This window comes from Hetaerina americana, unplaced genomic scaffold, assembly GCF_022747635.1.
Source record: "Hetaerina americana unplaced genomic scaffold, ioHetAmer1.1.p SCAF_6, whole genome shotgun sequence".
NCBI lineage: Eukaryota > Metazoa > Arthropoda > Insecta > Odonata > Calopterygidae > Hetaerina > Hetaerina americana.
This window is the reverse complement of record NW_027287205.1, coordinates 76,474,534-76,612,629: the sequence shown is the minus strand read 5'-3', so window position 1 is coordinate 76,612,629 and position 138,096 is coordinate 76,474,534. Positions and strand designations below refer to the sequence as shown.

The following is a 138,096-nucleotide window of genomic DNA, read 5'->3' as shown; positions in this document are numbered from 1 at the left end:
TGGCAGCGATAAAAATTCCACAACTACCTGATGAACTGTGTGTAGGGAATTGTGATATACACATGTCACAACACTGTTATACAACAGATCAACTATCAGGTGTTCCTCAAATTATATTACACAAAAGTCATTTTGGTTATCCACGGTTATCCAGCATTAAACTCATGCTGGATAACCGTGACAGTCAGCTTCATGCATCTGGCTTGAATAGGAAGTATCTGTGGCCGGAGGCTTTCCATTCAAGTGACTGAGGACTGCATGAAACAAATTTGTGCTATGGGCCACCATTGACCACATTAGGGGGTGTAAGGAGATGACTGTCATGTGGCTTGATATGGCTGATGCTTTCCCCTCAATCCTACAGCCACACATCTTGATGATGCTGGTTGACTTGGGGATGGTGGAGCTCATTGGGGACTTCTGCAGGGGCGTGATGACTTATGTTGGGATGGTCATGGGTACCAAAGGTGAGATAGAGGTACGTATGTACCCCCTGCCACCAATCATCTTAATCATATCTTGGAGCCCATTATTTCACCCAGAAAATGACATAAGTGAGTGCAGAGGCATATTCAGAGGACACATGCCAAAGGGAGGGGATATCAGATGAAATAATGAAAATTTGACATGTATATGTCACTACAAAAATGGCACCAATGAGTGCGGAGACGTTTGTATGGCATAATTAAATAAGATGATTTATTAATTTGTACAGAAGACACTACGGCATTGAGAATACCTGGCAAGTATATATGACACTCATTGGGATATAATCACATTATTCCCAAATATAAATACACAGTAATAACAGGAAATTAATATGCACATTAGTTTTACATAAATATTCATTTGCACTGATAACACTCATCAACCAGGTATGCAAATAGATTGAACTGTGAAATTCTTGTCTCATTAAAATGGTAAGGTTAAATTAAATTAACAACATAACCCTGCCTATGGTAGCTGAAGGATCAAAATCAATATGCACAATTTTGTGCTCATTGATGTTGGCTCTTAAGCTACCCTAGATAGGTGTGATGCTTTCACATGCAAATTGTTACATCTGGTGATTAGACAGTGGTAACTATTATTTATTGCAAGGTTACTCTTGTTTTTCTTATCATAAGTTGCTGCATTATATATATTCAAAAGGTAGAGTTAATATTCCCAAATATTTAAAAAGAGGTCGGCAATGTGAACCATAAGATTGATAACGTGTAAATTATTATTTTTTTCTGAACTAAACATATTTAATGTGGATTATGTTCCCCAGATTTTTATTCTATTAGAAGTTACAGAGTTAAATAAGCCATAATATCGCTTTTTAGGACATCTTAACTTAATGTATTTTAAAACTGATATCTGGTAGTAAACCAAATTAATTTTCTTGCATACCTGGGAGACATCTTCATCCAACTTAAGATGAGGGTTGATATGTATTACTAAAATTTTTTTAATTTTCTGCCTCCTTGATATCTCACATCTAGCTTTAAAGGCTAAATTGTTAGTTACATATTGCCTTGGGGAAAACAACATTTGTTTTTTATCATTTATAAGGACAATGCCCTTACTCTTACACCAATCATAAATTGCTTTTATTCCTAGTTCACCAGGATCCAGTAAGTAATTCAAAGAAATACAGGAATTCATGATGCTCACAACATCAGCTCACATTACACATTTGTTGCAGTTACCTATTGAATTTATGGGCAGATAATAAATATTTTTAAAATTATTGGACTTGGCAAATATCCCAGAGGTAATCCTTTGGTCACCTCGAGTAGAGATAAGAGAAAAATATTTTATTTGGCGAAGACAACCTTCTGTTGTTAGTTAGATAAGTATGTCTTAAGCAAACTCAGAGAAACTCCTCTAATGCCAAGTACCTCACATTTTGTCAGTAGTATATTGTGATCAACCATATCAAAAGCTTTGCTAATGAAAGAGTAGATTCCCATTGCTTTGATTTTTAAGTTTATTTCATTTATAATGTAACTAATGCATTAAATAGAGTTTCTTCTGTTGATCTTCCTGTTTGAAATCTAAACTAATGCCTAGATAAAAGGTTATTGCTTTCAATATAATTAGTAAGCCTTTGACAGTAGACATACTCAAAATTACCAAACTTAAGGATAATTGTATTGGCTTGTAATTACTCAAGGTGTTTTTGTTACCTTTATTTCTGAAAAATACTGCAACCATGGGCACATTAGAGCATCAGGATACTCATCATCAGAGAGAGATTGATTTACTAGGGAGATTAAGGGGTCAGGATAAACTTAGTCATTCTCTGTCATCCTTGATTTTATTTGGACTTTCGAGATCTCCCTTGAAACGGTTTGGGGTGTCTCTGTTTGTAGTAGAAATGAAATATTGAATGAATTGGCTAATTGAATAGGGTCAGTTTTTGCCTCCGGCCCTCTCTAGAAGACACAAAAAATTGCTTTTCGTTGTCAACTATGGCCTAAAGTACCTTTGTAAAGGAATGGGTAAAAATGACCTCTCCCGAATGCCATGAGACCACCTACAGGCCTCTCTCAATGATCCCAAAAAACCCTTTGGGTCATCAATACGGCCTAATAGGCCTTAAAATAGACGAAATGACCTCTCCTGAATGCCATTTAACTCTGACCCTGTCTTGATGATCTCAAACCACTTTTGGTCATCAAATACATAGGGCGTGAAAATAGGTAAAAATGACCTCTTCTGAATGTCATGAGACCGGCTCCAGCCCTCTCTGGGATCTCTCAAGCAGCACTTTTCACAGTAAAAGACATTAAAATGAACTGTCCTGAACACCAGAAGACGGTCGCCGGCCCTTCCTAGAAACTCCCAAACAGTGCTTTCCGTTTTAACAACGGCTTAAAGGACACAAAAATGGATAGAAATGAACTGCCTTGAACACTACAAGACCACCTCACCATCTCTTGATGATCCTAAAAAGCCCTTTCCATTGTAAAATATGGTCTAAAGGACTTAAAAAGGGAAAACTGAACTGTCCTAACCACCACTAGATCAGCTCTGGCTATCCCTGAATGATCCAAAACGGCACTTTTTATTTTTAAATACACCTAAAAATGGGTAAAATTGATCTGTCCCAACCGCCTCTGGCCATCTCTGTGTTATCCCTTAAAGCACTTTTCATTGTATGATATGGCTGAAAGGGCCTAAAAATGGGTAAAAATGAACTGTTACTGTACTCCTTAAGACCATCTCTGGCCATTTCTAGACGATTCCAAGAAGTGCTTTTTGTTGTAAAATAGGACCTAAAAGGCCTAAAAATTGGTAAAAATGACCACCAAGAGACTGCATCTCCCCCCCTCTGGACAATCCCAAAATGTGCTTTTTCTTAGAAATACCCCCTTAAAGACCAAAAATATATGTAAAAATCAACCATCCCAACCACCTTGAGACCGGCTCTGGCTATATCTGGATCCAAAAAAGCTGGTTTGGTTGCGTAATATGGCCTTAAGGGCCTAAAAATGGGTAAAAATGAACTCTCCTGAACTCCTTGAGATGGTTTCCTCAGTAGCATTTTAACTTGATACCATCACTCAAATGGTCGCCCCTCTGCAGTCAGATGCCATTCAAGCAACTTCACTGAGTAACCAATTCTGACCAGACTACATTTTGTCTGGCTCCTATCTCTCGACCTATGTTGCCTGGCTCCTACATCTCGACCTATACCTGGATGATCCTACTAGAGGCAATGATCATTGCTCCAGTCAGCACAGCCCAAGGGGCCATAGAAATAGACATGCATTTCCATCATGGTAAGATTTCGATCCATGGGGAGCGAAAATTATGTATGAAGTTTATCTTTCCTTGACTTACAGACATTGGCAATGTAAAAATCTGAGAAAAAGATTACTACGAGGGTCATCCGGAAAGTAGTACCCGTTCGTGCCGCATGAAGTGCTGACGACGCGAGTAGCCGCTGGACGAGGTCAGATAGCTTCAGTGGCTTGTCTGCCTTCTCTGAGCCAAGTTGCGTGACGCTAGCATTGCCTGTGTTGTTTCTGTGATTGTTTACAATGTTTAAAAAAATTGAGAACGCCGCCAGTTGTGAAGTGAGGGCAGTGATTAAATTCCTCAATGCAAGAAACGTTCGCCCATGTGATATTCATCGCCAATTAAAGGAGGTGTATGGAGACAATGTAATGGACGAGTCGTCTGTTCGGCGGTGGTGTCGCAACTTCAACATGGGGAGGGGGAACACACACGACGATGAGCGTTCGGGGAGACCGTCTGTCATTACAGACCAACTGGTGAGCTCAGTTGACGAATTCGTGAGGAACGATCGGCGCGTCACAATTGATGACATCTGTGAGCATTTTCCCAATGTTTCTCGAACAATTGTTCATGAAATTGTTAAACACCATCTGCATTATGCAAAAATTTGTGCAAGATGGGTCCCTCGCGTATCTCAATGAGCTGGCGGCGAAGGACTATGCAGCAGGAATACAGAAACTTGTCACACGTTATGACAAATGCCTTAATTTGCTTGGAGATTATGTTGAGAAGTAGTTTAAAGTATCCTCTTTCAAATAAAATTTTTTATGTTTGTTAATATTTACTTTTGTGTCTTTATTTCACGAACGGGTACTACTTTCCGGATGACCCTCGTATAAGTGAGGAAAAAAGATTCTAATTATAATAATTTGATTTGATTGGAATCATCATTTTTTTGATCTACCTGCTTCCCTCTTTGCATCTGGGATGAAAATGCCTGCACACTGCAATTTTCATAAGATGCAGCAGAGAGTCTGCACTGTTGTCCAGGCAGGACCACTCCGAAAAGAAAGAATTCCAAGTTCACCCACACCCTCTGACCTATATTTTACAGGAGATACACACAGACTATGAATAAATTTACTTGACAACTCAAATGGATAGTTATCATTTTCTTCATCCTGGAGTCAAGGTTTTAGAAATGCTAAATGTTCCATGAATTCTTGCATAGCCTAGACATTTTGTGTCCAGTGGATTTTGAATCCAGTGGAATGTTTCATGCAAAAGCTCCTGTTGACTTTCCTTATTCCTTTTTAGATTAAGTAACTCTCTGACATAATGCATTGATGTTTTTCTTTGAGAGCCTGGTACATTTCTGATAATCCATCACTAAGACAATCTGAGAGCAGGTATGACCTCAGATTCTCAGAAGAGAAAAAACTCAATCTTAATGAAATTGCCCAACCAACACTGTCGGGTTATTTCCTGTCATTCATTTTCATCTGGGTAGAAGGCAAACCATTTATTTATTTAATGGGAATAACCCTTTTACACAAAGAAAAGCAAAAATCAAATATTGGTTCCACAATTAAAAAAAAACATTTACAAATGGGTACAAATTACATATAGTTACATACTCATTATTGAGAATTAAAATATACTTTAAGATTACAAAAATATTTTCATTTACAATATGTGAAAGACATTTCCAGATGGTATACAGGTATGCAAGTTAGGATAATTAATGTAAACAAAATATCAATATTAAAAATATTCCAATTTTAAAAAATGGAAACAGAATACATGGGTGGTCTGAAAAGTTTCCGACCTAACAAAGATGCAAAACCTTTTTTCTGAAATTTTTGAGGTCGGAAACTTTTCAGACCACCCTCCTATTAGAAATGTAGTATTTGTTACAGGCCAGAATGATGGTACAAAATAATAAAATATAATATCAGTTGATGGGTCAAAATATTCATCTGAAGCATACCAAGTTAACAAAGGTGTTCCACAAGGCTCAACCCTTGGGCCACTCCTCTTTCTGATATACATCAATGACCTACCTAACTGCTTACCAAATAATGATGGAATAATACCAGTGTTGTACGCTGATGACACTAATGTAATAATATCAACACAAACATATCCGAGCCTAGTGGAAAAATCTAAGTCTGTCACACTTGCAATAAACAAGTGGTGTACAGACAACCTTGTAGGCTTAAATGTAAATAAAAGTAAAATAGTATACTTTACACGCAATAAGAGCGTGTCAGATGATCTGCTGGTAAAAATCAATGACCAATCAATTGAGCATGTGACAGAATGCAAATTTCTAGGTATTTCTCTATGTGCAAATATTTCTTGGGATACTCATGTAAAAGCCTTTCAACACAAGCTCAGTTCAACTTGCTACTTCTAAAGACACCTGAATGAAACTACAAGTAAAACGGTACTACTCAATTTATACTATGGGGAAATTTATTCAAATATAACCTACAGTATAATAATATGGGGATCAGCTGCTATTTCTCAAACCATCTTTAAAATGCAAAAGAAAGCCATTAGAATCATCACAGGAAACTTCACAATGCTCCATCAAGGCCTATTTTCCGTGAATTTAATTTGCTACCACTCCTGTGCATCTACATTATGTTTTTAATTCTATGTATAAAAAATAACATTGGCAACTATTCTCTTAACTCTGCCTGTCATCATCATTACACCAGAGGCAAGAATGACTTCCATTATGGGAATATAAGAACTAAAGCATTGAAATTAGGACCCAATGAAATGGGCATCAGATTATTTAACAAACTACCCAAAAGTATCAAGGATACACAGGGAACTGCCGTATTCAGGCATAAACTAAAAAGATATCTACAACGCAATATGTTTTACTCGGTTGATGAATATCTCAACAATATTCCCGACCAGTAAGTTCATACTTTTAGTTTCTAGCAATGGTAATGGTCTGATTCATGTTTGTGATCAATGATTTTTCTGAATTTGATATTGTATGTGCATGTTACAGCCGATGTTCATGGGTTTGTACCAAACACTTGTGTAACTATGAGCTTCATTTCTTTTATGTATCTTAATTGAGCCTGTGTCTTTGCTCCTCTTTGACGTGCCTTATATCATGTACATACACCACCCACCTGGTATTTTTGTATTGTGATCTCTGGGCAAATAAAAAGTAATAATAATAATAAATGTTGATAATAGTTATATACTAGACCTTGTGGCATTGGTTAAGAAAATTTTCCCCATGGACATTAGGAATAACTAATTGACATGTACAGATATCCACACAGCAATAATTAGCATTCTAAAATTCCTCAGAGATATTTAATAACAGTTTTTAAGGGATCCCGGTGAGATATAAAGTTGGTCAATATAATCGCAAGTGTTGGCATCTCTCATAATCTGGCTTATAGGCAAGTAGTAAGTGTAATTCTAGGCATGATATCTAATTTCAAAGAGTACTTCATACCTTGTGTTATGTGATGGTACTCAAAAAGATATTGCACTTAGGAGTTCTAAGGAATCAATCTTGTTATGCAGTAATTTATAAAGAAAAGTTATGTTATTAATTTTTCTACATTTATGCAAGGAGGGAAGACTTAGTAGAAGACACATTTCATGATAACTATAAAGATCTTTGTGAAGATTGGATTGGAATGCAATTTTGCACACAAATTTTCTTTGAACACATTCAATTGTATGAATATGGAGTTTGTAGTTAGGTGACCAAACAGTAGAGCAGTATTCACCAAGAGACCGTACTAATGAGAAGAACAGAACTTAAAATGTCTCTCTATATGTTGTTATAGAGCTGTCAAAAAGTTTTTTCATTCCCTTCTTTGTGATTATTTCTCACTGTCTCTGGCTTATTTCCTCTGAATATCCCATAATTATTTGCTTATTAGTCTGGAATTTCCATGTTGGTGTACTGAAACAATCATTAATAATGTATTAGAGTACCCACATAGTTAAAAAGAGAAAACTCGAAATATGGTATTTCTTTAAATATAGAGTTCAAAGTTTAACTTAAAGATGACATTTTTTCATTCTCCAAGTTATGATGGAACATGGAATGATTGGTTTTGTGTTCCTAGATAGCGTAATTAAAAAGGAGAATAACATGAAATGAATGTTTTAAGCAAAGTTTATGCATGTACCTACTCTCAAGAGATAAGTTTTTGAAGTATCTTGGATGTCATTTTCATATGATTGCCATCAGAATAGAAAATTATAATTTTAAATTCTTGCTGATTAACAGTTCATTAAATCTAAATTTGCATATTTTAATTTAAACATTTTGCATAAACCTTCGAAAGTTTCTTGTATTTGATTAGAATTTATAAGTTTGGGGGCCAACTGAATTTAAAGTAAAGGGGTAACATTATAAATTAATATGAGATCAAAACATTGAACACCAATATTTTAGATAATATTGAATGATTTCAACCTGTGCATCAATATTTTTATCAGTAAGCGTTGTTGGAGGTTGGTTGCTAAGGATGGCTTCCCATTGTTGGTCTATTATCACTATAAACAAATTTCAGTAGCAGAGTATGTTTACAGTGGAAGTTAACTTTATTTCCTCAGATATGTGTGATCCTTGCTGTGAGTAATTACTGCATTAAATGTTACATCAATTGCAACTGGTTTATTTTTGGAGGTTGTATATTGAACCATAGGTTTCAATTAAATAAAACAAAATAAGCATTGCTTGGGTATAAATGTTATCAACTTTAAGTCGGAATTACTCCTGAAAAATAAATATTGCTACAAGCAACCACACATTCATTTAGTAGCACCCGATTTAATTTCACTTTATTAGATAATTTAAATCTTCTCAGGTCTTCTCAAATCAACCAAACCACTCCTTAAATCCCCGCCCCATCCCAAAACCACTCCCATACCCTGCAATAAACCTAGATGCAAAACATGTCCTATTTTCAAAACCAAAATCCCATCCCTCTCTCACCTGCTTTTTAACTCTCTCCCATCAATTCCCTTCTTCACATGCACCTCCAACAATGTAATTTACCTTCTGAAGTGCCAACTTTGCCCTACCTTAGACTTCACTATAAATTTAAGAATAAATTAAGGACTAGATTCAGCAACTTCCTACTATCTTAAAATAGAAATAGGACATGATTAATAAATGCATGTGCATCATTCTGCTTAAATTCAGTCTACTTGTACTTTTTCCTTCATTAACTGTTTTGGCATTTTTCTTGGTGGAATTTTTGCCACAGAATTTGATTTCTATCAAACTCCTTTTTTGCCAAACATAAAAACAGCTTACTTTAAGATTCATGTGGAAAACCAATTAAAAAAAGCAAATTAAACAAATATTAAACTCTAACATAACATTTGGCAGTAGATATTTAATCAAGTCACATACCTTCCCTGAGATAGCACAAACTAATAATCAGAAAGTATATATTAGGAAATTAGAAGAGTACCTTTTTGTAAAATGATAATGTATTAAAAATAAATGGCAGGGAGTAACTGCTTGTGACTTTACAGAGGAGAAATGAAAAAGCTAGAAGAATGCGCCACCCAGTGTAGACGATGTGCTGAAGAGAAGTCTGTTGAAATACTCCAGCTATGTAATCAATTGGAGTGTCTAATAGAAGACTCAGCTAGGCAAATAGCCAAAGAAAAGGAGAGATGTGAAACAATTTGAAGGTCCTATCAATGCCTAATTGGAGACCTTGAGAGGCAACTTGCTCAAACCAGAGCTAATGCTTGTGCTGCACAAGTAGAAAGAGATGAGGTAAGCAATTCCACTTAGGCTTCCTTCCAGTCTCCCTTCTGGGAACAACATCCATGTCCCAATTTTATTTATTTATTATTTCATCTCATTAATTTACAATGGTTAAATATAATATCTCATAAAAAAACAGAAAAATATACACATACATGGTTATAATAAAAAATAAATGGTTACAGCTTGTAATGCCCCGATTAAAAATACTCATTTAGGTATCATAGAAACAGCTCTTGATTAAAAAAGGTTTGGGCCTTGATCTAAACATCTGTATGAGTTGCTATATCTTATGCCTGCTGGCAAATGATTATAAATTTTAATGCCAGGATAAAGGGGTCCTTTTTGAGACAAAGAAGTTGAATGCTAAATTACATGCAAATTCTTTCTTTGTCTTATGGCATAACAATGGATAATCTCATTTTTTTAAATAGACATATGTATTTTTGAATAAACATGCATGCATGATACATCTACCAACATGTTACAGGTAAGATTTCAAGATTTATAAAATGAGGTATATAGGATTCTCTTTTTGGAATGTTGGCTATATATCTAATAACTCTTTTTTGCATGATAAATAATATGTTAATACTCATAGCAATTCCCCAAAAGATAATTCCCTAACACACACAAGAGTGAACTCTAAAATAAAGTAGGCTGCTTTTAAAACTGCTTGATCTACCACTTTTGCATGTTTTTTTGGGAATAGGAAATGAAACACATGATTAACTTTTTACTCTTGGATGACAGTGGACCTTAGACTTGTTTGAAACACCCATTTCTGTGGTTTGAAACAAATTAAAAATGTCAGTGCAGGTATTTCAAAAGATACAAATGGAGTCCAATGAGCATTGAGGACTGCTGCAGGTCATTAATAATGTTTTAACATTTTAAATTAACAATGAAATTGAATCTAGGTAATGAAAATCCTTTAAATGCACGATTATCTTGAGAACTAAGTTTTAAATGTCAAAAGCAGAAAAAATGGTATCTATATCTTTTACTATGCTATTTCAACTTTAGTATTCGTTTCAACCCTTATAGAACTAAGCAGCTAATAAAAATTATGAACTAGATCCATTTGTATTTTTCATCATGATAAGCATATCTAATTTTGATTGCTACGGATCTGTATATCTTGTAAAAAACAAATTAACATTGAAATATTAGCACATTTTTACTTGAGATTAAATCAATTTTGAATGCCTACCTGTTAGAATAGTTTGAAGAATTTCCTAAAAATTATTGACATATGACTTAATACACCACCAGCATAAATCTTGCAACCAGAAGTTATCATAGTAACATTTTGATAATGTTAATTAGAAGAAAATTTTTTTATACACAGATAACCCTCATCATAAAAATATTGATTTTTACCTTTCTCATTTAAAACCATCAATCTTCAAATCCTCTGTGAGCAGTTTAAAACAAGTGTTTCCCCTTCCATAGTGATATATTGGTCCATAGGTTTTTCCCATTCAAATCTGCATAGTCCCATGAAAACTTTACCCATCAACAATTGCAACAATTTGAACTAATGAAATAATCCTGTTCTATACAGTGCAAATATCTTGGGGTTTGATTTCATGGGTTATTTGACTCTGGGAGCATGCTCATGAAACTGTGAAAATATTTTATCTCAGGAGAAGGCATTGAAAATTCTAAGCAATTCTGGGCCCCATGAGAATTGCAGACCTATATTAAAAAAATTGATAATTTTAACTATCTACAGCCTGATTATGGTGTACAGCCTCATGCACATTAAACAAAACCATAATCTATTCACAATCCAGTCATCAAGTCACTCACATGACACAAGATCAAAGTACAATCTCAATGTAAACCAGTGCAGGCTCTTTAAGACCTACTATCAGCCAGACAACTTGGCAATAAAATCATTCAACAAGATGCCAATCGAGGCCTACCCATAAAACAGCATAAGGGTCAAAATTGTACCGGAAAAATGGTTGAGCACCAACCTACTGTACTCTCTTACTGAGTATTTCAGCATCAAGTTTGAAACTAATGTATTTTGGATGTATTGATGTCCATTCTTTTCTTGCTCATCATCTTATTATTTCATTGTACCGTTTGACAATATCTGAGTGGATATCTCCATGGCATGGATGAAAAAAGATTATGGTTATGTGTGAACGGAAGACTGTGTTATAGGCTTGTGACCATAAGTCCTTTTGGGTTCATAGAGGTCATGACAGTAATACTGCTATTAGGAGGCATTGGAGACAATGTGGGGATCTCCAAAAAGCCAGGCGACCAATAAATAACTTTGATTGTTAGGTATACACATACATATGGGGCATTTAGTCCAATGGGTAAGGTACAGGGTTACTGACCAGTTGGTTTGTGTTTGATTCTCAGTGAAGCTTCTAAATAGCCTCAGCTGTACCAAAACTGTGTGATTTCTGGCATATCATGTGTTCCTTGGAAATCAAAGGTGGCACAGGGAAAGGAAATGAACGTACCAGTATGTAAATTTCATGCACTGTTGGACAGTATTAGCTCAGGTCTACCCAAAAACCAACCTTAAGGTTGATTAGTGTTTTTGGATAGCTATATTTAAATGGGAATGGTCATGGGACTATGAATGATAATGATATCTTACTAATTTTGCGCAAAATTAATAAAAATGTTTATATTTATTGTGCTTAATAAAGTAAGTTGCTGAAATTTCTCTGAGAGTTTAGGTGAAAAGTATTAATAACACTGACATTAATTTTTCAATCATTGGCCTATTCAGAATTTAAATAAGACTAATTGAAAAATGTATGATTGTGGTTCATCATGAAGAAAGAATTTAATGAATGAATATAGAAATTAAATTAGATTCAGGATTTACCCGGTTGAAAAAATACTTAAATTGTTTAATGCCTTTGCTCAAGACATTCTAATAATATTCTATGGTTCCTGGCTCAACTCTGTGGAAGTTCTTGTTCATTAAATGAAGAATGCAATGTATTTTTAATACAAACAGTAGAAAAATACATTTGGCTCTTCATTAAATGAACATTCTATTAATAGTTTTTATAGGAGGTGCCGGTCAGGTGAGGTCATTTGTGCCATTAGGGATGGGTGGGAAAGGAAGGGTGGAGAGAAACTCAATGTTTACATTGAGTTTCTCAACTCTTGTCGAAAGGCACCAAGGGGTCCACAGTTTAACGTCCCATCCGACGGACGTCAAAGTGTTCTCCAGAAAGCACCTCAAGTAGGGATTGGGATACCTCTGAAAAATATTTGTTGTCTCCAGGATTTGAACCCGGACCCTCTTGGTGGGAAGCCTGTACATTAGCCACTGCACAATCCTGATCCCCATGAACATTCTAATAGGTTGGATCACCTTGGAGTCATACCATCATTATGCTAGATATGAGAGACATTGAATGGATAGAAATAGTACATTGTAGTCTCTCTGTTTAGCTCTGAATGCATCTATTTCTAGTGTTGATGAAGAAACTTGCCACGAACAAAAATCAAATGAAAATTTTGAGCTAGAAAAATTAACACAGTTGAATCAGCACAACCTATAACTTTTGGTGGACCACTGCATGTCCATAGACTAAATTTAAACTGAATTCTGGATTGTCTTACAATCAAATTATTCATTAGTTAATTGATTTTTATTGTGACTGTAGACTTTATAGATAGATAGCATGTGTAAATGATCAGTGACTTTAGTAACTTTATTGATATTTAAGATTTTTCTGTTGTTATGCATTGACTTTGGGATAAATCCTACATATGTTATTACTATTGGTATTATTTTAACATGTCTCTGGTCACAGATCTGTTTTATTTCTTGTATATTTTGAACGTATTTTCTTTCAATGCCGTACTATTCTATTATTTTTTCTAAAATTAATGCCAAAGTTGAGATGGTAAATGTGAGCCAAAGTATTTGGTTAAATAATTTATGAAATAAATGCTGATTATTTTGCAGATATGGAAGAGAATGCAGTGTGAAATCGGAAACTTGTCAGAAAACTTTGATCAAGCTCAGTCAAGGATCCTCTAGCTTCAATCTCATGTGAACTATCTAAAGAAATCTTTTTCTAATATGCTGGATCAGTCTCTAGATAATATGGCTATTACTGATTCAGGAGAATTTTGTAGCTGTGACTGAATAATCAATTGAGGAGCAAAACCGGAAGTTCAAAAAACCAAAAATATGTGTACTTTGTATGTTCCCACTAAATGCTTTCCAGCTAAAATTTAATATCCATAAATTTATCCTAAAATTTCAAATAACACTTTAATAGCTTAACAATGATAACAAAAAGATATTTTTGATCTAATTAACCAAGATTTTCTTATTTAAAATTAATATTTTACCATAGCATCCCCTATAGTTCTTTGAATTAGTCAAGAGGGAAACATCTTAGTTTTAATGCATTGGCTTTAACCCAGTGCACTGTGGCAAAGTAAACATGATTACAATTACTTGTAAAATTGTATGAATGGCATTTTGTTGTAACACCTTGCCCCATGAAAGTCCCTAGAAATTACCACTGTAAGTGGATGCCTTAGTAGTTTGATTAGTAAAAGCACTCTCCCGGGAATCTAGGAATCCAGATTTTAATTCTGGTCAAAGAAAATGGTTCCTATGCTGTAAGATTTCTACATTCTAATACAAATTAGGAGATGACTCCGTAAAAATAATTTTTGCAGCATATCCCCCAGATCTTTGTGTTAGCAGTAGATAAAGCCATCCCCAAAGATATGGAATGTAAGATTTTTTCTTTTTTTTTTCAAAATCCCTAAAAACATAAATCACTATACTGGCCACATTTCTTGGCATTTCATTAATGTTGAGAATTCAAGAGATGTTAGCACTTAGAATCATTGCAATCATGCCCAATAATTTTTTCTTCAGTAATAATCAGCAGCATTTGTAGTTGTAAATTACATAGAGTAAAAGACAAGGAGGCATGCAATAACTAAGTTATTTTTTCCAATATTAGATTTAGTAACAAATAGCAATAGGAGACTTGAGCTCCCTTAAGATGGGAAATTTAAAGGGCAACGTACAACCATAATGTTAGCCTTCAAATGGCGAAGTAAACTATGAAGTTCTACCGAGTATTTTGGTTCTTTACATTAACAATAAATTGGCTTTGGTTGGCTGTTTTAGGTGTCCTTAGCATGACTCAAACTGACCTCCATGTTCATTGGTTAAATCCAGGCATTAATACAAGGCTTTTTAATTCAACACCATTGATTTGAGTATGAAATAGCCACTTACACTTGTATGTGTTTTGTAGTGCATAATTATTTCTTTGCAAGTTATGATTACAACCTCAAGTATAGATGTAACAGAATGGGACTAAATTATATAGGTGTTGGGGATCCAAGCAGAACACTTAATACGAGTAATATCCTACATCTTATGCCACAAAGTTAATAAGTCACATGCATGATATTTGAAAATACACATGCCTGTTGAGCTTCAGTTCTTTTACACTTCATATTTATGAGAAGGGGATGTTCATAAATGGTAATGAGTATGTGGTCTTCCACATTATTCCACATGTATGACCACATGCATTTAAGGAATATTGAAAGGAAGGCTTCTATAGCATCTATTATCTATAACAGACATTTCAGGAAAAGCTATAATTGCCCATTCTTACCCATCCTCCAGATTTCTCTCAACAATCCCCTAGTATATAACTATTATCAACATTTATTATTATTATTACTTTTTATTTGCCCAGAGATCACAATACAAAAATACCAGGTGGGTGGTGTATGTACATGATATAAGGCACGTCAAAGAGGAGCAAAGACACAGGCTCAATTAAGATACATAAAAGAAATGAAGCTCATAGTTACACAAGTGTTTGGTACAAACCCATGAACATCGGCTGTAACATGCACATACAATATCAAATTCAGAAAAATCATTGATCACAAACATGAATCAGACCATTACCATTGCTAGAAACTAAAAGTATGAACTTACTGGTCGGGAATATTGTTGAGATATTCATCAACCGAGTAAAACATATTGCGTTGTAGATATCTTTTTAGTTTATGCCTGAATACGGCAGTTCCCTGTGTATCCTTGATACTTTTGGGTAGTTTGTTAAATAATCTGATGCCCATTTCATTGGGTCCTAATTTCAATGCTTTAGTTCTTATATTCCCATAATGGAAGTCATTCCTGCCTCTGGTGTAATGATGATGATAGGCAGAGTTAAGAGAATAGTTGCCGATGTTATTTTTTATATATAGAATTAAAAACATAATGTAGATGCATGGGAGTGGTAGTTGATCCAAAGCTGCTACTGCCATCAAGATCTGCACCAACGGCAGCTCCAGGTAAGCTCGAGTCCAGACCCTCCTACTCATTGCCATGTCAAGCGGCACTCAACTTGAAGCCGAGTTCGCCCTGAGGTGATGGCTGGGTACGAAGGCTGGGAGGCACGAAGTTTCAGTAACATCCATTTTCAGGCTTTAGATGCTTATGATACTATGGTGTTTTGGATAAATACATGATTGTCCCTCTTAGAATCAGCTTTGTCTCCCTCCTAACCTTTTTGCTAGGACAACTACCTGTATATTTTTTGAAATTTGTAGGCAATATACTGTATTCTCATGAAGTATTTGGACATCTTGGAATTTTGTTAGAAACTGCCACTAAATGTGATGGAAGAATAACGGTTAAAATGTATGTTTTGTCTTAGTTTGTATGCAACTGCTGCCAAATTTTGCAGATTTAGATTCCAACCAAAAAGGATGCACAGGTAATTAGGCAAGACATTCATCAAGAGTGTGTACTTAATCTAATTTTACAGAAATCATTGCATCTATATATATTTAAAAATTATGAATAAACATATTACAAAGAGGATAAGTATGTAAAAGTGTTCTTACTTAGTCAAAGAAATTCATTCTTATAAGAAATTAGAAAATGCATGAGATTAGCCAAATATGTAGGAGACAATTATACTTAAAAACTAAAGGTACTACGTAGCAATACCAATTGTTTTTTTTGTCTAATTTACAATTTATTGCTTCCTTATAGAATACCATGAACTAATTTTATTTAAGGACAACTGCTGTTTGTTGCATATGAGGGTTATTAAAATGGTAGCTAAATCATCCAATAGTGCAAGTAACGAAAACATGCGTATCCCTACGATGATGGCAGTACTTCTGCATGAAATTTATCTGGACAAGATAATTTGCTATATTTTTAGGACTTCAAGTAAGACAAAACTGAGCTTGTAAAAACCACCAAACTAAACTGTAAAGTCAACAGGCATAGAGATTGGAAAGTTTAAAATGTATTATCACTCCTAGTGTAGTAGTATGCGGGTATTTTTGTGAGGAATAAACATTTACGCAGCAATACCATTATGTACGGTCAACAAATATTAAATTAGAGCTGCCAAACCATCAACAATAGCAGAATATCCATTTGAAAAAACATATGCACGTAAGAAAATAAAACGACAACAAACCTATAACAACTGTGTCGTTGTTAGCAATCCTTAATGATAACGTAAAAAGAAATTAATACTTCAAACTCAATTATATCCCGAAAACATGGATTAAAAAAGTTCTAAGACTTATAAAAGTGTATACTTCTACATGAATCAAAGCAATGGTCATAAGCATCATCATACCGGGTGCATTCCACAAGAAATGCAATTGAATTTCCCTAGCTGCTCCTATTATTCGGAGTGGGATCGAACTACTTGGAGTAGGTGAAGGGGGTAGGGCGCTAAGCTTTGACAGAAAACCGGTGTAACTGCTCTCCAAGTTGTGGAAGCGGCAAGACGTCAGTAATTTAAACCTCTGTGCGCTGACCATGTCACGAAAAAAATGGAATCGACAATCGAGCAACGTTACACAATTATTACCTGAAATTAAACTGAAAAAATCTCTTGAGGAGAATGACAAAATGATTAGTGAGGCTTATGGGGACCTTGCTCTGCCCTACTCACAAGTTTCGAGGTGGTAAAAGACCTTTAAGGAGGGTCAGGAAGATGTTCACGACAAATAATGCTCTAGGTGGACATCAACCAGCAAAACTGACAACAATGTGGCTTGTGTTCGATAATTGTGGGACTCTGACCATCGATTGATCATCAAGATGGTTGCCAACAAACTGAACTTGTCGTCTACGGCTATGTTTCGCATTGTTACTGAAGATATAGGGATGAGGGAAGTGTGGGCCAAGCTCGTGCCCAAGGTGTTTGCCACGATGCGCTAAGAGCCCGCTAGTTCCTGGCCAAACACCAGGTGCCAACGCTAAGGTGTGCTTACCCCCCCCCCCCCCCCCCCCATAGCCCTGACCTCAACCCCAGAAGACTTCTTTTTGTGCCCTCGGATTAAGGCAGCCCTGAAAGCAACCCGTTTTCCTTCCATAGATGAGATCCAATCAGCCATGATGAAGACCTTGCATGAGGTCCTCAAAGATGCCTTCCAGGGTGCATACCGTCATGGCAGAGTCACTGGAAAAAATGTGTAGAGGCCCAAAGACAGTACTTTGAAGAATATTTTAAGTGTTTTTGCAAATGTGTTCAATAAATTACTTTAAAAAATAATTGCACCCTGGAAAATTGGAACGCACCCTGTAAATGCAGTGAATGCAGAAGAATTTACAAAATGCTGAGACTTTTTTGTCTCCAATATCCACTGAATGCAATTTAAAAACGAAACAAAAAGTAAATAACGAGCAAATGAAAATAAAAAAGCGTGTTGAATAAAAGCAAAATAAATGTGGCATTCAAGAATAAGTTTATACGGCTCTCGTCGTTGTTATAACTTTTCATCGGGAGCTAAATATCTGGTTTTAAAATTACAATGAACTCTAGTAGATGCCATATAGCGTTTAGATGAGCGAATACCGAATTAATATTCTAATGTTGATCACAATCGACATTAGAATATCAATTAGGCAAAAGTGTAAACATTAATCTATGAACTATCTGTTGTTGCAACTTAATCTCTGTAAATTAAATAGAACATTTTACCAAGTATTCGTCGTCCAGTGCGGCCATGATCCATACCAAAAAGTATTATGTTTGGCAAAGGCAATCAATCCTACAATTACTTTAAAAATGATCTGAAATCGCGATTACTAAAAAATGAAAGGCACCAATTACATGAAATTATTGGAAATACAACCGATATGGTTAGGCTTTATGCGCTTGGGAGACGTTTCTAAGCTATCAGACGGACGTCAACCATCCCTATGTAATAAGTACATTGTTGTGTAACCTATGCAATGAAATATTGCGTATACATAGGATAAATATTAAAAAGAATCTAATCTATCATGTAGTGTAAAGGAATCAGGCGACAAATATTAACTGAGACACGAAAATGGCGAAGTTCGACGGCAACCAGCGACTGGTGGAGTGGTGTGAGGATTGGGAGAATTTCTGCGGTACCAGGAACCGCAGTCAAGTGGGAACTTCTATGAGGGCACCTCCTAGCATATTATGTCCGCCGGATACAAATATTGGAAAATCGCGATCTTTTTGTTGTGATTCTCCAACTTCGTCATTCACTTTTCCTTCGTATTTATCGCATAATTTGAGATTATTTTTTGAAATTACATGATAGCTTACTTTATTTTTAATATTTATGTTAATTTTGCAAACAGTTTGATGAAATATAATATCATAAGTAAGACATTAGGTAATTTGAGATGAATGAGAGTTGATAGACGCTAAAATTAACGAACAAGTCAAATATGGATGGACCTCTAACCTGCATTGTTCAACTTGTACCTGGAGGAAGCAATAAGAGAATCGCAAGGCATCGGATTAAACGGAATTAGGGTCAATGGAGAAGAGACAAACATGCTACGCTTCGCCGATGATATTGCAATAATAGCAGAAAACCAGGAGGATCTTCAAAGGTCACTAAATGTATTGTATCAAGTTCTACAAAGATACAACATGAACATAAATAAGACAAAGACTAAAATCCTAGTATATGGAAGAGAGAAGTGGAATACAGCAGTCAAACTCAAAGGACAAAAATTAGATCAAGTGGATTCCTTCACCTATCTTGGAAGTACCATCACATGGGACGAAAGAAGTACCACAGACATCAAGGGAAGAACAGCTCAAGCTAAGAGAGTATTCGCAATAAAAAGACAACTGCAGTGTTCAAAGAAGATAGAACTACAGGCGAGGAAACAATACGTGAAAACATTTGTATGGATCATGTCACTCTAAGGATCAGAAGCATGGACCATCGGAAAAGTAGACCAGAAAAGACTAGAAGCCTTCGAAACCTGGTACTGGAGGAGGATACTTAAGATCATATGGATGGATAAGATAAGAAATGAAGAAGTATACAGAAGGATAGACGACGAACGGACCTTATGGAACAACATAGAGAAATGAAGAACCAGATGGATTGGCTACACCCTGAGGCACGATGGATTCCTGAAGAATATAATAGAAGGAAAATAGACGGAAAAGTCCCAAGAAGAATGCCAAGGAATAAATACATGGGGAAAATAAAGAAGAAACTACATTGCAAAAAATACCAGGAAATAAGCCAATGAGCATCAGATAGGATAGGATGGATGGCTGCAGTTAACTAATCTTAGGACACTACGACTAATATTTATGTTTCATCCCAAAATGACACCAGGGATCGATGGGATGATATGTGAACGCCTCAGATGGCCAAGGATGGTATTGGGTGTATTGACGGAAATTTGAGTATTTTGGGAGACTCCGAAAATGTCACTAGTGGTCGGAGGGAGCCCTCTCTTTGGTGTGTATTTTGTCCGTACATGCATTCCTGATCTAACTGGCATCCATTCCGGAGTCACCTTAACCTTTCATTTTTTAATTATTTTCTATCGTTGGCATAAATGCTGTCTATACATCCCATTCAGATCACACTGGTGTCAATTTCGGGATGATATTAACTTTTCATTTTTTCATTATTTTCTCCAATATCCCCCTCTGTGACATCTATGCTATCCTAATATCCCCTTCCCATTAATATTGGTGTGACTTAAACCTGGAATTTTTTCTCTGTTTCCAATACCCCCCTTTTGGTTTCTATGCTGTCCAAACATCCCATCCTGATCACACTGGTGCCAATTCCGGGAAAGTCGTCTCTCGGCATTCAATGCTATCATTCTCGTGGTGGCCTTAACATGTCAAATGTTCTATATTTTTTCCAATACCCAACCCTTTGGCATATATGCCATCTATATACAAGGTTTGCATAAAAAGTATCAGAAACAATTTTTTCCTGACGAGACTGTACGTCGCAGCGTGCAGGGTCGGCGGTGGGAGGTCTCACCTTCAACAAGCACCAATCGCCTGTGAGCTTTCGTTTAGGCTAGATTGTGTTCATAATTGATCCCTGTTGAGTGTCTCAGGGCAAGTGCAAACTGCAGCGAATGATTAAACAGCGGTACGTCATCAAATTTTGTGTTGGACTGGAGAAATTGGTAACAGAGATGTTGGGCATGATTCGTCAAGTGTTCAAGAATGAAAGCTTGTCACAAACTGCAGTTTTAGGGTGGCACATGCTCTTCAAAGATAGCTGAGGGAGTGTGGAGGACGAGCCCCATGCTGGACGGCTGTCGAAGTCAAGTACCGACGACAACGTGCAAAGTCCGAAACTTTTCCTGATACTTTTATAAAAACCTTGTGCGTCTCACGTCACACAATGGTGTTATTTTTGAAATTACTTTAACATGTAAATTTTTAATTATTTCGTCTAATGCCCCCCTTACTCATTCCTTCGAAATATGCCTCTCAGCATTCAGCGGTGTCATTCTTGTAGGAAGATAAACAAGTTAAATTTTGATCATTTTTTACAATACCCCCTTTTTCCATTGATGCCGTTGAAGCTTCTCAGCACTCACTGGTGTCATTTGTGCAGTTCCATAAACGGATCAAATTTTCATTGTATCAAACCTGATATAGATAGGGTCAAAACAACACCTTTTGGGATATTACAAATGTAGTGACAATTCAACTTCATTAACTTCATTATGTAATCCTGCTGATTGATGAAATATTATGATTACTCTATGAGTAATCTACTGTTTAAGGCAGGTTTGTAATGGACAGGATGGATGAATTCCTTTGTCTCCTCTAAAAAGCACTACTTGATATCCAACACAAATATCCCCTCTTCAATTCATCATACTTTCTTTCTCCCTTTATTTTGGTCAACAGCCTAAGCTATTTCTATCCCTTATTAATTTGCTCAAAATTCTCTCCCCCTGTCACAGCCTTCAACATCCCATTGCCAATCAAAATGCTCTGAACCCATGTCCCATGTCTCTTTTTAATTTCTCCCAAGCACTTCCTATTTTTTTCCTTTTTAACCCTTTATTTTTTTCCATCCTCCGCCACACCTACATTTCCTTTACATGTTACCTTCTTGCTTCAATGACCATGTTTTTACACGGCAAAAAACATGCCCTATATTAAAATTACAAGTGTTTCTCAAGATTAATTGTCCCCATCATAGATTCCATCCTCCTTGTAAAAGCCTCCTTGCCCAATAAAATCCCTTCATGGCTACATGAATTTTGACCATTTTGAACCAAAACACTTCCGACATACATAATCTTTCTTCCCTTTGCTCTCTATTATGAACTACAGTTTCAATATTTAATTTAGTTTTCCTCCTTCTCAAGCCCACATAATCTTTACTTTGTGTGGATTTATTTTCATTCCATATCTATCACAAAGACTTTCCAATGCATTCAGTGATACTTGCAATGCCATGGCTGACTAGCAAATTAAAGCTTGAACCTTCCCAAACTTAACTGATTTTATGATATCATCGCAGATTTTCATTCCCATCTCCAGTTTTTCTCATGCCTCTTTTACCATATCCTCCACATATGTGTTGAAAAGTATGGGTGATATGGACATGCATGCTTTGCTCCTTTCACCAACACTGCCCATTCTGACACTCCACCTATCACTAGCAATTGAGCAGTCTGAGATATATTTTGTCATATGCCTGAGTCACCTGGCACATCTGTGACATTTTCCTCTCTATTAGTGACCTCATTACTGCTATGGCTACATGCCTTTACACTTTATTAATATTAACTGAATATCCCCTGATTGATCATTTTCTCTCCTTTCTATTCCCTTATTGATTATCCTAAGGACCACTTTAACTGTGAGTGAAATTGAACTTAATGTTCCTCATTGTCCAATACTTTTTTGTGACATGTGACAGTGAAGGTTGTCAATAAGGCCACACCATCACTCAAATGGCCACCCCGCTGGTTTCAGATGCCCTTGCAGACACCACACTGAGGGACAGATGCTGCATAGACTACCTTTAAGCAAAGGCTACCCTACTAGGAGCAATTATCTTTGCTCCCACCAGCACAGCTCAAGAACTCCAATCAGAACACACAAGCCCTTCCACTTGCCATTTCCACTCCAAGGTGGTGGAAAGAAGAATTCTCAGGTGGGGTGATAAAACAGGAATGGAAAATTCAATAGAAAATAACTGAACGTTTTCACTTGATACCTGAAATGAGTGGGTGGGAAACATATTAATAATAGGAAATATTGTGAAATGCTGAATTTTTCATGAAATTTCTGGAGAATGCATGAGACTTTCAACGAAGAAGATTTTTAATGTGTGCGCTTTGGCTCTCCTTCACATGAAATGCATTTTTATTGATGTGAAATGTTGATTGACAGTTATCAACTTATTTGAAATGTACAGGGTCCAATTCCTGACAATTTTTCTAAGTTCACTCATGATTTTTGTGCTTTTCGGGTTTCTCTTAAATTGTATTCCATGAACATTTCATTGAACTAAAACATTTTAACTAATACGGTACAATATTTGTAGTAATACATAATGTGAATATAGAATTCAATCTCTAATGAAAATATTCTTTTGACTTTTTTAGAAGGGATTTTCATCAAATAAAAATACTGATAAAGATATTTAGGTAATAGGTGTTCAAATTCACATTGTTCAGTAATTAATTCACTATTCTCTTTTGCTAGAGATACCATTATGAACTGTGTAACAAATAGGTTCAAAAATATAAAATAAATGAATCTAAAATCTATAAAGTTGACGAAGCAATTATATATGTAGTTGTAAGAGTAATTGCAGATTACCATTATTGAAGGCAAAAATCATTCTAGGGATTCTTTCAATTAGGGCACCAATATCAACAACATTTTTATTACATCATTGAGAAAGTTTCATCTTCATATTCAGTTTCACATTAGTATAAAGGAAGAGAAAATAAACTTGATTTCAAACTCATGAAAAATGCATCTTCTGTCTTCTTACTACTAGTAACTGTGTCACAAATGAATGAATATCTCTTCAATGAGTTACAGAATTGAGTGTCTAATTTGAAAACAGAATGGAAGGACACACAACATTTTTATTTCACAACAAAATCATCATTCATTCTACATACTAGAGGAAACTGTTCATTGAAGTGAATGTCCTCTGCGGCTCTCTTCGAGAAGCATTTCACCAACAAGAGATTTCATTTTCAAAAGCCTTCCCAAGTAGTTTGTTTAATTTATTTTCTTTAAACATTCAAATTCCATAAATGCTTTCAGACTTGACATTTTTCCTTACAGGCAAAAAAGTCATAACCCAGGAAAAGGTCACATTGCAATTAGAGACATTCTTGTCACTCAAAATTGGGTCATAATTTCAACTTTATAAAAAAGTGAGGCCTTTTTGAAACAATCTTGTCACTTTCAGGAGTGCAAGGAACTAAGATAAGATTAGGTATTATTCATGCTCCAATCAAACTACAGAACCTGCACACTTTCTTAAATGGGCATCAAACAGAGGAGGTTAGTTATGTTATATCAAAGTTTGGGACTGGAGGGAACAGGAGGATATTACCTATTCCATTTAATACATTGCCATGATATATGCATAAAATATATACACTCCTACTGCTTTGTGTACATATATTAATGCATACATACATTTATTTCCTAGGAGCTTATAGTTTTCAAAGAATATCAGTTGTGTATGCACCATGTGCAGTTTTTAATTATGCCCCACAAAAATTTGGATAATTTTCTTGTCCTTTATTTCCACACATACACAGACAAATTATGTCACACACATATTTCTGTCGATTTAATCACTTTAAATTTTTATGTACATATTTCATATTATACCTTTCTCACTTTCACCCTCTTTTAATCCTTAAAAATTCTTCTCTTGAATGAGTTCACTTCATCTGATAAACTGAACTTTGCTCTCAGGTTTCACATTTTTTTTGCATCACCAATAAGTCATACCTTGAAAAATGGCAGCAAAACAACAAGGAAGATTATGGGAAGGTATAGAAGTGAGGAGGTTGGAATTTGGGTTAGGAGGAGACAGGGTTAGAAGGTAAGAAGAAGGATGTGTAGGAGAAGAAAAAAGGAGGTCTAATTGGATGGGATATTTAGGTTTTCTGCCCTCAATTCCCCATCATTTGGAGGAATTGGCATAAAAATTCACTCCATACACTAGCTAGAACACTTTTTGAGGAAGAAGTAGGTACGTATGCATGTTATTTACATATATATATATGTATTATATATATTTTTATATAGACAATACAAATAATGAGTGACTCCAAAAAAGGAATGACGATTAACAACATTGTCTGTCCGGCAAAGCAAAAACATTACAATGAGCTTTTTTATACCAAGGAATGAGGGTGGAGGAGGATAGGGACCATGGGGATTTTTCATAAGATTATACAGAGATATAATATATAACAGGATGTCTTGCATTCTTTCACCTTTTAAATTCCATTCTGAACAAAGAGGAGGACATTTTGTAGGAGATTAAGCGATGCTGTTATGTTATCCACTTCTTTTTGCCATTAACCTATATTTTTCCATTTTCTATTTTTTGGGTCCTGAAAAAAGTAGTTTATTTGCTCATTTTTCTTTTTTTATGGATTTTGTTGTTCACACATCTAAACTAAGCTTCATTTGTTAAATTTTTCTTAAATTCAGTCACTCTAACACCTCCACCCTCAACATAAGTGCACACACTCTTATACCATGCTGCATCTGAAATCCATTCATACCTTAAACAAAAACAGATAAAACATAACCTATACTTTGCTCACACTTACTTTCCTTAGAGCTCTGGGCAAAGCTTTTCTGTTTTACTAAAACCTCTCCTCATTTTTGGAAACCACAGCATGTTTATGCTTTTTTTTAGATCAAGTCCATACATACTGGGTTTAGGTTCCATGGCAATGGCATGAGGTAGGCGCATTACTCTGCTCATTCCAATGACGCCAACCCTCCATCACCAACAACAACTTTAATTTTTCAACAAGTCCTCACTTGCATCTTTTTTTTGAGCATTCTCATCTGCCGAACACTTTTTGTGTCTCCACATACAAGGTTTTCTTGGGAGAGGAGTGGATTTTCTTTTGAATGAGGGGGGGGGGGAGAAGGTTGGCAAAATGGAGAATTGTTTTCTTTAGAGGGGTGATATAGGGTTTGAGGGGGCTCGCGGCTTACTGCTCCATCAAGAGGGACCTCTACGTCCCTGCCCATGCGACAAACAGTGGCAGCACGAGCATAGCATCAGCGGAGGAGGATGCAAGCGCCACCAGCAGAGCCAAAAGGAGTGTGGATGGTGGTGGGGTGCCAATGAGAGCCAACGGCGGGGCCAGTTCTGCTTCTGATGCTGTTCGTGGCAGGAACAGCAGGGCAAGAAGAGCAGTGGCGGCTCCCCCAAGGGCCAACAGAACAACAGGGCGGCAGGGCGAGAGGAGAGCTGCGGCTGCATGGTTCTTTCCCCTCTGCATGGCTGCTGGATGCTCACCTGGGAGTGGAAACAAATAAGTGATTTGAAATATTGACCTGGTTGGGGACTTTGATACTGGGAGCAGTTCTCACTGCCTTCCTTAATGCCAGTAAATGTTAATTTATTCCTTGAAAACAAAGGTTTACTCCAAGTAGTGGACAATGAAATTTTAATGTACAAATAAGGAATTTATTTCTTTTCTTCTCTGATAGGGGATGGATGGTGATGAAAGAGCATGAAGGGCTTTGATTGAGAGTTTTATGGACAGCTTTTTGCCTCAATTGGCCTATAGAGCAGCAAATACTTGCAAATTATTAAGCTAAAACTTTTTTAATTTTATGAAGGACAATTTACTACCTACTTCCACATGCAGATGGAAGATAAGGATTTCATGTGATCTTTACTAATATATAGCTTTATCAACCAGTGTTCCAAATTGAGAATAGACAAGAAAAGTATATTTTCATTTCCCCACAAAATATCAGTTCATATACTCTACTTTGTTCCATGATGTCTATTTTGTCTGTCCATTACCCCATCTATCTTCCTCAAACCCCCCCAAGTGCCCATCAGCCCTCCCCCCCACTCCCACCATTTACCCCAACGTGAAACAAAAATTCCTTGAAACCCTCCTCCCTCTCACTCCTCCACCTGCCCCTTCTTCCTGGAAGTGTCTAAGGTATTTAAGGTATTTCTGAACATGATGATACCACACAGTTGTGAAGCCATGGTCATCAATAAATTTTAATAGTAGAATTGCTGTGTATCTGTTACCTGGACAAAAACCCCAAGATATACCCTATAATGATAATCTGTCCCCCGAGATGGATCAAGAATTCATATCTCTACCTCTCTTCCTCTGCCTAATCCCTCCACTATTTCCCATATCACTCTCACCAATCACTCAATACCCACTGCTGTAAGAACATTCATTTACACCCACTGGCAACTCTCATCTCCCCATCTTACTTTCCTGCACTCCACTTTCCACTCAACCACCTCATTTTGCTCCCCTACTACTATCTCCTATAATATCCTATACTACTACTATCCTATTAACAATCTCTTCTTCTTCATCATACCCTTTCCCTCCCCACCCACCAGTTCTACCTCTTACCTTCTATCCCAAATCCTCCATTCCCTTACCACACCATTTCCCTCCCATCCCAACTTTCCAGATCCTTTTCCTTCCCCTCACCCCCTCTTGCTATAGCTATACACCTTTCCCTTAACACTCACCATCCCCTTTCCCCCATGTATCTCATGTGACATACGTGTCTGAACTATGTAGTAATAATCTTGAGTAAGCTACTACAATGTACTAACACTTGTCAAAGAATAAACATTTTTTTGTAGAATGCATTGTGTCACATGCCTAACATTGTACTCCTTAACAAAATATTCTAATTTTTTTAGTGTTACCTACAATATGAAAACTTGAGACATGTTTTGATGAAGGCATCCTTGGAAGTATTGATTCATACATGCCATGAATGAAATTCATAGCATCTAAGAATATATTAATAACATTTAACCACTATTAATATGCCACAAATCACAAAACCAAGTCCTGAAAATAGTTTTCTTTCTAATGACATTGCAGAATGATATGCAGACATGATGAAGGTAAATAATTTGAAAACAATAGCATTGAGTTTCAAAGGAAGTTGCAAAGCAAAGCTATTCATTAAATAAAGAGTGAATAAATAAAGTTGGTGAAAAAATGAGCATATTTGGGAAGTATTCGGTATGACCATAGTAATAAGGCTATTAAGAGAAGAATTAAATTATCAGAATAAAGTTTTAGGAAGAAGAGGGTATTTGACACTTAGCATCCAAGTAAAGAGATAAAATAATACATTCTATATTTGAGTGGCATTAAAAATTTTGTAACACTGGTCTTTGAAGCAATACGATAAGTTAATGGGAGATTTCCATGAAGTGGGTATAGGGAATATCATCAGCTGTGCTGATGTGCCAAAATAATAATTACTCCTGGTAAGGCCAGCCATGCCATCATAAACAGAATTTCAAGGTGAAGTGTTGGAGCCTGATGAAAAGTAGTGTACATAAGACTAGAAAAATCCTACCCAGCTCATATTGTACTCAGGCTGTAAATTTGTTAAGACCCACTAATTCAATAAAGAGTTATTATTTAATGAAGAAAGAAATGGTATCATTGTTTTTTTCCCTGCAATAGCACATCTTTTCAATTAATTAATGCACAAGATAGAAATGCAGCTCTGTAAGATGCTTATTCAATAGCTTTACATGGTGCTCTAGTATGCATGCATACTTAAATATATTTATACTGACATTTAATGGAGAACTAAAATAAATAAAAATATATTGCAGCTGAAGATTGGATATTGAACTTTGATATATCTAAGTTATGGGTCCCAGTATCATGAAGTCTAGACACTATGTTATTATGAAGCGACTATGGGTGTTGCTGGAGGAAACACTTGATATTGATTGGGGATTAAAATAAAGTGGCAGGCATAGGAAAAGATGAGAGTGAGGGAGGGAAATCAGTAATAACCATGAGTAGAAAACTATTGTTTTGCATGAGGAATAGTTTCATTTTAACCCCTGGTTCAAACAATACTAATTATATAGGTACACCTGGAAAATGCTTAGAGATACCATCACAATATGGCTGGGCATAGATTTAGGAACAAATTCATCAAAATGGAAACTTCTTCATAACAGGAGGAATAATATTAAATAACAATATTAAATAACAATATTAAATAATAATAATAAATAATGATAATATTAAATAATAATAATATTGTTATTATTTTATATTTATGCTGCATTTCTTATCCAAGAGGCAAAATATAGATTTTGCTTGTTTTCAATTCAGGAAGACAAGATTTACATTCTAAATTTGTGATATTTCTACAAAGGAAAACCCATTCCCAGGAGTTCCCATTAAAAGTTTTTTATCTGAACTAAATGCCACTGCCAGATAGTATAAGTACAACTCATATTAGAAATATACAAGATGTGTTTACTCCCTGTAATATGTATAAAAATTCCAAAAGAATACCTACTTCCACAGTCAACTTCAATGATTGTAAAAGGCTGGCATGCATATAATTATTACTCTTGAATTTAGTTCATATAGGTGATTGTCAGTACATATTTCTGTCAGTATATATTATCTGAGCTGATCTGAATAAAGCAATGCTGTAAGTCAGTTTATTCAGCTCCATCTTTTTAAATTTGGAGCAGAGATCTGGGGCATGGTGGCCTAATGGTAATTTGGCTGCTGACTCAGGATTATTATTGTTTATTATCATTATTCTACTGCTTAAGGTAGTTTTTGAATGTATTGAGACTGAGCATGCCTATATTTCTCAGTGTTGCCAAACAAGACACACCCTGGCATCCCATGCAACCATTCTTCAATCCCCTCATACATTCCCTTCATCCCATCCAGCATGCCTATCTTGCTGCATGCCCTTTCTTACTTGCCCTGTATCCTCTCTTCAACACATCCCATTGCCAATCAAAACACAATGTCTCCTAATTGCCTCCTTTTTGCATCCCCTCCTCTTCTTTCTTGGAGAAATCTTTGGATATCTCCAAACTTTTGGACTTTGCCCCATTCAACCTTCTCTATCCTTCTCCACACCTAAATTTCAAAAGCCTCAGATCTAAGTCCAAAAACACCACTTCCATGACCATGCTTCTTCATCATACAAAAACATGCTCCATATCAAATTTTCAATAAGTTTTTTCTAAATATACATACTCAACTTTCGTGTCATCAATTCTCACATCCTTGTGAAAGCTTCTTTCCCAATTCTTCTCCTTATGCCCCTACTACTTTGACTATTTTGGTCCGAAACACTTTCAAAATATGTAAAATGTGCCACCTGCTCTAATTGGTGGCCTCGTAATTTTATTTATAGAATAGGTAATCCCATTGGTAAATGCCAATAATTTTAGTAATGTGGCTTTACTCTTTCCTGAAAACATGTAGTAGTATGCCTTAGTATGATGTGAACTCCACTACCCTGAATTTCCCAAAGAAACCAGCTTGTAGATTATTTATTGCAAATGGTGGCAGAACAGAGGTAATATTCTAATGTTTTTGTGCGTAATGATTTTTCAATATAGACATCATTTTCAATTTTTGTGATTATTTTTTCAAGATGGGCTAAAAAAAATGTTGCTACATTGGTTTTTAACAGACATTTGTGTTACTATGTCACCAAGATTTACGAGACAATGTTATTTTAAAACCTTTAAATCTTTTTTTCAGTCAAGAAGAACTTAAATAATTGAACTGAAGTTGTATTAAGACAGAACTATTTATAATTTGAGTTAAATAAAATCTGTGAGTAGAGAGTTAATCATGACATTAATTGAAATTCATAGAGTATACTTATATTTTAAAAATACAATTGAGGATTTAGTTATTAGTTGCATATTTTTGTTTCAGGGAAAAGAGATCTACTGTAGATGTAACAGATGAACTAATATCCCAATTACATAAAAGGGAGAAGATAGTGGAATAATCAAATGTGATTTATGGAAAGTCTTTTGAATGAGTGCAATATGAAATCCTTCAATTTTAAATTTAAATTGAAAAGCAAACACTCTTCTTTCACAGGCATTACATTCATCATGACTATGCAAAAGAGTAGGGATTAATGGTCAAATGAATGTAAACAGGAGAAGCAATTATATGGTATTCAAAACTAATTATAATTAAGTTTATTTTAAAGTTTTTTAGTAAAATCCTCATGGCCTTCATAACTCATCCTTTCTTTTTGACATATTTAATGGAATACCAGTGACTTTTCCAGAAGACAAAGATGATGATTCCATTGACTATGACATAGGTAACTAATTAAAATTTAGTGTTGTTGACAGCTCAGCACTCAGCTAACTGCTGTAAGAAGCAGGGTTGACCCAGATTTACCAGTGAGCTTAAATTAACCAAGAATGTACATTCCCTTAGCCTTATTAAAGAATCAAAGTGATTTTTGAAACTCTTGTTAGACTCTGGAACCCGAAATAACCCTCTGAGTCAAACTCCTGAAGACATAAAACTTGTAATTGTATTGGATTAGTAAGCCAATTGGTAAGAATTTAGATTAGTAAGAATATTGTAGCAAAAACAGAGAACAACTAAAACTTGCGGCCAAAGAGTATCTCATCTCAAAATAACTATGCTATGTGGTACCAAAACATTTATCAGGATAAATTAATTGATTTCCTAAATTGGCCCTTATCATGAGAAAGTTTTGTAAAAGTCCATTTTATTCTTAAACTTAAACCTCGACTCAATCTTTCTAAGACCAAGTCCAGAAAATATTAAACATGTTAATTACATGAACACTTTTTAGCCCAAACTCAAAAGATTTCTACGCTAAAAATATATTCATTTGCGAGTGAGTATTTAGATTACAAACTCTAAATGCTCTTGCACCATTATTTTTGTGTTTATAAGAACAGGTCGATGAAGAGTGCTTACAAGTTTTTATTTGCATTAGTTACTGGGTAAATTACCTTTTTTATATTGTTCGTTTGCTGCATGATGTATATGTGGTACAAGTTACATTGCTTTGACTGATATTGCATCAGTGGTAGCCATTTCAGATAGAATAATGTTTAATTTCCCTTAGGCAACATTGGACAGGACATAAAAACAATATGCTACATTGAAAGTTTTTTTTGATCCGAACAAATCATCTGCTGAGGCCGATGTAATTCATCTCTCAAGACTTATGGAGTATGTTTTTTCCACAACTTGAACGAGGTTTAAAATAAATTCCAAATAAGGTGGACCCAGAGCTGCAAAGGCTACTCAACAGAAAATATTGCCTATATATGAGACAACAATTACAATTTCATTAGGTGGCATCCACATGCTGGAAACAGAAAAATTGCACATAAGGTATGCTTATGTGTGGTGAATTCCAAGACTGCTCATACTTAAACAAAAGGCCACTCGAGTGCAGATTTGTTTGTTGTTGAAGTTGATGTAACAGGATGATTTCGAGTTTCTTTTGCAATTTATTAATGCAGGTGAAACTTAGCTATACCATTTTGACCCTGAGAGCACAGATCAAAGCTCTGTTTGGAAATCTCCACAATCAACAAGCCCGGAAAAAGCCTTCATGATTGGATACAGGAATGTAGTGAAAATTCTTCAAAGTCATATCAAAGACAAGAGGCCACATGTCACGACAACAGGCTGGATGCTGCAGTTAATGGACAAGGAATGACCATGGGAAGAAAGCAATTGAGTTTTGAAGGAGACAGGGGTTACACACAGTAACACTTGGCTTAGACCACAAGAAGCATAGGCATATATTGAAATACCAGGTGACTCAGAAAGGTATCAGTCAGATTTTATTATGGTAAGGCACAGATTTAGGAATGGCATGATCAATTCACACAGTTTCCCAGGAGCAGATATGGACTCTGATCACAATTTAGTAGTTATGAAGTTAGTGTCCGAAAAGATGAGACAGGGAAGGCATATTAGGAAATGGAATGTTGAAGCTTATGTTTCTATATTCAATTTCCTAGCAGTAGCTAGATCTATATTAACTGGATTGACAAGGAAGTAGTCTCAGCAGGCTGTAGATAAAATCATGACTGAGGGAAAAAAGCCAGTACTATTGGAGAAAAATGAGAATATATCAAAAAAGGAATATTGAAGGCCACAAAAGAAACTCTAGGAACTGATAATAAGAAATGGATAAAGAAACTATGGATCACAGATGAGGTGATTAGAAAGATAGATAAGAGGAGGAAATGGAAGAATTTAAATACAGAGTGAGGAAAATGGCAGTACAAAGAGTTAAATAACTAATTGAGAAGGATAACAAATAGAGCAAAAGAGGTGAGGTTGAAGATGTAATGCAAGGATATGGAAAGTTTTCAGAGGAAGGGTGAAATTGGTGCCCTAAACAAGTTGTTTAAAACAATATTGGGAAATAAGAAGGGTAAATCTATGTTAACAGAGATAAGTTGGGTAAAATACTGGTTGAAACAAAAGATCCAAGAGAGGTTGATGGAATATATAGATGACTGTACTATGAAGAACTTAGGCCAAGAAGGATTGAAAGAGAATTGCATAAATAAAGATAGCTTAGGTCCAGGCTTACTCAGTGGTAAGATATAAACGACAATATGGCAAATGGAATCAAATAAGGCCATGGGGGTGGACAACATACATACCTATGAAACTACTGAGCAGTTTGAGAGAATTTGGGGAGAAGAGTCTTTAAGGTCTAATTCGTAGCTTTTATGAGAGAGAAATCTGGCCGAAAGACTTTGTCAGATCTGTGTTATGTAGTTAATATTTTAAAAAAGGTAAAGACCACATCATGTCAGGATGACAGAACAATAAGTTTGATTTTGCATACAGCTAAAGTGGTTCCCAAGATAATTATAGCGGTAGTTAAAAAGATTCTTGGAATCATCACCAGATGTCAGCGCCAGCATAGGGAATTTCTCACATAGTAATAGGTAATCCCTTATGAGTAAACATGTAATGCATCAGTGCTCTTGGGAAGAGATCTCTGGTGTGGATACCTCTCTGCTGTTGTTCCCATCAAGTGATTTGTGTAGATGGAAAAAATTGAGATTCAAGCAGGGCTTACATACTTTGCAAAGGAAGGTATGAAAGCAAAGGAAATTCATGCTGAATTCAGAACACTCTGGGGGACTCTGCTCCTTCATATTCAACTGTTGCCAAGAGGACAATTGAGTTTAAGTTTTGCAGGGAGAGCTTAGATGATGATGATCCCTGTAGTGGTTGTCCAAAATGTGCCACCACCCCAGAAATGTTTGCAAAAGTGCATGAAATGGTAATGGAGGATCACTGACTGAAAGTGCAAGAAATTGCTGAAGCTGCAGGGATGTCATCTGAACAAGCATATCACATTTTAACAGTAAAATTGGATATGAGAAAATTATCTGCCAGATGGGTACCATGACTCCAGATGCAGGATCACAAACACATAAGAATGAAAATTTCCAAACAATATGTTTCAAGACAAACAATTTTAAGAGCAACCAGCATGATTTTCTATGCCAGTTTGTGATCACAGAAGAAATTTGGGCCCACTACTATTCTCCAGAGACAAAACAGCAGTCAAAGCAGTGGAAACATGTTGATCACCATCACCAAAAAAGTAATGGCAACATGGAAGGCCAGAAAAGTAATAGCTTCAATTTTCTGGGATGCGAAAGGGATTCTGCTGATAGATTATCTTCCCACTGGTCAAACAATTACTGGAAAATACTACACAAACCTCCTGGACCAATTACAGTAAATTATACCTGAAAAAAGGCCAGCTTTAGCAAGGAAGAAAGTCATATTTTATCAAGAGAATGCATGCCCACACATAAGAGTCATTGCAATGGCGAAAATATGTAAACTGAGATGCAAATTGGTGCCACATCCACCTCATTTCCTTAATTTGGCTCCATCAGATTTTCATCTCTTCACCAAGGTCAAAATTTTCTTCAATGGGTGGAGATTCTCTTCAAACAAAGAACTAACAACCAAGTATTTGCAGGCCTGAAGGAATCTAATTTTTCAGATGGGATCAAGACTTTGGAACAATGCTAGATCAAGTCTATGAGTGTACAGGAAGACTACATTGAAATATAAAAAATTTTCACAGAGGTAAGTATTTTATTTCTAATCCATTCTGAGAACTTTTCTAATTATCCTCATAATAAGAGAATGGAGTGCCAGGCAAATGATTACTTAGGGGATGATCAGCTTGGGTTCAGAAAGGGGAGAGACATGCATGGTCCCATTGCAGAAATAATATCACTAATAAAGATGAATAAAGAATACAATCAAAACAAATTTGCTGGTTTTGTAGATTTTGGAAAGACATTTGATAGAGTAAATTGCGAAAAATTAATGAGTATATTGCAGAAAATAGGAATATATTGTAGGGACAGGAGGCTAATCTGCAACCTGTGCATGTCTCAGACTGCTCAGGACAGAGAGTCATGATGGACAGTGTTAGGAAGAAGAGTAAGGCAGGGTTGATCATTATCATCTCTGCTATTCAACGTGTATCTGGAGGAAAGGATTAAAGAGGCATAGGAATGACTGTAGATATGAGTAAAGTTGGTGGGGAATTCTTAAAATCAGGTTTGCTGTTGACCAAGCTTTAGTTTTTCAGTCAGCCCAGTGAGGGCAAGCATTTCTAGGTGAATTGAAAATTCAGGATGGTAGTCATAGGATGAGATTAAATGTAAAAAAAACAAGGTTTAGGAAGTTTTCGAGAGAGGGAAAGGCTAAGCTAAAAATGAAAATAGGATGAAAAAAAAAAGAGCAGGTGGACCAGTATATGCATCTTGGAAGTGTTTTTGACCAAAATGATCTAATTAGTACGGATGTAAAGAGAAAAATTACACTAGCCAAAGAGGCTTTTGAAAGGAGGAGGGAATTAATGAGAGGGATGTTGAGTGAGGATGTTAAGAAAAGGCTTGTGTAAACAGGGGCTCTATGAGAACACTGTGACAGAGGGAAGAGTTTTAGGTAGATGAGGAAGGGGCAGGAATAGAATAGGAATACCAGATAGAATTAAGAGAGGAAGTAAGTACATGGAAATGAAAAAGGGCTTGTCATAGAGTAGGATGTTGGGTTGCATATTGATGGGAGAGACAAGATAATTGTTTGGTAGCTTTTGCCCATCTGAAACCTACCTTAACCAGTAGATTACCTATAATAATAAAGGTATGCTGTCAAGAAGTGATTGAAAAAACCTCATGTTTCTGAACCCCTTATTTGGGCCATTCTGACATCTTTGCAATAGACATTGTTATAATATATCTCAACTATTCATTTTACAATTATTCTATATAAATGTGCTATTAATTGATTATTCAACACATGACTGAAATGTTGTATGCATTGAATTTTTACAATATTTGTCATAGGGTAAGATAATGATTGTTATAATTGAAAAAAAGCAACTGGAGGCCAGCAAAGTTGCAAACACATTTTTAAATTTTGGTTTGTATGATTCAATTAGACTAATTTTTGGATATGCAAAGATATCTCGAAAAGTCTCTCCATAATTAAAAACATTTAAAGACTCTGGCAATCTCTAGACATCAGTTGTCATCTCATAAATACTGTAAACTATTCATTAGCCTACAAATTAGAAATGTTTTAATGCTACATTCATTTGCACTTTCATAAATGTAAATGAGTCAATACTTGATCAAATTCTTTTAATGCAAAATAAACATATTTTTTAGGGTAGTAAAAAACATGACCAAGAGCACAAGCATCCATTTAAAAAACTCTTTCAAGTTCTATAAGTGTTTAAATTTAACATTTCCTTACCATTTAGCACATGCAACAGGACACTGGCTGAGTCCAAGTTAGATGGTGCACAGGTGTAATTGCCAGAATCTTCTCGGCGACCACTGTAAATGATAAGGGTGCCAATAGTTGTGTCTGCAGACACCCTTTCCACCCTTATATCCTTGGCATCTCGATCATAGTTGAGCACCCTCTCCCCATCGTGGTACCAGAATATATAGGCTGGCTCCTCAAGGCTCTGTGTGATGACACATTTGAGGTTGACTGTGCTGCCTGTCTTCACATATATGTCTGATTCTCCCATGATCTCTATCTTGGGCACTGCAAGAAAGATATGAAGAGATAAGACTATGAGAAAGCCAATAATGTTAATCACATCTATTCAGAGAAAATCATGTCTCAATGAGAACTTCAACATGAATATTAAGAATATAATATTTATTATTACAGTTATTCGCAAATATTATTAGTATGTACTAATCAATGGGGTGGTGATAAATAATGAATTCCAAAAAATATTAAATGTATAAGGACTATTAAAAGTTATGCTAACACAAATTAATTTCTGAGAATTGCAACATCATTCATCTGTTAACCCTTTGCTGCAAAGCAGGTTAATTGAAGTAATCTATGTTTTCAGGCTTAACTTTGTGGAAATCAATTATCACTGAAGTAAAAAAAAACACAATGTATCTTTCCACCAATTTTGTTTAGTATGACTTGCTTTAACATATCTGCATCATTCTCAGGTGCTAAGTTCATAATGCAGTTCAGTATAGATGCTCAAGTAGAGGTGAAGGGGGGAAAGAGGTGGCGGGATTGGTTGAAGTCCGTGGGGATGGCAGACGGAAGGAAGGGGAGGTTGGCGAGGGAGAGTGGGGGAGGGTGAAGTCCTGGGGAGTGTGTCACCAGAGGGAAGGGGGAATGGAGAATGGAGGTGGCAGGTGACTAGGAAGGTTCAGGTTTGGGGGTCACAAGGCATGTTCTTGAATGAGAGGGAGGTTTCCAGCAGTGGGGAATAACTTTAAAAAACAATGTAATTAAGAATGCTCTCTTTTCCCATATCTTCTTATCTCCTGCTCTTCTAATATGCCCACTTTGCACCCTATCCTTGTAAGGTGCACAATTTCCAGAGTAAAGTCATTTGCATGTCCCTCCTCCAGCAGATGACTTGCAAAGTGGGATTGGGATGGTTTCCCATGAATGAAACTTTTCCTATGCTCCTCTGCTCTTGTTCAGAAGGATCTCCCAGTCTGCCCCACACATATGGTTTCACAGTCTTTGCATTTAAACATGCACACTCCACTGTTGTCCAAATGATTGGCCCTGTCTTCAATTTTGATGGGTAAACCCCTTTTATTATTCCTATTGTAGAAGGCAACCCTGAATTGGTCCTTTAGAAAGACATTTTCCTATTCTTTGGGTTATTTCTCCATAAAAAGGTAATTTGCACCACTTCAGAGATGAAGACTTCCCTTCAAAGTGGTAGTAAAGAAGTGAAACTGCTTTGTTCTTTACCTTTTTTAAAGCACTGAATATAAAAAAAACAGTTGTATCCACTTATGGTTGCAATTCATTTTATAAGATTAAATTTGATCCTTATTAACCACCAATTCCAGAGCAGAAAACAGCCAAAACTCACTCAAACAATGAGGTACGAATAATGTGTTAATGAAACCATCAATCATATAATCTTACATGTAAAAAAAGAATTGGCTAAAACACATTCATACTAGGATTTAAAGACATTTTTAAGTGCTAACATACATTCATCAAAAAAGACTAGGCAATTTCCATGTATACCAGGGAAAAGAAGATGTCACCAAAAGATTTAAGGTATAATTCTAGCACAGTTAAACATGTTGTCTTTTAATTCACTTAGTTGAACTGTGAAATGTAAAAACAATCTGCAAATGGTATTTGAATGCTGAAAGAGATACAGATATAGTAATGAGTGTGGAATCTTACACAATGATTAATTTACAAAAGTATAGACCAATGCTGCTGAGATCAGCAATGAGATTTTAGCAAAGCTTATTTCTTAAAATTACTTGAAAATCAAAAGATGCTATGAACACTTCATATAAAATTGTCCTGTGACATTTAGAAGAGAATTTTTCCCTTCTAGAGCACATATAATGTAGTAGTAATATAATATTGTATTATTATTGAAATTACTATGGATTTTAAGAATGGTTAATACTACATACTGATAATACATTGATATCGATTCTCAAATGTACGTAAATTCATGTTATGCTATTGTCACAAACATATCCCATGTGAGAGACCAATCTGAAATTTGACAAGAAGTTAGATGAAACTAACATGTCAAATTTGTACTGTCTTTGTAACATTATTGCAGTACACTAACTCTAATATTATACTATAAATCGAATTATACTATAAATACATTTTATGCCTAATTGAAAAGGTCAGGGGGGGAACGGCTGGTAATACAGTATTAATGCGACCCTGCTTCCCTACTCCAATCCAAATTTCTTGTGACTCAACAGAAATTGTCATCAGGGTACACATTTCCATACGACCGGGCGGAGCAGAAAATAGCTCTCCTTTCAATCAATTTATTTAAAATAAAAAATCCTTTTAGAGATAATCGGATTCTTTGAAAAAATCAGTCTATCGAATTTTTCACCCACGCATCTTTTATGTCCCGGATATTTGAGAATACCACGATGGTCCACGGGAGCAGGAATGCTTTAAACCTATCACCGCAAGACACAGACGCGGAAGACGATAGGCCGATAGCACAACAATGTTTACTTAGCCTGATAGGGAAAATACGCCCATTTGACATAACATGCGTACCGGGGATACCGTATTTTTACGAGGCTCTTTTATATTTGACATGAGTGAGGGTCGGTTGATGATATATGGTACCTTTCTCGGCAACTTCAAAGCACTGGAATTCGGAATCTTCCCGTGACTTCGTAGACTATTAGTTTTTTTCCGAAGGCTCGAAATAAGGAATAAAACAGTAAAGGAAGATTTCAAGGCCGAAATAATTATTTCTGAGGGTATCTGGACTTAAATGGAAAGAATTATGAGCTAAGATGCCACGCTTTCTAGATGTGGTTTTGGAATGAAGGTAGCTTGGGCAAACTAACTAGAAAACGATCTCCTAAAAATAATCGACAAGTATAAAAATTAAAGCAAAGGAACGGTCGGCCGTATGAATATAATGGGAAGAATCAACCCCTGCCGTCCTCTTAAAGAGAATCGATTCTTCCCATAATGACTATTGAAAGTTCATCCATCCGGCACAATAATTTTAATTAATTATGTATTTGAAATCATCCAAAATATGAGGATTAAAAAAAACATTTTTAGAATGGCATTCGTGGAGTTTGCTACAGCGACGTATATCTCAATATTGTTTTTTATCTAGCTTGTTTCGACAGAATGTACTCAACCACATTAAACAACCACACGGTTATGTTTTTTCATGACAGGTAGCTGAATGAAACATTTACATGTTGTTTATTTCAGGATGTCTCACCATTAAGCATGTTTGCCGGTAAGCTATTAAGTCTACTTCTACTGGAGACATTTTATCCGTTGCTCTGTGTTAAGTGTTTGAAAAGGGAGGAGTATCAGCTGGCTGTGGAGAGTATCATGAGCGAGGGAAAGAAGCTGAATACTACCGAGGAAAAAAATAGGAATATTTTAAAAAGAGATATCGAAAGCCGCAAAAGAAACTATAGGACCTATAGGATATAGGATACTATAGGAACTATAGGATAGAAAAAGGACAAGGAAATCATTACTTACGGACGAGATGATTAAAGAGATAGATGAAAAAAGGAATGTGAATACAGAGTTAGGTAGCAGTAAGTATAGAGAGTTCAATGATAAATTGAGGCGAGTAAAAAATAGAGCAAAAAAAGCGTGGTGTAACACGCAGTGCGAGGATATGGCAAGTTGTCAGAGGAATGGTGAAATTGGTGCTCTAAACAATAAGGTTGAACCAGCTTGAAAGGAGGTAAGTTTAATTTCGCACGCAGCTAAAGTGGTTTTCAGGATTATAGATAAGAGGACGGAGAGCAGAGCAAATGCTTAAGGAATGATCAGTTTGGGTTGGAAGGTGGGAGGCAAACTTGATAGAATTTCAGTAATGAGATCACTAATCGAGAGGAATATAGAACACGATCAGGACGCATTTGCTTGTTTCGTAGATTTCGAAAAGGCGTTTAATAGAGTGAATTGGGAAAAACTTATGAGCATATTGCAGAAAATAGGAATAGATTGGGAGGACAGGAGGCTAATTCGCAATGTGTACATGTCTCAGACGGCTCAGGTGCGACTGGGGCAAGGAGAGTCCAAATAGGCAATGTTTGAAGGGTTTTCCATTATCACCCGTGACTTAGAACGTATGTGTGAAGGAAATGATTAAAGAGGCATGGGAAGAACTAGAGATTGGTATGCAAGTCGGCGGGTAGTTACATTTGCTGATGACCAAGCTTTAGTGCATCAGTCAGCCAAGGGGTACAAGCATTGATGAGTGGACTGGAAATTCAGTGCGATAGATATGGGATGAGAATCAATATAAATATAAAACAAAGGTAATGCGATTTCCAGAAAGAGAAAGGCCAAAGTTAACACTGAAATTGGGGGGCAGAAACTAAAGTAGGTGGAACAGTTTACGTATCTCTGAAGTGTTTTGGACAAAAATGGTCAAAGTACAGGGACGGCACCTGTAATAGGGACGTAAGGAGAAGAACTTTATTAGGTAAAGAGGCTTTCACAAGGAGAAGGGAATGGATAACGGGGACGTTGAGAAAAATGTTAAGAAAAGGCCCGACAAAACTTTGATATGGAGTGTAGTTATGCACGACGCTGAAAAATGGCCATTGAATCAGACTGATCGGCGTAGATTGGGGGCTTTTGAAAAGTAGTTACGGAGAAGGATGAAGAAGGTAAAGTGGGCAGAGAGAAAAACAAATGAAATGGAGGAGTATGTTAATCGAAGGAGCTTGGGGAATTGTTGGGAGAAATCCAAAGGAGGCAGGAAAGATGGATGCAAAGCATACTGATTGGCAGTAGGATGTTGAAGACTGGGCTAGAAGGGAGAATGCTAGGCAAACGAGTAAGGAGCGGGAATAGAATAGGGATGTTGGATGGAATGAAGGGAGAAAGGAAGTATACGGATTTAAAGAGGGTTTTTTTTTGAAGAATTGGATGTTGGTTGCGTTTGTTAGGAAAGACAAAGCAATTGTCGCTGCACCGTTTGACACCTTGTGTCTATTCAAAACCAAACTAACGGTAGATTACCTATATTGCTAATAATAATTACGTCTACAATGTTTGTATAAAAGGAATCGGGAAAAGTTTTGGAAAACAGACTTATTTCAGATATTGCTAAAATGCCTCAAAGTTCTTCTAAGTACATAACTTGAGCGTCGACACTCTCTTGCCCGAGGCTTTAACACGACTCGAAGGCTCCCTGGTAGCTCCTTAAGGAAACGCGTGCAAGCTTCTTTGCCGACATTTTGGGCCCCATGGTGGTGTAATTTGAGGGAGAATTTCACTTTCAAGAATAGAAAATAGTCTGCTGGTGTCCAGTTGGGACTGTTAGGGGGTTGGGGAATCGCCGCGTCGCAAAAGTCCTAAAGTTTCAGTGACAATAGTGTGCACTGTCACCTTATCAACGCCAATTCGATCTGCGATCATGTGCACACTTAATGGACGGTCGTAATTCAGCACTTCACGCACGCGTTGTACATTGTCGTCGGTGTTAGACGTCGACGTCTGTTCGTCGCGGGGCTGGTCCTCCACACTTTCTCGGCCATATTTGAAGAGCTTGTGCGCCTTAAAAACTGCAATTCGTGAGATGCTGTCATCATTGATCACATCAATGATGCAAATCATGCCCAACGTCTTCGCACCCGATTTTCCCAGTCCAACACCAAATTTGATGGTGTACCGCTGTTTAATCGTTGGCTGTATTTTGCGCTTGCACCGAGTCACTCGACAGGGATCCACTTAAAACACGATGTAGCCTGAACGAATGATCGTAGGCGATTGGCGCTTGGTGCGTGTTAACGGTCATACCTCCCACCACCGAGATTTAGCGGTGCGAGCGCTCTGCAACCTACAGTCACGTCAGTAACAAACTGTTCCAGATACTTTTTATCCATACCATGTATGTTCTTTCCTAACCAACAGTTCGTTTTACTTCAGATAAATGAAGAACAAACGGCGATCAAAAGATAAGGCGGAGAATCATGATGATCGGAAATCAAGAAGCGAAGAAATAGCGAACGAGGATTGAAGGAATCGTAAAAAATGGGAGAGTTATGGGGAAATGTAATATCTCATCAGTTGCCACCAATCGAACGTTCCAGTAGGTTTGATCCCACCTAATTGTCTTCTAGTTAATCTCCCATCACTACTCAGGCAACCCTTATTTTTTCCTACCAATAATTTTTCATGCTTATTAACGGGTGAAGCACAAGGGCACCTCATTTCCCATCCATTACCCCTAGTGTGTACCATAAACTACCACGATCGTACATTCTGAGACCATATTCTGCATAAAAGCTGTGATTCAGAACTTTATTTCTTGTTCTCCAGACACCTACCTGGATAACAGAGAGATTTTGTTCAGTAAACCTTAGCATTTCGGCGCAAAGATAAAAAGTTGATTATTTACGATAAAATTAGAGAACAAACATTCCCGATCCAGTTTCCAACGGACGAGTTTACTTTCCACTCTACCTTACATGTTAGACTCGTTCCTTACCTGGCGACCCTTCAAAGGCTCGTCCCCATGACTCTCACATTATTTCTCCATCCTCCCGCTCTCAATCCTTCCACTTACACACACACACACATTGCGTCGCATATTTGTTTTTTTGCACTAATAAGAACGAGAAACAGTTGAAATCGGTTAGGTAAAAATATATGTTCTGCGGTCGGCCGAGGTAACCATTATATATTATCCACATTGATATTTTAGCTGATTTATTTATTTTATTCAATAAAATTTCACATCCGAATTTTACCCTGCTACCAATTCGCAAAGCCTTGACCTTTCGATTCAACCTTCAAGTTTCGATGCGTATATTCACCAAGTGTGTATGCACTCCTCTCTGAGTGCAAAGGCCGGTTAACAGTAGCAGTTGCAGATTTCTCTTGAGTGGAGTAAAAACACGTTCCTTTGGCTAACCTCTACTCTTCACGCAATCCCAACGAATGTGACAACCACCCGCACCCATGGAGTGCGCGCCATTTCATATTTGTCCAGCGGGATGACTCCGCACTCATTGCCCAGGGAGGTAGCGTCGGATGAAGGCGTGGCAACAAAGGCCGTGGGGGGCACAGTGATTTATTCAAAAAGAGAGGAAAGCGACCTGGCAGGAGGCGTTCATCGCACGAAAACGCGCTGCCATTTATGTATGGCACTGAGGGGTCAATTACGCGCCTAAATAAGCTAAAGCGTTGAATTCGTCGTGCAGCCTGCCTCCCCTTGCCCTCAACCCCCGTTCTCTTTCCAAACTTGGCAATCCGGCGCTGGAGCAGAATGGGAGGGAGGTATATTAGCATCTTTAGCGGCACATCAAAAGCTCATCATATCTGCCGTCTATTACCATGAAAGCGTTAGTTTGCCGCGCGCCGTCTCAAAGGGAATCGCTGGGGCGGATGGGAATCATGGCGTGGAGGAGTATTGGGAACGCCTCCTTCCTCTCGCCCCTCGCCGATCCCCCCTCGGCCGTGCCTCCACACTTCGCGCCACCTTCCCCACGCGCTCCCGTATTCATCATCGCTCCTAATGAGCGCCCCTTGAGCGAATCCATTCCGACGCCCCGGGCCCAATTCTTCGTCAACCCCACTCTCTCTTCCCCCAGCGCGTCGGGCCCGCGGACCATTAGCGATGGTCGACCGTGCGCCGATGGGGCAAACCAATCAAAAATACCATCAATTATGATTATATATTGTTTTATTTTCATCGGCGGCCGTCATTCCCACTGAAATTCAATCCAGTTCGGAGAGGGATTTACGGCTGAATGAAATGCCTGTCGGTGAGCAATCCTAAATTTGCTCCGTGAATTAATCGCGAGCGGGAATGATATGAGATGGCGCCACCATCCCAATGACGTGAATCTCTGTATGTGTGGAATTCGGATTGGAAAGCGAAGAGAATTTAATTAACATTGCAGGACAAAGAACACTGCAGGTATTTCGCCAGAATACACTTCACATTGCTGCCTACAATCGTAACGGAGAAAATTAAAAGCCTACATGGTCTCATATTAGTCACAGCCAATCATAGCAGCATTAAAATTGGCAAACTTTGTGTTTTAAATTATAGGTGCGTTTCCTACACAGCATTTATTGAGATACATCTACGAAATCTTTGGTGACCTTCCTATCAGATAAACACTTGTTTCTAGTAAAAATATCGTTTATTGCTAACCACTAAAATATATTGAAGTATTTCCGCGACATTTAAATCACAGTCAATATAAAATAAACCTTTTCGTCAGCAAAAAAACCGCTCTAATCCCAACAAAAAGTAAAGGATATAAATAATTTCTTTCGAATTTATATCTCAGAATTGCCTTTAAGTACGATTTGTACACTTTGAGGGGTAGCACTATGATATTGAATTCCTAGTAATACACCTTATAATTGAATAGTGTAAGCAGCATGGTTTGACAGACTAGAATTAAGTATATGGCTAAATACGAGAGAAAATACGGACTTCGATCGGTTCCTACTTATTATAAGGCGATAACTTCAGTTAGAATTAGTGGTACACGGAAAATTTCTGAAGTTTTTCAAATAAGTAAGTTTTGGCATGGAGAGCTTCTTTGGGGGAAACAATTTCGAATTAAACGGATTTATGTTCTTACACAAGTTGAAAACTTTTAAGTCTCTGACATGAAAAGCTCCTCCACCGAGAAAATAATTTTTGAGCCGAATGCCCTCTTCTTCTTAAAGAATGTTAATGAAAATTCCAAAATTACCTTGAAAAACGAAAGGAAATTCAAAGCTTACCATGAAATTGACTTAATATTTCCTTCACGGGCAACGCTGTACGCGGATAAGACGAATTTTCACAAACATTGAAGTTAAATGGAAATATTTTGAAGCGATTTAAACTTACACACGCATACACGTATATTTGATAAGTATAACCTATGATATGTACGAAATTTGCGGACAATTATTCCATCTCTTATTTTGATTTCTGCCGTTTTGCAGATGAGCTCCTTGTGAGTAAGGAGGAAATATCTAAGAAGCCATGGACAACAGCTCAAATAAGAGGTATCAATGATGGAAGAAGAAAATACAAGAAATGAAAGCGAAGAAGACCTCTGTAAACAGTGGCGGAACCAGGTCATACGAGAGCGCAAGAAGGCAAAGGAAAAATTGATAGAAAGCTGCTGTGGGTCAATTAATGAAAAAGGGAAATAGCGAGATGGCTTATTAACTAGTGAAGAGGGAATATGGGGAAAGAAAAACAAAATCACAAAACATCCGAACCGCTAGTGGAAAAATACTAATAGATGATGACGACGTTGGGAATAGATGGAAAGAATACATTAAATTACTCTATCAAGTTCCCAAACCAATAGAAGATGGCTTAATTAAAAACGAAGGCATGATAGGTAAAGACGATTGAGGTCCTCAGATATTAAAAAGTGAATTTGACAGAGCCGGGGCAGACCTGAGAAACAACAAGGCACCAGGAGTGGACAAATAAACGGAGAAATAATCAAGGCACTCGGCGTCAAAGCGAAGGATGCCCTCTATGGAATAATCAAAGATAGCTACGACAGCGGAAATATACCGGAAGACTTTGAGAAAAGTATGATGATTGCAATACCGAAGAAACCGAAAATAGATAAATGCAAAGAACATAGAACATTGAGCCTGGTGGGTCAAGCGTTAAAAATCTTTACTCGGATAATTAACCGAAGAATAGAGGGAAGGATAGAAGGAAACCTCTCAGAATACAAATTCGGATTCAGGAAAAACTGAGGAGCAAGAGAGGCAATTCTCAGCTTGAGAGTTCTGGCCGAGAAAATGAGACACGTAAATAAACCATTATATGTGGCATTCGTGGACTTGGAGAAGGCCTTCGATAACGTCGAATAAAACAAGATTTTCAAGATACTAGAAGCGCTTGGATTGGACTACAATGGCAGAAGAATTATCCATCACCTCTAAAAGAATCAGGTTACAACAATGTAAACGAAAAATGAAAGAAAAATTGAGGCCAAAATAAACAAAGGAGTGAGACAGGGATACAACTTCTCGCCAGCAATATTCAACGTATACCTGGTAGAGGAAATAAAAGAAACACAAGTTTTGGGTACCAAAGGAGTCAAGGTAAATGGAGAAGAAATCAACATACTCCGGTTTGCAGATGACTTCGCAGTAGTGGCGGAAACGTAAGAGGACCTGCAAGCAACTCTAAGGGCTATGAACCAAGTACTGGGATAATATAATATGAACATAAACAAGAAGAAAACTAAAATCCTTGTGTGTGGAAGAGAGAAGCTGAATGCAGATATCATTATTGGAGGGGTGAAATTAGAGCAAGTGGAATCATTCATCTATCTGGGCAGCAGCATAAAATGGGATGGAAGAAGGTCGACCGACATCAAGCGAAGAATAGCCCAAGCTAAGAAGGCATTCATGAAGAAGATGCAATTACTATGTTCAAAGAACCTAAGGCTGGAAACAAGGAAGTAATTCGTCAAGAATGTCGTGTGGAGCATGGCGCTCTACGGTTCCGAGACTTGGAACATTGGAAAACTGGACCAGGGAAGAATAGATGTCTTTGAAATATGGTACTGGAGGAGAATGCTGAAGATTAAATGGACAAACAAAGTAAGGAACGAGAAGTTTATAGAAGAGCAGAAGAGGCTAGGATCATATGGAGAACTCTACGGCAAAGAAGCAGTAGATGGATTAGACACGATGAGGCACAATAAATTCATTAGGAATATAATAGAAGGAAAATTACAAGGAGAGATTCCACGAGGAAGACCAAGAGACATGTACATGGGAAAAATAAGAAGGACGTAAAACAGAGAAGGCATAAAGGATTGAGGAAATTTGAATTAAATAGAGTAGAATATAAATTTGAGTTAAATAGAGTAGAATGGAGGCCTGCAGTAAACCAATCCTAGGATTGAAATACTGATGATGATGATTTTGATTTCAATGACGGACATTTGGAGGGGAGGACACAATATCCTGCTGCGATCTCATTTTATGTTTTCGTCAATTTGAGTTATTTTATTTTTTTCACCATCTGCGAATAATAAAAACAGCCGAAATACCATCAAAAGATAAGATCAGATGCTTCTTTGCAAAAGAAAGAAACTGGAAGATAATGAGAAGTCGTCGCTGTTGTAATTTCCACGCATGGTCGCTCGTATGGTACACTAATCAGTTTACTAATAGGTAGCATATCCACACATTACGTCTGATTTTGAATAGATGACTTTGACCTGCTGCTCTGCATGATAAAAGCAAATAGGGATTGGTTTGATTCTTCAGTTTGGGCGTGGCTTGTCTGAGGAAACACAACATCACTTTTGAAATTAAATGTCACAAAGTCTGCGCATCGGGAAGAGATAAGACGAAAATACTTAACTACGGGGTTTTCATGTTTTTTCAAATGGGAATTATGTGGTGGACCATTTCGTCTTCTTGCTTGTCCACCGGGCGGCCAATATTTCACATTGTTGAGGTATATTTTCAATTTTGAACCCACTCCCATTTTGAATGGTCTGGTTTTGTCTCCTTACGTAAGGTCTCATACAGATAGGATCGCTGCATATAAATTTGTTTTTTAAATTGTTGAAAACGTCACTGCACCCAAATGCTGAATATATGCGACGAATATGGAACCCAACTCCAACCAGCACATCTTTAGAGGTACTCGATTCCGACTTATAAGTACTTGCTCACGACATAATAGCTTCGTTTTCCGCCGGGTTTTACTAAAATGAAGATCCCATTTTCGAGAGGGATACGTTCTGTCAACGGAAACGGTATCAACTACGTGTATAGTAGTAGTTTACATATGTGTATTTCCAGGAAAAATCAAGTCTGGCTATGAAAGCAGTTTATACATATCTTTTTATTGCAAGGAGAAAATAATTTGCCACGATTGATTTTTAAAGTTAACTTCACACTCAATGAGGCTCATCTTGATTAAACGTAATCCATCAGACTATATAGGAATGTTAATAATCTTATTGATCATCACCAAGGATTTTCTATTCAAGATGCGGCTCTTATAGTGCTTCCATTGTCCTTCACTCTAATATCATCCTAGCTTTCCTTTCTTATTTTTATTCCCCACTTTTGATCTTTCCTCAAGGTCTTCTGAAAATCATTACGCAATATTGTGAATTCTCCCTTCATTCATTCCAGCAAAACCTTTTGATCAGATACTCATTCTCCATCCCCTAGTTCACACATTTTTGCACTTAATATTTCAATTTTTTTGTTGCACATACGTCGTACCCTAATGATAAATTATTAACTACGTAAGGAGGAACGTGCATGCAATAATTCACCACCGGAACACCCCTTAATTTATGAGAGTTGATATACTGTTTAAGATTCACAACTTATTAGTTTGGACAGCATATAAGTTGTAAATTAACTATAAACAATACCCAGCAAGCAGCCGCGAGGGCGTGTGGTGGGGGAACGGACACACATACTGTCCCTGGTAGATATAAATCCAAAGATTTATATCGCTTCGCGACAAGCTACCATACCCGATGATCATTGATCAAAATTTAGAACTCTTTTATGGAGAGAAAAAAAACGGAGACGGCTTTCGAAATGAATGAGGTGTGATGAGAATCTCAAAGATATTCATTTTCACATTCTGAACAACGGAAGAGTTGTAATGTCAACCTCGTCATTCGGCTTTAGATTTTAAAAATATATAAAACGAGCCCTTATTTTGATTCTGATTGCCTTTGTGCGTAAAAGACAAAATTTATATCGCGTCAATTAAAAGTCCTACAGAACATGAATATGAATTAATGAAGTGGAAATCAGTTTACTCACACGGATTTTTATTGAATAATGATAAATTTTAGCTAACGTACCGTTCGTTATGTTTCTTTTTTAAATATTTACTTCGATGCAGCAAAAATGTGCTAATTCAGAGAGAAATTAACTGTAGATATTTTACTATCCTTAACTGAGCCTCCGCCTGCACTTTTACAGGTGTAAGTAAGTCGTGGGAGAACACCCTTTTCAAGATTACCATTTCGACCACTAAATTACCAGAAAAAAGCATCAGCTCTATCTTTGTACCAAAATTAGGTCGAACAGAACGGAAATATTTTTTCCCTCTAGTTAGTGAATGGTACTACACCTGGCTAATTCCAAAAAATGACTAGTTTTCGCCGTTTTTTTCAGACCTCCGACCTGGTTCTACCGACGAGCCTTTCCACTATTGTGGGTGTTAATTTACCAATTCACCGTGGGGGTCATAAGATTATATGCCATTGGATTGTTATTAGGAAGAAAAAGTGCCGCTTCGTGGCGAGGTACGGGGTCGCTAAGGAAACAATACAGATTCGGATAGAATGGGAGGCACATTTCAAAGGGTGAATAAATGTTCCAGACAGGGGTTAAAAATCGAGACTTGGGTGAGAAAAGAGAGGCAGATGTTCGCTTCAAAAGGAGAATTAAAGTTCAAAAGGGAATTGTACTCTTTCAAATTTTTTCCTCCTGCCCAATGTCAAGCCTTTCAGATAATTAATTGCACGATATGACAGATGAAGCGACATATGCTGCTGTCTTCAGTAACTAAATTAGAAATTATAGTGATTCATCATTCATTACGAAGATATTTCAAGGAAGGTTTATCTTTTCTTTTTTGGCAAGCAGGGAAAATCAATCCATCCTTCCCAAACCCGAGAATGCTGACCTAACCTTCCTAACGCGAGAAGCTGCACTCTAGTTTTATACTTAACAATTTAAAGAAAGTTAATTTTATCTATCCTTAATTTTAACCAAGTATGAGTATTATATGCAGAGGCTGGGCCACCTAAAACGTTCCCCAACCGCGTCCGCCGTGACCCAGATGAGGCAACAACGCAACAAACACGGCAATATGTAAAAATCCTACAACAGCTGTTCCTTCATCATCTGCAGTTCCGAAATCAAGCAATATCAATAATACCGATCTCGGTAAGACCCAATGAAAATTTGATAAGGAAAGGCGAAATATACCAAAAACCACAACATTTATAAAATTATTTTAACACTAATTTTAAATCACACCTAGTGGGCGAAGGACAACCCGCATAGTTCTTTTAAAAATAATAATGAACGTTAATTCATATATTTCACTTCTTCGAGGCAAATATGAAGTTTATTGAGCAGATACGTAGTTTTGCCGTAATCAATTAATTAAAAACTTCCTAAAAACGAACTAGGTTAAATGTATAAATGTAATAAGCAAATTATTTTCTTGGAGGTATTTTTTTCTCGTTTCATCCGTAATTTGGCGCACGAGATTTTCAATTTTGCAAATGGAGTGCTAATACTCCACTCTTGTTTCCAGATAAACGTATTATTCTTGGCTTCCCGGCCAATTTAATCCATCACCGCGTCAAAGATAATACGCCATATGAAATACGAATTAGAAACACCAGAAAGGCATAAAAATAAAACAAGGTTCGAAAAGAAAATCGTGGACACTTGCACACTCGTACGTAAAAAAATGGGCACTTGCCAAGCAGGGGTTGAGGGTAGACAGGAAGATTGTCTTTTCATAAATAAATAGTGCCACAAAATTTCATACAATTCGAACTACGAAAGACTAATCTTCATCAAAGTGGCCGCAGGACTAATATGGCCCACGGGTCGTAGTTTCAGTACCTCTAGTTTAGGCCGGCGAAGAGATTAAAATACGGGGGGGGGGGGAAATCTAGGGTAACCTGACATGGGCATGCCATGGTACCTACCTCTTTTACAGCTTAGGCACAAAAACTGTAATATGACCTCATTATCGTATCATTATTCTACGCACCTTTTTCGCGGAATACACTGGGCGCTCTCTCGTTCGGCCAGCAATTTAGGTCAACGTCATATTCACCGCCACGTCGCACTTCACTTCCCTTCGCCGCCGGCACTCACCCTTCACCCCCCACTCCCGACCCCAACCCTCTCTCCCTCACCCCCCACACCACCCCTGTCGCGCTTCGAAACTAACCATAACTATCCCCCGCTTCTTCCTCTATCCATCGCAAAAAAGCTCTTCTTTGCGGCGTACAATGGGGCCGGGGATGGGGGGTTGAAAAGGGATGGGGGCGATAAAAAGGGAAGGAGGAGGGGGGGTGAAGATATGGGAGGGGCTAATCAGATGAGAAGAGAATGCGATGCGTTAATTAGGCAGAGCGGGGGATTTCGAACGTGAGCGAATCCCTAGGCTCCACGAAATGAGAACCGAGGGCTTCCAAAATATTTCAAATGGGGCGAAAAAATAATATCACGTCCAGTTTGCATGGTGCATTTTTCGTTGATGAGGGCTACCTAGCGACATCTCTTGCTTGCCACTCTTTGTTGGTGCTGAGAGAGGGTTTTGCTGATGGAATGGATGGCGGCTCACATTGGAGAGGAATCTGCTGAATTCAGATAGTCAAGCATTCTTCCACGTCAAGATAGATCACACCTTAGGACTTCGGTGTTGGCAGACCTGCGTTTCATACGAGGAAAGGAGAAATTTTTAAGACCTAAGGGTGGAATATTTGTAAAAAGTACGAGGGTGAGTCAATAAATAACTCGCAAAACTGGATAGAGGTGATATGCATATTGGCCCTCTACATTCAAATACCTATCCCATCTCTTTACAAGTCCTTAATAGACGGCAGAAAAGAAGTATTCTGTTTGACTGTCGCAGCTACGAGTAACCTCTCCGACTCCTGAACCATCATTTTCTAAACGTAGGCCACCCAAAAGATTTTTTTAGGAGCCCGGACGGTTAAAAATCACTAGAGGCCAATTCGGAACTTTACGGTGGATATTCCAAGCGTGCCGAATGAAATGTTTGTAACAGCTTATAACAGTTTGTAAGAGATGTTTGCGACTTATTTATTGACTTATCCTCCTAGAAAAAATTACAGGTGGTAGCTGTGATTCAGGTTGTACGAAGAGAGCAGGACTGTCGAGTTTATTGAAAGAAAGAAAGCGGGTGCCTCGCCGTAAAATTATAAAGAGAGGTCCTAAGAGTGTACGCAAGCTGATCTACGCTTTGAAAATCTTCCGGCGATTTTGATTTAAATTTATTGTTATGTTTTTTATTTATACACGATAAATAAAAGCTTCGAAGACTTGAAGTACTTTTAAAACTACACGAGGATTCACAAAGATGTACAGGAGAAACTACTAGTACTGATCACCCCCTTCATTGAGACAAGATGCCGTCATGATACAACTGTTTCACATCGAGCAGCACTTGCAGCTAATTTTTTTTGGTACCTGGAGCAGGAACCTAAGAGTCTTTGTTGCCACAACCTCAGGAGTGTAGCAATAAGGATTACAAAAAACACAACCGAACCTTGTGCCCAACATTTTAAAAGCAATTACCTCAGCTCTCGTATGCAAAATTGAATGTCGTTCATGTTCATTTAAACGGGAATCTGCGTCACAAACAATTTTATAATCTTTGGCAATATTCTTATTGTAGAGATACTGCAGTTTGGGCTACGGATCGCATATAAACAGGTATCTTCACTGTGTTGTTATTCGATCAATGTCGCCATCTGTTCCTTCACCGACAAAACATTTCCTCGCTCTCTCTCCGCTCATTCTTCAATAAATATTATCTAAAGAACAATTCCGATATGGACTGATCACGAGATGTGCTGCCGCTCAGTGGTGATTGGTCGACACCGACAGCCATGGGGAAAACACGCAGGAAGAAAAGAGCACCGCATCTATTACTAAAATATAACCAGGGCAGCCAATAGCATTTCGAGGAAAGGGAGAAGTCTATCATGGCAAAACGCACATCGTGAGCCATGCTACAGAGAGGGCTGAACCCACCACGTGTTTCGGCAGGTGAATCCGTCCCTCAAACGGCATCCCTCGCAAAAGAAGGCTCGTGTGCCCCGACGGGAGGGAATCAACCCTCCGGATCTACTCAGCCCGCCCCTCCCCCCCTCGAACCCTTATCTGAATTTCTCTCGACAATTATTTGAAGTTTTAGACTTTTCCTTCCGTCCTTACTTGGAGAAGTGCTCGATTCACGGGGTGTCAGGTATTGCGTGGGTTTCAACGAACGTGCTCATGCACTTAATGTAGGAAGAAACAAGGATAAAATGATACCCACAAGACTTATAATGCATAATGCAGCTTATGCGTGCAGTGAGTGTTTCCAAGATACTTGAAATGTAAATATTTCATAGCCACGAGTAAAGTTGTAGAGCTTTCATGGATGGAAAGACAAACAGACGACGAAATCATAGCAGAGGAAGCCAAAAGAATCACACTCGAGGAAATCAGCGAAGGCAGGGGGAACTGATGCACGGGCATATTGAGTGGCAATGGAATGTTGAATAGGGGAGATAATGCTTGGGAAACGAGGTAGAGGGCGAAAAAGAATAGGCATTTTGGATGGAATTAATTGAGGTAGGAACTATGCGAAGCTGACGAATGTTTTATTATAATGCAGAGCGCGATTCTGTTTAGGTGTAAGTGAGGTTTTCGAGACGAGCAGTGCCCTCGGTCCATGAAAATCCTACCTTGACAAATAGACCCTTGTTAATAATAAAATTTTTAACTTTTAAAATATTAAAATAGGATTTCGAGGTAGTTTTCAATTTGCTTTAACTTAACTGTTATCTCCCTTATCAACGCGAGTATCAGCACAGAATACCACGAATGTAGCATATTTTAACATATTTCATTATTAAATATATGAAAAAATAATGACAGAACTCAAAAAAGATAAGAAAAGGGCGGATATGGAGAAGGAAATCGGAAGAAAAAGTGTGGGGAAAGCCACGTCGTAAAAATCGTAGGGTTTACGTCCAGCGATATGAGGCGTGTGACACCCGAAATTGACTCGCGTGATAACTCACACAGTTAGGAGGGGAAACTGCTTACTCGCGTTATATTCCCGGGGAATGTTATTCATTAGGAGCTGGCAACCCAGCTGGGAGACTAACACATACACGCCCCGTGACACCGTGAGCCTTCGCCTGGAAGAGCACTCACTCTGCACGTACCCAGGAGACGCGTGAGTTTAATATGCTTTAGGCACATGATGTGAGGAAAGCGTGAAGGTGACACTCACGATTCCTCTGGCAATATTTAACTCCTTCAAATTTCAAAGCCTTTCGGCGCTTCATTCTGTTGATCCGAATTTTGGGCTTCCTTTGTCGACGGTGCTGCACCCGGAGCATCCCGCGACGGGACGGTGCACTATTTATTCCGACGAGCGGATGGGTAAAAAGTGACAAGCATGACCCGATGGCTTTTCAGTTCCTTAACCGTTTTGTGCTTAGTTAGGCGACCGTCAAGAAATCAAAATACAGCATCTAATTGACAATTATACGAAGGCCCAAAATCAACATTCCCTCCCTTCTTCCTGCGAGAGTCTTTTGTTACGATTGGCCATAAAAACCTTTTAACGATGTTCCATCAATTCTGGTAAATTATTTTGGCTCCGTGCACAAGTGTCGTCACGAGTTTATTTGTACATCGGTCTTTCCCTTTTTCCCAAGCCACGCTTCGTCACGCCGAATTTAACTCCTTTCCATACCCAAGGGATGACGTCATACTCTGCGAATATTTACCCGTATTCATACGTTTTTCAATGTGTTTCGATTTTGACGAGAGTCAAGCCTTATTTATTTGCGCCGGTGTGATAGAACTTTGGATGTTCGGGAAAAGTCTAAATGCAGTCGTAATCATAATCATTACGATGCAGGCCGTTTATTGAAGATTACTACGGGTGTTTTTGTGCAAATGACGTCACCGAATACTTCCACTCTCCCATCACCCTGATGACGCAGTACCTAGCTTGATCAAATACGTCCATTCCCGGAACGAGGACTGCGTGAGGACTTCATGAGGTCGCGGGGGACACAAGGGGTCATTTGCACACGAAAACAATTTTAGCACTTCAGCTATCAGTCACAAGAGGGAGATATAGATAGAAAGAGAATTCTGGTCCCAGTTCGCCAGGTTTCATCGATCAAAGGGAAAGGAAAGGGCTTTGTTTATTTATTACATAAAATAATTTGGAAACGAGTCCCTGCTACGATTATTTAAACGCCTTTTTCCGGATGGAGGAACAAGTAAGGTCTATCAACGTGAAATGAAAAATAGCCACACCAAAAGTGAATGACGATTCGATCAATATTATTTCCGTTACTAATATAACACTTCGCTAACAGTCCAATTTGAAATACGTACCTTCATGAAGTTATGTGTGCAGAATCTTCCACAAAATGTCCTCGAATCAATATTACGATTTAAATACATGATGGGATTACGGTGTAAGTAGATACTGATTACTGATACTGTGAATTACAAATTGTTTATAAAGCCACTTCAACAACTGTTTAACGTGGTATCAAAAAGTACGTCAGATAGCACAGATATACAATGCGTGACCTCCTTGTAATAAATAATTTATTACACGAAATTATAGTCGTTATTTCACCAAATGAAGTCCCCCTCATTTCATTATATATGGAGTACCGTGAAATTCGTATGGGAAATTCAGACTAAAAAAGTTTATGTTTCAAGGGTGACAACCTCGATATGGATGCCCAAAAGTCGTCCTCTGAATTTAATATTACCTATATTTCAATATTTCATATTTTATTCAAAACGGAGAAATTCATATGGAATTCAATGAATAAATTAAATACAGCAATACACCAATTTTAATGCAGTACAAATGTAGGCTACGCTATTTGACAGATACTACATATCTTCCATTGAGGGAGAAGAGAGGATTCCATAGAGAATCCATAAGGAATTCTGCCGTAGCCGTAGTTGTTTATGTATGTAGAGCTTTTGGACTTGATCTGGGAGCCCGGATTATTCTGGAATAATCTGGAAATCGTGGCTCTTGCTACATTTGATGTGCACACTGTGTAATTTCAGTATAATTGAAATATTCAATTACGAATTACGCGGAGAATCGGCCTCCTCAATGAAGGAAAAGGAAATACATCCCATGCATTAATTAAGTGATTCCAGATTATTAACAGGGATTTCTAATGTGGCTCGAATCCATATGAGAAGAATGGAACTTGAAATGACAGCCTAGTCAAAACAGGCGCAAACATGCACTAGACGAACAATTCCATATTTATACCAAACACTAATTTCACTTTACCTCTCCAGGGTTTTGGCAAACAGAGGCTCCATATATAAAACTAATTTTTCCACTATCAATAGAGGAGGGAAATACATACCTACACATTGAATTGGCCCTTTTATTTTTCACAATTAGAACGGTGAAAAAGTGGTGAAATTGAAACCTGTAATAGATTTATATAAAGTAAAACACATTTAAGATAAAGTTACGGTTTGGATTTGAAGCTAATACTCTTGAAAGAATGGAAAGGGGTTTGAAGATACGGTAATCCTTATTTAGTATGGACTTTTTCGATAATACATCGTCGCTGTTTAGATAAAGAATTCCCATTATTTATGCAATGAACTACCCGTTTACTTTGGGAAGTTAAGTGATTGCTGTTGAAAAATTAACGAAACGAACGTATAATGCTAAATTGTGAATGATTTACTGAATGCACCTCGGTTTTAGGGCTTCAGGTAACCGGTATATTTTGTTTCGTCTTTTTTCTCCATAGTTTGAAAGTTACTTTTACCAGTGAACACTTGTTTCTCCAAAAATTCTCTTCGCATAAGAGGTTTTGAATTTTCCCTTCTCAAATATGCACATGAATCGGGTAAAGAATTATTTGGCAATAATCAAAGGCAGTTTCAATAACTAACGAAGGCGATTGCCTTTGACGTTGCTGGACTATCAAATCAAGAAAAAATGTATTTAAGAGGTTTATGAATGAAGGTTTTCTTAAGGAAATATAATTTCAGAGAGTTATAATAAACGTAAGTTATAATTATGAAATACAAACTAAAACAGCATGTCACTTTGACAATATCTTAAACCGAAAATAATTAATACATTGCTTCCATTCAATAATGAAAAAACTCGAGTAGCGATAAAATGCAAAAACCAAAAAAACTTGCAAGTCCCAATCGCATGGAATAAATTAATGTCAGCCATCATATTGGTCACAAGGGAAGAGAGGAGAAGATACGAATACCGATTTTGGGGATGTAGAATTGTATTTTGCCTAAAAGTGACATGGTCCAGCTCATGTATCTTAGTCGGCGGGAAAAATTTAATACGGGAAATTTGCACTTTGAAAAGGCTACGGAAATATTTTCCGCCAGCCTGATCACTTCGTGATATGTAATCAGACGGGATAAACGTGCTTGACGGGCTCCAGTTTCTCTATTTCAGACCTATTTTGAGGGGAAGAAAAACAATGGATAGACAAGGGTGCATACTAAAATAGACACCCGAGTTTCATAATTTTAATAAAAATTAATTGACCATTTGTATACCTTCAGGCAAGAGGGAAAAGATAAGCGTGCACTTTTGCCTTAAAATATTGGCGAGGGCAGCCTCAGTTTAACGAGAATCTACGCTATAATTTCTACGACTTGAGCCAATTCGAAGATTGCCAAGTGACCACAAACAATTCGATCAGGTCCGTCATCAAGTCCGGAAATTGACTGGCGAGTTTGGTGAATCCGGCGGAATGCTCGATCGCTTTTGCAGAAAAAAATAATTAAAGGAAAAATTCCCCTTAGGGAATTGACCAGTCGGGCAACCTCAGCTAAGAGGAAGGGAAAACTATAGGAACGTAAGCTTTATCCTTTAAATGTGCTGGGGGAAAAAAAGCTACAAGCTTATCTTCGCTCGCGCTACAATTTCCGCCGAGTGCCAATTCGAACGGTTGTAATGCTTTTACCAGCGACCGCAATCAATTCGAACAGGCTCGCCATCAGCTGCTAAAATTGTTTGGCGAGTTTGAGGGAGACAGGCACGATTCCCTTTCGTTTGAAAAAAAAAAGAAGGAACGATGGGGGAACTTCCCTTTGGGGGTGGTTCCCCGTCCGCGCTCGCGTCCATCGGTCGCCACACAACTTACCGACGACGTTCAGAGTGACGAAATGACTCATCTTCGGCTCCGTGCTGACTTGACACTCGTATTGGCCAGCATCCCTCGCCTGGACGTACTTCACTTGGAGCGTCCAGGTATCCGTCGCCTCCACGTGGAATGCCTGGAAGCGCTCGTCCGCGATGAACGTGTACCGGTCCACAGTGAGGATGTGCGCGTCCCGCCTCCTGATCCAGGAAACCTGAGGGTGAGGAGAAGGGGGAGGGGATGAATCAACTGCGGACTGCACTCGACGCCCGAGCATCGCATGCTCTCGACGGAGTGAATTCACAATTCAAAGAATGATCAGTTTTATTTTTGCTAACATTTGAACTATTGAAACAAAATATCCATTTAAAAATGTTCATAAACTTATCATCATAATCTTTACGGACCACTAAGTATGAGCAGAATTATTCCTTTTTAATGATTCTCATCTCTAACTTTCTCAATGCAGCCCAGCACAGTAGTTTAACAAATACTCGATCAATTGAAGTACAGACGAAGCCTAAATTTACTTTGCCTAGATGCACCAAAACCGCTTCCTCGGACGTTAAAATAAAAAAAAATATTTTCCGCTTGGAAAAGGTATATTCACTCCTTTTCATCAAAGTCCTTCCGTCGCGTATACGGATCTGTTATTTATTAGTTCATACTTGCGTTCACCAGAGGTAGTTAGGAAAACATTAATGGAAGTTCATAACTGATCTAATTAAAATTTATTATTAATAATTAGTAGTAAAATATTACCGGTTTAGTTAGGTGTGCTCCAGGATGAAAGAAATTACCGATAATTGGACATATAAACCTTTCTTTGATGTTATGACGAAGGGAAAAATATGCAATACAGTGCAAGATTTTGGTACAGATTATTTTGAAAGCCGTGAAAATTGTAATAACTACACGGTCCCAGTAGGAAAGGGTAATTAATTACACTATATGACTCCATATTTGTTCAGACCAGTTGGTCAAATTCAAATATGTTTCCTGAGCTACCATGACTAATCGAGTGCGAATTTACCAGGTGATTTAAAAGAATGTTGAAATATTAATTATGAAATGAGCATATTTAAAAGAAATAGTAGTATATCCCACTTTGGTAAAGAGCAACTATCAAGTAAGTGTTAGGAAACTCTCTGTTCCTCTGTAATAATTAAGCTTTAGTAGAGTGATTTAAAATTCGTGATAATTAAAAACCTTTTACAACAGAAATTTAAAATAGAAATAAATTACATTTAACCGTATCAGGATGGTACAAACATATCCTTTAAAATTAATCTAGTTCTTAATAATTATCGTAAAACACTTTAAAGTTCAATGCAACAATTTCAGAGTGTAAAAATCATTCGCCTTGACTGGGATAAAGTCTAAAGTTATTATCTAGAGGACTACGAGAAACGGAATGCAGTTATTTCACAAATAGAGATTCAAGGAAATTAAAACGCCAATGTTGCATGGATCAGTGCATATAAAAACATTAATTAGTACATAAAACCCACAGGAAATTCATTATATTTCCTCTAATAGACAGATGTTTGGGCAAAAGGTGCTTCCGAAGTCTTGTTTTCGGGTAATGTGCGCCAAATACTACCCAGCTCTTCCAGTCTGGGAAAAGTTATTCCCGATAATCATATCCGGCAATGAAACTCAAACAATCATTTATCTAACTAAAGAATTTTATGGCAATAAAATTCAATAAATTCAAACCAAATTTTACAATAGTAATGGGAAATGTAGCACTGCACAAAAATGATGAAGATCAAAGGAACCGTGCGGGGTCAAATATGCATAAAACGAGAATGCAGAAGTTAATAACGTGAGTAAAGAAAGGGATTCACCAACAACACTCCTAAGAAAAACAAAATAGTGCACAGTGTATATCACAGACCGGTAAAGGCAACAATAAAAGGGAAGTGGGTGATGAAACCTCATGGCAAGAGCGATCATTTAAGTCATGCTTGAGTCACTAAAGTGGAGTGTAGTTCCTAGAGTTACATAATGAAATATCAATATAAGATGATTTCCACCCTTCGCAAAAATGTCTCCATGATTAAAGTTTAATGGCTAAGATATCAAATACATTCATGGAATTACGATACGCAATTTTAGAAAACTTAGGATACTTAAAATTTGGCTCCACTCAAAGGACACACACACACAGCGCAGGGAAATCGGAAAAAATAAATTCAACAGGAATTGGAGAGACCTTGACTAGTAGCCTGGAGAAACTAATCTTTGGCCATCAGCACATTGATGATATTCAGTAGAGACCAATAATACTGGACTGACAATCTCTAAATAAAAAAAAATGAAATAATGAATGACTTGAGTTTCAATCCTTGAATTCAAGAATTACGACTAGATATCACCACCAAAAACCTTTTTCAAAAAGTTTTTTCTAAGAATGAAAAACGATATAATTAACCATTCAAACAACTTTGTAAAACATATCATAGGAGTAGAAAAAATTAGTTTCATTTTAATTGAGATAGTTTGTTAATCGAATGTTGCTAGGGGAACGAGAAGTGTGCTAAAGTTTTTCATTTTTCGAGATGATCATGATTAATAAGGACATATACTAACAAAATTAAGTCTTGCATGAAAAAATTATTCTTTTTCGCTGCGTGAGATGAGAAATGAAAATATGGGAGGCGCACATTTTGGAAGCAAAGGCTTTTAAGGGAATTATTTAAGTTCGTCAAACTATGACCAAAAACAACTTTTTTGCTGGGAATTTAAAAAGGTAAACTTTTTAAAACGGGACGCAATTTGAATTAGAAAGTTTGCAAGGTCCAGTAACTGGAGAAATATGTAAAAATTAACAGTTTCATATGGGCGTGGAAAACTTTGTACTTAAAAATGTATCTTTTAATTTTTAGTTTCCTCATGTTGGTGTTTCTATATTAATAATTCAGTTGCTCTTTTCCATTCAAAGGCCGTTCTCATTGTGAACTGTTGTTGACACGTCAGCCTCAATTTCCCTGAGTTCATTTGCTTTAGAACCGCTGATGAAAATCAACAGAACACTCGGGGAATATATACTCCTGGGTAAGTTTGAAGGGAATAAGGGCACCCACAATCCTAATACGTTTTTGATATTAATTTTTTCCGAGATATGTATACAAATTAAAGCTCTTGACAACGCAGGACAGCTGAAACAGCTAATGGTTTTTATGAATTTCTTATTTCACAGTTTTAAAATTTAATTCCATAGGTTTTTGACATGGAAAAAGAGTTTGTTTCCGTGCGCGAAATACCTTTTGATTACATTGCAACTTTTGCATACATGCAATCTTTGCATAAAGACATTTTTTTGAGGTTATTTGATACAGCATGAAAATTTGGAAGGGATTTAGGATTTATTTTTTTCAGGAGACAGGTTATTAACGTGTGTTATCGTAAGGCTTGTGCTGGTCAGTACAAAATTTAAAAGAAATTAGACAGCTGTAGGTTAGCGTTCACAAGCGAGAAATTTAATAACTGATTGAATAGAGCGACAACTCAAATCAACATTGGTAATTGGGGTGCAACTAAATATAATATGTAGGTAAGCGTAAGGCAGCCTTTGTTGTGCTTGACTTTGAATAAATGTTTATAATTTTTGTTGCAATTTCTATTTTCTATATACCTGTGCTCGATGGTTATCATACTGCGAAATTCATAAAATACGAAATACACAATGTATCGATTCTTGCTACTAGGTGTTCTACGTCGTTTTGAAAGTATATCATGTGAAAAAATACTGGAAAATTATCTTATAGATTTACTGTTTTTAGACCCCGAATTGAATACGTTCCAACTCTAAAAAATATTCATTGATAAGCACCTAAAATATTGTTAAAAGCATGAAAAATGCAGAAAAACATGCGTAGACGAATGGAGGAGTAAAAAATAATTTGAGAACCCACGAAATGAGCACACACACTTACCATAATATAAACATGAATAAAAGCCCCAGGAAAATCAAGTAAAATACTGTATCATGCATCCATAATACACCTACATGGCGTCGCTATTGATAACAAGCTCTCCAAAGGAGTGTTTTGCAATAGGAACGTCGGATAATACTAAATTCGTTACAATAAAAGAAAATCAACTCAACTCAACTATAAATATACTTTTGCACCTTCAGGCTACTCTTCGCGGAATTGTTTCATCCATATATTAAATAAGTTTGTAATTTTCCACAGACTTTATTTTATGGTACAACGCGTTTCACCGACTTGCGGCATGATCAGGTACAAGTAACACGTACAGCTATTGAACCTATACCCTTCGGACAGAAAGAGGGGGAAAGTAGTAGGTTGGGGGGAGGGGGTCGTGTTTTCCGGGACTTCAAAGTTGGTGTTCGTGGCTTTTTCGGCCAAGTTATAAATTTACAGTCGGTTGAACAAACTCATAATGACGGAAAATTGAAGAGTTATTAGCTGAAAATTAATATTGAAACTACCCTACTCCATCGTTATCTCCAATTTTTACCCTCACCTCGAGCAACAATAGTATTCACGAAAACGTTTTTCTAGAGTATGTGAGTGAATTTAACGTGAAGTAAATTTCCATTATAGAATATGGCGCACTTTTACAGAAATAATAGTTAATTTCCAGAGATGGGGCAAAATAAATAAATTGAATATTTTCAACACGAAGTACTAGTCGCGTATTTTGATTATTTATTTTTTAAGTAAAATACCTCACACTGGAAAAATATCAGTACTTTTGGAGGTCATCAGTGCTTAAACCGAAAATATATGGACTTCCTGATCAAATATAGGCATATTCATTTCATTATTAAAGTATTTCATTATATATTTATCTAACAACAAAACTAACAACAGTTTTCTACTACTTACTGTAAGTAGACTTATCTCTTTGATAAATAAAAAAGATAATATGGATGGAATATATAAATAATTTTAATAATAACTTTAATTTTTCGTCTATTTTAGACGTGTTATTCAAAATGCAGGTTTGGCTAACGAAAAGAACTCAATTTAACTCTCGTTTCGGAAAAGATATTCATGTATCTTTTGTCAGATAATTTCGGTTAGGGAACTGAATTAAACGCTTTCTAATGATTTAATTCCATTCATAACCGAAATGATATTTCGAGCGAAATAGTCGTTTGGGAACGACTGCTTTTCGTTCTTTAATTCGGATCAGGCAGTAGAGGTTAGGCAAAACCGGAATCTGGGAGGCTCTCAATGGAATCGGTTCAAGAACCGATTTACCGAAATTGAATGATACAAGGGATGAATTTTTGTAAAAGATAAGTAATTCCGGAACGGAATAAATTTGAACACAAGGACAATGGGAACAACACTGAACGAATTTCATTTTTTTACGTATTATAATGTTTCGTTTTCAAGGGTATAACTGTATGAGCAAATCGTTCAACAGTTATTTTTTCCACCATAGTATAGTTATACGTCCTATAAAAATGAGAGACAATTTTTGTTGGGTGGATTATTTTCAAAGCTTCTCCGTTAAAATACTTCAAGGATAACACTATTCCCAAAAATTCTATAGATTCAACCAAAAATTGACTATTTAATTCGGCTAAGTTGACACATCGCTTGATTCAAGCAGCAGTCGGAGATATGAGGAGCAATGGGTACAATCGCCCCCTGACCCTTTCCTCCTCACGACCCCGCAACTCATAGCATGGCCACGAAAAGTGTGGGAAATTAACGGACGGTGTACCGCCCTTCAAGCGTGTTTCTCAAAAATTTGTTGATGGTCTGCGTCTAATGAAGAATCCGCCTCTCTCAGGAATTGAACCCGGATCACTTTATATGGCAGCAGAGTAACACAGTAGGACTTCGCCAAGTCGCACTCCTCCTTTGCGAATAGAAAATAAAAATTCTTCACCCTCTAAATAGACCGCCCCCCCACACACACTCGGGGCCAGTCGAGCTGTCCTGGTCGGTGGTCCATACGTCAGGGCCTGGTCAACCTTGCTGCCGTATTGTACACGATCACTTCAAGACATCACTTTCTCCTTCCTTATAAAAGTCCTTCATGTGAAATAATTCCACATTAATTAATATTCCACTGTCAATTTCCTCAAACATTTCTTCTTTTCTCTTCGCTATTAACATCTCTCACAAAAAGATACTTTCTCTTGATAATGACTGGTAAAAAACTACGAGGCGCTCCACCTTTTCCCTCTCCTTCCCTTTGCACAGCCCTTGCCAGCTATGCCGAATGCACCCTGTGTCCAATTGTTGATGGCTTTTGCCTGTGCTCAGTCTGATGCGCACAAGTCAGAAACGAACCCCCTTTGTTTCTTCCTAGTACGAAGGAAGCCTCTGGCCGAAAGGTTTTTAAGTACCTTGCAATGTTTTGGTCACAACTCTGGTAGGGAATAAAACTGCAACTTAGATCAAGCTTGAAATTACTGAATCAACCTAGTTTGTCTCTGATATTTCCATACAGTGTAAATATGAAACGGGAACTGCTGTTAAACAGTGCCTCGTTGGAAGACTGGTTCCATCACCTCATCGATGTCACGTTGGGTCCGTACGGAGGTTTTGATGGGCAACCTCTTGATTTTCTGTCTTAGTGTAGCGGGCAGTCAATATGTGGGTGGGTTTGATGGATCAAGAGGTCTAAGTTCACGGGGCTTTTGTTGAAGGGGCCTCTCTTTCAAGGATGTCAAATTCAAATATTCTTCCTAAGCCAATGCGTGATCAAATGATGCAAACAATGCTAGCGGTTGAAAAAGGTCAGGGCATAAGAGCGGTCTGAAGTCTTTCTCTACATGTTACGTCTATGCTACATTACGTCTTCATTACTGACATGAGAGTAGAAATGGGTGAAACCGTTAGCTTGCAATTCAAGTCAATAAATTCATTTAAGTATAATTTTACATACTGTGTTGGCAAACTACCCAATACTGCCAATGAATGTATGTTTCCTCATCAAGGATATTAAAAGCTAAATCTCTGTTGGAAAAATGTATAACAATAAATGATGACACTGCCAAAATAATTTTTTTCAATACATAAGAGAATGCATTCAGAGAGCTGTGAATAATCCTGAGGAAGAAGAGAAAGTATGTTCATAGGAGCAACGTTTTTCATATTTTGATTTTACTAAAGACAATAAATTCGTGTAAGGTAAAATAATTACGACTCTTAACGCATTTCAAGTAAAAGAAATCGTAGTGCCAGAGTTTTTAGAGTCTAATGGCATTTGTACTTTAACTGCTCACTGTTAGGTTACACAATCGTTTCCATAAGATAAAAGATGATCAGAAGGTTATATCCGAAAATAATATATGAAGTTATTAACTTATATAAATTCTTTTGCTTTAATGAAGTATACTGATTATACTGAAATTTTACTGATAGTTCGCACAGTCAGGGTATATGTAATTTACATCTAAGTACTTTTTTATTCGCATAAAACATTGAACTCTTTAATTTCCTATGATTCTACGAAGCAGCTTCACCCTATATTAACACCTTCGCAGAAAACATTAACATTTCACTGTTAACCGAAAATGGACTAATGACATAATGAGTTAAGATCTTTTAACAATTAGCTTCGAAAGCTGTAGTTTTTTCTACAATCTACTCACTCTTTCAAACCTTAATAAATGAATGATAAAAGTCGTTGGCACAGGTAAAATTATTTTTCATACAACCCAAGTATGATTATGAGGTGCAGTCAAGCACAAAAACCACTTCCTGAAATACAAATCAGTAAGGTGGAGCGGGAGAGGATAAAGAGGAGAAAGGTCAAGAAAAGCGAGAGGGGAAAAAAGAGGTTAGGGGAATTGAAATATTTCACCACAACCGAAAAGACGGGGAAATGTAGAGGAAACAGGCACTAGTTGATAAGAGTCACGGCTTCTATAAAAAAGGTCAAGCCTTTTTTTTAAACGCTCACGTCGGTTATTCAAAAAGTGCAATAAATTAAATCCTGGGACGGAACTCTATTGTGGTTCTTGTCTCACTTACTATCCCCGATCATAATTATTTCATTTACATACTGCGCGCCAAGATTTTTTTCCACCTTTGTCCGCGAACAAATTTAGGTTCCAAGAATTCCATACCGTGTTATATCGCTTATTGAATATAAACTACAGCCGTTCATTTCCCTCGTTTGGGCGTTTCGTTTCACAACCCTCTCAAAACCTCACACTCTCGCTAACGAATGACGCTTACATCTCTGCTCCAACACTGAGTGTATCCAAAGAGCTCACACATACACGGTCACCACCAAGCTTACCGCAAGCAACGTTAAAACATTTCGAAAGGAGCCCACCAGACAGCAGGCGTGTGAGCAGGCGGTCGTGCTTCGCCTGCTCCTTAAACTCTCGGCAGTGAAGCACATCACTCTAATCGAGAACTAGTGTTCCTCACAGGACTCCGATGGCGGACGAAGAGGACGTGAGAGGAGAAAAGAGAGAAAAGAATGAGAAAGAATAATGAAAAAGTTGAGGGTGGGAGTGGGGGGATTAGGTGGGGGACGAAGAGTATTGGCAGAGAGGGAGAGAGACTGTCACGGCCTGGACGACTGGAGATCAATCAAGGCATCAGCGAAGAGTATCGAGTAAACATGGGGGTGAATTATGAGGAGGGTAGAGGGGCTGAGGAGAGAATGGGAGACGGAGGCGCTATACATACATCTCTCTATCTCTCTCTTACCAAGGCACACATTGACTAATGTGGATTTGCTGATGGACGCCGAGTGAGAGTGATATTGAAGGAGCTTGCGTATTGAGCAAGGGGCCGGAGGGGAGCGGAGGAGGAGAGAAAGAACCAAGGAGAGTGGAGTGGTTTGGCGGGGCGGAAGGGCTCTTCTGACGGGTATTAGCTGCTGCCCAGGGCAAACCTACCGATCGCAACTCCAAGGGTGACTCAATACTAAAGATGGCCGAATAGCAACTAATCTTTAATTTGGTACTCGTTACTCCCTCGTGTCTGAACTAATGTACTCAGTCTGAGAAATACTCGTTACTTTCAAGTTTTAGGTACTCCCAAATATGGGCATAACGATTCTAATAGTATTATTATTACAAGGTAATCTACCGGTTAAGGTAGGTTTTGGATGGACACAACTACCAAGTAAATATTTTGTGACTCCTATCAAAACATAAAATCCAGCAACCTAAGTATTCTACATCAGGTCTCTCTTCATCTCTGTGTACATCATTCCTCCCTTCATCCCGCCTAACATCCCTATCTTGTCCCTGCCCTTTCCTCGTTTACCTAACATTCTCCCCTCTATCACAGTCTTCAACATCTCACTGCCGATCAATTCGCCCCACATCCATTTTTCCTGCCTCCATAGGATTTCTCCCAGCAAACCCCTCTCCTCGCCCACCATGCCTAGTACTTGCTCATTTGTGATTCTTATATAGATACAACCTTATATTTGGGTGTACCGATTCATTATAGGGATGTACCTTGTGAGAAATCATTACGTGGAGTTAGATATAGGTAGGGAGACGTGTATTTCTGTAACTTCTCAAAGAGCTGTCGATTGTAATAACCGATTCCATGAGTGGGTGTAGAGTATTTTTTTTAAATTTAGAGGAGTCTCGCATCTCTTATATTGTGTGAATGCATCAATCCTTAAGGATTACAAGTCTAAGAATGTACAGTAACACGAATGCAACATACCGGCAATAACGATTACGGTGGTGGCGGACCAGAAAGGTAAGTTACTGTTTCCATAAGAACAAAGAAAAATATGTTGATTTTAAAAAATTAAATGAAAGCAAATATGAATCTACCGAAACACTCAAACTTATTTCAATCTACTGCCGAGAATTATGAACTTCCTTCGACAGACCACCTATTACAAAATTCACTCTTGCACATTTCCATCAGCATTTATCCATATACCGGATTTATTTAATGGCATTCATAAGTTAAAACATTCAGGTAAAATAATTTGGTGGATAACCTTTGAATTTTCATTGAGTGAAAGCAGCCTACGCGTAGACCACTGATGTAAACGACTGTTGTACCCTTTGTTTCATGGTACCCGAAAAAAAGAAGAATGAATAACTATTAACCACTCAGAAGTAACGAATGCCTGTAGTCGATGGGACTAGTAGTAACAATTACCAAGTAAGTTAGTACCTCCTACCTGGTCCTTCTGGCTACTGATGCACGATGAATTTCAAAGGAAAACTTCGAAGAAAAAATAAATATCCAAGATAATAAACAGTTGAAGTCACTAACGTACTAACGACTGTGTCAAATTACGACACATTTTTGGCCACAGCTTTTTGAGTTCAGCTCTTAAGTCTCCGTAACGCGAGGACGTGTTTCAAGGACGAACGCTCGTCGAGAACCGCAAAATGAGAGCGTGGTACTTCTTTCATCCCATTTTCTCGCTTTCACTGAGAGCACGGATTGTTTTTAGACGTGACGAGCGAGGATGTGACAGGGAGACATCATCCTGTCACACGAATTTTAATTCGCCACCAAAAGCCATGACGCACGTTTCCCCCTACGGTTAATTAGGACCAGTCAGCGACGAAAAAAAAAGAGGACAAAAAGAGAACGAATGCTTTCCTTCCTCCTCCCCTCAAAATTGCATTTCTCCCACGGCAAAGATCGCCGGCCACCGCTCTGAGGTAATCCCTTAGTAATGAATGCGGCCCGGACAGAGCTGTCCCGGTACATGGCCGCCGGGCTGACCCCGTCAAGTCGTCGGGTGGCGGAAGAAATGGAGGAGGGCTGAGGGGGTTGGTTTATGGGGGACGGGCGTGGGGTTTGCTGAAGGTCAGCGTAGGGAGGCGTGGGAGGAGGAGGAGGAAATGAAGCGAAGGGGTGTGAGGGCGTAGGTGGAATAAGGAAAAAAGGACGCACCGCGGAAACGGGAAAGGACTGTCGTTTTTATGCTCCTGGGGCAATGGGATGGGTGTGGAGGTGATGGGGGTGGGGATAGAGGGAGGAAGGAGTGGTGGCAAAGAAAGGAGAGGGGGAGGAAGTAAATGAGAGGCTTAAATATTACTGTAGTCTTTACTCGCCGAGTTTTTACGAGGAGCTTAAAAAGATTCAAAAGTGCTTTAAGAGGACCATCGGGTTACTGTAATTATATCATTCTCGTTTGACTCCTCGTGCCTGTAAACCCATCTAAACTTAACACCCGCCGCATACTATATCATGCTATAAAAGCCTGAGAAGAGTTAGCCATTGGGTATCCCTGACCGCCTTCTCATAACTACAAAGTATACGCGCAGTCTGGGACAAATGACAAGGACTATACTCCGCTAAAGGAGAAAATGTTAACTAAGGAGTTGGATTAAGTTCAAAATGAACTTTTATATTTTTCATTAGAATTAGTATTAGAGTTTAGGTTTACAGGATAGCTTCTGAGATAGAAACTAAGATGGGAGCTCCTTAAGTCGCTGAGGGAGCAAGTCACACGACTTCTTGCAAAAGTAGAGGACGCTTGGGTTTATTTAAGACCCGCGGCAGTTGTCGAAAGGACTACTAGGCAGAACATGACTTAAGAAAAGTGAGATAGGTTAAACTCCCAAAATGATGGACTGAAATAGTATTAGTTTTTAACACTTACAATTTAAAACTAAAATGAAACCAATGTCCTTTTAAGTTATCTAAGACCATTTCAACATCATTGCACAAGTTGTTACCGCATATCCTGTAATTTTAAACAAACCTAATCGAGAAAGTTCACGATTCCCCAACTACTGTACATAATATGTGCCATTAAAACACCATCCCCATGCCTGTATTAGGTTGCAGGATATGACATGCACGTAGAATGCCTGGAAATTATCCAATTTCAAACGAGAATCTTTTTAATTTAAGTAAATTCGTTCAACTCGTCATGAATATTCCAAATTCGACCTGTAGCATAGAAATATCCCTTTACGCATATGTCACCTTTCTCCCAGCAATTATCACCGCCAAATCTTTCCTTGTAGATTATTTTGGTGTGGTTATACGTCATGCGTCAATAGTGCCAGTTTTGTTCCTTTTATTTCTCGTCCCTATAACTGGTATTTAGCTAAACTCGCAAATGTCAGTTTTCCTAATTCCCACCCTGCAAAACGTTTTGGAGGATTTATAGTAGTAACGACAATCCTTTTACTTCTTTTTTCTTTCAAACGGAAGAATAAAATTGAAAATGAATATTAATTATCAAAAAAAACTCAGAGAAAGTCAACTCTTCGATACATTTGCGAGACATTTTTTATACTCGTACATTTTTCTTCTAATTGCCAACAAATTAGTCCAATGTTTACTGCAATTAATTCCCCCTAAAAAACCTCAAACACTATGGCGAATGAGCCCCATCTGGCACTGTTAATACTCGACCGTTTGTATCCACCATTAAAAATGTCCACGTAACGGCACAACGCGCTCGTTCGCTTCAAACTATCGTAGAGCGGAGATTTTTTAGTTGAATTCCGAGATGTGTCGCGTATGAATGAGAATGGGGAAGTTGCTGGATGTCGCGCGCCATGGGAGGAGTCCGCGCAGTGACGATGGAGTTTTTGATATGAAGGATTCATGCGGCACAACGGGGGGGAAGGAGGGGGGGGGGGTGAGAAGAAACTGCAACAGTCTTGGGGCGAAAAAAGAGAATTTTAACCCATTTTTGTTATCACGTTTCACTCTTCTTCTCCACTTTTTATTCACTCGCAAACATACCACACCAAGTTTTGACAATAAAAACGCACCGCTGGGGGTATTTCTTGCGATGGGTGTCTGTGTGGAGAGAGTTTGGGGAGGTGGATTCAGGTCTGTAGAGGGGGGGGGGGAAGCAGTTTCAACGCTGATGCAAAAAACCATTAAAAGTTTCAGTGGGCTCGGTTGCACTGGTGCTTGCGGGTGTAAGGGAGGATGAGGTGGGAGGGGTACGCGAAATCCGGAGAGGGGGCTCTCCATTCACCATGAAACCATTCGGCATAAAAGCTTGACCATTACGGATTGGAGTGCAGGGTTTCGACTCGCGGGGCAATGCATATCAAACACGTGCCTTTTGTCTTCCAATTCGTTTTTCCCCCCTCTCTCTTTTTGTCTCTTGTTTTGGAGGGCCTTTGGGAGAGGAGGGTTTTCGAAAGCTCCGAATCGAGGCTTAATCATCTCGCCTTGATTTTTTCGATTGGATTCACACGATCACGCTCACAACCTCCTTCCCGCAAAAAAAAATGCAAATCGCGGCGATAAACATTGCCTCATGGCCGAAGTGCACTCACAGTGACCGGTGCCGCTGTAGACAAGCAGTAATTTTTATTTATAGTAACAAGTGATTCACGCATAGTTCTTTGAATCAGTTCGATCAGAGTTTTTAGAGGGAAAAAATTCAATTTGCCGTGGTGATTTCATAAAAATTAACCCAAGGGATGCAAAGGAATGGTTAAATTAAAAATTAATAGTTTTCAGATGGGAAGAAAAGTGAGAGCTTCAAAATATTACAAAGTGATCATTCGCCCTTTCAAGATACGAGTAAAATAAATCAATTATCATTCAGTTATTTGAAATAGATGAATTGAACCACCCAGTGCCTAATAAATGCGTACACATGCCTACAAATGCCTACAATGCACATTTTATCTTTGATGTACTTTTCAACTTCAGATTAATATGAAGAGGCATTAATGACGCGAGATGATTCCGATTTTCTTCTATACTATTTATTATTAACATATGTTTTTCAATATTTGCAGGAATGATAGGAAAAACGATAGCGAACAAATTGCGTAGTTTCAGGCGTGATATGGTGGCATTCGAGTATTATGGTGAAAAAACGATAGCAATTTTTCACTTTATATTGATTTTATTAATAAAAGACCAGTTTTGATGTACTACATCTTCAGACCTCGCTTCGACTAGTAGGGCCGCCTCTTCCTATCAGATTCCTGAGGTAACTATTCCTTCTCTGTACTTATGTCTAATTATGATTAAGATCTAAACCCATTTTCAGAAAAATTAAACTTCCTCGTCGTTCCATTTTGTGAGCCATTTTCACTAGGCTGCCAAGTGTCCAGCGTGAAACGCGATTCTCCGTTGCTGGGTAACTACATTGGCCTAAAAATGATTTGGTACATCGAAAACGGCCGTGTAATAAAACAATATCTGGTGGAAAAGTGCTATTCATTTGTTCATTATTACAAACATAGCGGGTGAGCAACTATACGATTTCAAAATACGAGAAACGATTCTCAGAAACGGACAAAGTGGGCAAACGGGACCCCTTCATTAGTGATCTCGGTGGCCCCGGAACCATGAAGCCAACGCTGTAAAAAATATACACGCCTTTAGGAAGATTGCATCGAGATGTGACAGAAGTTTCAACTTTCTGGTGTACGTAACTTGCCAGGAAAAAATTAAGAGACTTAAAAAAAATGGAACTAATAAACGTAAAATTTCAATTTTTAGCAATCATTAGGCGTTTAAAACATTTTGAAGATATATTATTTAAAAAGCGTTAAAGAGTATTTCCGTAAGTAATTCATATTGTTTTTAAAGTGTAGCAAAAATCATTGAACAAGTGTTAGAGACGAGAAAAAGTTGGTAACATCAATCATCTCAGCTTTTTTCCAATAGTATGTTCGCTGGTAAGATAAAGAACACATGCTTATGAATTTAGAGGATGGAATCAAATGATGCGTTGAAAATATTTGAATCGGCGAAGATTTCAATACAAATAAAACGTTGTAATTACTACTTTTTTTGGCTTTGGATGGTGGTTCTTTAATAAGTTCAAAGGAAATTTTTTTTTCCAAGGGATTATTACAGCATAAAAATTACACTTCAGGTACCAGATTAAAATCTTTTAACGGCATCGTATAGCACCGTCGAAAATACCGCGGAGGAGCATTTATGATTACCCAGTCCCTGTGAATTGTGCTTTAATGACAGTTTTATAGCCGATAAACTTCCGAGAAACACTGTAAATTTTCATTTTTCGCCTCTCGTTCCAATTGTAGCCATAAAATAATGAACATTATGGATTTAAAATTCTGATTTAAGAGCTTATACATCTCATGAGATGTATGCAAATTTAATGCATGCATACACACATAACTGTTATATTTTAAATATATATATCAAATAAAGGACATTTAACGAAAAAAGAGCAAACATCCAGGGAGAAGGATACTTATTCCATAATATAGATAATATTCAATTTGATTACTACGATGAATTTATAATCTATTCTGACGTTTTACATATTATATCGATAAATTTTCCAGTCCGGTGGAAGTAATTCCTGCGATATTCGACTTTATGTTTGGTGTCTTCTCATGAATATTTAAATTTTCGAGTGCAATTTACGCTCCTCCTACATTGGACCGTCTACTCAATTATTTTGACAAGGTGAATAATTAATGACGATTAAAAGCGTTCCTGCGAATTTAATTTATCTTTAGTAAATAGAAACTTCAATTCAGTCATGCCTAGTTTGAACGTGTCAATCAAAAATTCAGAAAAATTAATTATATATGTTCTTTACAAAACGAACTGGACTTACTCCCATTTAATAACTAAAGTATATATCCGAGAATGATATTAATCGGCGTCATTAAACTGAAAGGTCTTCTTTACCTATGCAAATTTGAAATGTAGAGAGACTATCCCCACACCGATATTGGGATTTAGTTTTTATGAACGTAACAGTTTCACCTGATGATGATACGCAGTATCGAAACCACGGTCGTGCGAAGTATTAAATCTTCATTTGGAAGTTCAAAGTTTCATTTTTTACCCTCATCTTAGGTTTTGTGGATAAATTTACCGCATGGATGATCGGTAAATGCTATTTCATTAATTTGATTAAATGAAAACGTTAACATATAAATAATAATTTATTAAATATTTATGCGGTTTTTTTAGCCTATAATTTAAGACGCATGCGATCAACTTGAAGTCCACGGGATGTCGCAAGCCCAAAGCAGCAAGTAAATTATTGAAACTTGACTGCTTAAACTAGAAATATAACACCTCATGCTCACCATTTACATGTATAACGAGTAAGATCAATCTCACCTTTCAGAATTTGTACAGAAATAAAGAAAAAGAAAAAAAATTATCTGTCGCATTTCTTCTCTTGCCGAATATGTACTAAAATTAGGCCATTCCTAATCCTGCGCAATTGTAGCCTCTATGTTATAATGGAATTGTTTACTCATTTTTAATTTTATGTTGCTCCCTCACTTTAATGTTTAAATATGCCTGGACTTATTCTTCTCACATTTTGTAGAAATAAATCTAAATGGCCACAATTGACCTCTCAATAAAAATTTAAATTAGGCTTCGAATTATTTTTTATTCATTCAAAACACTTGCATCGAAATTCATTCGTTCCGCTCACGACATTAGCGAAATTTTTGTTTTAGCACTGAGGAAAAAATCGCACTCGATAGTTTGCATTTTCCTAATGTGTATCATTATACGTAGCCTATCCGATAAAATTCCCCCGTTCACTTTGAATGGCGCGCTTCAACGGATGGAAAATATCAACTGGCCAATTTCTTCGGATTTTTAAATTGAATTACGTCCCACGGCCGTCAGCTGACACCAAGATTAACGTGCGGTGAGTGGTGGCACTATCTCCGCCAAGAATTATCTCCTACGGCCATCCTGTGACCCTTAGTCACTAGGCTATGGAACCAGGCAGGGCGGACACGCCGGAAGTCACGGACGCAAGCACGCACGCATATAAGAACCTCCCAACACCCCACCCCAAGACCATGCAAGCCAGAAGCGACCCTCTCCCCAATCTGACCATTCCCTGCCGTTTGAGTATTTAAGTGGGACAGAGGTTGGGCTTAGGGGAGGGGGGGGGGGTGGGTGCCAGTAGGCGAGAGCATTGGAAGTGGAGCAGTATGCGGCTGGCCATCCACAAATCCGAGACCATCAGCTTGCTTTCCAAGCCCGGGGAGGCACAACGTGTAATCAGATTACCAATTCAGCCTTGGGGGAGGGGGGGCGGTCGGTCGTCGGAGGCCGGGATCCGGGAGGGTGTGTATGGGATGGGTGGAGGGTGAGAGGACTGTGGGGAGGGGGCGTTAGTTTGCGCCGCTCGCCACTCAAAGCAATTGCTCTTAAGCCCGCGGGATCGCCCAAGGCGGTAGAGGGCGCCGGGGACGTCCGCCGCGCGAGGGGGCGGATACCGTGCCCGGTGATGCACCCTCCGGCCAGATCCATCCCCGGTCGACCACCGTACTAATGCAATTTTCATGTAGGTACTGTCAATATTTACGGCATTGCATTCCACGTCCGGGTCGTGCTCGCGTGTGAGGGCGCGTCCAGCTCTTCATCCTCGGCCGCGGATTTTGTTCATTTTGGGCTAGCGGTAGCCGACAGTAAAATACATAGAAGCCGCCGCCCCAAAATTCAACTGTTAATGAGAACGGACCGACTAGGCAATTGAAATCATCTCATGTGCGTAGTTATTTTAATTCTATAGGCAGGACAGACTTGGTAATCTATATCTCTGTTAAATGAAACGTGAAATTTTATCCCGAGGCCAAATATAATATTTATGATGGCATCTCGCTCTTGAAACATAAAACGAGGGGAAAGTTTGTGAATCCTGTGTACACATGAATACTGGCAACCAAGTTTCATGATTATGTAAATAGAGTTTCATAATTTAGTATGATACCTACCTGAATTTCTGTGTGTAAAACGTATTTTTTGCATGAAGACATTAGACTATAAATAAATTGCCCGACGTTGGTAAATTTGTACCATAGTAGTTGAGCATACAATATGCAGTCCTGATTTATTACGATGAGCATTTCGGGAATTTTTCATTTCCTCTTCCTACCATTTCACACACTGACGCATCTTTTTAACGCTCCCATAATTAGACCAAACCTTTCTCTTCAGGCCCTTTAAAACAAAAACCAAATATTTTAAAATTATTTTTATTCCTCTCCCATTTGATTTTGCCACACTTAGCCAAGCCTCGACATCCCATGGACTGATGCATTATTACATAAGGACAGCCCTTAATTATAATAGCTCAAAATGTTTTAGCAAATGATTCAAGTCTTTTGGAATGATACTTATCGAAGTATAAGAATAGAAATGAACAAGAAAGTTCTCCGACAACTGTAATATTTCAGCATACAAATCATTAGATGCAAAACAGTTACATTTAGAAAACCGCTTTAACGCTGCTTACCAGTGTAAGAAGAAGATGAGATGAATGGGACAGAATTAATTAGATCCGGCTTTGTAAGTGTGCCATCGAACAGGGAAAAGGTAACAGGATCAATTTGGTGGAAGAGTAGCATACTTGAAAACTTAAAGTGTATTCCACACAATTGAAATTTATTATGCTGATAGCCATTTACATAGACCTTCATCATGACAAGAAGTGAATACACCATGCCATTCCAAGGAGTCGATTAGCATAAAAGAGCTGGAGAAGAGTGGGGTGAATACGGACAGAAAGCAGTCAAGGAATAGAGTTAGCAACAGAACTAGGAGGAAGTGGGGAAAAGAAAACGGCGAGAATCATTTGCCATTGAAATGTTTAGCAAAAAAAGATTTTCAGGCTTCATTAACAGCGCCTCTTTTATGTCTCCACCTCTAACATTAATATTCCTCCCAATTTGTCTAATACAAACATTATTGTAGTCTTACGAGTTAAAACATTAACACCACATTTATAATCAAATAACATCCATAATATCTAGCTTGTCTTTCAAGTTAAAAGACAGTTTTCTTAACGTAAAAGAATTATACTAGGAAAAGTCTCTCCTGGCTATTTTACGAGAGAGATATAATTGTATCTTTCTTTCGCGAATAATTGATTGAGACTGACCACCAAAGTGTGCTTGACATTATGACATTACATGTATTTCATAATAAATTTTATGTTCATTGAATTTCCCGGGTTCGCTCCCCCTTGATGACACAGCTGTGATCCCCAAACTCCATTTTCTTTAGGCTTAGAGTGATACGATATCATACCGAATCATATTTCTGAGTTTAAGTTTTTCTGGAGGTCTTTCTCTTTCGTTTCCCCCCCCCTCATCTTTTGGTTTATATGAAAAACAAATGGTGGTAATATTGTGAAGCTTCAAATACGCCGCCTTTTGAAGAGTCTTAAATGAAATTATAAAAAAAAATAGCGTTCGCTTTATCCACCTGTTTACAGTATATTAATACTTAATTAAAGATATTTCTTTGGTTCCATATTCGTTACCGTCTCATTAGGTTATTAGGAGTAATGATTAGCGAGTCATTTCTAGACTGTACGGGTCTCTCTTGAAAGTACTTTTATTCGGTCAATTCAGCCAAACATTCATTATCTTAGGGTGGATGGCAGGCATGTAATATATATTATTATGGCCACGTAAGACACATCGACGACAGGTGATTACTGGGGTTGTTGGATGCAGATATTGAGATGCATGATAGGTGTTAATTTTTACTGACAGCATGTGCATAACCAAAGAATATGGAAAAATTGCAATGAAAAGTTTTGTGTCAGGGTTAATCAAAACTTAAACTTTGGCTTAAACTTAGTGCAACAATTTCCCAGATTCATGCGTTGGAATTTCCGGCGTTTCCCACATTCATGCCCAGTGTAGCACTCGGCCGGAAATTGAGGGTTTGGGTTCGAATCCCCGTCAAGTCGAATGATTTTTACACTCTGAAATTGTTGCATTGAAATGCATATTAGCGGATGACTCCGTTAAAAGTTACTGTTGCGACATCGCTTGCAGTTTCTTGGAATTTTTCAAAGGCTTAAATTTAGTGACTAAAGTAAGAATGCGACACAAATTAAAATATAAGCAGTTGCATAAAGGTCGGGCTCGGCTACGTGCGACTAACCAGTTCAAAGTCCAAGGAATGAGAAAATCAGAATACTTCAACCAAAGGTAAATGTACGAAGTCGCTTCTCCCTTATGCCTTCAGCCGCTGTTCAGCCTGCCATCCAACGCATGAATTTGGGAAATTGAGGGAGGTATGCGGATCAAGGTTCCTGTGGGAATTCGGCACTTTCGACACTCACCGATTTGTTTCCTAGCTGCTTCACTTTGCACGGCAGGTAGGCGTGGGTGCCGAGCTGTGTCGTGATGTTCGTCGGCACCGTTGGATCGAAGTATGGACCTGTATAGAGGCCGCTGAATCTCTTCGAGTGGCTGTGCAAGCGGGTAGCGTCCTGTTCGACGCCACCTCCGACGGCCGAGACTCCTTCGTCATCGTCCTCAGCTCCCCAAGGACGAATTTCTATTCTCTCTAGCGCTGAGAAACCTTCGGCTGCACCAAAAGCTGCAATAAAAGGAACAAAAGTGTGTGTGATTAAGTACTCCAAACTAATGTAAATTTCTGAACATTTCCAGAAACATTACATTTAAACAGATAAAATTGAATCAATAAAATTGTAATGAAATTTTTCCCTCGTAGTGACGATACAGCAATCACAATAAATATCCATAAATTTAATACAATGCCCTGATAAGGAATGGTAACACAGTTTTTGCTGACAACACCCTAATGATTTTGAGCCTAAGCAAGCGAGTGATTAAATTCTTGCTAGTAATGTTACATGGTCCTAGAAGGTTGGTGTTTATCTATAATAAACAAGTATGCTCATCAAGTCTTATATGAGAAATAAATTCTACCCCATAAAGTGTTATTGACGTTTTGAAGAGGGAAACAATCGGGATGCCAAATAATAAAAATTTATGAGACTTCATCGTCGTCTTGGCTGTTCTGTTCTCTCCAAAATGTCTATCCATGACCTCTGACTGCCCATGGCAGCTCCATGGCTAATAAACATGCTCCAGGAAGAAATCGATCATCCAAAATTCATACTACGTGGATTAATCACAAATGGTAATGAAAGCAGTGCGCTTCAATCCCAATTAACCATTAGCACGGCGTCGACGCAACGTTCTTAGTCGTTATCATGGCATTTTGATTTTCACAAATTTGTCAATACCGGGTGATTACCTCGGACGGAGAAACAAACAGAAAGTGTCTTCCCAGCTCTATGAGTTGACTTGTTTGAGAAGAGTCCTTCATAGCCGGATTATTCCAGCCCGAATTCAAGTTTTGAACTGAAGGGTCGACTGGTGACCCACAGTAGCTATTACCCGAAATTCCAGTGAATCATTCTGCCTAGTGATGAAATTTTGGAGTTGAAAGGAAAACACTTGGAAAGCCTTGGTAAATGTGTTCGTTTGACGCGTTTCGAGCCAATTACCGGCAAGTGGCTCATAGGTTCACAATACATTATTCAGACATATCCGGAGGCAAGTGTGGTCTAAACCCCAGAGGGAAGTTAGAGGGGAGTTTAATGCATCAACACGGTCTTGTAGTATGTATTTTAATACGTAGAAAAAAATTCAGATCGTCCAATATTAAACATTTTTACTCTAGGAAACTTAGTTTAATCATTCAATGGGTTTCGAGAAAATAGCGGGAGTAGAGTGGACAAGGTTAATAGACATCGCAGATACATGTGCAATGATCGATATACCACTTATTTGCACCGGCTTAAGTCAAGGAAACTTTGCAGTCAATTTCAGATTAAACTGCATTTGACTCAAAAGTTTGCTGGTAAGCACATCAGGAGATGAATAGTAATAGCCAAGGGAGAAAGTGTGTACCACTATCACCCTAGTTTTTTTGAGTGCACGTCAAGAAAACAGCAAAAGGCATGGGAAGAGTTGGAAGCGGAATTGAAAGCAGGTTAAGAGCTCTTTAATTTGGATTTGTGGATGATCAAGCATTAGTTAGCCATTCATCCAAGTGTTTGCAGCCTTTACTGAGATTATTTGGTAGAAAATATTGAGGCATTAAGATAAATCATAGCAAGCAAAGGGAATGAGATTTTCGAGAATTACAGTATAAAGAGTAAGTGGAGCATCAAAGTTGTAGAGTATAAATAAGAGATTGTATAGACCACTTATTTGGGGAGTAATTCAGTCGGAAACGGGCAGTGTATTAAGGTAATTTGGAGAAGAATTGCCTTAGCTATGGAAGTACTCACAAAAGAAGTGAGTTGATGACAGGGACTGTAAGGAAAGGCATAAAGGGAGGAGTGATAACTAAGATATCTAAGATTGTATTCAGCATTGTAGGGCACTTCGGACCATATAATAGAGAGTTGAAAGTTTCTGGGCCTAGATAATGATTTAATTATATGCATTTGGTTTTTATATTTAAAAGTATAAAGCTACAACAGATAGTTACTTTAATTTTGAGTTTGCACGTGATATATTTTTTGGTTTCGCTATTGATTCATTTAGTTTTTTTCTATCAAACACGCACTTAACTAAATGTGGTGGTTCAGTGCTACTTTATTTAGCTCTTGTGGCGGTACCTGCATCCCTTCAAATTCAAATATTCAGGAGGTGATTTGCTGGAGAAAATGCAAATTTTCATTTCCAATGTACAAGAAGACTTAAGTGAATTAAACTTCATTTCACAACCGGCGCTGAAGTAAGAGCCTAATTATGATTTTCTTTTGACGAGCAATATTTTTTTTACTCAGGTTGCATTTAAACGTTACTTATTTAGCCTGTATGTTATTCTTGAGTATTCCTGACGGCAGGATAGGACAAAAAATAACGGTTCAGCTCTGAAACTGAAGACTGCGCGGTCTTATACTGATAGTGCTGGAACATTCAATGAGCGATTGAGGACATAAGAGAAATTTTAATTTACAAATCTTCAATGAGGTAGTGAAAATATGTGAGAGTTGGAATAAAATATTTTAAGACGCTCGAAGAGAAAATACCCTGCAACTCGTTTTCAAGCTATTCAATAACGTAAGTTGAAATGATTGAGCATTAAAACGAACGAGTAGGCGTAGTAAATTAGTCATAGACAAAACAGGGAAATCAAAGAGTTAGGGACAATTGGCGGAAACTTATTTACGCCATGCGGCCACAATAAAATTTTTCGAACACAAAGAGGAGGAAAGAACTACACGTACCAATTTGCGCGAGGAAACTACCAAGGAATAACGCTTCAATAGACTTGGTTAGACGGATCTTTGAAGTCAAACGTGACCTTATCACGCGCCGTCACCTCAAATGTCAGTGTACTTAAATACAGAATTAAAATGGTGTCCCTTACTATTTAAATCAGTATCTTAACAATCATCATAAAAAATCAGCCTAACTTTATCCTCGTTTTTATTTCATGTCGGGACATGGAGGTCTCGTGATGTACGTCAAGCTCCGATTAATGCGACTTCACGCATTCGCACGGTTAAAATTGAATTGTACCCCAGTGATAGCAGCCATTTTCTTTCGAATTACGAGCAACGAATTGGTGAATGTCAATTCCATTAGGTCTCGGACGAGATTTTGAATGGAACAGCCGAGGAAATTGGAGGGGCTGCGTGGAAATGGCCTGTGAAGAAGGGGGCGCGGGGACGAGGGAAAGTAGATCATTAAATAAAAGTGAGAAAGAGGAGAGAGGCGTGAGATGGAGAGAATGAGGGAGCCGGGTGAATAAGAGAATCATTTTCGCATCTGATTTCAATCCAGCGGCCATAACAATGGGCCATAGAGAGGGCGTGAGGGAGGGTGTCGGAGGCTCGGGAAGAAAGGAGGCTGGAGGCGGCCGCCATTTTTACGCATCCGTCATGGTGAAAAAGGGCAAAAAATAAACAATGGAGATAATAGGTCCTCACTTTCGTCCTGTCCGACACGGAAAAGCAGAAAATAAAATACTGTGAGGCATTAATCAATTTGGAGCGCTATTGTTTAGTTTTCGACCTTTGATTGCCGCAGTATTAGTCGGGTGCTTAATGAATGACCGGCAGTTTTCACCGAATATTTTGAAAGAAGGCCAAGGTTTTCTATTGAAGTCGGGATATTTTGTCATTTTCTTGACCATGCAAAAAAAATGGCACTTGGTAATTGATGGATTACTCGTTAGTTTAACTATGGGGGATTATTAATATAAATAAATTTATTGCAATATAATTATAAGTCTTGACTCCCATTTCCAGAGTTTTAAAATTCCGTAAAAAAACGTTTAAAACTATTTTTGGTTGCGAGAGCAAGTTTTGAGGAAATTATTCGGAACACGCTGTAAACATGAAATGACTAAATTGACTACATTCAAAATTAGAATTTTCATATAAATGAATGTAAAATATGCTTAATGGATAGTTAATTACTGCAAATACATGATTCCTGTTAACTAAAATCCTGTTAATGGTCAGTTTTAAATCATCTCATTTTAAGTACAGAAGACTACTAAGGAAATGAAAATTATGTACCAAATGCAAAATGAATGCAATTTACGCTTTCCAAGACGACATTAAGCTAGTGTAAAAGTTCTATTTTTGGTAAATGAAGGAAGAATGATTCCCAAAGATATACCGTCGCAAATATAATAAGCTCCTTGTCAAAGATCATAGTGAAGATTTGCTAAGTATTTGCCGTCATAGTATAAGATATTAACATTTTTTCACATAAAATTGTATTAAATAAGAGAGAATGCGGTGAACTCTACCATCCACAATCAAATCTTTTCGTAGGGCAATCGCTACGCTTGGTTTTTAAAGGTAAACACTATTACTGAATGATTGAAATGAGTTCGAAGAGATGTCGTTGGAAAACGTTTGTGATACGGTTATGGTGAACGATATATATAATCAATGAACTTGTTTAAGACGAAGGTAAGCGAAGTGCTAGATGGAGTATAGAGCAGGTTGAAGTAGGAAGTTCGTAGGAAAAGTAGATAGAGGTACTAGAAGAGCATATGAAAGATTATTTTTTATGGAAATATACGGCCAATTAAAAAATAAACCAATTCCATTGGTTAGCATTTTTGTGTTTAAACAAACGCTTCTGACGAGAAATATTTTTTTCTCATTCTTATAATTCTTCTGGATAATTAAGGAAGGGAAGGTTTATTGGTGAGGGATATTGTATATATGAGGGATAAGTGCCTGTAGAAGAATGTTAGAGGGAAAAGGAGAACGAGGAAGAAAGAAGTATGTGATGAGAGACATGGTTAAGATTGGAGGAAAGTATGAAGAATCCAAGAGAATGGCTCTGGACACAAAGATATGGAAGTCTATCATGAGTGAACCCACCACGCGGCAGTATAACCGATGGATGAATGAATAGCATTCTACCGACTGAAAATGTCCTGCTGTGATGCCACGAAAATAATACATGGTGTGCAAAAAACCTGCAATATACCAGAGAAGAAAATACGATGTTGTGACCCACGATTCGATTATAGATAACGATGATGATACCATTCAACGACGCAGAATTCATAGAGTAATCATTACTTATGGATTTATTAAATAGCAAAATAAAGAGTTTAATCAGCGCAAGTGATATGGCATACGATTTCTCAGTAATTGTAAACATAAAACTTTTCAGATATATTTATATATAATTAAGTAATCTAATTAATATATAACTTTAATGAATATTGAAGACAACCGCATTTGATATTTCATACACAGTCTTATCATGCAGAGATCAACATCGATATAAATACCCTGCGATCCACCAAATATGTGTGTGGCAGGGGGTGCAAACATCAAGTGGGAAGGATAAGTGATAAGGGAGGATATAGGGGAGGAAGGGCAAAGGGTAAATACTCATTAAAAACTATCAAATAATGTGCCAATTTGTATACAGGTTGGAGGAAGACTCATTTCAAAACAAGGGTAAATTCACCCAATAAATTAGTAATTTGATATGCGAAAAGAGGGAATAATCATTAGATCACAGCATATCATGTATCGTATATTGAAAAAGCGTAAAAACTAAATGACCTATTGATAAGTAGTCATATGCTGTTGGCACAATCTATCATGTAGAATGTCAATAATATATGTAATAAGAGGAGGGAGAGAAATGAAATTTCGGACAACAGAAAGGTGTTTAGAAAACTAAAAGTGACTGGAGAAGGAAATAGTAAACAAAAAGTAATTAAGTAAAGTACGATAGGATGGTGCAATAACTTTAATCCATTGCCTAACAGGTAAGGTTTGTTTTATAACAAAAATTGAAAAGCAATTTACTGTCGTAGAGAGACATTTATGGTAATTAAAATACATGACACGCGAAGGCTACTGAAACAACAGCCAAACACAACCGTAAGTAAGAAATATATGTACTTATAAGATATTAGACTTTTGTCATCATGCGGTAGATTTAGTTTCACCGGTTAATATCAGCACAACCTACGAGTTACGAATGAATTTTCTTGAAGGAAGAAGAAACAAAAGCATCGATGAGCGTTTAAGATTTTATGAAATGTCCAACTGCATAGTGTCGTTGATTGGCTGCATTGATGAAAAGTAAAATTAAAACCAACACAATAAAAAGGCTTCAGTGTAATGGGGTCATATCATGGAATTTATTTTCTCATTATTACCGACGGCAGCTTATAAATAATTACACATTGAATATTCTCTCAGATATTGCACTGAATTTTGCCCCTTATGTGCAATGAGATACAAAAACGATGAAACAACAGTGTATTGAATCCAACTATGTACTTGGATTTCTTGAGAAGCATACATTTTATTTTTCATTAAAATCAGTAAGAAGGAGTGAAGCTAATCAAGATTTAAGAATATATTGACAACCCATTTGAAGGAGAAAGAGAAAGGAGAAAGACGTCCGAGCTAAATAACTAAGAGCAAAAAAAGTTTTGAATCTATTGAATCTACCCAGTAATCACTACTTAAGAATCCTCTTTGGAACGGCTCATCTTATTTAGAACGAATATACTTATTTTTAATAATGGAATTATCAATGTGCAAAAATACTGGAAAAAGAGCAAATTAATAGTAATTTTTAACTAATGATGATGCTAATTACAGGAATTAATAAATTTTAAGAAATAAAATCGTTTAATTACCAACAAATCGATGTGAAATTAAGATCTATGCATGAGATTATTATTGTTGGCTGCCAACAGTTTGAGGTAGGTATGGAATAGACGCAGACTTTATGATCGCCACACTTCCAAGCTCCGTCCAAAAAGGCATCACATTAACTGCACTTCAATTCTGAATACTTTCTACCTTCCTTCATTCTGTCAAACATGCCTATCCTTTTCCCCCTCCTACCTCACTGGCGCAAAGTCCTCTCCTTACCCCCCATGACAGTCTTCAACATCCGAGCTCCAATCAAAATGCTCTGTATTCATCCCTCCTGCCTCCTTTGGACCTCTTCCAACAACCATCCCTTCTCCAACACCGTGCCTAGCACTTCTTCGTTGGTTTCCTTTGCACTCATTTTACGTTTTCCATCCCTCGCTATGACCACATATTAAAAGCCTCCAATCTATGTCTACCATCTTGGTTCAATGACAATTTTTCGCGCCTGACAATACCACGCTAAATAAATGTTTTCATTTACATTTTTTAAATATCCTCACTCGTCGTCCCTGTCATCTATTACTGAAAGATTCTATACCTAGCTCAAAACTTCGCCTGATGTTCCTACGTCCCGGCAACTTGGAGCATCCTCGTTAAAAACACTTCCAAGATATGGCTTTACTCATCCACCCGTTCTAATTTTGAACTCCTCTTTTAACGCATAATATAGCATTCCTCCTTCTCTGAAGACTCAATTATTTTTCTGTTTAGATTTATTTTCATGCCGAACCTATCACACTGATTTTCTAATGTGCTCAGAAAGCTCCGCATGTCGACTTGAATAATGACCAATTCAGTTGGTTCAGCTGTTACTTCTACAATCAATACGCTATCATTCTCACATATCTATGCTCACTACGCTTCTCCTTACCTTTTTGTTCTATTTTATAGCCACCCCTCATCCTCTCTCTTACCCTCCGCTGCATATCATTCTGAAACTATCATTCCAGTAATCCCCGTTATTCTTTCATCTCAACTAGCACAGCCCAAAAACATCTATATTTTCACTCTCCATCTCTCGATTTATATTTTATAATTTTTGTCACCAATTTCGCCCCAATATTGATTTCTCATCAAGCCCCTATTCTAACACTTTTTGTGTCCAGCTGCGTGTTAGGTACGGTTGCTATCGCTCCCGCTTTGCAAGGATTTCGTGGGATGTCGACCGCAGAGTTCTTGCCTCTCGCTCTACACATATGGCCCAGAGGGTCAAATCCTTCAGTTCACAGGATTTATAATCAAATCTCTCTCCAAAATTGTTTCAAGGCATCCTTAATTGAGTTGTTTTCCCCTTGCCTTACTTCTTCCAAGGAAGGAAGAAAATTCTTCCTCAATGCTGTTCATAATGTGACATCACCACTTGAATAGTCCCACTGGAGCAAATGCCTCTGGTCCCACTGGGGCCAGAAATTATACCCTAACATTTTCCGAAAACAAGTGACTGCTCTGGAAAGAAAGATATTTGACTCCAAAAATGTAGCACAATGTCTCAGAGAATAGAAAAAACATGCCAAAAATATACTGATTGAACAGCGTATTCCACAAAAAGGGGTATTGGATGGATTTGATTAAAATAACTCTTACCCTACGTTTAAAGAACAGTCACGTATTTTTAAATGGTATCCAAAGGGATATATGGGTCTGTCGAGATTAACTGTATGCTACAGATCATCACGATACACCTAAGCCTGTTTTATATGTATATCTAATTATCGATGCTTATTATAGGGGCTTGCAGAGCGATACTTTTGCAGTTAAAATGTGTCAAATGTGGTACGATTTACACATTTATGGCTGAAATCCCAATGAATTTCAAAATAATAATTTCTTTTTGTTTGTGTCACGAAAATAACTAGGCCACGACTGCAGCTAAATTGGTGGAGAATAATGAAATTAAGTGCATTTAAATAATTTATTAACATCTGTGTCATTAAATATGTTAAAAATATTACAATGAATAATGTATGTGGACGTATAATATCAGTGTCAATAAATGCAGATGAAATTAACCTTGATTCTCACACATGCATTGGACCTTTTATATTTCCATACTTATTATGAATTTTAATATTTTTCAGATTAAATGAACAATTTGCTCCAACCATGAGTACCATGTGAATTCAATGCGCTACAATTTGATTTAATTGAGCATATAAGATTTAAAAGATAAAAAGGCATTTACGCTCGTAAATCCTTTACCTATGGATTACCTTGAAAACAAAATTACAACAAGACCAACCCAGATGACAGTTTAAGAGCATTTAGTACCATCATTCAATAAATATTTCGGAATATCAACTGATATCCATCCTATTGGAGTTTTACTGATTCAATTCCGTCCAGGATTTATCAAAATTCACTCAAAGAGCAATAAAAAATTTTCGATATGTGACGATTTATCACCAATTTACGAATGGCACAAAAATAATCGGTTTTATTAGCTTCGAAGGACATATTTTCCTCGAGAGTAGAACTATATGTATCATGAAACTACAAAGATCTTCTTGAAAAAAGTGGGACGATGAGAATGCTATCCTAAATTGTTGCTGACAACGTGCCCCTGAAGTACGAATCGATCCTGATTCTTCGGAATGATTTTAGTCCTGATTCTTCGGAATTCAGTTTTTTGAGCTTTCACGTTGATACCTTTCTGGAGTGAAAGCACGCTATTGATGCCACGGATACATAAATTAAATTATAAAAACAATAGGAAATACATTAATTAAAGAAAATGATTTCCCCAATGCACTCCAAGCTTAGCGGAGGAAGGATTTGTTAATCTAGCGGCTGACCAGGCGACAAGAAGCTGACGTATCCGTGAGGGAGGAAGGGAAGGCAAATGAATTCGTACCGAGAGAAAGAGCGAGACGTGAGGGGGCTTTGGTGGACTCAAGGCCCTCATTTCAGCCCCCCACTCTTCTTAATTCTCTTCTCACCCCTCCCTCCAATCCCCGCAACTGAAGCCACGGTCTCCGTGACAACGCGAGTTGGAGCCAAGAGAGTCCATCTGCCAGGTTTCTCTTTCTTAAAAAAAAACGTGTAATAGAAATTTTTCCAGTTCATTTCGCTTCGCTTTCGCGAGTCCCCATCCTAACGAAAAAAATGAAGCGATGGGGAAATAAGATAGCGACCTAAAGCGGCGTCCCGGCGCCGGCTCCTTCCGAAGTCCCACTCGCGTGGAGTAGGTAAGGGAAGAAAAGGCATAGCGAGGCTTTGCGTATCAGCTGCCTACCCTTGCGGATGATAGCGAGGGTGACTGAGACGCGAGCTCTCACGTGGGGGAGGGTGGTAGTTAGCGGGGGCAGTGTGGGCAGGAGATGCGGGAAACGAGGGTGAGGGGAAGGGCGTGAAGGAAGGGGGAGGAAGAGAAGGGGGGTTAGACGAAGCGGAGGAGGGCACGGGGAAGGGCGACTGCGGGAAACGAGAGGAGATGGGACGCTTTCAGTTCCGAAATAATACTGGCTACAGAAAAAAAACGTAAAAGAACCATGAATAATACAGAAAAAACGCGAGAAAAAATTAAAAAAAGGGGAAGGGGTGGTGGGGTGAAAAGGGGTTGGTAATTTTTTCTCGCAGTCGGAAATTCAGGGCGCATTTTTTGACGCTAAGCCGAGCTTCGCTTATTTCTACCCCGCCGCCCTTCCCCACTTCCACCCATTAACTTCGCCCGTTCCTCCTCGGGAACTCCCTTCCGTTGCCCGCCACCACGCCTTCCCTCAGCCTCCACTGCACACAAACGCACACACACGCACACATTCCTTTTTTGTTTTGTTTTATTATTGTTATTATTATTTCGAGCTACGTGACGCGCAAATGCGCAACAATTAGTGTTGCCACATTCCAACGGGAGGGAGGTCGCGGGCGCCGGTGCGGGGGAGGGTTGGGCGTCGGGAGCCGTTCTGTCGTCACAAATCTCGTTTAACTGCCGGGAAAGGGGGGAGGTTGAGAGGGGTCGAGGGGACGACGAGTTAAGCCACCGTGGGAGATAGAGAGAATTACAAGATGAAAAATTGTATCATTAAATTCAGTTTTAGTCACTTTCTATTAGCGCCCATTGACGTTTCGGAAGGGAGGGTATCGGAAAGGCAGTGACTACCCACCCATCCCACCGTTTTATCAAGAGCGCACATCTACAAATTTCTCGGGACATTGATCATTTACGGAAGAAAAGAGTTGCCCCGTTAAGTAAATACAGAGATGAGCCTTTCCGAAAGTACCAGGTGAAGCGGATTGACCGAGCGGTGACGTGATTAAGTCTCATCAGTTTGATAGAGTGATGGTCATTAAATGAGTGGTCATCCGTTACTGACAACCGATGAGATTTAATGAGCATTCGGAGTTGAGTTAAGTACACTTTTTGACACGGAGATATCTTATATGGTGGACTATGATGAATAAAATGAATTCCGAAATTATCGCCCTCCCCGTGAGAATATAATGGGTGCAAGATGCATGGTTTTCGAGGTCAGAAATATTTCGCCGTGCGGCACGCGAGAAATCATCGAGATTAAATGTCGGAATATGAAGTGCGTTTTACGAGGGAGAATTTCGTCGCGTTTTCTCTCGACGAGAGTGAGTTTTAAAAACCAAATGGAATAGTACGCCTCGGAAACCACGCTAATCATGTGCAAGAGCCGATATTTCACTCACAATTGCACACTTTCTTGAATGAATTTACATAAAAAAATTTCATTTCAATACATTAACATATATATTTTCATATTTGCCGGGATTCAAAAATACAACCTGGTAAGGTTGTTAATCTATGCATTTGCAAAGAAAAACATTCTGTCGGCGAATGAACCTGAACCCTTAAACTTATTTACGCTTCGAAACAAAGAATACTAAAGAGGAGAGATTACTTATATTAGCTATTTTTGGTAATTCCTTTGTCAGCACTTGACGAAGCAGTATTTTAACCTTGAAAAAGTCTATGTTATTAAATAAAGGAGTAAAGTACTGTGTAGTTTTACTTATTAACACAAAAATTGTTGCAACATGAATTGGAATCAACCTTATTATCTTTATTCTTTTCAAAGGGAATTCTTTATCTTGACAAACATAAAATATTTTTTACACATTTTATATATTTATTTATACTTAAAAACTCATTTAAAAATGTCCAGTCATTCAGAATGAACATTGACTGATCACGGTGCATTTTTTACTTATGCTAATACGTATCTACTTGCAACCGTAATATTAATTATTGTATTCGTCACTTGAAATTTATTCATACTCTTTTGAAACATTCTCGACACAGAAAGGAAATAACATTTCCACCAACATTGATGATCAATTTGGAACTCAAACATGACCTCTGCTCAATTGCTGATGAGCGCAATTACCGAAATATCCGGTTAATCTTCGTAATAATCAATTTCTCAATATTACATAAATTATATTCCCTGAGGCACGCTCAAAAATTGAGTGATGAAAATTCAGGAAATGCAAGAAGTATTTTAAGGTAAAGTTGGCGTAAGAGAGCAACGAGTTTTTTGAGAAAATTCTCGGAATAAAAAATAAGAGAGCAAATTCCAAGTCACTACTTTCATCGTGTTACAGTAAGATAAATATTTAAAGGAAGCCAGCCGAAAAAGGTCTGGATTTGAGCATTTTGGGAAAAGTTATTGCATTTGAATATGATCATAGAATATGAATAATAGTTTTACAAACATCTTTTACAATAGCACTAGCTGTAATTGGCATTTTCACGTGTCCTGGATGCGTGTTTGATATTTTTCTGGCCTATTGACTCCACCAATTGACGCGCACTGAATATTCGTAACACGCTTATTGAATTCAGAGGATGTTAGGGGCTTGATATTGAGGGTGGAAGTGAAACGTTCGCTAGCTAGTCAAACAGCCCAAACATTCATCCTCCCTGTTTTAATTTTATGCTTCGAAGTTTTTACCGATTATCTTGCAATTGAGTGAAATTACCTCATCAGTAAGAATCAGCTGAAATCTTTTTGTTACGCATCTTAGAGGAATCATAGTTTATACTTGAGGCACGAAAACAGCGTTTAGATATTTGGTGTTTAAGCATCTGAGCAAAATGGAGCAAAAATTTAAGCATTTTTGGGAACTCTAATTTTGGATTGTAGCGAAAATTGTAGTGTGGGTGCTATGGTAGCAAAAATCAAGCATTGAGCGCAAGTTAACCACAGACTAAGTTGACATGGTGACGTCGAAAAAAAACCGAGGATATCACTGGAAGCGTGCCAACTCTGTCCAAAGTCGAGAGAAACTAGGGAAGACGTTCCTCGGAGAGATGGAGAAACTTCCCTTTTTGTATTCTGATGGTAGAGTAAAGGGTATGTGTTGGCTTGAATTCATACATCCTTGAAAGGGGTTGGTATCCCTAGCAAAGGGTTCCGACTCTGTAAATTGAAAAAGTCTTAATGCTTTAGGAAAATTAAGCACGTGATCCGTCAAGAACTAAGAACCTCTTCGGGGCCCTAAAAACTTAACGCACAAGTAAGCGTACACAAACTCTACACAGTTTGATATCCATAGATAATTTAACACCTCACGAGATGAATATTACTGAAGATAATTCAGACGCTCTTTTTTTTTATTTGGAACTCATTGTGAACTAGTTACTTTTTAGAGTAGCTTGTCAAGGCATACGCGGATGGCTTGAAAAAATCCTCTGGTGGGGAGTATGCAAATCACATAAATTGAAGTTACGATTTTGGAAATCAAGACAGAAAATATCGCGACAGAAAAACGAAAGTAGCTTTCAAAGATGCTAGGTAAGAATCCACGTTTTTTATTTCTTTACTATAAAATTCAGCCCATTAATAGGAAAATATCGCAATAAAACCGCGGCAATTGAATAAGTTGTATAGCTGTCATCCCTAAAGACAGATATGCAGAGAAGTTCGATCACAATTACACTTTAAACTATAAATACATGCACACACCTAGGAATTCTTTCAAGATGGAAAATGGTTTAATACAGGATGAAAATGAAATTCTTTGAGTGGTAAATTTAATCGCAAGACACTATAATAATCAGCAACGCACATAAGTTTACGGACGAGAAAAAGGAGAGATATATCAAAACAAAGGAACTCAATTTTGGAGTTAATCCAGCGTGTGGAACAGAGGATGGAATCAGAAGTACTTAATATAGCATGGCTCACTCCTTATCTAAATATGGAGCTTGCATATTTTTTCGCGAGGAATCCGGGATGAATAATTTATCGTGCTCCCGTCGTCTGGAACGTTGCACTTCGTTGCTACGTCAGACAGTCCAAGCATCTCTTATCCCTGTTTGATATGAATTCAATGCACATTGCAACGGCTTGTGGGCAAGATACTAATGGATTTTATTTTTGTATATATTTACGCAAGTGATTTAAACAATCCCTATACCAAATATTCACAACCTTTATGAACGTTCAGAGAACACAGGAAACGATTTGGGGTATTTTTAACAATTCAAATTCTATAAACGGGCATTAAATGAAATAAACGGGGCTTAAATTAAGTTTTACTTCCGTTCAAGTTTACAAATATCCGTTCAAAATATTTCAAAGGAGGTCTGATGGCAGAATGATGTGCCCGATGCCCCAATGCCATCCTTGGCTAGTGGACCTTCTTAATTGAATCGCTGACGTTGAATGGAGATAATAAATCAAAGAGAACAAATTAAGAGGAAAGAAAGACGGCTGGTATTTCATCAGAACTCGTTCAGTGTTGCGAGTTCCTGTCACCTCAATCCCAAGCGATGCATTTCGAAATGCCAACTGCTGCTTTCCAAAAAGGCCGTTTCGCCGTATTTATTCACTGATTAACCACTTGGAGAACGTTCCTGTGCCATGAATTTAAGCTGCTCCATTACGTAACTTGTATAATAATCAATGTAGAGAAAACCGTAAAAAATAATCGTTTTTTTCGGATGTGAGCTAAATGCTGAGCCTGAGTGATGATGCTGGCAAAGGAGCAGTGCCAGACAGTTAGATACAAGTGATTGATTCGACGTCGAAGTACAGCATCCGTCCGAGCACAAATGAGCATATGCTATCATCAAGGTCCTCAGACGCTATGGATCATTCACTTCCATTAGTAAGAGTCGTTGTTGGATGCGTTCTCGTGGGCCACACCATAGTGTCTCGCTGGGCCCTAAGTTCCCCTATTTGACCGACATCCGTTCTCAATAAATTCACTGGGAATAAGACTTACGTACAAATGAAATGAAAGTATCAGCACTTGGAGATATGACCAAGAGAGAGCGGAAGAGTTAGGGCTCTAGGCTAATTGAAGTAAACTAAACTGGAATTCAGGACTTCTTCCTTTCCATTTCGATACCGTTTCAGAATAATTCATTGAATAGGTACAAAGCGAACATTATGTGGTGCGTTTAATGAGATCTGCGCACTCCACATAAAATATAGAGAGAAGTCAACGGAAGTAGACAATGACACGTGAAACTGTTATTGTTTAAAATTTAATCATTAAGAAAACACCGTGGAATGAGATCCGGGAGCGTGCAAACAAGCCAAGCGTGACTATTTATTTCTTGAAAGAATTAATAAATATATTTACCTCTCATCAATTCTGAATAAGAAAGAGAATATTTCTTTAGCCATGGATCAATTATGTGCGACGAAAAGCTAAACGTCCTATGGAAGAATTCTTATTTCAATTATTTTAAAAATGAAATAGGGCAGTAAAATTAACCGAGAGTGAATATTCAGAGTGTTCTAAGAAGGAAACATAAAAAAAAACATAGGAACATTTGGAGCAAACGCCATCAAAATGATGGCGCAAAGTTGGAGAGTTGCATGTACATTAACTGTAAGGATATTATACGGATTGGTGAATAATTAAAAGTAATAAATGTTTTCACTTAAAAGATGGAAACTGTCGGGACGACATTAATGAATAATATTTTACTATCTTAGGCATTCCTTACTGCTGCGATCAGCATGCATTTCGGCTAATCCCACGATAGAAATTTTTTAAGAATCCTGTGAGTTTCTTCTATTAGGTTAACTATGTGAATTACGAGGTTGAGAATAGTGAAATTGCAATTATTCTTCGCAAATATAACAATTCATCCAAAGGCTCGCTACTAGATGAAGTATTCCCTCATGAAGTAAGACGCAAATAGCCCGTCTACGAATACCTGTGATATTACACATACGGTATTTTGTCAGAACATCTTGTTCCTCTAAAACCGCTAAAAATTACGGAATTTCGGAGTGACTCGGTAACTTAACTGAATAAAGCATTCGGCCGGACATTGAGGCAGCCGAGCTATAATCAAGGTCAACACGAATGATATTCACAATTTGAAATTGTTGCATTGAAAAGTATTCCACCCAATTTCAAAGATGACAGGCTTCTCCGTGGCGAAATTTAATAAACATCAATAATAATGGCTAACGCAGTACTTCAAGTAGTAAAGTAATACTACCAAAAGTAAAAAAAATAAGTTTCTTTTACATTGTCACAATTATGCTCGTTTCCTTCAGATTAGCACACAACACTCTTGCTGCCTGCAGTCAGCAAAGCTCTCCTTCCCCTCAAAGGATTATGTTCGCCTTTTTAATAAAGTTCGCAATCAATCGGCAATGAATAGAAACGTCATGGCGGGGAGGTTAAGACTGAAAAACGACGAAAAAATCAAAACTTTTACAAGTATTAAACTATTCATTGTAGAAATAAACTATAGATTCATCGGGCGGGGGGGGGGGTTAAGCATAAGAGATGGATAAAAAGGTCATGGTTCTGATTAAGTCGCAGGGGTGCACTGCCAAGGGGGTTTTTACTTCCCAAAGTCACCAATGGAGGAAAGACACGAGAAAGAGGAGGAGATGAAGAGAGAATGAGGGGGAATGAGAGAGAGACTGCCGAGAGCGCAGTCCGTCCTGAACAGGCGGTGGGATTAGGGAATAAAAATTCTTTGGCGCGTGTTGCAACGGGAGTGGCCTGGAATGAAAACTAGGTTGCACACATCATGCGAGAGAGCAGACGAAGGAAAAACGGGCAGGCGACCCTTCACCCCCCTTCCTTCGCCCTCCCGTCACCGACACTCCCCCCCCTCGCGGCCCCTTGAGACTGGGAGTCGGGAGAGGGGAGGGAAAATGCAGGGAGACACGTGTGTGCATATGCATGCACATATATACCTATAAATGTTTCTGTCTTTGTTTCCCAGCTTTTCGATTCACCCTCTCTAAGTGAGTTCCCGTATGTATGTATATATATATATATATATATATATATATATATATATATATATATATATATATATATATATAGAAGCACACACAAAAGAATCACTAAATTTAGTGTTTTTGTCTGCGTCCACTACGGCTAAATTTTATACATTATTATTCACGTCCGTGAGACTTTCAAAAAGTGTTAAATATATATATATATATATATATATATATATATATTTATTTATTTATATGAGTATACATAGACACACAAAAGGACACTCATATAACCAATTTGCGCGTGTCCTCTTCTATGTGCACATGTTTTCAGGGCGCACTTTTGCCATCCAATTCATATGTAGCTCAACTGAGTTTTTCCACCAAGATTAAATAAATAGAGATTTTTTTTCTTCCTGGTGACGAAGCAGCTAATTTCAGAATCCGAAACTTCCATAGGTTTCATGTATAAATATACCCTTTTTTGCTACTATCAATTTGAAAAAAAAAGATCTATGAGGCCTTAACGCGAGATTCTTCACAATTGTTGACCAAAAATATATGCAAGTCTGCTGCTATTTTGTAAATATATATATATATATATATATATATATATATATATATATATATATATATATATATATATATATATACAAAAAAAAGGACCGGCATAAGAGAGCATTGCATGGAGGAATTAAACGGGATTTACGTCTGCAAGTGAAACAACATTTTCGAGCGAAGAGCGAAAATGGAGGGAAGTATCGCAATGCGTTGTCTGTAGAGTGGGGTGGGTGGGGAGGCCGAACTTCATTTGTTTCCTGATCCGAAAAGGGAAAAGCAGGGATGGGGAGGTTGTTGAGGAGAGAGAGAGAGAGGGGGGGGCGCTGGGAGAGAGGAGCTGAGGGAGGAAGAGTGCGGGAATGGGAGTTGGGAACGGCTATTTTTTTCTACCTGCTCGCCTTCCGACTGCTCCCAGTATATTCCCATCCCGCGGCCCCCCGCCGCCCCTTCGCCCTGCAATCCCCACCTCAAAAACCCCCTCCATCCCTTCACTTGGCATACGGCCCTCCTGCCACGTGATATACAGCGGCGTCGTAAATGGATTGCGGTATGGAAAGGCTATGCATCTTAGTTAATTTTGCCCCCGTGAACTCCTGCGGGGATTTTATGTAGAGCCTCATTCCGTAAGATACGTAGCGGTGGATGATATATAAAAAAAGGAAAGAGAATAGGTAGCGAGAGATAGGTGAGGCTGTGCGGAGGATCGGAGAGAGATGTTTATTTACGGATGAAATAATTTGGCCATATTTGCAGTCTCTGATTTTTTTTCCCTTTCCCAAAGCTCCGACGGGCGTCGGGCTATAAAAGAGAGCCAAATTTTGTTCCATCGCGGGTGCCTGGCCCGCGGCGCCATAATTTTCAAAGGCGCTTACTCCGTAATCTGTTTTGCGTAATTCTTTTTGCGCCAGATGAACTGCATCGTAAAACAATTGGATTCGCCGGGGCATATGAGCTACGGATGTGTGCAAATTTTGATTTAGAGCGCATGCGCGGACCTACCATCTTAGTCCCCATCCTGCAATAAGAATGCCTGTCAACAATGAGGCATGGACGCGTGCACCATGGAAATATCAAATTCAATTGTCGTCGGTGCGAAAGCATCCTTAAGGGTATCATGGAATTAAGCAAGATTTTGAAAATCAACGGAAAAATCCAAGATCGGCGAATGACTCCTCTACAAGAATGAGAAAAATCTCTCCATACGTGCAAAGAGAACGAAATTCATAAATCTAAAATTGGTATCTTATGATTTATTGACTTATTTATTGGTATCTGTACCGGTGCCTCCAAAATATTTTTTCCATCTACATTATCGGTAACCGGCCTCATTTATTTTTTAAAGGGACATACAGTATACACATGGAAGTGCTTAGTAAATATGAATGTTATGGTAATTTTTGTTATAAACACCATTAAAGTCACGGGATGATTTCTAGGATGGACAACTTCTACAGGTAAAGCCATAAGAAATCCTAATGCATGCTTCGTATTTATTTTATGAAACTTTTATCGATATCGAATGATTACCGTTATATAGTATTGTTTAACTAAATCGATTTAGAAGGTATCAACTTGAATCTATAATTTGAGTCACTTAATATAATATGGATAAAATTCGTACTGGCAAATGCAAACCTATTTTATCAAACGTATTATTATCTTTATTTATTTTTTTATCTTTATTTATTTATTTTATCAAACGATTATCTTGAATTTGGATTCACAAAGACAATATAAAAACTTTGCAACATTTTAAGCGCCGATATACATTATATATATATATATATATATATATATATATATATATATATATATATATATATATATATATGTATATATAGGCGCTTAAAATATTGCAAAGTTTTTATATTGTCTTTGTAAATCCAAATTTTAGATAGTCGTATTCGAGGTTTGCTTGAGAAATATTTGATCTGCATTCTCGAAAGGAGTCAACTTTGGTCAGCCTCATTCGTTCAAAAGTATCCTGAAAAATGAAAAACCCAAAATGAATCGTGAATACATGTAAAAAGACTAATTTGACTTAATACATTTAACGCAAAAGTAAAAATATTGAATGATTGGTTAATCGGCTACATTTAACTCTAATCTTCATTGTTTTATATTCAGGAATAATATTCACAGTTTAATTTAGGTATTATGTAGAGTGGATAATATGCTTAGTGAATAATTCATTTGTGCCAGCAAATTCATTACCTCCGCAATTAATCCACCCCTTCATAAATGTACTATGGCCAAAATCGTTCACTATTTTTTTTCTAGTTTACCACGAATGATTTAGTGGGTCAAAGGTGTACATGAATGTGCAGGATGAAAACTTTACCATATCTCATAAAATGAAAGTAAATGTCACATAAACTAATACATTATCATCTCACTAAAATTAATACCATAAGCTATGATGAAATTCGACTTCATAAAATAAAATATTGTACTAACTAGATACTTTGTCCCATCCATGTGCTAGTATATAGAGCAAGACCTTCGACAAATTTAATTTTTCATTGAGATTGGTATATTAACTGATGAAATAATTTATATTATTTTTAAACTGAATGAAAACAAATTATCTTAAATCTAATGTAACCAGGTAAATGGAAATCCATCTTATTTGGTTAGAGAAGCAAGTCGTGAACTTCTAATATTCAGAATAATCCAATTCAAATCATTGAATCCGGTCTTATTGTCTATTTGGCTTGTAACATCATCATGAAAGAATGTTGCGTAATACTTTGTAGGTGGGATTTTTTTCTCCGAGATTATATTTACGTAATTAAAAAATTGTATGGACATAAAAAATGACAATCAAATTTTAGTTCTTGGTTAGCTAGTATTGGTTACGGACCGAAGATAACGAACGGAGAAAATCCACTAATACTAAACGATATAAAATAGAAATGAATGGTCTGAAGTTTTTACACTTCAGGATTTTTCTCGGGGACATTTTTATTTACCTTGATATGATCGTAAGGAGAAGGTAAAACTTACCGCTCCGTTTCATTACTCTTAAAAATATTTTTTTCGGATATTCATTTTCCATGAATATATAAAGATAATCAATAAAGGTAGAAAAAAAGTCACAATTGGCCGAGAAAAAAATTGCCCTAATGCTAAATAAAGAAAAAGAAATGATGTATTGTATAAGAATGCTTCCCATGCTTTCCAATGTTCCTAAGCTTTGGCCCTATACTCTTATAATCACAAGATTACTACAAACACGCTATTTCACGCGACTCGAATCTGTGAGACGAGAGATGTTTATTAACCATTATTCCTTCCTTGATTTTGTCAATAAACACCAATTTTTTGATTAGCGTGAAGCACAAAAAAATATACTGACTCAACCTACGTGTATATGTAGATATTTTAACTAATCTGGAATATTTACTGATACATAATCACGAGCACGCATGGGCCCTGGGCGCGTTTAAAACGTGGTCAATTCTCCCGGCTGTCGCTAGCCTCTTCTAAACTCCCTTTTCCTCCTCTTCATTAACTGAAGAGGAGGATTAAATTTAATAAACAGTGACTTTTATAAAAATTCATTTTTTCTCCCGGATTCATAAATGCTTATACCAAGGATGAAAGGTTTTTTTAGCGTGACATCAGGTAAAAAAACAAAATTGAAAAAGTTAAATACTTAAACGATGATCACATTTCTAGGTCAAAATTTATATGCATACGTATTATAGAGCATGGATGAATTTTTACACTTTAACAGGCAATACATAAGCAATACTAATACATTCACGACTAAATGAAAACATTCGGACATAACTGACGCCTCACGGATGGAATTAATTAAGCAAAAAATTATAGGCATAAGTTTTCTCTTTGTTTCTCAATAAAACATGAACCTTTTTTATTGCCGAAAAAACTGAATATGCAGATGGCAATTCCTGCGAAGCGGAGGGAACAAAATTTCACTGAATGTGTAATTTATCCACGTTCATAAACACAAGCAAACATTTTTTTGGTCGCGATTTGGAAGAAACATTTTCCCTGCTATGCGTGAATCACGCAATAACTCAGCAACCAATTTCTATTTAAATGTTTTACCTCGTTAAATTACATGGCAATTAAGGGGTGTTGTTGTTTCAAATGTTTTAAATTTCTTGCTGATGAATTCCATGGCTGCACTTAAATTGAACAAAAATTTACATTTTAATTAAATGAAATGGAGATCACTTTAAAAAAAAACGCAATCTAGGCAGTAATATGAGAGCTTTAAAATATATCCTGGATTTTGGAATCGGAGAGTTATATAGTCGAGATAAATTATATACAGAAGTTTTAACTCAGGATCTAGCCGAGATAACTCATCAAAACGCATCTGGGATTTATGATTTTCGTACCTTTGGGGTACTTCTAAAAAACTCTCTACCCACTTTTTCTACTTACAGTTAAAGTACGTCTGAAAATATTATTTCGCGTGTTAACCTACAGTTTTCATTCGAGGAGTGTTAGTGGAAAGAGGGAGAGAGAGAGAGCACGCAATAGGTGAATTAAGATCTCGCTCATTTACATCCACACGTTCGCCCGAAGTTCTAATCGTCCTTTGCCACCTTATTTATAAAAGAACTAGAACGTTTGCGGGGAATATTGCCCCTGTGAAACAGCTCTCTATTTCTCTTTCATTTTTTATTACAATCAGTTCCTCACTGTATTGCCTCCAGAGTGCTTTTGAAATGCAATGCAATTCACATACAGGGGATCCATAAACATAACTAGTAACTCTATGAATTACAAACACTATTACACTATCGCCTCGTTTTATAATTACTGAATTGATATCATTAAAGAGATGTCCGAAAAAAATTGTCTGTATTTATTTTATACTCTTCGTACAGGTTCTGTCACATTAATAAAATAAAAAACCTGGTGGGATTTCTTTGCAGCATAAAATGTTTGAGATTAGGACCCGCAGTAAATGGAGTTTATTCAGCGGAATTTATATCATATTATTGTTTAAAAATTTTAAATCGCAAAATGGTACACTAATCCATACGAAAAATAGTTGACTCTTTCTAACTTAGCAGAGAATTAGTTGAGCTTTATCTGTTTTTATGATTGCAATGATCGATTTCATGTTCATTGTCAATACATTTCTTCAAACGTATGCGCGTAATTAATTGTACATAGATGGCCATTTATGAATACAAAATCCATTTAATATGAGTCTCAACTTAATCAATATGATTCTCGTAAGACTTAATTGAATCTACCAAGTCAATAAACTACTTACTTTGACTTCAAGTAGGCTATATTTTTCCATATCTGTCACCGGAATCGTATTCTACATCATATTAAGTGTCCACGGTACCTCTCATAAATAACATCCTACCTCAAAGAAAATTAAACTAGTCACAAGAGCATTTAGCGTTTCGGAATTATGAAATTCAGTATCGGGAAACATCTTATTTAACTCAAAAATAGGAATAAAATCTTATTCATGGATTAGTGCTAGGACCCAGAAAATATCTTTTACTTAACTTAATCTCTTCCATCTTGAAAATTCCAAAAGCATGTTAAAATCATTTCATTACAAATATCCACGCTTTTAGGAAGAGAATTCAACAATTTAGAGAGATCCATTAGTTTTTTCCTGTGATAAATCAGCCATTTGATATTTCTGCTATACACGAGAGATGAAAATTGACTTATGGGCTTAAAAATCAATTTGTTTTTTGCCAAACTTTGCATTCATTGATTTAGTAAAAGGATACATTTTAGTTTTTATCACAATGAATTAAAAACCTATTCTCCGAATAATTTGAATCCTTCATAATATAATATTTTCGAGCTTTTATACTTTTAATAAAATGAAATAAGTATAAGGATCACGGGAAACGGTCTCATTTGAGTATTTACTTCCCATCAATACTAATTGTAGCCATTTATTGCGCACTATATGAGCGAAGAGCTTTCTGCAATGAAATAAAATGGTAGAATGGTGAAGATAGTGAGGAAACCGCAACTGTCCCGGTGGTGACGAAATGACTGCGATGACGGCGAAGTGAAGGATATATACGATAGTTGATGCAGTAAAATAAGTAAGGGAGGAAGAAAAAAAATTCTTGGAGATAGAATGCTATCATCAAGGAAGGAAAAAAAGTTAAAAGAGAAGGAAGATATGGTCTAGGAAAACAATAAAATTAGCGGAAGAAGGCCTTCGGAGTTCCGTAAGTAGTACAAATTAGTAGTGAGACATATAGTATGCCATTTCGAAACCACAAACGTAAGAAATATACATGAAAGATGTACGAATGTGTAAGAAGATGGAAAAATAAATACACACACATTCAAAGGCCTATCTCAAGGCAAAATATATCAACAGTTTACAATATGATTTAGCACTGATGAAGTATCCGCTTAATAACTTAATACAATAAAAGAAGCCCAAGAAAACGATAAATAAACAATTGTTATCATTAAAACTATGACAATTCTGACAATAATCGCACTTCCACGGATACTGTTTAAGGAAATATATAACTAAGCATCCATAGAAGAAAAAATTCAATATTTGAAAAGAAGAACATTGGAAGCTAGGGAAACAACTGTATTGCCGAGGATACCTGAGTAATGGAAATCACAGATCGTGGACAGTGTTGTCTTTAATAGAAGAATGTTCACAACTTCAAAAACTAAGGCAAGGTAACAATGTCAGCGAAGAATATGATGTGAAATTAGAAAAACCAGTGAGAAAAAAGTCAGAAAAGACCTGATAAAGAATCTGTGTACGGATCAGCAAACAATTTTGCACGAAAAAAATGGAATCTTGAAGGGCACTATTACTCTATTTCATTGAACTCAGGGATGACAACCGTAGTATCTAAAGGAAGGATTGCTAAATTTAAGGAAGTTAAATTCAACGCATGGGGGACGCGGATGACCATAATGGCGAAACATTATGATAATGGGAGAAGATATGAAAGGAATGATCTCCCGATCAATGAAGAGGAAAGCGGTTAAGTATTTTAGAGAGGACCCATTTAGATTAGAAGAAAAAGATTTTTGCTCTTAGACTAATCGTTAAGAATAGGATTTAGAAAGATCATGCGCCTTTAACTGCATTCGTGGATCTGGATAAAAATCATTTGAAAGCATTCAAAGGAAAATATTGCTGCGTCACCTAAAAAAATTGGTAAAAATTAAAAATGGCGTGAGAAGGACAAATGCCGTGCATGGAGACCATACGGTATTAGAAAAGTATAAAAGAAACTAAAATAAGAAAAGGAGTGATACGTGCTAATTTGACAGCCCTTGATGTTTGATTATTAGCCTCGAGTACGCATCGAGAAGGAAGCTATTGGGATCAAGAAGAGGATGGATAAAAGCAAAAAAAATCATTTCCAGCTGAGATTTTTGAACAAAATTAGTATTTTTGTGGAAAAGAACGAAGGCACGTACACGTACAAGGAGAAAGAGATGAAAATTATAACTTTGAGATACACAGAAATAACATTAGGGGCTGGTCTGCCCTCGAAATTGGAGAGATAATCTTCAAATTAAACTAGTGAAAGAGTTTTCATTTAGACAGCATGGTTACTAGCCATTGCAAACGTAAGAATGATAGAAAAAGCCGAAAAGAAATGCTGAAAAACATCTCGCAGAGCTAAATAAAACTAGCATAGACAGAAGAAATGAATCCGATTTATGAAGTTTAATATTTTGTACGGCTGTGAGACATTCAGGACAAGCAAAACAGAAAAATATAGACTGGAGGCAAAGAAAACGTATGGCAACCAAAAATGATCATTACAAAGTAGATAGTCGGAATTATAACTGACTAAGTACTTCGAAAAGAGGGTCGAGCGAGAATGCTAAAGAGGAAAAGGGGTCCACTAATTAATCACAATAATGAGGCACGATAGTTTCCTGAAGAGGGTAACTGAAGTAATTGTAGAAGTTGAAATTTGAGAAGGAGGAGAGAGAGAAAGAGAGAAACGATCATGCAGCACGAAGCAGGCAATTGAAGGCGTAAGCGCCAGTAACTATGAAGAAATGAAGTTACAGTAACCTTTGAGAGCTACAACGAATGAATCATCGTATTGATAGCACTTGATGATACCAGAATGTGTAAGTGTTAGAAAAATTCTACTAATTTTGAATAGCCACTTTAAAGTCCTCTGAATATAAATATTGGATGATGAAACCCCAGCAATAAAAACACATTTTTTCCTCCACGGATGCCATCAAACGAATGCACTTAAAAATCCATTCCCGAAAAAATACTGATGATCATGACTTTAACTCGAAAAATAATTCCACACTTCGACGGCATTCAGAATAGTTTGGACCATATGAAAAAAAAATTAACATGATGTTGATGTATCTACGGGAAGCGTATCCCAGGTTTCCTGACCCCACTCTGAATAACTCTTTTTCTTCCGCAAGATGCCACCACGCTGGCCGGCATTTTCTGATTCCCGCCACCCCTCCGTCCTCTCCTCTGTGATCTCACTGGATTCCTTCCTTTTATCGGACATAAGGGAAAGCTGGGGTGGGAGGAATGGCGAGAGGTCAAAGCGCTGTTTGATACCGGCAAATGGCATCTTTTCCTGCCAATGGCTGCGGAGTGGACAGCCATTCCTGCGACGGGGAAGGAACCTAGCTTCAAAGGAAGGGATGACATGTCGGAATTCGAAGGGCTTGCCACCCCAGAAATTTAGAAAGTGCGGTAGTGGCGTTTTGAGAATAAATTTTCGTAAAAATTACCTGAACGTCCTTTGAGGATTCCTATAGAGTACAGCAAAGGCCAGAAGAGATTAAAGGGAGAACTACTGTACAGACTCAGCCCAACTCCTTTGCTCCCTCTATTGGACTTGGATTGAAGGTCATATTTTTTGTCTTTAAATACATCAGGCTAAATCAGCCAATCAATATCTCCGTCAAAAACAGTTATTATTGACATTATAAAGCTCCAGCTTGTCAATATTGAATCGCTGACAACGGTTACTCTCCAAAGTAAAATTAATACTTTCAGAATGAAATTTGAATACTTCCCCGGATGCCATATGTCAAATAAAATATAATTTGACTAAACATTTATGGGAGAGAATTCTACCTATTCAGTATATAGTAAGAAAGCCCTACCTTTACCCTACCCTACCTTTACCCTTTGACTGAGGAAAAATAATAAAATCAGAGACATTTCATATTAATCAAATAATTTTCAAACGTAACTTTACAGTAAATGGCATGATTCACTGAAAAATGGCGACGCAAAATAAAGTAATAAAAATAAAGAGTGAATAACAAAATAGCATTTTAACCTCCAATAATTAATAATTTTATATTATTGGCTGTTACCAGACAATGATCTTTGGAAAGAATTTAATTCAATTCATTAAAAAAATAAATCGCTGCATTACATATGCATCATTGCTATATATATTAGTACAGTACAAATACGACAAGCAAGAGATATTTAGAATTTTTACGGAGAATATGAGACATGAACTGTAAAAAATAATTACTTATGAAATAGCTACCCTTGTTATTGTGACTGATTTTATTATAAACAAATGGATATACAATTGCATTTTGTTAAATTAATTGTAGCGAAAACCCATACTGAATCAAAATTTATAATAACGATATGAACTAATTACTGACGTAATTTGGAATGCATGACTGCAAAACCACGAAACTTATTTTTAACTTAGATTACACCAGAAGTGATTTCCATCCAATTGAAATTTTCTGTCAGAATTCCGTTCATGAGCGAAGTCGCGGTTGGACGATTGAAATTTTAACAGACACATGCAAAGGAGAAAACTAAATCCATATTTGATATTGTCACAAAAGATAATAAACAAAGATTATGAACACGTAAAGAGTATAAAACAAGGCAAGGTAGTCATCTTCTTAATCGCTTCCCATTCAAGCAATAACAAAAATACCTTATTCAACTGCTGGCATTGAAAAAAACTATCAATAGTTGTCATGGCACTTTTGATGCTATCATGTGCCATAAAAATAAATTTTCTAAAATAATCAAATATACCGACACACCAAAATTTCTATTTAGTTAAACATTCAAAATTTTCTTTAACGTTAACACTAGACTATCTAAATCAAGTTATTCCGATTCGATTTTTTATCACACTCAGTTTATAGCTATATTCACACCTCCCTTCCTAATGACCACACGTGAATTTTAAGTAAATCAAGTATTAATCCCCTTTTATAAAAAAATTCCATAGAGCGTGTACGATATGCATTAAAATAAGTAATCAGAATTCTCATTGATCTCATCGATAAATACATTATCTAAAAGGAAATGACAAGTTTAGAAGCTGATTGTTCTTCCCATCCAAGATGCATACGACATAGAGTGGTTCTTACGGAGGGCATGTGAGTTCTCTAAATTTCAAACCCATTTTTCAAAATACAAACTATCTTGAGATATGAAAAGAATCTACAGTTTCTTAAATTTATGAAAATATTAACTGCAGAGATATTAAAATACCACATTAGAATAAAAATAATACCTATGAAGTAAATTATGATGAAAAAATTACGACACGTACAGCCAAACGCGAGTTGCTCTTCTCATATTCCACTTGTAAGCAATCATTCACTCAATGAGAATTACGCGATGAAACCCGGAAGCAAAATATTACTTATTTTCTTTTAATTTCCAAACTATGCATACGTAACCAAATCCTAGAGGAGCCTGTCGGTCTATCGTGCACTTAAATTATCCTCCTTGTGTCATAGTTATTTTGAAGAAAGCGCGGAAGCATTATATGAAGCAAAATATTGGACGTCGTGTTTGGAGTGATAAAAGAAGCGCTCGGGCAAATATTGGAGAATATCTCGCGCACGCTCAACGTTAAACGAAATTACTATCGTCGGCCCTCGGGAAAAAAAATTACGAGAGAAGAGTTTATAACGATCCGGCGATAAAATATGAGGCGAGAACGAAAAGCAAACGACGAATTCAAAGCGGACTGATACGCGCACGGGACAAAAGTATCGAGAAACGGACTCGAAACAGCGCAGTGGGAGTTGCAGCTGTTTGTTTTTCCTTCCCCTCCCCCCACACTCCTTTCCTCTGTTCCCGTCGTTACCGCTGCTGGCGCGATATTCTGCAGTTTATGAGCGCATGGGTGTTGTGTGTGAGTCGGGACGGGGAGGGGGGGGGAGGAGGCGGCAGGTTTGAGGGGGTGGGGTAGGTTGGGAGGGCAAGGAAAAGGGTGGGGAAGTCTGAAGCAATCGAGGGAACGCAGCTCCGCTCTTGTTTCGAGAGTGCGGTCGGGTGGCTCTAAGGAAAGGGTGTTTTCTAAGGCGGAAGGAAGAGCCGGGGCAGGATAAAAAAAGGAGGGTTGACGAAAAATAAGAGGAAAAACCGTGTGGGAAGGGTGGGTAGAGGGGGTAGGAGTTAACTTTTGCTGCCATCTAAAGTTCATTACCCCTCGTCTGGTGGAGGGGAGTGGTGGAGGCGTGGGAGGGTGGGGAGATTTAGAGGAGGGAAAGGGGAGGAAGGAGATTGGTTGTTTGGACTGGGTGGGGTCTGAGAGCGAACAGTGTGCATGCATGCCTCCCCACGATCGATGATGGCGATGGGCGGAGAGGGGAGATGGCGGTGGGGAAAACTTTAACGAATTTCAGCCCCGGGGTGACGCGGTCCCCCTCGCGCGCCCGGGATATTACGGAAACTGAGCTCTCGCGTGTTTTTATTTGGGGAAGTGAGGCCCTGAAGGAGTGCGGGCACGCTTCAATTCCTCAATCCGCCCACGCTACCCACCCCACCTCCCCGTCCAACACTTTCCCCCCACCCCCGAAGACCTCCCCTCTTTCCTTCCCCTCAGCTCATCTCCTCGCACCGCGGCCTTCTTTCGATGCCACAACCCTGGAACAACGGCGGCGAGTGCTAGATCGACTCTTAAATTTCGATCGGTTGACAGTTGGAGCAGGTGGAAGGAGAGGACGCAGGGGCAAGGTGGATTGGAAATGGGTTTAAAATACGAGGAAACATAATCAGGAAAAATAATACAAACAATGACAACCAAAATAAGCAACGGTTTGATACATTTAATAAAATAAATGGAAGATTTCAATCAAACTTTTTGAAAGTTTGATCAGTGTCAATTAAGAATACTGGAATTTTTTTGAGGCACACCATCCCCCATCGGCAAAAAATTCACCTCGAAATACAGAACTGAAAATAATTACAGCCCTAAATATCAAAAAATTTTTATCATACCAAAGAAAGCACATGAAATACTTATAGGCCTGCGGCTGAAGTGTAGTTGACTTTGTTAAATACTACACAATACGCCCTACTTTGTTCTATCTGCGTATGATAGAAATCGAAGGATTCTGATTTATTGCCAACTAGTTCAATGTGCCCGTGAAAACTTAAATACAGATTCTTATGCGATATGAGACGCGGGATTACTAATGCTCACTTTGTGTTTCAGCCTTATTTGGTTATTTAAAAAACATTCTAAAACAATCAATTGATGTAGGAAGTTAATTGGAAAAGAAATATTTGAAGTCTTTGTAAATTACCAAATAATTAGAGAAAATATTACTCTATAACTCATGAATCCCCTTACATTATATGATGGTCAAACACTAAAAGTTTAAGAAAATAAAAAATACTACCTTTATTTGCCAAATCTTTCTCACAAAGAATCAATAACTTCCTTTACGATTAACAGACAGTTTTAGTACCACGAAAAGTAAATGACATCATGTTTTTCATTGGCTAATGGAAAAGCTACTTCACTGTGTTTTAATATGTAAAAATGTTTGTTAATGTTGGAGTTAAGAATTCCCAGTAGAATACCTAGTGACATTCTTGGAGGATATATGTCACTTGCTACTACATTATTCCGTCTATTGATATTTTATAAGAACGACAATCACCATTTATTTATTTCATCAGTAAATATTATAAAATTAAGTTGTAAAATTAAAAATTTTATAACAAAATGTTTCTTCTTCCAATTATGGATATTGCTCTAAGTTTAATACATCTATTTGGGTAGGCATAATCCGGATAACTAATTCCAATACGGAATAATGAAAGGAATATACCTGACCTACTGTAATCCAGCGATTTACATATCCGAAGACCGGATTACAACGTATATCAAGAGAATAGCATTTGATGACTACAGTACGCCTTTTTGTATTGTGCATAATAATGGTGAAGAAAGCCACAATAAAATTAGATGTTCCAATGATAGTGTGTTACTGAGATTACTTCCAAAGGTAAAGATTATTTTAAGCGATAAGGGTTCTGAACTCTTAGTGATTGTATGACTTGAAGGGCATTTACTGAATCGGTCTCAATCACCTCTCTTCTTATGGACAACTGGATGCATTAATTAATAATTGTGGGTACCCTTGACAGACATATTTGCCTAAAAAATAAAAATAACTACTCTTGTACACGGTTATTTTTGGTTAACGTATCCAAACATTCAACAGAAATGAATGAAATGCTACAGTTAATTAAAATATTCAATTTAAAATGAGATATTTGCACAAACAGTAAAATTTAATCTTTCATTCAAAGGATGAATTTCTAAATTTAGTTTGACGGGATTTTACGTGTGACACCACATCATTCCATGAGAGAATTTAGATATTTTCTGAAATATTTATAGATTTCATTTTCAAAAGAAAGAAATGAGAAAAAGTTATCATGAAAATGCTGGCAAAGAGTTAAGAAAATGTGAGAGAATAAAAGCAGAACAAGAACAGAGGACAAGGGGTGTATGAAATAAAGGAAGGGCAAAAAAAATACGAACTAATAATATGATTTAGCCACGAAAAAACTGATATTGACTGTCCAAGTCTCAGTGAAGCATATACAATTGAGAAGGGTTAGAAAATTGATAAAACTTCCCTGTTCGCAAAAGAATGGGACGCGTTGAATTAAAATTTCAAGCCGGACAAGGCAGTGCTTATACGTACTTTCATGTAAACACAAATTTTTTCAAGAACTTCTTTAAAATCCAAAGTCCAAATATATTTCAAAATGAGTCGTCACTTTCAACGGGTCAATTAATAAATAAGGTCATTTAAAGTCAACTGATGATCCAGAGTTAGAACGCATCATACTAATATTTTTATATTGATTGAAACCAATTATGAATTATCTTATTTAAATCTTAACCATGCTTTAAGAATAATTGTTTAATTTTAATTTGTGATTTTTATAGGATCTTTCGGAAGTTGTAAATTCCTAATTTGCTTAAATAGTTCAACAATAATTACAAAATATTAATCATTCAAAGGTATATTTGAATTTGGATATGTTACCAAAGACTAGAAACTTAATATCTACAAGCGGGCTCCAAATCTGAAACAGGAATCACGGGGGATAACTTAAGCCGACTTATCAGTTGCCTTCCTACTAGATCTCAATTCAACCCTCGGGCGGAAATTACGAACTCTAAAAACGGGTCGGGAAACACATTTACCCAGAGAAACCGGACAGTCATGACTACCATGAAGAGAGGACGGTATTGCGATCGGGGAGCGACTGCACTCTCGTTATGACATTACGGAAAATAAGATTCGATGAGAAGGGAGAAGATGATAAAGCCTCATTTTTTAGGACCAGGAAGCACCCAAATGATCATAAAAAGAAAAAAAAGAGAGACAATTCATTCCTGCTGTCCATCCAATCTAATGCCATAATCTTGCTTCGATTAAATCGTTCGGAACGAAGGTGTTAAATGAGTTAAAAGAGCGGCGGAGGTCGCTTTGATGTCCTGGGCCAAGGGATGGGTTGGGTAGAGTTTGGAAAAGAGAAAGTGGAGTGCGTTAAGGGGATGGGGAGGAGAGAGGATTGCGGCGTGGAGGCAGAGGTCGTGAAGAGGATGGTAATGGCGGGTGGATGGCCATAGCGAGCGGCCGTAAAAAAGGGAAGGGGAACCCGTAGAGAACTTGAGATAAACGGAACGGAAAGGGACAATGAGATGGAGAGAAGGGGGGGTGTGGAAGGCGGCGAGGAGTGAATGGGAAGGAAGGGAGAGGATATGTTGGGGAGGGAGGGAAGCTGGAGTAGTGGATGGACATAAAACGAATGCTCGTCAATTCGAGCCCTCGATAATCAGAAATATTGCTCATTCCCGTTCCGGGGAAAAAAAACTGGAGCATTCAGATTTAACTTAACAACTTTTATACGGTCATTGGTTTGGGGGGGGGACGTGTTTGAATGGTTGGCTATGATCTGCTTGACGATGAAGAATTTACGAGTGTTTCCAAGCCGAGAGCAATAGGATGGGATGGACTGAAAGCCACCGTCCATCGCACAGCTTTTCATCACTGTATCTATCAAGCATACGTATGCAAAAATAAGACCGTTGGAAGCCAAAAATTTAGACTTCGCTAATTTTTGCTAGATTTCTGATCAAATTTGATAGTTTTTGTCTTCATGGGAAGAGGAATAATTGAATGAATTATTATTTGGTAAGCAACCGGTTTTGCCTTCACGTATCTGGAAAGATAAAATTGTTCCGATTCCAAGAACAAAATGGTTCAACTCTTAAATGTAAAAAATATAAAGCATTTCGTGAATTAATCTTGAAACTACAATAAAAAATTAAAGCAGATCAATTCCTCAAATCCATAAATTTTGGAGACATATTTATATAGTGTGTCAAATGGTTAAATTTTTCTGACAGAAACGCCAATTGGATAGTTATTAGATGAATCAGAAGGACGTTAGGTTTGGAACTGGTATATCTGCCCGCACATAAAATGATGCCAATAGGGTCAAAGGCTTTATTGCATGTATATATGTGCGCTAATATTCAGACCCTTTAGTGAATACGTGGAAGTATTTAATAGCCACAGTAAAAATGAATTCAGTAATTTTCCACAATTTTATTGACCAGTGGCGAGATGCTGTACTACAGCCTATTCATCTGTGAAGTAACATTCGTTTCCGGTTGCTATCGTATATATATAAGGGATGAAAAGGAGGGTCAGGGTCAGAAAAGTGTGGGATATAGAGGTGTGGGAGGGAGGGGAGGGGTTTTACATGGTCCTCTCTCTCATACCTTTCTTCCCCTTTCCACCTTCCCACCCCTAACCTCCCCGCCTGATTTATTTAGCTTAAAGCTTTGCAAGTTAATGAACCACTGTGGAATGATACGCATTGCATCGCTATTCAATAAGACTGCGTAAAATTACTCGGCTCATTTTTACAATTGATGTGCGAGCTGCTAAGTACCAAAGATTCAGTAATTCTTGACAAAACCACCTGAGAGACAGAAAATTACAAGGGAACAAGGTTGGCAGACAATTAATGAGGGAATATATCCTATATTTTTATTCACACATTCAAAAATGCGTGAATTAAAATAGGAAATGCTTTCTGGCCTAATATGTTGGAAGTTATCCATCACGGGAATGAAAATAACTTGGTGGTATACCCAGTACATTTATATTGAGACAACCAAGGTTTTTAAGTAGCAGTAGTATTTGGGGGAGGCGACCGACAGCTAAGGTCATTTTCCCCATCCCTGATAGATGGGAAAGGATTAAGGGTGGAGAGCAACCCGACGTCGGCATTTGCATATTCTTAACGAAAGGCTCCAAGAGGTCCGCACCTTAACATCTCAACCGACGGATGGCGCACTCACTAAAAGTGCTATCCACGAAGCACCTCAAAGCAGGGATCGGGATACCACTGTAAAATATCTGTCGCCTCCAGGATTAGAACCCGGGCCCTCTCGGTGGGAACCAGTACGCTAGCCACCGCACCGCCACGATTCCCTAATCAATATAACAGGGGTTTCACTAAATAACTTTGCAGTTTCCACATAAAATAATTGATTTATTTTCAACAAGTTTCGCTACACTGTAGCATCTTCAGGAACGTAAAAAAAAAATTTTTTTGTACGTTTCTGAAGATGCTACAGTATAGCGAAACTAGTTGAAAATAAATCAATTATTTTATGTGGAAACTGCAAAGTTATTTAGTGAAACCCCTGTTCGCAATGGATTTCCACAAAGTCTCGGCCTCAACCATCAATCACATCTAATCAATATACTTGCTTTGTTGTGGCATTCCTAAATATGCAATCAAAATGGCGGTTTTGTTTTTTGCATTACTATAGCCTTCCTTTATTTTTCACAATTTTTTCACCAGAGCCTAGCCTGAGGGAATTTAATCTATTCAAAAGTTCAATAATGTATGGTCGCATTTGTGCTACGCAGAAAGAGAAGAAAAATGGACAAGTGAGGGAATAATGAACACGACCAAATGCTGGATCAATATTTAGTCCGACGAATAATCCTCTCTTGAATTCTTTTGATGCTGAATGACTCTGACCATCTACCTTATTGACATCACTACTATAGAAGGTTTTACGAGAAAAAAGAGCATAAGGAATACGGTAGGCATGGAACTACGGGTTGGGAGACACACAGCGCCGTCATAATCCCAGGGGACTCTATCTAGGAGACAACGGATGGTGTGCCCCCCTCATCAAAAACAAAACCTAGTCAATGGGAAAAAAGTTGGCTTGAACATATCAGCTCTTCATTTCAAGAAAATCTTAATCGCTACGCCATAATCACCGTTGGTGCACTAGTGGTGACAACGTTTAATTAGGATGCTGGTCACGGTTGCGGATCACAGGGCTCTTATCACGCCATTACGCAGCGGATTCCTATCATGGTGCTCCGCAGGGCGGTTTGTTTTAATTAAAAGTCGGCATTTTTACACCCAATCTTCCTTGGGAGCAATGGGAGGGGTGATTAAAGGGTGAGGGAGGGAGAGTGGGAGGGACGGAAGTGGGGTGGGCGATGCGCCGAGACGACGGAGGACGGGCAGAAAAGGATTACGCGGACGGAATGACGAATGAGAGAAAAACACTGAAACGGGGATTGGCGGTTAAAGAGGTGGGAGTGGGACGTAAAAGGGGGGAGGTGGGGGTGTTCCTTTCCCCCCCTTTAGGGGGTAGAGGATGGGCACTGGTTTTACTGATGCCAATACGCCCCTCTCCCTTTCAACCACCCGCCCTCCAACCCCATCACTTTACGGGAGAGGGCGGCTCGATTAATCAGCAGCCTTTGACATCATTCTCTGCAACACACACACCCCTCTCTCTGCCTCCTATCTACTCTGAGCGCTGCGGCTCTTATCTTCTGTCCTGCTTACCTCCTCGTACTGGCCCCGAAACACCAACCACACAGACACTTCTACGCATATATATAGACAATTATGTATGTACACATTGCATAGTTAGAGATATATATATATATATATATATATATATATATATATAGATAGATAGATAGATAGATATATATATATATATATATATATATATATATATATATATATATATATATATGTATGTATGTGTGTGTGTGTGTGTTTCTCAAGTCATATATGCATGTACATAAAAATGTGCACACAAATGGATATGGAATCTCACCCATGTAAACACAACTTATTCATGGAAATGCATATGCACATACATGATTATGAAATCTCATCCATGTAAACATTGCTTATTCATGAAAATGCATATGCACACCCACTGTCTCTCCCGTTGCTCCGGCAACCCGTCATTCGCCTTCTTACCACAAAGGAGAGCTGCGAAACGTGACTGGGACCAGTCGAAAAGTTAAAAATAAAAGACTTCCCACTTTACGTTTTTTATCTTTCACTCCCACACTACATAAAATTGTATACGTGTTTATAATCAATAATCTTGCGGTCATCCATGCCTCGACCCTGAGATCATTTAAGTAGTAACTGGGCGCAATTCCGCGTCAGAAGTAGATGTGCTTCTCAGAGAGACAGTCCAACCCTTCCGAAATATTTTTGCATTTTCAATGTGAAGGAAATTGATGATCGGGAGTGATGATGCAAAAAAAACATTCAGCAAGAATGCCGTCAAGTGGATTGGTGTTTCCTACGGCTATGGAATCTGTTCTTGAGGAAAGTAGATGAGTGTAGTCCAGCATGGAAACGGATAGAAATAATGACCCAGAAGGAAAAAAAGAGGCAAATATGAACAAAATATAAGGACGAAATGAAATTGTTCTGGGAAATCCGTGGAAAAAGGAAAAGATGAAATGAGGTTTATGTAATGTTTGCAAATCTGAATGAAGGTAGTGTATTTGTAAGGTGAATAAGAGAGGGTAAAAGATTAAGTTCTGGATGAGAGTTAAAGGATAGCTGAATGAGAAGTGGCAGAGGGTGAATACTTCACAGCCGCAAGTGTTTATATTTGCCGAAGCCCATTTCCTATCTAGGACGAGTTGTAGTTTTAAGAATTCGTCCGCAGCCATATTGCGATTTTTGTATTTCACATAATAATACTTGACGGGCACCTCTCTTCTGCCGGATGATAGTCAGTCTGAGGGGTTAACATGCTCAAGGCCTAGTTTAGTTCGACTTCTTTGACTCATACGTTTATATCCACGAGGAGTATAAATATAAATAAATATATATATATATATATATACACACACACACTAGTATTATCAATATACCGTTTAAATAACGTTTTGAACGGACACGGACTGTATTTTATTTTCAAATAAATTTTTAAACGATTTGCTAGCAACATTTCATTTGATCGAAAAATGTATGAAATTTGGTATAATAAATAACTCTTACGGCAGCATTTTTGTTTTATTCAACATTTCGGTCGATAATATATATTTCCAGAAAATATAAATTTCCGTGGTGATTTATCTCGGATATATTTACTCCTGCGGATATTGTAGGATTGATACATAGCCTGGTTAAATAATTCACCACCTTTTTTCTCGAGGTACTTAGAAGCGAACTGTACTTCCTAAAATGGCAGGAAAAAAAATTGGTCAAATATTAACGAGATCTATCTAACATTAGGTCTCTGAGATTGCAAGCTATTTCACAGTTTCGGCTACTTATCTCACATTGATTTTTAGGATGATACGTATCCATATATAGCCCTAAGTGTTTAAATCAGTCATTGTCAGACGACAAGGAAGAGGAAAGATAATTAATATCAAAATAAATTGCAATATGGCATCCACTTTCATGTGCTCATAAAATAATAACAACAAATAGAATTTCATCCTGTGCACTCTTTTTTATTATTATATAATATGTTGCAATGCTCAAGCATCATAATCATTTACATAAATTCATATTGGTCCATACCTGGTGGTGGCGATCAAGCACTCAAACGATTTGCAATGTGATGAAACAAAAATTCAGAGAACGCAATCAATTCGGTTTATTAATTTTATCTCCATGACGCTCATCTACGATGTCACACCAAACAGAACACTCATAATTGCTATGCAATACATACGTTCACATCCTATGTACGCATTCATTGGCGGCTCAACTTGGTAACATGGTAGAGTAAGGTCGTGGGACATTGCAGTCAAAATATCGAAATACCGCAGAACACTAAAACCCTACCCGCGTCAACTCCTTTCGCGGCACCTACTCTGATTCTCAGACGCCAAGTTTCCAGAGCCGCACGGCGGAGCGGGGCGGGGTCTCCACGAGCCCTCCCCTCCTCCTCCTCCTTCCCTCTCACCCCTTCAACTTGAAAACCTCCTTCCGTTCCCTCGAACCGCTGCCGTCGCTATCATCATCATCATCTTCGCATCGCGGTCCCGAAAAAACACACACACACACACACATGCATACAAAAAGGAGGCGAGGTGAAAAAAAGAGGGGTTTAAAACGTAATTTGTGTCATCGACCCATTTCTAGAATTAAAAGTGGGCCATGGATTTGTTTATCCGGCGGTCGCCTCCCCACCTCGACCAACCATTCGTCGCCTCTCAACCGGGTGACAGATGATGTACGAATACGAGGCTTGCAAAAAATCATCAAGTACGCGGGAGGGAAAGAAAGATGGGAAGGGATCAAAGTCTCTTCGCTGGCTGAAAGTACATATATGTTATTTCGGAGGAAGTAAATGAAACAGCATCCACTACCATGTTGAATTACCGCCGTTATCATTCCAAAACGATACTGAATTGCGAGCTATGCGACGGCTGTCAGAGAATCGACGTGAAATATGAGTTTCTAGGATTATTTGGTTATCTGAACAACAGAAATCCAATAAAAGAAAATTGAGCTCCCAAAAATTAGAGGTTGAGATTTTTTCAGCATAAGTAATGCCTTGTTTAACTTAAATTAACTATGATAAAGGATACTTTTGGGTTACAGGGTAGCTTAAGTTGTAGGGTAGCTCCTAAGTGTGTAAGGCAAATATATTTGTTTAAAAATCCTACCGACTTTTTGACCAATCTTATTTGGACAGGATTATATGTGTGTAATCGATTGTAATCGTAAAACAATCGATAACTCATATATAATCTCGTTTTAGTTTGATTCAAAAAATAGCAGTAGCATCAAAAACCAGAATATTTCTTAGGCTACACGAGGCTAAACTACGGATTTCAGGGATAAATATTTGAAAATATTTTTGATCAACCATGTAGTATACTGTTTTGTTAATTAGACAAACCCATATGCTATATTAAATTGGCAATATTGAAGTTTTGAGCTTTAAGTTTATTATTAGATTCATAATAATTTTTTAATTAAAAAATAGGAATGTGCTACTTTCATAGCGACCTATATACAGAACACAATACTCAAAACTTTTAGTCATTAATTTCTCTAGTTTGGATGCGGAAAAAAGGTAAATAAATATAAAATAAGTAAAAGAGTAATAATTAAACAGTTTGAGATCCTCAATAACCGTGTGTCGAGACGGGAATCTCTTCGTCGAAATAATCAATACGCAATAATTATGGGAAAGCAAAGAAGAATTTTAGGGAAAAAATAAATATTAATAACGCCGATGTGGAAAAAAATCACCTAGTAATTGAAGATACAGACACACCGTCATCATCCAATTAAAAAAATTCACTCGTACTGAAAATAGTAAAAAATTCACCTCTTCGTTATTTCGAAATTGATTTTACCGTCGCTTTGGCAGGGGATGGCTCCCTCCGGGAAGTTGTTTTATTCCGATACATTTCCGCACACTCTGGGTTGTTATGCGAAGTTTTCCCTCCCTTAATGAAATAATAATGAAAAGGCCGAAAAGGAAACGAGAGGAATGAGGAGGTGTGAGACTCGGAGCGAACGGAGGAGGGAGAGTGAGAGAGCGGGAATGAGTGAGTGGAGAGGGGAAGAAAAAACAATTCACCCCACAGAATGTAACGGAGAATATTTTGCCACGAGGTAAAATATTCTCCAGCTTTTTCAGCCAAATTTCTCTTATAATTTGAAACAGAATATTAACATGAAAGTTCGAATAGGCAATGCCTTCCTCAGCTTCGACCCATCAGACCGTCTTCTTGAAGGCCACTCCTCTAATTTCCCAGTAAAATATTAACATAGTCAGATTTCTATGAGTGGAATGGGGTTTATAAGGTACACTTTGATGCCATTTGGCAGGAATAATTGAGAATTTAATGCGACCTATGATCCTAAAAAAAACCAACTAGCCTAACTAGGCTAGACCAATAATGAATTTAGATATTTTGCACAGTTAATGCATAAAAAATGATCGGTATCCCTTGATGCTGATGGTGGATGGCATGGCAAAAGTCACAACTAATGAATTTTGAGGTAATAACTGCGCACTGAGTAATGCAAGTTAGATAGATAGATAGAGGTCTTTATTTGGGCGAAATTGAGACCAAATGGTCCCTTCTTCCATTTAAGTGGAACCAAATGGAAGAGAAGACAATTAGTAATTGCCATCCCTGAGATTAAAAATAAACAAAGGCAATTACTAATTAGCAGAAAATATTTTTGCGAAGTTAAAGTCAGCTCACCCGTGCTCAATTAAAAAAATATTATTTCAATCATTACAGTAAGGGAATTGGTTATTACCGGTTTAATCATAAATAAATATTCCCCTAAGAAAGGCCGTTCCGTTTCCAATAATTCTATCCACGTTGAAAACCACGCCCTACCCCGAATTCCCCCTTCCACCAGCAGCTTTCTTTCCCGATGATGCTTAGAGGACTAATGAATTGAGAGTTTTTGAATGGTGGGTTTTTCTCGGCAAAAATTCCATTTTTTACCTCCTCCAGGCGCGCGAAGAGAGGCTGGGCCGGGAGTACGTGGGGGGGGGAGCAAGAATTGAAGGGAGGTCGTGGATGTCATGGAAGCAAATATCGACTGGTGCTCGAATCAACGAGCCAATCAATCAATCACTGCCAACCAAAAAGTGGAAGGGAGAGAGATGAGGGTGGGAAGGAGAGGACGGTTTGGATCAGGGGTTGGATGGAGGGGAGGGAAAGAGAGCTTGGGATGGAGGAAGATCACAGCACGATAAACGCAGTTGCCCGCGGACGAAATTTTTATTTTTCCAGAACGCCTATAAACATCCAAAGCCACATGGTGCCCCGCGAACCCTCCTCTCACGTCCGTATACACACAAACGCACCAACGCACTCGTGGACAAACACACAAGTGACCGGTCAGGTCCCGGGAGATTCCAGGCCGCCGCTACCACCCACCTCTGCTAACAAGCTCCCTATCCCGTCCATCTATCACCTTCGCCCACTTCCTGCGGCCCCCTCACCCACCTCCCAACGTCGCCCACCACGCCCACATCCATCACTTCGACCCCTTCCGATCACCGCCCAACTCCCGCCATATTTTACGGCCCCGCCAGCCTAAACCTCCCTAATTATTACAATTAACCCTCCTCCATCCTGCAGTCTCTCAAAACGCCTCGCGGAACATCCCCCATCCCGTGCCCTTTATAAACTCTCCCCTCGGTACTATAATAGGTCAAAATCTTCGCATCAAGCTTTGACCACGGTATCATCCGTTTTTTACACGGTGACACCTGGAAAAGGGTCAGGATTGCCAGTTATACTTACTTTTCCCTTTTTTTAAGCGAACAAATTCTTTAGTTATGGGCTTGTGAAAATTATCTTATTGATCACTATTTAATAAGACTCTCAGTTTACGTTCAAACATCAGTGACTATCTACATTACATTTTTGACCGCATAAATCCTTCTCTCTTAATGATGGGTGATGTAAATGAGTTATATTACATAAAAATATCACCTCAGGTTCAAAATCACTCAGTAAACGAGGATAACATTAATATAAAGTTCCCTAAGTGAGAATTCTATCATCATCATCATTGGTCGTTCAATCCAACAATTGGCTGACTGCAGCCCTCCATCCTATCTGATGCTAATTGGTTTACTTTCTGGTATTTGTTGCAATGTACTTTCTTCTTACTTTGTCACATGTATCTATCCCTTTGCCTTCCTCTTGGGCCTTTCCCTCTGTTTTCCTTCTATTATATTCTTCACGAATCCATTGTGCCTTAGGGTGTGGCCAATCTATCTGGTTCTTCTTTTCTCCATGGTGTTCCATAAGGTCCGTTCTTCGTCTATTCTTCCGTATACTTCTTCATTTCTTATTTTATCCGTTCATATGATCTTAAGCATCCTCCTCCAGCACCAGGTTTCGAAGGCTTCTAGTCTTTTCTGGTCTACTTTTCCGATGATCCATGCTTCTGATCCATAAAGTGACACGCTCCATACGAATGTTTTCACGTGTTGTTTCATCGCCTTTGATTCTATCTTCTTTGAACACAGCAGTTGTCTTTTCATTGTCAATGATCTCTTAGCTTCATGACTGTAGCATTTCTTTCGTCCCATGTCATGGTACTTCCGAGATAGGTGAAGGAATCCACTTGATCTAATTTTTGTCCTTTGAGTGTGACTGCTGTATTCCGCTTCACTCTACCAAACACTAGGATTTTAATCTTCGTCTAGTTTATGTTCATGTTGTATCTTTGTAGAACTTGGTCCAATACGTTCAGTGGCCTTTGAAGATCCTCCTGGTTTTTTACTATCATGGCAGTATCGTTGGCGAAGCGTAGCATGTTTATCTCTTCTCCACTGGTCCTAATTCCGTTTAATCCGATACCTTGCGGCTTGCGGGTCTTATTGCCTTCGCAACTCCTTCGTCGATGTTGTTCAAAGAGGGTGTTAGTTAAACCATATTCTTCTCATTGCAGAGCTCGACTAGTCTCTCTCCTTGGGCGTTTTGTTTTCCCAGACCGAAATTTCCGACGCTTCGTCCTTCTTTTCATTTTCCTACGACTGCGTTCAAGTCTCCAATTATGTTAGATATCCGACCCTTTCACCTGCCCGAAGACTTCTTCCACTTGCTCCTACACTTCTTCTATTTCTTCTTCTGTATGGCTAAACAAGTAGATGGCATGTATACTTGAACGGATGCCGTGTCCGTGGACTTTCCTTCCAGTTTCACCATCAGAATTATGTCGTTGCACGGCAATATTGCCTTTACTCTTTTGTCCCCATTATTTTTTCAGTATGATGCCAACGCTTGCGATCCTCCGGTCGTTTCCTGAGCATATACTTCCGATACTTCCATATCCGTCGCTCCAGTAGTCGTTTGCTCCCGTCCACCTGATCTCGCTAACTCCCAGGACGTCTATACCCAGCCTCTCCAAGTCTATCTTGGCGTACTCCAGCTTTCCACTAACTCCTAAGGATCTTACATTCCATGTCCCCATCCTCCTGCATCTGTCTTTCCTGACCGATGTACCCTTCCCAGTAGTCCTCACCCGGAGATCCGATTGAGGGACTATTTTAACCCCAGAATATTTTACCGTGAAGGATGCCAGGTGGAGTGCAGGGCCGCATTCACACAAGTTCAAGGCTGCATATTCTCGGGAGACTAATGCGGTGGTTTCCCGTTGCCTTCCGCATTCACAGTACTTCGGCCGTTTCTGTGAACTTCATACTCGCTCAAGGTGGCCTCGCCCTCCCTCTGTGCAAGGAGAAGTCGTCTGTGGCTGTTGATGCCTGACCGATCTCGTTGATCTGGTACATCTGAGAGAAAGCAGCTCTCTCTGCTTGAGCAGAGCGAGCAGAGAGAGCTGCTTTCTCTCGGTAGTGATGTCGTTTTTTTTGTGTTGTGTATAAAAGTTTGCAACCGCTGGTAAATATTATCTGATAAAATAGCCAGGAGCTATCTTCTCGAACATTTTACCCTCGGTATGAGAGTCGAACACGCTTCCATTGGTCCACTCCTCCTGTAGTTTCTCAATAATGCCCATAAAACGAAGGATTTTTTTACATTATTTTTAGGAATAATAATTATAACAAATAGTATATTGAAAATATGTATATTTCTGGAGTGCCAACGGCTCCGTAGGCTGATTTCCGTGTTTTCCAGTTTCAAACTATAAAGCTAAAAGATGCCTAAGGGGATGAAAACAAATAATGATCAACAAAAAGAATTGGTTTTATTTCTACAATCCAAGAAGTTCATCTAGTGTTAACCATTAATATAGAATTATGCTCGAGTGGCTTATCCTTGGTACATGAAATGCCATTCCAATTTAAAATAGGCATAGCATTGAGAACACACATGCTGAACCGTAATTTGAATTGTTTATATTTAAAATTTTGTTGTATGGCATCCTTCTCACATACTGAAAGCATGGTCAGAATTTTTTTCTCGAATGTGAATCAAATTCCAGATTCCTTTGGAAAATATAAAAACATAGAATGCGTTAGAGAAATTTGGTAGCCTACTAAATCGTTAGTATTGGCAATAGCCTATCGGATAAGGATACGCATTTGACGTACCCTGGGACTACACACCACTTCACTCCTAATCCCAAAAAAAACATAACAGAAAGTGTCCTTGAATCCCAACCAATTAGTTCAATCATATTCAATAAATCAATTATTTACCTCTGCATACTTTCTACCTTCCTTAATTCCATCCAAAAAGTTCCTTCTTTTCCTTTCTCTTCCTCGCGCTCTCAGAATTCTATCTCTATTACCGTCTTCCCCACCCCATTGCTGCTCAGTATCTCCTCCATTTCTTTGCTTCGAATTTTTCCGTATCTCTTCCTCAACAGTGCCTCGAAATTCATCCCTTGTTTTCTATTGCGTTCAATTTTGTATTCTTCACTCCCTTATCTCAAAATCCTCCAGTCTATCCTCTCCCAGCGACGACGTTTCCGAGCAATAAACAACTGTGCTCCGAAGTAAAATTTTTCCTTGTCTTTTCTTTATATCCTTATGTAAGACGCCTTTAATCTACTATCGCCTATTTTCAAACCATTCTTAAAATGTTTCCTCCCCTGATGGTCCCCGGGATATAAAAGAATATTAGATGGAAGATAGAATTAATACATTTACCGCGTATTATACTAGTCCCAAAATCCAAGAAACATACAAACACTAAAGCAATCCTTTTTATAAAGTCACTACTCTGCCTACTTACTCCCAAAATACTTTCTAAATATTTATACCAATTACTATTTATATTTTATAAATAAACTATTTTACCGGTTAGAATTTTTGTCCCAAACTTTAATGTTTAACTTAAGCTTCCTAATTATTGAGATTCTCATTCTCTTTTTCATGATTTATTCTCATCCTTTTGCCTATCCCAATAACTCTGCACTACGTACGGCGTTGATTGTTCCCCTTTTCATTACTGGCTAACTGATCATCCGTAAATCTAATTTCCTACCTCTTTTCACTCCAGTCTTTCTCTTGCCTCGCTTGGCATTTCTGCATAATATTTGAGATGAACAGGTGATATTGGACACCACGGTCTTACTCTCGTGCCCAACACTACCCATACCGATTCTCCATTGTCTATTCGCTCCTACGCAGTTTGAAATATTCACAGCTTCCGGATAAGTCGCCTACTCTTTCCGTTTACTCTTATCTTCTGTCAAATGTATGTTAATTTCCCCCAGTTTCCTCAATAAACGGCCTTCCCGAAATCCACGAAGAATACAAATACATCCTGGTATGTACTCTGGTACTGGTATGTTCCTTTCTACTAGTGACCTCTTTATTCCTATCGGTCACGGATACCAATTCCTTTTTTAAATCCAAAATGTTTTCACTTTAGTAGTCATTTTCTCTCCTCTCCTTTGGTTCATGGTCCTAAGTAATACCTTTACCGCGAATTAAAGCAAACCTATTGTCATTCCCAGTCGTTACACAGTTCTGCTTTCCCTTTTTTGGGATTGGTATCATTAGTGATTTAAAAATGTTTTCCGCTTCATTCATCCCTCATTAACGTCTAAATTCTTTGTTTCCTAAATTTTATACGTTTTTCCGTAATTTAATCTCTACCCAAAAGCTCTTTGAATTCATTTCGACTTTTTTCTATTTTACAGTCAAATATTACTTGTCCCAAGCTATCCTAATCGATATAATATTCTCTAAATATCTATAATCACTGGAGTTTAATACTTACTAAATAGATCCTCTATAAATAATTTTAATCTTTTTAGAAACCCTTCAGTTTCGAATAATATTTTTCTCGGTGTATTTCTAATGATAAAAAAGATTTTCCTTCCATTAATCCTGACAGTTCTTTCACCTACCTGCAATAGCGCACCCATTTCATTCTGTCTCCGTTAAGTCTCCGTTTACTCTGATGGCTCTTCCCGCCATGTTTCATTTTCCTTATTAGGTTCTCGCTTATCGCCTGAATTATTGAGTTTATCACGATATTGAAAGTATACATATTGGCAGGGAGCGTCTACCTTAAGCTCATTTCCTCGTGGTAAAATTCCTGTCTTTTAAGGGTACAGTAAATGAAATTTTCCCAAGTGAAGCATGCAATTTGTGTAGGATCTAATTAATTTGAAATTGTACACTAATAATGGAATGAGATGAGCTCTATATGGGAATAAACCTGGAATAGTATTTTGTAAAGTAGGTGTTTGGTAGCCAAGTACATTAACTATAATTCCTTTCATTAATGATCGAAAGCAATCATCAAATCGTCTAACAGGACAATAAGAGAAAAACAGCCCCGAAACGGGAAGTCTTTTAGCAGCGTTAAGGTCGGTCTAAGGACATTAGTGGAGGAAAAACGGAGGAGTACCTTTGGGGACAAAAAAATAAATAGGACGGTCTCTTGCCATTACTAGTCTACTTCAAAAGGTACTCGGAACGTTGAAAAAAATGTTGAACGTTGGTTGAAAAAAAACAGCCAAGTGAGTAAGTTCTCGGAGAAGACAGAGGACGGTGGCTGAGGAAGGGGGGCGAATGAGGTTGGAGGTAACGGAAGAAAGCCCTAGAAAAGAGCAATGAATCGGAAGGTTAGGTAGGAAGGAGTAAGATAAATAGGAAGGAATAGGAAGGACAGGAAGCAAAAATGAATAGGGTGTTGTGAAATGTATGATAAAATGTGGACCATGGAAATGTTACACAGAAATAGTTTTAAAAATACCTTCATCTTCCTTCACAAAATTCTTAAGTTTAGTGTAAACATAGTTTTCGGAAGCCATCCTTTTAATGTAAAAATCCTAACTCATAACTCAAATAACCATCCGCCATTGAGGCTTTTGGACTTGACTAATTTTGTTTCACCGTAAATTTATTCTTAAAAAATTAATGGTACGATATTCATCAATTAGCTTACAAAATAAACAAGCGACCGTTATTCAAATACGACCGGCTTGCTTATGTGCAACCATTCTGGCTCTCACACTCTGTGCTACCAATTGATTTAATCTGGGATAATAATTCAATCGCCGTAGAAATAGCAGAGAAATCGGAGCACTAGTTAATCTTCATTCAAGACATAGTGTTTATTACTTTGCCAGTAAAATATGCCATTGTAAAGTACAAATGTACACGTATAAACATCTGAAGAGAATTGGTCGTTTCGTTTTAGAACGTGGATGGAAAGCGCCGGGAAGCTATTGATTGATCGAAGAAAGCAACTCCTAAGCGCCTAGGTGGCCCGCTGAACCATCTTCGTTAGGAATATGAGTGAACTAATCTGTGAACCAGTTGGGGCAGGATAATGTTTGCTGACCCGCGAATGATTTGCGCATTGGGGATCTATTCAAATGGGGATGGTTAACGACGATGACTAACACTGCTAGGGAGAACTGGTCAGCAGTTCAACTTAGGTCGCATTCGGTTTCATTACGTTTAAATGAGGATGGGCCGTATCAAGTTTACCTTCGCTACTTCTGGTCTTCAGATGTTTCTCTTCAATGTACCAATGACAGCTGATTGATTATTTAGTAGGAATAAAATGGACTTAACAAAGTTTAAGCTAAAATTTATAAAATTTATAAATAACTATAGTAAAAGTCATGTAAAAAAATGAAAAGATAAATTATCCCGAGAAAATTTATCGATGGCTGTAATTATGGTATAATCATTGCAAAAGCTGGATCAGCAAAAAAATGCAATAAATAAGTGCTATGCACGCGAACAAAAATAATTTTTCTTTCTGAATGCTAGTCACTTACTGAAGGATCACTTTTGGGTCTCTGGTTCTCAGAAAGCTTTGAAAAAAATTACTCAGCTCTGAAATAAAAATCCTAACCAATGTGTTAATTATTAAAGCCACACCGAAATCTGAGCGAGAGTGGATTTTCAAACTTAATTGCTTCTCAGACAATTGGGTTGTTGACAAGTGGAATTCATTCGAAATGAAGTCAAAACAATTTATCTCCAGTCAGATTAAAGTAGATTTTGTGATAAAAATTCAAACAAATTACCAAAATACACGTTAGAGTTTGTTGAACTCAAAATAAAAAAATATAATGCGACTTGGGACGGAAGTCGAAAATCGTTTTTACGAAAGCGGCATGGAAAATTGCTCAAATGGCAACAACTCGATTCTCAATCTTCGGCTGCCAAAAATACGTAACTCCTAATTTGAAAAATGTGATAGAGCAATCCAGATTTGATGCGTGATGAAGGGTGTTATTTAAAAAGTTTGTCACTACAAATAAATTTCCACATGGGCGGAATCAACTTCCGAGCAGGCATACAAATTTAGGTAAGCTAGTAAACACAATGCTTGATGAATGAATCATTGTAAAGAATGATCATGCTGGTATTTTTTCTCGATAAATAGCAAAAAATAAAATGTTTGAGTAACAAAGAGAGAGAACCTTAATGAATTTCAATTATTTTCCAAACTATACTCTAGTTGCATTCAATATTAGATCCGAAAATGATTCAGAAATTAAATCAACGCGAAAGATTACATGAGTTTTCAATTTGGAATTCAGTGATGCAGGAATATACGTAATAACGAGTTTCTAGTATATTACTATTATTTTTGCTCAACAGCTTAGTTTAAACCAACTAAATTACTGATTTTAATTACGTAATTAAGATAAAATAAAAAAAGTGTTTTCATTGGAAAAATATTGTATTTTCCTAATCGGTTGAAATAGAAAACAGCATTTAATGCTGCAATTTTATTTTTTACGTGAAGCTGAAAATGTGGTAGTAGTTTTCCACTGACCCATGGACTGGCTTTATTAATAATTACTTTTTATATCAAATCAATTGCTTATGATAGCTCTTTTACGCAAATGTTTTTATCTATAAATGCGCTTACAATTTTGTATCAATTTTTTGACACTGCTACGTGTAAAATGATTGTGCAGCAAATACTACCTGCCAAATTGCAGATATTGCTACAAGTAATATTAAGGATTTAGTTATTTAACTGGATATTAATGAAAATAGTTTGATGGTCTGTTTGCCACCCTTCGAGAAAAATGTTGAGCTGGAAACTGAAATCCAGTGATGAGGTATACCCTATAATTAGGAGTATTAAAGGTTTTGGTAATTAATTCCGGCGAGTTAGTGGAAACTCTCCTCTTAAGGTATTCCTGCGCTGGTAAATAACAATGATAGAAAAGCTACACTGAAATTTTATCAACGAATTCTACAATAACCTATCTAAGAATTATACCCTATATTTATATGCGAACGTAACATTTGATTATATTCAACAATGTGGAACTGTGCAGAGCGATTATGCTTTTTTTCCATTGTGAAAGATTAAGAGCCAGCATCCATTCGAGAATTCATGGAATGACACTGCATATCGAAAAACCGCCTGTAATAGATATGGAGGATCGCGCAATTAAATTTAGGTAAGGGAACATGCACATAGAATTATGTCCGAAAAAGATGAATAGACGCCAAATCATCCACGGAAACTCGAAAATATTCCAAGCAATTGATATTATAAAAGTTATTAAAAGTAATATACATATATTTCCCTGAAATAATTTTACAATGTGATAAATATTAATAATAAAACGTCTTTATTGGGGTGAAATTGGGAGTAGATTGTCAAGTCTTCTACCTAGCCCCATGGCGCTAATATGCATACTCGTAAATACTTCAACAATCATTACAAAAGATACTGTTTTCAGTGATTATAGGAAATTAAGAAACAAAACAAATTAAATTAATAATAATAAATAAAGTAAATGCTAAATTGGGGAAATGACTAGGTGTGAAAAGATTGCAAATTGATTTTCTTGACGAAAAAATCCACTGAAATAAAACACCCACACAAGAAGGCGGGGTATGAAAATCCTGCAGATATTCCTGAGATATGACTATTGCGATAAATTAATAAATGGAAAGGGTGATAAACATCATGAGAACACGAAGAAAAACTATATATAACATTGAAAATAAATTACTAAAAATGTATAAAAAATTTCAAGTAAATAAATAAAATTAAAATAACTATATTAAATAATAAGAATAATAAAGTGCATAAATAGAAAAATGAAATCAATTTGGAAGAAATTACTACAGCAAATATAATATTAAGATAAAAGATTAAAAATGGAAGATCTACAAAAAGTACTAAAGGTAAAATACAGGTAAGTGAAATGTGGAAACATAATAGGGCAACGAGGCATAGCCAGGCTATCTCTTCTCCATATTTTTTAGCCGCAATGTAAGGCTGCCGTATGACCTAATACATTAGAAATTGCTTTCACGATTAAAGATCAATGCAGCTCTCCCATGCACATGGCCCCATTTATTCTATCACAATTTATGACAATGTGCTTCGCAGAACAGGGATCAATATTTTACTCAATTCTATTTTCTAAGAAGGAGATTTTATTTCATTTGATTCACGTATCAGCCGGCCCAAATTTCAGGCACCTCATACAGAGCTTTTAAACCAACTAGTTCTAAATCACACTTAAAAATGCAGTAACTAATTTACAAAAATGTTAGCACAGAGAACTGGAGGTAACCAAAAGCGTAATAGAAATAAAAATACGTACAGAGAACAATATCTCCTGAAACAGGAAACCTAAGATGAAGAATGAGTGTTTGGATTCATCGTAAAGAGAAATACTTCGAAATTGAGAGGTCAAACGAATGAATTTCATGCCAAAAATGTTTTTCCCGTGCCCTTCAACACTGTAATGATAAGCAAGAGAAGGATATAGTTTCTTATTGAAGTCGAAATTATTATTTTATCAAAATATTCTGTGAAAACTTTCCGTTACACTATATTTAGTGCATTACGACAGCCCTTCCATAGGTTTCGCCCAAAGCCAGCTTCGGTTTCACCCTAAACATTGAGTCCTATCTGATTTTAATATTAGCGTAGGTTTATATTTTAATTAGTGAAAAAATTTAACACTACATTTCATTCCTTATTTATCTATACTTCGATAAATTTGAAAAACGCAACGTAAATGCCTTTTGTGTTCCAACGAAACCGTTGGATGAGAGGAACTGGAGACGTCCCAAACGGGTAGTTACTTCAGTCGCTGTCACGACGCAACTGATCGATAGATGGCCAAATATGATGGCCAAAAAAGTTCAACAATTAAAATACGTGGAACTTCCTGACTAAAATTATTTATTCAGATAAAATATTAAAATTATACGGATTTGACATTATTCCTGAAAAATAGCTGAAAGAAGCTCAAATAATCAGAAACTTTTTCATGCCTGTACTATGACGAACAATTTGACCATCAATGGCTGAACAATGATGATTGAGGAAAAAGCTTGGATATTCACACCACCAAGAGACTCCCTTGAAGCAACATTGCTGGTCTGTGTGGAGCTACGTCTTAGCTCCAGTCGGGTTGTTCACAGCTTGGAAGCCATCGAACCCCGTCGAAAGGCCTCGCCTGGCCGTCATCAGCTGGGAAAGGGGAAACGCGCAGGGGAAGAAGGAGCCCAAAAGGGAGAGAGAAGGAAAGAAGGAAGAGAAGACACGAAAAAAGACGGGTCCGTTACGGGAGCTCCACGTCAACGGTCAATAGAAGATCAGGTGACCGGAAGGAAGATGATGATGACCGCTTGTCTGGTTTGATAGGGGAGGAAGAGAGAAAGAAAATGGCAGGAGCATGGGGAGGATGAGGAGGAGGAGGGGGAGGAATTGGCGCCCGGTAACACATGAGAGAATTCGAGGTATGAAAAACCGTTCCCTCCCAAAAAAAAGAGATCGGAAGGGAAAAAAGGAAATAAAACGAAACCATTCAAGTCCTTTTGTCCGCGCGCCACCCACGATACCACATCCTTCCCCGGACTCAATGGGGAGAGGTGGAGGAAGGGGGATGGGGGAACGGTGCGGTGGAAAGGGTGGTGGGGTGAAATTGCGGGCGGAACTCGGAACCGTGGACAGGTAATTACCCGAGTATTGACTTTTCGGAGGAGTTTTGCGGCCCTTATACCGTTCGGCCCTCATCACCAGGGTTACCCTCCCTCCCTGTCCGCACCCTCCATTTCCACATTCCCCAGCCCCCCACACGCCACCCCCCGGGTCTTCCCTCCCGACGACGCCTCCCTCGCCCCACTCCGTGCCATCGCTCCTCCCGCCGCCCTAGCCCCCATTCTCGCCTAATTCCTCCGCTTATGCCCCCACGTTCACCAGGCGAGTCGCACGGGTTCCTTGGTTTTTTTCCATCTCCATCTCGCAAGTGCTACCAGAAAATGGACACTGGGAGCGGGTGGCGTATTCAGCATCTCGCTAGTGATAACCTACATGTTCAGCCGTTTCGCACTGAGTAGAGTTTGGTGACGTAATGCAGGGAGAAGGGTAACCGAGAAATCTGCAACTAAAAATGAAATCAGGAACACTTAATGCCAGTTTTCATTTTGCTGATTATGCTTTGCATTTCAGACACATCCAATGAAATATCTACGGCACCATACTGTATTTTGGTTACCAGCCATTATTTTTTTTCGCTGTTTTCCAATAAGAACTCTTTGGGTTTACGCGTTAATTTTTTATGAGAGCATCAACTTATCTCGGTGTTGCAAACGTTTTGCTTTTCCCTCACTACTCAAGGTGTCTTCGAAAAAAATGTAGGAAACTATCTGTAACTAGATGCATGGTGACGTAATACCTCTTCCAATATCGTGTTAAGATAATTAAAATTTATACTTCTAAAGTGAGATGACCTTTCTGGGACAGGGAGAGGACTTTGGAAAATTTGATGAACTATCAAAATTTTATTATCGTGGATTATGTGCTTCATAGGATAATCGTTTATAAAACGTGGATTCGCCTGTTCATTAAATCGACTTCGAAGCATTGCCTGATTTAACAATTCAAAGATTGGCCCTGAACGAGAATTGAATCATATGACAAACATTTTGCTACATATCACAATCTAGATTTTAGCATTCCTTCACCCCCCATTTATAATCTTCCATTTCTCTTTTTAATGCTGTATTTAATACCTTCACTGCCAGTTTGAGGTGAGGGAAATGGAAACTATTTATATATATATATAAATAAATATATATATATATATATATATATATATATATATATATATATATATATATATACATATATACATACATACATACATATATAAAAATGTATATACACACACATGAGTGTATATATACACACATGTATATGTATATGCATATATATATATGCATAGTAGTAGTTTTGAGGGGAGGTGACCGACAGCTAAGGTCATTTGCGCCATAGGGGATGGACAGGAAAGGATGAAGGGTGGAGAGAAACCCGGCGTCGGCATTAGCCTACTCTTTACGAAAGGCGCCAAGGGGTCCGCAGTTTAACGTCCCATCCGACGGACGGCGTACTCCCTCAAAGTGCCCTCCACAAAGCACCTCAAGTAGGGATCGAGATACCTCTGAAAAATATTCAACACCGCCGGGATTTGAACCCGCGCCCTCAGGGTGGGAAGCCAGTACGTTAGCCCCCGCACCATTTCGATCCCCCATATATATATGCATATATATATAATTATGCATATATATATATATATATATATATATTCCTAGGGAAAGAGATACGCTTACAAGTGATATTTATACCTACTTTCTTATCATGAAAACTATTGTTTATTATGCTACCCAATTCTTAAAAGATGTAAAAATATTTGCCTCTAACTTAAAAAGATAAGCAGGAAATCAAAATTATTCTTATTATTAAAAGGTGACTGTCTGTAATTATTGAAAAAGTTGAAAAAATAAGAATGAAGAAATAACGATAAATATCTACTCATTTTTATAGTTCTCAATGCTACAAAACGCTTGGTATGAAGTGGAAATCTGGCGCGCTTCTCATTTTACTATCTTCACACTCCTAAGGTTTAGCTTGAGCTGTAAGATTCTTCCAGTGTGTTATTACCGCGTCAGCTTTGTTACGGCCCGGAAAATACTGCAAATACAGCCTGTCTTCTCCCGGCCGAGATGTTAAATGCCTTCACCCCGAGCGTTTTATGGCAACAGCAGGCAAATCCTCCAGCCTCTTTTCACCTCCTCCTCGCCCCGGTTCCCGCTTAGGTTAAATGGCCTTCTTAAATGGCTCCTAAGATCACATGGGCCGCACGCATATAGCAATGACTCCCACTATCGGAAGCCCGTTTAAGGTTCCCGAAACCGTGTCGAAAATAGGAGGATACGGAGAGAGGGATTCTTTTGCGCCAAAGTGCAATCTGGGAAGAACGAACTCGCTGATATCCGCTGATGAAATGTGGAGACGACGATCTTCGGACCAGCCTCCGAGGGAAATGCCTCCTCCCCCAAACATCTTCTCTTCAGTGGGCCGTCCCTGAAAGAAAAGAAATGCCCTCATTCCCCTTGGCCACTTTTTTTCCCGCCATCTCTCTCTTCTTGTCTTTCTCTTTCTCCATCCCACCCCCTCTTCTTTCCCTTCACCCACCATCACGCCCACCCTCCGTCTCGACGTGCGCCCCTCACCTCCACCCCCCGCGTTCCGCCTCCCCCAATCGCCTCCAATCTCGCTGTCCCCACATTTTTGCCCCAGATAGCATCCTTCCTCATTCCTGAGAAATTCTCTCCTTTCCTTCTGCCCGCCTCTCCTCTCCCTCTCCCGCCCTACGAGCCCGCCCTTCCGCCCCCTGAAGTAACTCCTACCTTCTCCTTTTTCTTATCGCCTTGGCCTTCTTCGTCGTCTCTGCCCACCCCAAACGCCCTCACGCAGTTACCCAACCCCCTACTTCCCCGCGCGGGAAAAAAATAAAATGGGATGGGGAGGAATTCAGGATTGGATGGCGGAGGGGGAGATAAGGGGAAAAGTGAAGAAATTCATCGCGGTGACCGAATCGACCGATCAGAAAGTCTTTCGACGACGCGGTGTGGCCAGTGGAGATATTGATTGCCAATCGTATTAGTGAGACGGTGGTATGATTAATATAAAAAAGGTCTCCCTTTCATCGAAAAAAAAAACATCCCACCAAGTTCGTGATTTGATTTCTTTGGATTTGGGGATAATTTGAAGGAGGACAACAACTGAACACAACTTCAAATATAGCGGGTTATTTAATTTGTTCTGCATCATAAAACCTTCGGATAAACAATTTCCCAGGATAGGTAAAAGGTGGGCGTCAAGTTAGTCAGCCCTAAGTGAGGTACCTTGGAAAATGATACTATTATAAATTAATTTAATTACTTATTTCAAAGCTTGATTCACAAAAATACATGCTATCATCCAGAGCATGTCATCAATATTACCAAATTACACTTGATATTTTATACTGCACAAATGAAAACTAGTCCGTAGTGATGAAATAATTCACACGCATCTGATTTCTTGCTCTAGGTATCACATATAACCAAATCACTGATCGATGAAACTGTAAAAATGTTGCTAGTTATTCAATCATATATTGTTGTTAGTAATGAATTTCTTCAATATAAAAAAGTATACATAAATAGATAAACAATTCTCACATTTAAACTGAAAAAATGATATGGTAAATGAGATATTCTTTCACTATAGTGTAATTTAGGTCCAAATAATAAAGTAGAGATGATTAAATCTAACCTTCACTACATTCTTTTTTTAGTAGGAATATGCCTTTAGTTCATCCATCATGAAAATAAAAAAGACTCAATTCCACAAATGAATATACTACTTACTACTTGAACTGCAAAAACTAAACAAATATTTAGCCTAAGTTAACGACCAAAATGTTAAACAAAAACAAATAGCAAAATGGCATCAATATTTTAGGTATTAAATCTTTTCAAAACTTGTATATGTAGTAATACGAGAAAATTAATACTTTTCAATGGAAGCAATGATTCCCGATGTCCAGGTAAACACTTCCAGCGTACTGCTCTTTTAGCACGCGGGCTTGCAGAGAAAATTTTTCCGCAAAAATATGGAGGACCGCTTCGAGTAGATAACATTTCCACCGATTTAAATGTCACAAGGGACAATTTGTTAATGATTCAGACGATTAATACCCTTTCAAGATATGTGACTGGTTAAACTGTCTTCGATGATTGAATGGCTGGACGCGGTCCTTTTACAGTCGCTCCGCCTCCGTCGGGTCATCTCTCTCTCGTGAACGAAGTGGGATGAATAAAATAAATTTTCAGGAGATGATGAGTGTAAAGGCTTGCCAATCAATCAATTCGAAAGACGCCAATCCAGTCACAATGTTTTGAGAGACAAACGACGCCATGCAATGAACAACGAGACTGTTGAAATGCCAGTCATGAATATATTCCATTTCATTTTATGAAGTCATGGCTTGAAGTCATGAGCTTCATTTGAATAAGTTTGCGGTTTTCCAGATTCCCGGAAAAAGCGTATTTAATGCCTACTCAGTCATCGGCCACTATTAAGCTATGATTGCATATACATGCATATATATATATATATATATATATATATATATATATATACACAACACATTATACATATATTTATTGTATATATATATATATATATATATATATATATATATACACACATTCAAACACAAAATCCCGCCAAACGGCGAATGAATACCCAAGTTTAGGGCAATGAATACGAACCTAGGGTACCATAATACTCGGATTTTGCCTGAGACATGCCGGCAAACACGTGTAAAAATGGATGTATGGAATGAGGAAACCGTTTTCGCCGCAGAGAACTGAAAATGTTTCATAATCAATATTTCAATGCTCACAAACATCATACCAATGTCTCGGACGCCCAAAACAGGTAATAGACACAGGGAAGCTGAAATAACTACTGAAAACGAGTAATAAGAAAATGTCGAAGAATAAGAAAAACTACAAGCATAGATTGCGTACATTAGTGAGTTGTCTAAGTAAGGAGGCAAGAAGGTGCTTTTCGCCACCCATCTGGGAGAATTTTTGGATTTATTTCGCTATACCTTTGAATTATCACTAATTTGGAAGAATATTATGATCACAACTTTTCATACAGGAAAATAATTATTTGTAGCGTAATCCTTGTAAATAAATTATCTTTTTGAGAAAAAATGTGCCTATTAAGTGTACAGAAGCTAGTGATTGAAAAAATAAGAGTAACACAATGCTGCTCTAGGGTTGGTAGGAGATGCATGGATCAGATGCTACTTTTATCAAGTAGAAGGCTAACAGTGTGAAAGACAATTTATTGCACATGTATTGGCTTGAAAGCATACGAATTTAGATGTAAGCTGTTTAAGGTTTGGAAGTAAATACATACCGAATGAGCACTTCATTACAGCTGTTGAAACAGCATATGAAAATGATACAGAATGTGTGAATAGGGGTTTAAGTTATTAGTTTAAAATTAACTGATCTGAATAACTTGAAATTGAATGATTACGGATCCCTTTTACGTCATTATGACATCAATTATTTTTATACAAAATGTTTGAAAGTAAAAGTGGTTATAGAAGGTGTGATATTAAGAAATTTAAATATATCCGTTTTCACACACGAGAAAAATATAATTTTAGCTGAGAGACAACTAAATATACAGGAGGAGGATGATATACTATAGCTTTATTTGGGTAACATAGGTAAGAGCATCGAGGAAAAATTAAAAGGTAAAGCACGAGAAATCGAATGTAACAAGGGAAAAGTAATAAAAGTACCCATTGTGAGAATAAATGACTGAATAATTGAATGATTTTTCATAACTTGGTAGAATTTATTATTTATTTATTTACACAATTACGTTGCAATTAGGCAAATTTCCTGGTGGAAAATGGTGGAAGATGGAATGAAGGAATGTGGAAGATGGTGGAATAGTTGAAAAAATGAAAACCGTGCGTATGCTGCATATAGAGAACAACTTGGGGGTAATTTATGCCGATAGATCTAGAAATATAAAATTACTCCTCAGATAACCTTCAGATATATAGTATACATCTTTATCTATTCCTTTCTCGTTCAGCAGGTGGGCGGGTAGGGAAGCAATGAAATGAAGGGAGACCCTTCCCCAATCCCTTCTCCTCCCCAATCTTCCCACTTCCTTTTAGAGGTATTCCTTTCCTCTCTTTCCCCATCCTCCCCAAACCTCCTTCCCTCCCTTTCCTCTTCTTCTTAGTAGCGTCTTAGCGTGCGTAAGCTTCTTATTCCGCCTGCCAGTCACGTCTTTTCAGCCAACCAAGGTCGCTTCGGTAACGAAGGGAGATGATGAAGAGAAAATCGCGCGGCATACACGCACACACCCTCAGACACCCAGCCTTCTACACTCATTGGTAAACGGGTAAGGAAGATAAAGCGCAAAGGGTACCTTCACGAAAGTACCTCTCAGCTCCCTTCTCACTTACAAAAGCTCATTTTTATTCACGGTCGAGTTTAAAACATCTCAGCTCATTAAGTGCGTCAATCATTGCAATAGACTCATGCATGCCACTATGTGACAATCGCAAAGGATCCCTTGAGGCCTTCCGCAACGTTGCTGTAAGTAGGGGACTTAAAATCTCTTTGTCAGCTAATGTTTCTCTCTGAGCATAAATAGAGAGCATATTCATTTCTTTAACTGCCACGGTATTGATTTTGCGCTCGTTAGATCAATTTACGGGTGTCGAATCTATGTTTTGACTCATAATGGTTATGGGATCAGGCACATTTCATAAGCGGAAGCATGATATAAATAAACAATTGAAACTTTAAATATAGTCTTAGAGTAAAAGATAGAGAAAGAGAAAATATTGAAACATTTATTCATTAGTCTATCATTTTGAAGATTATTTGACTGCTGTTTTCCATTCCTATTCATTCATTGCCCATTGTCTCGTGAACTTACTTTTAGGATTATCTTACTCTGCATCTAGTAGATTTCCGCCATACTTTTACATATCTCATTATTTGATATTTATTTTCTCCTGTGAAAAATTTCCCTTTTTCTTCAAACGTACATGTATTTCATTTTAATCCATTTTGCCTATGTCTAAGGCATTTCTTTTGAAAAATAGTGCTCAGAATAAATATTTACTCTTTTCTTCTTATGCGTACTTACACACCACCGATGTAATAAATATATTTTCTCCACAACAAGTTATCAAACGCAACTTCCTTGGTTTGTTTTCCAATGTACCAATCC

At 37.8% G+C, this 138,096-nt stretch overlaps 1 protein-coding gene across 1 annotated transcript; it reads right to left on the bottom strand.

The window, feature by feature from the left end:
- Positions 1–23,696: 23,696 nt before the first annotated feature.
- Positions 23,697–122,023, bottom strand: LOC139695469 (matrix-remodeling-associated protein 5-like). The gene is made up of 5 exons (XM_071594254.1): positions 121,948–122,023; positions 78,860–79,119; positions 58,877–59,087; positions 36,675–36,974; positions 23,697–26,341 (listed from the first exon to the last, which is right to left on the bottom strand). Exons 1-5 carry the CDS (start codon positions 122,021–122,023, stop codon positions 26,055–26,057), a joined length of 1,134 nt encoding a protein of 377 aa, XP_071450355.1. The 3' UTR covers positions 23,697–26,054.
- Between the last annotated feature and the right edge of the window lie 16,073 nt (positions 122,024–138,096).

Coding starts and splice junctions, on each gene's coding strand:
- LOC139695469 (XM_071594254.1), bottom strand. CDS start 122,023: ATGGGGACATGGAATGTAAGATCCTTAGGAGTTAGTGGAAAGCTGGAG. Junction 79,120..121,947: donor GATAGACTTGGAGAGGCTGG/GTATAGACGTCC, acceptor CTTTTATTGCAG/CTTTTGGTGCAGCCGAAGGT. Junction 36,975..58,876: donor CGTCACTCTGAACGTCGTCG/GTAAGTTGTGTG, acceptor TCTTTCTTGCAG/TGCCCAAGATAGAGATCATG.